Source organism: Muscardinus avellanarius (genome assembly GCF_963383645.1).
Source record: "Muscardinus avellanarius genome assembly, chromosome: 19".
In the NCBI taxonomy this organism is placed as follows: domain Eukaryota; kingdom Metazoa; phylum Chordata; class Mammalia; order Rodentia; family Gliridae; genus Muscardinus; species Muscardinus avellanarius.
Window position 1 is genome coordinate 32,681,883 of NC_137805.1, and position 119,997 is coordinate 32,801,879.

General features: G+C 50.6%; 1 protein-coding gene across 13 annotated transcripts; it reads left to right on the top strand.

Moving 5' to 3' along the window:
* Nucleotides 1-4,806: 4,806 nt before the first annotated feature.
* Nucleotides 4,807-109,665, top strand: ZMYND8 (zinc finger MYND-type containing 8; the record flags this gene model as incomplete). 13 transcript variants are annotated; one of them, XM_080716033.1, is made up of 22 exons in its annotated part: nucleotides 4,807-4,846; nucleotides 30,330-30,478; nucleotides 37,209-37,427; nucleotides 40,269-40,382; nucleotides 43,372-43,464; nucleotides 45,027-45,114; nucleotides 49,015-49,070; nucleotides 51,752-51,829; nucleotides 53,994-54,109; nucleotides 61,905-62,386; nucleotides 70,393-70,533; nucleotides 85,011-85,163; nucleotides 87,415-87,924; nucleotides 91,646-92,071; nucleotides 94,799-94,989; nucleotides 96,087-96,167; nucleotides 99,092-99,170; nucleotides 100,749-100,988; nucleotides 102,469-102,641; nucleotides 103,604-103,670; nucleotides 107,702-107,785; nucleotides 109,526-109,665. In XM_080716033.1, exons 1-22 carry the CDS (start codon nucleotides 4,822-4,824, stop codon nucleotides 109,663-109,665), a joined length of 3,705 nt encoding a protein of 1,234 aa, XP_080572159.1. In that variant the 5' UTR covers nucleotides 4,807-4,821. The 13 variants fall into 13 exon arrangements, with proteins under 13 accessions (XP_080572159.1, XP_080572161.1, XP_080572163.1 ...); XM_080716035.1 differs by having other exon boundaries at nucleotides 91,646-91,933; XM_080716037.1 differs by having other exon boundaries at nucleotides 37,284-37,427; nucleotides 91,646-91,933.
* Nucleotides 109,666-119,997: the final 10,332 nt, after the last annotated feature.

Sequence of the window (119,997 nt, forward strand, 5' to 3'; positions counted from 1 at the left end):
CTCAGGGCTCTGTTGTGAGTACCCTGCGCATTGGCGAGGGGGACCTGGGCCCTAGGCTTCTCCTCTGCAGACTCGAGGTTTCTTTCCTTGGTGTTCCACTGTCTGAGCAGTGGCTGCTTCACGGGGCTGGGTGTTCGGTGGCATATTTCGGGCTTATAAACAGCTTCTTTATTCTTGGGCCTGGGACCGAGGTGTAGCCCTGAAGCTTAGCTTTCCCGAAGCCTGCTGTTGAATCACTTTCCCCTAAGCTTTGTGGGTTGGAGGCGAAGCTGGCTTCCCTCGGACTGAGAAGGGAGAATGGGCTCCCTCCCACCCCGCCCCCAGCCTGCTCCCTGGGAACGTTGCTGTGTTTGCCTGGGCAGGCACCTGCCCCTCCGCAGTTTAGGTCAGTTTAGGTCAGGGGCTGCGTGATTCCTACCCCGACCCACCCGATTCGAGGGCAATGAGCCCCCCCAGTTCAGAGCCTCCTGTGGAAGGCTCTGGATCGAAAAGGGAAGGCTTTTTCCTTAGGAACCTGTGACTTCACAAACTCCCTGTCATTGCAGATTTTTTTTTTTTTTTTTTTAAAGCTTCTAACCGTTGGGTTGCTGGTGTTCTCTGGTTGAGCTTTTCCTAGTTCTGATATTTAGGAAGGTGGCTTTGAAACTCGCAGGGCTGCTGCAACACAAACTCAGCTATTGAACAAACTGCTACCATTTTAGCTCCAATACAGGAATGAGGCAGTGTTGCCAGACGCCATTTTAAGAATCCTGCATAAATAGCTTAGCTCCCGATGACTCTGCCTGTTTTAGGTGAGTGCTTATGTAAAGCTGTTCTGCTAACCATTCCCTCCCCCTGCCAGTTTTTTTTTTAAAATTAATTGCAGATTTAGGGAAGCATGTTTTTTTTTTTAATTTTAAATTTTGATGTTCACTATTTTGTGATCTAGAAGAGGAAGATGTTATGCCTTGGGGATTAAATATTTCTTTACAGCCTGGACCCTTTTGGTATTTTGAATGAAAGTAAAAAACAAAAAAAACCAGGAAAAGTCCTTGAGAATGATGCATGATTCTTGAATTGCTGTGGTGATCCTCATCTGAGAACCAGAGTCTGGGTGCATGTGTTCTGGTTATATATTCTAGATGGGTTAGAGATTCTTGGTTAAAAGTCAAATAGTAAGGGCACTTGGGGAAAAAGAAATATCTGGGCATTGTGTATCTAGGGTTTTTTTTTTATATATATTTGATCTGTCAAAACTATATGCTTTTCTTTTTTCTTTTTCTCTTTTCAAAGTGTTGAAGGGATGAGATTCCTGGGAATTACGGACCAGCCCTGAGTCCTGAGAATTAATAATCAGAAGGCTTAAAGCATTTTGGAGGTGCTAGCACTTCATCTGCAACTTTTAAATGCTCTGTTTTTATTTCTTCAGTGCATGCAGGTTAAGAAGTAAGCTCAGGCTTTCTTGCTTAGGCACTGGGGGGAAGAAATCTTTTATTCTTTTTTTGGGGAGGAGAGGGGATGGTGTGTTTGTAGGTGCTGTGGTTTCTTTGAATTGCCTGCAGTGTGTCAGTGTGTGAAATCCACAGGCAAGTGACTTGGGTGAATGTGAGTGTCATAGGTGGTGGTGGTGGTGGTGGTGGTGGTGGTGGTGGTGGTGGAGGAGGAGGATACAGTGTATACAACTAGTTGATGGTGAATTTTCCTTTTGGGGTAAGAAGCTGTTTGATTTTCAGTGAATTTCACCCTTTCCTTTAACCTGTTCCCAGTCTTCCCCAACAGACCTTTAAGAAAGAAAAGTAATGTCAGTTTGAAAGAAGGACTTGTCCTTCCTTTTTTTTTTTTTTTTTTTTAATTTAAATGACCAGGGTTCCTGGAAGCTAGCAGATAGCAAAGGCAAGATAGATGTTGTGTATTTTCTAAGACTTTATTGTGTTAATGGCAAAAGTTCAAAGTGTTTTTCTCCAGATGTGGCTGCCTTTTCTTTTGAAAAATTGCTATTTGACTGTTTGTTTTTTCCTCTCAAATGACTGGACAGCTCTTAAACCTAAATTGACCAAGATCTGTGGAGGATTCAGACAGGTACAGATGGTTTCTCGTCAGCACTTTTGATGTGATATTAATGGTCTTTATTTTACCCCTCCCTGATAACATACTAGTACTTAACACTAAACCAAGAAGAAGAAGAAAAAGAAGAAAAAAAAAAAAGAAACAACTGAGATCAGTGGTGTAGAAAAAAAGGAAGTCCCCTTAGATGTGGCTATTGGAAATGACTAATTTTGCATTCTGGTATTTGCTTTTGTAAATGGAAGTTTTTTTCCCCCCTCCTTTTATTTCATAGACACTGCAATTTCCTTTAGTCGAATACAAGTTGTGTGTGTGTGTGTGTGTGTGCATGTACTTGCATGAGTTCCTTTTGAAAGGATGGCTTGCTGATATGTGGAAAAAGATGGTTTTCTGAAATCATTGTGATTGCAGCCCTGGGTGAAAGCTGGAGGTCCTGTTGCTGAAGTTAGATGATTATGGTGCCCACTTGTAATACTTGGAAAGATAAAACGGCTTAACACCCCCCTCCCCCTTTTGCTCCAGAATTGATTATCTTAAACTCAGCAGCAAACAGCTACCCCATAACTAGTTTGCATTCTTTAGACTCTCAGCAGCATTCCTGGCTGGAGCATTCAGCTCCTCTAGGCTGTTACAAGCCAAATAATTGTTCTCTTGAATGCATTCCTCCTCCGTGATCAATACACCTTTGAATATTTGCATCAGCAGCAAGAAATCTTTCAAGTGGGGTGTTCGGGCTCCTGTTATGTGTAATTGTTTCTTTTACCACTTGGACATTTTAGTTGGAGCACAGATTAGCTTTTTTTTTTTTTTTCCTCCATCACTCAAAATATGGGATCGGTTTCAAGAAGTTTAGGATTTCACAGACTTCATGCCGGAGAGGGAAACCAGATTCTAGTTGCTAGAAAGGCCCAGGGTCGCTATTTGTTCTTTGGGAATTAACCATCTACCCATCTCCGAAGGCCGTATGGGACTTTATTTTTTGGTGGTTGTTGTTAAAATTTATTTCCCCATCACCCCAAGCCAGAAGCCACCCCACAGCAGCGTCCACTGTTTGACAGGCCGTGTGTGTGTTCCGGGCAGAGCGCGATTGTGTGGGGAGAATGCTTTCCCCTGAAGTTGAAGTTGAACGTATATTCGTGCCAAGATCACCTCCAGTAAATCACGGTGGGATTAGCGCACGTTAGTGATGGGCTTGCATTTAGCAGGCCGCTTTCTTCTGATGAATACGCCAATGGGTCGCTGACGTTGCCGATTTGGGTTGTGGGTGTGTCTCTACAAAAGCCGTGTAAATGAAATGACTAATGGGGTTCGATATCAGAATGCCCAATGTGTTAACATTCTGATGTGAACCCACGCTGCCCTCCTTTTCTTCTCTCTGCTGGGTTGAGAGTGAAGTCGGAGGCCTCTCAAGCTCCTGTAATTTAATTCTGAGTTACGATGTTTTCCTTTCTATCTAGCTCCCATCCTGAACTCTCTCCTCCCAACACACCCGGAACGCTCCTAAACAAGTCTCCATCTTATCCTGGGCTTCCAGGCCGGAGGCCTCTCTTTTGGACTTACCTTTTGCCTGGTCACTGTCCCAGACCGCCGAACACAGACAGGACATTCTCCTCCAGCCTCCTTCCTGTTCTGGCTTTCAGTCTTCCAAATGGAAAATTCCAGCCATAGCAATTGGTGATGCACCCATTTCTTCTTGTTGAACCAGTCTGATGGAATTGCGTCTAAAAGTGTTCCGATTTCCTACCGTCCGTGTCGGCCCGAATGCTTGGAAAGTTCTAGCACCTCGAGCCATTCACACCTGTAAAAAGCAGGACTTCGCCTCTTCCTGGGTTTGGCTTGTGAGGCGTCTGTGGGGGGGAAGGTCTGACATGGCTGCCTCCTCACCTCCCACCTGAGTTCCAGCAGAGAAGGGGAGAAGGTTCTGGATGGCAGACCTTTTCCAGCTTAGAGGGGGTCTGCTGGCCTTTTTCCCTCCGCCCTGGACTCGCCTGTGCTTTAAAAATAGATCTTCCTTACTCCACTTCTGTGGTGGGGGATAATTAGTTACAGCTCGGAAAGGCGCCATGCCTGTTATCCAGGGAGGAGGCGTGGGTGGGGGTGGGGGTGGGGGGAGAGTGTGGGGACCCCAATCCTGATTCCTGGGATACCTGCTGGTTGTTTCAATTGTTTTGAGACCAGCTTTTTTTTTTTTTTTTTTTTGCTTCTAGTCTGGGCATATTTTTCTACTTTGTAATTTAACCTGTATCTTTTTTTTTTTTTTAATGTTCTTGTCTCTTCAGGGAATTGTCAGATTTAGGAGAGGAAGGGGGGGGTGGGGGGGCTGGGAAATACACTTTGCCTTGCAGAATTCTGAGATCAGAACTCTGGGTACCCTGTGACCCACCTCTAACCTGCCCGCCTTTGAACCCGGTCTTCTTGGGAATGAGAAGCTTGTTTATTGGAAGACTGGGTTCTTAGGGGCCCATGGGGGTAGACGGTAATTGTGTATCTAAAAAGATACCACTAGTCACACAACTGGAGTAGCAATTGGACTTGGAGAATCACCCAGTGTGTTCAGAAGCCCTTTAAAACAGCCTAAACATTTGGTTGGAATCAGGTGTTCTCCCCCCCTCCCCTGGGTGAGGCCGGGGGGCTTGTCTTTAAGGTGGGTTGTGGCAGGGCGTCTCAGCAGCTGCCCGGGTGGGGCAGGGTCTCAGCCTCCTTAAACGTGAATCTCATCTGCTCTGTTTCAGCTTGGCAGAAGAGGAAATCAAAACGGAGCAGGAGGTGGTAGAGGGCATGGATATCTCTACTCGCTCCAAAGGTGAGTACAAATCGTGCTTGTGCCGAGGAGAAGGTAGTTGCTTTTGTGGCTGTCAGGTGTGCAGTGTGGCCGTCTCAGCCTGAGCTGTGGACCCTTGCGTGGATGGACCTTATTTCCGGGGAGCTGTCGCTCCAGTCTCTCTCTCTCGGGTATTCGCAGCGTAGTATTGACGTGTCAGGAATTGTCCTGACGGTCGATGTTAGGTGTGCGGCTGTCTGGGCCGAGGCCGGCTGGCTCGCTCTCCCAGGGCGATTCTCACTGGAGTCAGAATTTAAACGCAGCATGTTCTGGAAGCCGCTGGAGCCTGCAGCTGCCGGTGGCTTCCAGATTTTCACAACAGGCCTCTCTGGAATCTCAGCGGCGGCATGATGTTGGCCTGTTTCACTGGAAAATGGGGGTCTTGGGTCTTGGAGTTTTGAGATAAAAAGGAAGAGCCTGGAGACCAGGGCTTCCTGGAATACTGGGGACCGTGTTTGCATTTGGGGTCAAATGTAGCAGATGAGGGCAGACCCGGCTTCCGAGTTGTTCAGCACTTGCCGCTGACTCCTGTTTTCCCACTGTGGGATTGGCGCTCCTCCTCAAGCCTCGGGGATGTGTCTGGAGGTGTCAGGAAGGGAGCTGTTTAGCCTTCAGGGTGCTTTCTTTATTTATTTTACTGGGGATTGAACCCCCAGGGGGTATTCTACCTCTGAGCTTCAGTACTTTTTTTTTTTTTTATTTCTTTCTTTTGAAACAGGGTCCCTGCAACACTGCTGAGAGGCTCTCTAAATTGCCGAGGCTGGCCTCGAACCTGCGATCTTCCTGTTTCAGCCTCCCACATACTGGGATTATAGGGGTGCGCCACTGCACCCGGCTCAAAAAGGGAGCTACTGGAATTGAAAGTGGTGGAGTTGAGTGAGACAGGAGGATTGCAGTTTTGAGGCTAGACGCAGCAATTTAGCAAAACCCTCTGGAGGCTGAGACGGGAGGATCGCAGGTTCGCAGACAGCTTCAGCTACTTAATGAGGCCCTCTGCAACTTAAAGAAACCTCATTTCAAAATAAAAAATAAAAATTGGGGCTGGGGGTATAGCTCAGAGATAGAATGCCCCTGGGTTCCATTCCCAGTACAGCAAAAAAAAAAAAAAAAAAAGGTTCCATTCCCAGTACAGCAAAAAAAAAAAAAAAAAAAAAAAGGTGAGGGGGAGGTCTGGGGATGTAGCTTGGAGATAGAATGCTTCTGGGCTCAATCCCCAGTACCAGAAACTAACTAACGCTTGTATTTATGAAGTGTTTAGGATGTCTTCTGCTCGCACCACGACCTTTTTCTTGTAGAATTCTTCTAATCTTTTTTTTTGTGTGGCTCTGGGGATTGAACCCAGGGACATTCTATCTCTGAGCTGTAATCCCAGCTCCTTTTATTTTTTTGTTTTGAAATGCAGTCTCACTAGGTTGCTGAGGGCCTCCCTACTTGCCGAGGCTGCCTGTCCTTCAACCTGTGATCCTCCTGTCTCAGCCTCGCGAGTACTGGGATTACAGGTGTGTGCCTCGACACCCGGCCTCTCTTCTCACCTTCTTTACACACCTGGATGCTCCCGATTCTCACCACCCAGTGGCCACCGACCAATGACCCTTTCTCCCTTTTTCTTCGCGTCTTCCCCGGCCTCTTTTGAAGCAGCCAGAGCGATCCTCAAAAGCCCTCAAAATTGTTTTGCTAAGCCAGGCGTGGTGGTGCACGCTTGTATTCCCAGCATTTGGGAGGCTTAGACAGGATGATCACGGTTCGTGGACAGCCTCAGCTACTTAGTGAGGCCCTTTGCAACTCAATGAGAGCCTGTTTCAAAAATAAAGGAGAAAAAATAGGGCAGGGGCTGTAGCTCAGAGGAACCATGCTCCTGGGTTGCATCCCCAGTACTGCAAAAACAAAGACAAAACAAAAAAAAACCCAAAAGCTGTTTGCTAACTCCCGGGCAGGCCCTGCAGCGAGCGCCCTGCAGCTCAGGTCTGCAGTCACTGCCACTGCCTGCTGGGACAGCCCCAGGCCCCTCTGTTTCTCTGTGACGCCCTGTTCTCCTCCAGCCCTGTCTCCCCACCTGCTCAGCTCCTTGGCCTCCCGTGGCCTCCCGTGGCCTCCTGTGCCCTCCCGTGGAGCGAGCGCTGCCCTTGGCCCAGCTGTGCCGCTCGGATCCATCCCAGCTGTTTTTGCTTGACGGAGGCTGTTCATGGCCACCTGGTCTGAGGGAGTCATTCCGTCATTTTCTATTATTTCTAAAAATAAAGTTGTCATTTTAGATTTTCTGACAAGCTGTGAGCGTGGCGCTGAGAGGTCCCGTGTCATCCCTTCCCCACCCTGCCTGGATTATTAACACATCGGAACTTAGCCTTCTTTTTCTTGGTGCCTAGGGCCATTCTACCCCTATTTTATTCATTCATTTTTGCGATACTGGGGGTGGAACCCAGAGAGGCATTCTTCCTCTGCGTTTTATCCCCCAGCCCTAGTTTTTATTCTTTATTTGGAAACAGGGTCTCACTGAGTTTCAGAGAGCCTCATTCAGTAGCTGAGGCTGGCTGTGGACCTGCGATCCTCCTGTCTCAGCCTCCCCAGTACTGGGGTTACAAGCGCGCGCCATCATGCTATCTGTACTTGGTCAGGTGAGATCACCCGGGCCGTCGAGGCCTGGGAGTGGAGGGTGCGCGGCCACCGCGTGAGCTTGTGGAGGGCAGAGGCTCCTGCCCATCTCCCAGTCCTACTTATCTCAGAATCAGCCATGGTTCTTCTGGCCCGCTTTTGGGAAATTCAGAGCGCTTTGGTCTCCAAATAACACGTTCCCGTGGGGAGGGTCTTTGGTTCCAAGCGATGGAAGTCAGCTGTGGTTGTCTGGGCGGGAAGGGGTTGTTCAGGAAGGAAGGGTGGTCACTGGCCGTCCTGTGCTGTGGGGAGCGGGCGAGCCCCGGCCTGGGGGAGTTCAGGGCAGAGTCCAGTTGTCACGGCTCTGCCCTTTGGCCAGGGAAGGGCTGGTATTTAGACATGACACCAACCCTGTTACACCAAGAAAGAGAAAATTCCTCCAAAGGAAATGAGGTGGCCGGACCTGGTGGTGTCATCCCAGTACTTGGGAGGCTGAGACAGGAGGGCGGCAGGTTCGAGACCAACCTCGAACTTTGTAAGGTCCCTCAGCAAAACTGTTTTAAGATAAGATAATAATAATAGTAATAATAATAATAATAATAATAATAATAAATAAAGGACGGGGGGGGGGTATAGCTTGGAGGTAGAATGCCCATGGGTTCAACCCCCAAAACTTAAGTAAGTATGTAGATAAATAAAGGAGGTGAGAGCTGGGTGTGGTGGCGCATGCTTGTAATCCTAACATTCGGGAGGCTGAGACAGGATGATCGTGGTTCAAAGACAGCCTCAGCAACTTAGTAAGACCTTATTTCAAAATAAAGGATAAAATATAGGGCTGGGGCATCACTTGGAGGTAGAATGTCCCTGGGTTGCATCCCCATTACTGGAAAAAAAAAGGAGATGAGTTGAACCCGCCGGCACCCTGGGATACTAGCAGTGCATTCTCTACTTACAGGTAGAAAATAAGCCCTGAGCTCTACTCCACTTGGGAGACTTAGAAACTCTGATACTTGGTGTAGAATTCTATTTTCTTTTATACTGAGGAATTGAGTGCAGGGTATTTTGCCTCCAAGCTACTCCCAGGTTTTTTTTTTTTTTTTTTTTTTTTTTTGTACTAGGGATGGAACCCAGGGTCCTTCTACCTCTGAGCTACACCCCCAGTCCTATTTTTTATACTTTTTTTCTTTTCTTTTCTTTTTTCTTTTTTTGAGTCTGGGGATGGAACCCAGGGGCATTTGACCTCAGAGCTACACCCCCTGCCTATTTTTTATTCTTTATTTTGAAACCAGGTCTCATTGAGTTGTGGAGGGCCTCACTAAGTAGCTGAGGCTGTCTGCAAATTGCGATCCTCCTGTCTCAGCCTCCCAAATGCTAGGATGACAAGTGGATTACAAGCTGACCATGCTCAGCTTGGGGTCATCCTTGAACTGGTGACCCTCCTATACAGCTTCCTGAGTATTACGGGCGTGTGTCACCATGCCCAGTTTATCTTTGTTTTATTTTGTTTTATTTTATTTTATTTTATTTTATTGGTGGTACTGGAGGTGGAACCCAGAGGCTTTCTACCTCCGGGCTATACTCCCAGACCTTTTTTATATTTTATTTGGAAACAGGGTCTCACTAAGTTGCTGAGAACCTCATTAAGTAGCTGAGGTTGGCTTTGAACCTGCGCGATCCTCCTGTCTCAGCCTCCCAAGCGTGCGGATTACAAGCGTGCGCCATCGCGCCTGGCGCCCAGTTTATCTTTTATTTTAAACCTTTGTGTTAACTATGCGCTCCATCCTGCGGGTTGCAGGCTCGGGCAGGTAGGTCTGTAAAGGCTGCTGACAGCTGGGCTGCGGGGGCTTCTGTGGGTGGGAGATCGCCCGTCTCGTTCCTGACCAGCAGGAAGACAGCTCACCAGGCCTGGCCAGCTGGGATTTCTTCCCTTACTTGTTAACAGTGCCCGCTTTAGAAATGTGGTCAGTGCAGGTGCTTTCTCCAAGATCCTGCGTGCCCCCAGCGCCGCACATCTCCAAGAGAGAAATGGCTGAGGGCTGTCAGTTTGCATTCTCTGCCGGACCGGTCACAGCAGAGTTCCTTGCAGGATTTTGGCCTCACTGCCTGCGTCAGAATGAGCCCCTCGAAGACCGGGGGCTTGGGAAAAGTGGGGGGACACAGCGAGCTGATTTCACGCCCTCACACGACTGCTCCCCCGTCTGGGGCCTTGTATCTGACTTGCCACGTGTGCATTTTGTGGTCGTGCTGGTGATGCACGGAGGCGACACTGCCAGCGCTGAAGACATTAAAAAAAAACAAGGGTTGCCGGGCGTGGTGGCGCACGCTTGTCATCCCCGCGCTTGGGAGGCGGAGACAGGAGGATCGCGCAGGTTCGAAGCCAGCCACGTGCGCTGGCTTAGGAGACCCCGTTTCCAAATAAAAATGTAAAAATAGGTCTGGGAGTGGAGCCCGGAGGTAGAAGGGCTTCCAGGAACCCCAGTACCACCAAAAAAAAAACCAAAAAAAAAACAAGGGTCCGTAACGTCACTGGTGCCCGTGGTAGTAAAATCCCGCACGGTAAGGTTCTTGCATATACAATTATAGCAATTTGCTAACCAGCCCCAGACCTTCATTAGTCCGGGCTCCTCACTCTCACAGTTGTATGCAAATTAAGATTGTTCCAGAAGCAATCAGTTTGTTTAGGGGGACCAGCTCTGAGGTAGAGAACTCCTGTCATTTTTTTTTTTTTTTTAAAGGAAACTCTTAGAGAAGATATCACTGTAAACACTTGGAGATCGCAGGGCGTGCAGAAGCGCAGAGAGGCTTTCTTTGAAGTTGGGAGTTTTAACTCTTCTGCCTCCTCCGTGTCTCTGACAGTCCGAGAAGAGCCATCCCCTTAACTGGGTGGCGGAAAGAATTTATTTGCGAGTTAGAGAACTACCAGATTGTTCCTCTTCTAGCAAGCTCTAAAATAGTCTCAGAACTCCCAAGATGTCTGACTCTGGATTTCGAGACGAGAAATCGTCTCCCTGCGGGTGGCGTCGCCTCTGGGCGTGTGCACGGGGAGCCCTGCGTGATATAGCTGTGGGCTTCACACGTGGAAACTGCTCTGCCACTCTTGAAGCCTTGACTCAGGATGTGTGTTTATTGACCATTATTATCCTAGAAGACGGTGCTTTAAAATTGACCGGTTTTCAGCCTTATTTATTTGTGGTACTGAGGCTTGAACCCAAGGGCATTCTACCTCTGACCTAGACTCCCAACCCCATTTTATTATTTATTTGTTTGTTTGTTTATGTACTTATTTATTTTCCAAGCAGTGAGACTCTCATCAACCTAGTGAGACCCTGTTTCCAAATAAAAATTAAATTGGGCTGGGGTTGTAATTCAGAGGTAGAATGCCCCTAGGTTCAATCCCTAGTAACAAACAAACAAACAAACAAACAAAGGGCCTCAAGTTACTGAGGCTGGCCAGGAAGCTACTATTTTCTTGTCTTAGCCTCTCTAGTACTAGGATTATAAGCCTGCACCACCATGCCCAGTTTTATTTTTTATTTTTGAATCAAGGTCTCACTAAATCTCTGAGGATCAGGATCTTGCTATGTTGTTGGAGCTGACCTCAAATCCATGATCCTCCTGTCTCAGCCTCCCCAGCACAGGGATTATAGGCGTGCACCACTATCCCCAGCTCCTGGTTTTAATATTACACTTCTTCATCTCTGCTGACCTATAGGGTAGCCTCCAGCAGTATGTGAATATTTAAATTTACCTTACGAGCCCGGCGTGGTGGCGCACGCTTATGATCCCAGTATTTGGGAGGCCAAGATAGGAGGATTGCAGGTTCTCTGTCAACTTCAGCTACATAAGTGAGGCCTTCCGCAATTTAGTGACACCTTACTTCAAAAATAAAGAATAAAAAAATACCCGAGCGTGGTGGCATAACCTTGAAATTCCAGTACTTGGGAAGCTGAGATAGGAGGATCCAGGTAGAAGGCTGCTGGGTCCTATCCTCATGACCACAAAAAAAGGAAAAAGAAAAAAAGGGCGGGGGGGGGGTATAGCTCAGAGATAGAAGGGCCCTGGGTTCAATCCCTAGTACCCTCCAAAAAAATGACAAATTCGTCGGGCGTGGTGGCGCATGCTTGTCATCCCCGCGCATGGGAGGCAGAGACAGGAGGATCGTGCAGGTTCCAAGAGACCCTGTTTCCAAATGAAAATGTAAAAATAGGTCTGGGAGTGTAGCCCCGAGGTAGAAGGGCTTCCAGGAACCCCAGTACCACCAAAAAAAAAAAAAAAAAAAAAAAAAATTTACAAATTCACGTTACAAATTTCTCCTGTGGAGCGGCAGCGGCCACTTTGAAAGGCCCAATAGTTAGTAGTCTCGCAGGCCCAGGGCTGCAGGCTGCCACAGTGCAGCACAGATGTGGAACAGATCTCCAACCTTGACATTATTCCGTGGGAAGTGTCTGGCCTCAGGGGGTGATGGATCTACTGTACCTGCTAGCTGCGCTTGCAGGTAGACGTACCCTGCCGGTGACCCCGCAAGGTGCAGAACACAGTCCCGGAATGTTTATTGTGTTGCAGTTTCTGAATGTTTATTGTGTTGCAGTTTCTGCCTGGCGGGGGGAGGCCTCCAGGCCTGACCCTGCTTTGCAAGGATGCTCAGAGGTGTTCTCTCTTCCTGGACCCACATGGTGACCAGACCTCTTGCCTGTGTGTGTGTGTGTTACTGGGGATTGAACCCAGGGCATTCTGCCTCCAAAGTACACCCTTAGCCCCCTCATTTTTTTTTATTTTAAACAGTGTCTCGCTAGGTTGCTGAGAGTTCAGCCAGCTACTTGCTGAGGCTGTCCTTGAACCTGCGATGATGCTCCTGTCTCAGCCCCACAAGCCCTGGGATTGCTGGGCCCCGGCACCACACCCGTCTGTCTCACCTCTTTAGACTGGCAAGGTTGGCAAATCATAGTAGCTACTCAGTATGTGCGTAATACCTTTGCTGTGTGTGTGTGTGTGTGTGTGTGTGTGTGTGTGTGTGTGAGAGAGAGAGAGAGAGAGAGAGAGAGAGAGAGAGAGAAAAGGCGATAGATAGATATGGAGATAGATATTTAGATAGATAGGTAGATAGATACTGGGGATAGAACCCAGAGGCTATACTCCCAGTCCTATTTATTTATTTATTTTTAAATTTTGAAACATGGTCTCCCTGGGTCGCCGAGAGTCTCACGACTTGCTGAGGCTGGCCTGGAACCTGTGATCCTCCTGTCTCAGCCTCCCAAGTACTAGGATTACAGGCGTGTGCCACTACGCCCTGCTGGACATGTACCTTTTTAAAAATGTAGGCGCTCTTGCAAAAACCATAAACTAAATAACTTTAAGGGGAAACATACTTTGTTGGTCTTTCAAATGATAAGCTCAGTATATCTCTTTGCAGCAAGTCAAAGTATACACAGGAGAAGCTAAGAGCCCTCTTGTGCCGGTAAGGAGGCTCGCAGTCTGATGTTTGCGTCCGTGCTCTGGCTCTGTGCTTATGGAAATAGAAACAAACCTTCACAGTTCACAGGACGCTGAGCTTTCTAGGCGCTGGCGATCAGAGCCCAAATCCCCTTTTCTCTGGTCCTTCCAGTTACCCTGTGGCCCTTCTTTCCTTCCTCTGCTCTCTCATACCCTGGCACAGACTTTTTTGTGTGTGGTCCTGGGAATGGAACCCAGGGCCTTCTATGTCAGAGCTCCACCCACAGCCCTATTTTCCTTCCTTCCTTCCTTCTCTCTCTCTTTCTTTCTTTCTTTCCTTTTTTTGTGGTGGTACTGGGGGTGGAACCCAGAGGCTTTCTACCTCCGGGCTATACTCCCAGACCTTTTTTCTATTTTATTTGGAAACAGGGTCTCACTAAGTTGCCGAGAGCCTAAGTAGCTGACGCTGGCTTTGAACCTGCGCGATCCTCCTGTCTCAGCCTCCCAAGCGCGGGATTACAAGCGTGCGCCACCACGCCCGGCTCTGTATTTCTTGAAACAGGGTCTCCCTGAGTTGCAAAGGGCCTCACTAACTAAGCTTGTCCGCTCACTAACGGCGATCCTTCTGTCTCAGGCTCCCAAATGCTGGGATTCTAAGCGTGCGGCACCACACCGGGCTTTTTGTGGGGAATCTTGAACCTGGTTTTGTTGACTCAAAGCTAGCCTGAGAGGATTTACTGGAGAAGTGTGTGTCCCTGCACAGTGAGTCTCTCTCAGAATCAGGCTGGGAAGAGGAGGTCTGGTTCATGGTTTTGGAGAGAATGGTTCGAGGTTTCGGAGTCAGTGTCTTTTTCTCGGTCTTGGTTCTTCCTTCCCACATCAGGGGAATAAAAATAGTGATAACTTGTGGCATTTCAGCGGGCCAGGCAGCTTGCATGGCTGTCTCATTTAACCTTCAGCACCTTTGGAGGGACATTCTAACAGTCACAGCTAAATTGACTGAGGCTCAGAGAGGCTAAGTAACTTGCCCAAGGGCACACAGCTTGCAGAAGCAGCCCTCAGGGGACTGCAGAACACACACACTTGCACAGCCTTGTGGCTGCGAGGACGGTTTAGCCAAGCACGCTCTGCCAGAGGGAGAATTATCAGGCTGGCACAACCCTGGGAGAGGTGGCTGATCTGAGCATTCAAGGGCCTCGGAGTGGCACCCGTGGCATGGGGGCTGGGCCGTTGGCTTGCCTGTTAGCACATAGATAGGTGGGGCTCAGAGCTGCCGGGATATCTAATGGGTACACAGACATCCCTCAACCGCATGGAATTCTCATTCTCTCCCTCTCTCTCTTTTATTTTTTTCTTGAGGTACTGGAGATGGAACCCAGGGGCATTCTACCTCCAAGCTCTACCCTAGCCCTATTTTTTTATTCTTTATTTTGGAACAGGGTCTCACTGAATTGCAAAGGGCCTCACTAAGTAGCTGAGGCTGGCCATGAGCCATGGTCCTTCCTGTTTCATCCTCCCGAATGCTAGCATTATAAGCCTGCGCCACCACGCCCGGCTCCAGTTGTTTTTTAATATGTCTTTTTTTTGTGGTACTAGTGATGGAACCAAGGGCTTTCTACCTCTGGGTTACACTCCCAGACCTATTTTATTTTATTTTTATTTATTTTTATTTACTATTTTATATTTTATTTGGAAACAGGGTCTCACTGAGTTGCTGAGAGCCTCACTAAGTAGCTGAGGCTGGCTTCGAACCTGCGCGATCCTCCTGTCTCAGCCTCCCAAGTGCGGGGATCACAAGCGAGCGCCATCACGCCAGGCTAGCGTAGCTTTTTTTTTTTTTGGTGGCACTGGGGGTGGAACCCAGAGGCTTTCTACCTCCAGGCCATACTCCCTGACCTATTTTATATTTTATTAGAAACAGGGTCTCACTAAGTTGCTGAGAGCCTCACTAAGTAGCTGAGGCTGGCTTTGAACCTGTGCGATCCTCCTGTCTCAGCCTCCCAAGCGCGGGGATTACAAGTGTGCGCCACCACGCCCGGCTTAGTCTTTTAAATTTGGAAACAAGTTGTTGATTGGGCACCAAGAGGTCTGACTGAGGCCTGGCCATGAGGCCAGCCAGAGGCGAGCCAAGAACAAAGCAACAAAGAAAGAAAGCGCCCCTGCCCCTGCCCCCTGCCCCCTGCCTCCTGCCCTGCCCTGGTGACCTGGCCATTAGCACACCAACCAGCGGCTTCCACGACTGCTCCTGCACCCCCTTCCTTGCCGTAAAATGCCCCTCGCCTGTGCGGAGGCGGGCTCCTGAGTCTTGTGGGCTCTCCCCCATTCTTGTCTTTGCTATCATATATCCAACACTGACAGCCTCGCTACCTTGCTGAGGCTGGCTGCAAACCTGCCATCCTCCTGTCTCAGCCTCCCAAGTACTGGGATTATAGGTGTGCGCCACCACGCCCGGCTAGGAGGATTCTGTGTGTGTGTGTTGTTTGTTATTGGGGATGGAACCCACGTGCATTCTCTCTCTGAGCTACACCCCAGCCCTTTTTATTTCTTATTGGAAGTAGAGTCTTGCTGAGTTGCTGAGACCTTCACTAAGTACCCGAGGCTGGCCTTGAATCTGCAGTCTTCCTGTCTTAGCCTCCCAAGTATCAGGATTACAAGCGAGGACTGCCGAGGAGAGGATTCTTAAGTCACTTCTCAATCCACAATCGCTGGGAACTCCTTGAGCCCGGTTTGAAAAGGAAAGGGAGAAGCCCAGTTTGTAATCCCAGTACTTGGGACGCTGAGACAGGAGGACCATGTTTCACGGCCAGCCAAAGCTACTTAGTGAGGCCCTCCGCCACTTAGTGAAACCCTGTTTCAAAATAAAGAATAAGCCGGGCGTGGTGGCTCAAGTTTGTAACCCCAGCATTTGGGAGGCTGAGATGGGAGGATCGTGGAGAGGGTCTCTGCAACTCAGTGAGACCCTGCTTCAAAATAAAGAATAAACGCCGGGCGTGGTGGCGCACGTTTGTAATCCCCGTGCTTGGGAGGTGGAGACAGGAGGATCGTGCAGGTTTGAAGCCGGCTGTGCTGCCTTAAGAGACCCTGTTTCCAAATTTAAAAAAGTATAAAATAGGTCTGGGAGTGTAGCCCAGAGGTAGAAGGGTTTCCAGGAACCCCAGTACCATTAAAAAAAAAAAAAAAAAAAGAATAAAAAGTAGGCCTGGGAATGTAGCTTGGAGGTAGAATGCCCTTGGATTCAGCTCTAGTACTGCAAAAAAAATTAAAAATAGGCTGGGGGTGCAGCCCGGGGTAGGATGCCGTCAGTTTCCATCCCAGCGCCACAGAGAGGGGGAGGGGAGGACCCTCAGAATCTGCTTCCTTCTAGAACTGTGCTGAGTGGGAACTTTGTTCGTGCTTGGATGGAGAACAGTGCCTCTCAGAAGCGCTCCTCAGAACGCATCTGCGGTCCCCTGTGGTCCCTTGCTGTGTGCCTGGCGGTGCTCCCAGGAGCCAGGCCTCCCTGCAGCGGCCCTGGAAGCAGGAGCCCCCGTGGTCGCCCGTCGCTTGCGGTTGCTCGGGACCTATCAGTTGACTGACTGGCCCAATTGTTTTCTTTGCTTAGCAGCCAGCTGTCAGGTGAAACCTTAGGAGTCCGCTCCTGCAGGTGAGCGCACAAGCCCTGCAGGCTGCTGTGGGTGGTGTGTTTACTCAGGGCCAGCCTGCCAGAGCTCGCTGGAAGGTTCTCCATGCTGCGGCCCTGGGCTCTGCGCACACCCTGCCTGTGGCAGCCCCTCTCCCCGTCCAGTTGTGACAATTGCAGTGGTCTCTAGACATCGCCGAGCCCCTCTCCCCGTCCAGTTGTGACAATTGCAGTGGTCTCTAGACATCGCCGAGCGGCCCTGGGGAACCAGGTTGAGAACCACAGCTGCTTCTGTGTACTTCCAGCACCTGCACCCCTTTGTAAATGGCATGCAGTTGATGCTAGTGTGTGGATGGGGGTTGGGGGAGACGGCCCTTGCTGTGTTCTGGATGTTGGGGTACCTAGCCTCCGGCTAAGGCAGCACCCCAGTGTCAGTGTTCCCTCAACATTACCTGTCTCCCCATAACTAAGTAAAAACACCTCCAATAGGCCAGGAGTGGTGGGGTACACTTGTAGTCCCAGTACTTGGGAGGCTGAGCCAGGAGGATTGCAGCTTTGAGGTCAGTATCAGCTGCTTTTAGTGAGGCCCACCGCAACTTAGTAAGACCATTTTATTTTTTATTTTTATTTATTTTTTTCCGGGTCTGGGGATGGAACCCAGGGGCATTCTACCTCCGAGCTACACCCCAGCCCTATATTTTAGTCTTTATTTTGAAACCGGGTCTCACTGAGCTGCAGAGGGCCTCACTAAGTAGCTGAGGCTGGCCACGAACCGCGATCCTCCTGTCTCAGCCTCCCGAATGCTGGGATTACAAGCGTGCACCATCACGCCCGGCTGAGACACTATTTTAAAGTTAAAAAATAACAGCCGGGCGTGGTGGCACACACTTGTAATTTCAGCATTTGGGAGGCTGAGACAGGAGGATCGAGGTTCCTGTAGACTCAGCTCTTAGTGAGGCCCTTGGCAACTCAGTGAGACCTTGTTTCAAAATAAAGAATAAAAAATAGGGCTGGGAGTGCACCTTGGAGGTAGAATGCCCCTGGGTTCTATCCCCAGTACTGCCCAAAAGAAAACAAAATAAATAAGAAAGAATAAAAAAATATATATATATATATAGGGCTGGGGGTATAGCTCAGTGGTAGAAGGCCCTGGAATCAATCACCAGTACTGCCAAAAAAAAAAAAAAACAACCCCAAACCCTCCCTCTAAAAGTTGAATGTGTGAACCTGGCAGAAGGACCTGGGGAGGCCGGGCCACGGCTTTCCTGGGTCTCTGATCTTTGGAAACCACACTAGTCTTTATTTCTCAAAGGCCTTATTTCTTGCACCTGGGTTCTGTTTCTGGCCTTTCATTAAGATTACTAGGAGTTTCTTGTGTGTGTGTGTGTGTGTGTGGTGCTGGGGATTGAACCCAGGGATTGTCTACCTCCAGGCTACATCCCCAACCCTATTTAATTTTAATTTTTATTTATTTTTTAAATATTTATTTATTTATTTATTTGGTGGTACTGGGGTTCCTGGAAGCCCTTCTACCTCCGGGCTACACTCCCAGACCTATTTTTACATTTTTATTTGGAAACGGTCTCCTAAGCCAGCGCGCGCGGCTGGCTTCGAACCTATGCGATCCTCCTGTCTCTGCCTCCCAAGCGCGGGGATTACAAGCGTGCGCCACCACGCTTGGCTTTATTTTTATTTTGAAACAGGGTTTCGTTAGGCTGATGAGTCTCAGTACTTGTGGAGGCTGGCCTCCAGCCCGCTTTCCTTTTTCAGCCTCCCATGGACTGCTGTTTACAGGCTTGGGCCACCACACCTGGTTTAAATTTTTTTTTTTTAAATTTAATCCAGGGATATTGTACTTCCAAGCCACACTCCCAGCCCCATCTTTTGTTTTAAAAAATTGAAATAGGGTCTAAGTTGCCAGTCTGGTCTCGAATCTTTGATCTTCTTGAGCCTTCCAAGTATTGGGATTCCAGGCATTCCCCACCACACTCAGCTTTTTATTTTTATTTATATTTTGTTGGTAATGAAGGCTTGAACCCAGGGGCATTCTGCCTCTGAGCTACACCCCCAGATCTATTTAATTTTTTTTTTTTTAATTTTGAAAGGGTCCTAGCTAAGTTGCTGAAGGCCTCACTCAATTGCTGAGGCTAGCTTCGAACCTGTGATCTTCCTGTCTCAGCCTCCCAAATACTGGGATTACAGACGTGTGTCGCCACACTCAGCTTTCCCTAGGGTTTTATGCCTCGCTTGTACGCAGTTGTGATTCCTTCTTCTTCGTGATTCAGTTGCATGGTGAGATCTGCGGCTTGCTCTTTTAGGGCACGGCTGTCTCCTCCTGTCTTGGCTTCCGTGAGCCGCACTGCAGGGTCAGCCCAGGCTCCCCTCTGCGCCTGCTCCTGTGGGCAGCAGAAAGAACATCCTTTCTGCCCTGATGTCCAAGGAATGGTGTTAAGCATCCCTTGCCCGGGGAATTTGGGTCGACATTCTGCATCTGAAACCTTGGCTTCCCCAACTCCGGAGGTTTTGGTATCTCGCCCTCGGGGGCCCTCCTGGAGCTTGTGGGGGCCGCCGCTCACTTCCCAGAGGCTCCCCTCTCCTTCCTGTGCCTCTGTTCTGAAGCGGGTTTTATTCCTTTTCTTTCCTGTCCACTCTGGGGCTCAGCTGCGGCCGGCGGCACAGAATGGCCTTTTTGTCTGCAGCGCGGCCCTCCCAGGCTACACTTCCCCGCTGCGGTTTAAGAGCCAGCAGCACCTGAGCTTTCCAGAAGCCCAGAGAACGGCGTGGGGGTGGGGCCGGCCCTGGAGGCTCTGCTGCTCAGATAAATAATGAAGCAGGGTCTGGGCGCAGAAGCTGCTTCCCAGCCGGCAGGGCTGTACAGGCCGGGGCCAACCGGTTACTTAACATTCTTCCTTGAGATGAGCCCAGGCGACTTGTTTTGTGTTGGTTGTAGGCTTCAGGGCCACGTGACCAAGCTTGGCATTTTTTAAAAAACATTTGCTGGTGCTGGGATTGAACCCAGGGGCGGTCTACCTCTGAGCCACCCCCCCCCCAGCCCTTGTTTTTATTTATTTCTTTATTTATTGTGATATGGGAAAAATGGAACCCGGGGCATTATACCCCCAGTCCTGTTTTTTTATTTTTTATTTTGAAACAGGGTCACAGTAAGTCGCAGAGGGCCTCACTAAGTTGCCTAGGCTGGCTGCAAACCTGTGATCCTCCTGTCTCGGCCTCCCAAGTCCTGGGATTACAGGTGTGCGCCACCACAGGAGGCTAAGCTTGCATTTAATTGTCTCTGGTTGTCATGGAGGGCTAAACATGGACTTTGTTTTAAATTAGCCACTTTTCCCTGGATGGAAGCAGTTTCTGTCCTGCCTGTTTGGGACGTGAGCTGCTTCTTCCATGGTCTTTTTGTTACCACCGGTGTGATACTGAGAGAGAGGGCTGGAGGAGGCCCGCGTAGCGGGAGAGGATTATTCCTCGAGTCTCTGAGACAGTTTTCCCATTTCCAGGAGGTGCGTCAGAACGAAAGATAACTTGAAACCATTATTACAAAAATTAAAAACACATTAAAAAATCGTGAAGCCACAACCCCTCCCTCCCCCCTGTGCCTGGCAGCCCAGGCATACCATTGCCTGTCTTTAAGCACATCCGCCAAAATAAATGGCCCTTTGGTGCAGCGCACCGGAGACTTCCAGCTCAGCCGAGGGTGATAAATTAGACCCGAAAGCCCAGGGCAACTCTCTGCCTCTGCCTGCGTGCAGAGGTGACGGTGTCCTTCGTCCAAGACCGGGGCTGACTTGGTAAGTGGTGACTCCTAGCCTGTCCTCTCCTTCCTCCTCCCCCTGGGAGAGGCCGCAGAGGAGCCGGAAGCAGGAATGGCTGCTGAGAATGAGCCTCTTTGCTCTTGGGACAAGGAGAGGCCAGGCCCCCTGAGCAGCCAGCCTTCCTCCATGGCAGGTAAGGGCCCCTTCCCGGCAGGCCTCCCACCGCTGGTGGCCTGTCCAGAATCCCCGGTGCAGACCTCTACTTCCTCTCTCGGGCACAGGCCGGCATCGGGCGCCTGGCACCCACGTGGGCAGCGTGGCCTGGCCCTGCAGCGTCTGTGGGCCCCGGGCAGGCCCAGTGCCACCGGCCCGGGAGCTGCTGAAAGCCATGTGCCCTGGCAGCTCAGACCCTCGGTGCCATCAGGACCGTTCGGTCCCTGCCCCCATCCTTCGCCCCGCCTCTGCCTCCTGCCAGGAGGAAATTCCAGGCTTTGTGCTTTTATGATGTAATTGCTGGTTGGGGAGGGCCCAGGATTCCTGGGGAGGGAGGCCAGCTCAGTACCTGTTCCCTTTCTTTGCTGGGAATCGCTTTGAAAATGATTTAACTGCTCTCTCTGCTAGCAGCTTGCTTCTGGGAGGGCAGCCACGTGTGTGCGGTCCTGTTTAAAGGGGCCGAGGGTTTCTGAGGGGGGGGTTTGCCTGATACCCCTGCTTGGTCCCCCAGCCCCTTTCGACCCTGCTTTGCAGTTACCTGAGGCACCCTGGAATTTTTACAGTCTGCTTGAAATGCAGGACTTGTCCCGGGCTCGTTCCTCTGGCTTTTCTTGATAACTTTGAACTTGGAGGATTGACTTAGCAAGCCCTGCTTTGGGGGGCAGGAAAGGGGAGAAGGACAGAGGGGGATAGGTTGCTTACTTTGGGCCAAGCATTATACTAAAAGTTTTACCTGAATTAACTTATTAAATCCTTTGATCACTAACCCTGCAAGGTACCTTAGGTCCGGCTTACAGAAGAATGGAGGCTCAGACGGGTTAAGTAGCTTCCTAAAGGTCACGCAGCTTGGAAGTACAGAGCTGTGTCGTGCCATCTGTTTGATTCCTGATATCTGTCACCTGCGTGGGCCTCTAGAGCCGGGCCCTGACTTCTGCACCGTGTGACCAGCTTATTCCAGTTTGCCTGGGAACCAGTCAGCCACAGGCTGGTCACCCCACTCTGGGTCGGGCAGGCAGTCTGCTGGCCTACGCCCCCTCCCCAGACTCTCTGTCCCATCATTAAGGAAATTTAACACCCACAAAATACAGCCCACCCAGGCCCTTTCAGCTGAGGCCTTTCCCTGGAGGGAGGTGCCTATTCCTTGTGATGTGTATTTCCTAGACCCAGGAGAACCAGAAGTGTTGAGATTGAGGGCCGGATGTGGGTGGAGGTGCCCACCGCCTGCCATGGTGTTTGAAAGGCCTGGGTGCAGATGGAAAGGGGGAGGAAAAGGGCCCCCCCTCCGTCTCCCTGCATGGGGCAGGTTTTGATGGTGCTGTTTGAAGACAAAGAGGTGAATATGTTCCTGGGGAGTGTGTGTGTGTGTGTGTGTGTGTGTGTGTGTGTGTGTGTGTGACTGGAGATTGAACTCAGGGGCATTCTACCTCTGAGCAACACACCCAGTTTCTATTTTTTTTAAAATTTTGCAGTATTGGGGATGGAACCCAGGGGCATTCTACCTCAGAGCTACACCCCCAGCCCTATGTTTTCTTATTTATTAATTTTTTTTTTGGTGGTACTGGGGGTGGAACCCAGAGGCTTTCTACCTTCGGGCTATACTCCCAGACCTTTTTTTATATTTTATTTGGAAACAGGGTCTCACTAGGTTGCTGAGAGCCTCACTAAGTAGCTGAGGCTGGCTTCGAACCTGCGTGATCCTCCTGTCTCAGCCTCCCAAGTGCGGGGATGACAAGCGTGCGCCACCACGCCTGGCCTTTTCTTCTTTATTTTGAAACAGGCTCTCACTAAGTTGCAGAGGGCCTAACTAAGTAACCGAGGCTTGGCCGCAAACCTGTGGATCCTTCTGTCTCAGCTTCCAGGTACTGGGATGACAAGCATGCGCCACCATGCCCGGCTTTTTTTTTTTTTTTTTTTTTTTGTGTTTGAAACAGGGTCTGGCTAGATTGCTGAGACTCTTGGTATTTGCTGAGTGAGGCTGGCCTTGAATCTGCATTCCTCTCGTCTCAGCCTCCCAAGTACTGGGATTGCAGGTGTGCACCACCACACCCGGCTTGCAGACTGGCTTAGAGGCAATGACATCATCAGTGGTGACACCCAGGGATTTTGCCTTCTCCCAGTCTCTGGGACTCTCTTGGACCTTCCCTACCCACTCCATTTGCAGTTGGGAGGGGGGCCAAACCGAGTGAGATCCTACATGGCGGACCCTGGACTGGACTGGGAGTCCTCGGCTGCAGGGCTGAGGACAGGCGAGGTCCCGGGCAGGCCTCGTGGTGGAGTGGGGAGGACCAGGGGCCTGAGTCATTGCTCTTCCTCCTCCTGACCCTAGTTCCGGCCTGCCGGGGCCTCGGCCAGGTGACCCAGACAGAGGGAGCCTTGTTACATGAAGAGTAGTTTGAAGGGTTCTTTGCTCATTGTGTATAAAAAAAAGCCTGTTTCTTTTTGAACCCAGGGGCATTCTACCTCTGAGCTAGGCCCCCAGCCCTTTTTAGTTTTTATTTTGAAACAGGGTTTTGCTAAGTTGCTGGGGCTGGCCTCGAACCTCTGATCCTCCTGACTCAGTCTCCCAAGTGCTGGGATTGTAGGCATGTGCCACCATACCCAGCTGGCCTGGTTTCCTTACCCCCCTTTTTTTTGTGGTACTGGGGATTGAACCCAGGGGAATTCTACCTCTGAGCTAGATCCCTGGCCCTTTTTACGTTTTGTTTTGAAACAGACTCACTAGGTTGTAGAGAGTCTTGCTAAATTGCCAAGGCTGTCCTTGAACCTGTCATTCTTACCAAGTGCTGGATCACAGGCGTGTACCAGCATGCCTGGCTGGCCCCGTCCTCTTTTTTCTTTCTTTTTTTCTTTTTGGTGGTACTGGGGTTTCTGGAAGCCCTTCTACCTCCGGGCTACACTCCCAGACCTATTTTTAAACTTTGGAAACAGGGTCTCTTAAGCCAGCACGGCTGGCTGGCTGGCTGGCTGGCTGACTTTGAACCTGCGCGCTCCTCCTGTCTCTGCCTCCCAAGCGCGGGATTACAAACGCCTGGCCCGGTTCCCTTAAATCATGGGACATCCAGGAAGTAGGGAACAGAGTGGCTCATGGGATGCAGGTTTGGGAAGGAGCTCACCCTGGGCTCAGCAGGACACCTTCCCCTGATTACTCAGATTCCTGGGAGATGTCACAGGGAGGGGGCCTTCTGCTTGCTGCCTTCTGCTCCTGGCTGAGTCATTTCCCCGAGTCACTCTTCTGTCCCCAGGAGGTGGCCCTGGTCCCTCACCCGCGTTTATGAATTCTGAGCCACACTTATTTTGGGGGACAAGTAGGTTGGTCTCCCCAGTAGAATCCCGGAGGAGTGTGAGGGGGGAGGGTCTCGCTCCCCCAGAGAACCAGGCAGAAGGAAAAGCCTCTTGCATCAGAGGGACTGCTTCCCAGCATTTCAGTCTACAGTGGCTTACTGACACCGTTCCAAGTTTCTAGATACAAATGCGCTTAGCAATACAGCCTCGTCAGAATTAAATCATTAAGGAAGAGGGAAAAAAAAAAAAGGATTTGACTCAGCTTTCTGGAGAAGGTCCTGATGGTGGCTTTGTTACCATGACGACAGCCAGGTTGCTACCCGCAGATGCAGCGCAGCATCACCAGAGGCCGGTCCCTGCTGGAGGCCGCGGTGTTTAAGTCCTCCAACTGACCTGCTGTCTCACGTCTCCAAGGGACTCTACGACCAGCAGGCATTTCCCAATTTTTCTTCCTAAGAGCCTTCCTGGAAAGCCCCTGCTGTTGACAGATGTGTCCCCTTGTTTGGAAGCTATTAAATTTCTTCCCCTTGGATACAGCCACTGAACTCTCATTAACTCCGGGGGGAATCAGTGTGTTTGTAACAGCAAACAGAATTAGGGTTTTTATTGCTGAGACTGGAAGGTTCAGAATAACCTCAGGTGTGGAAGACCTTAAGCAGGATTTCAGTTTCCCCTTTTCTTTGCTGGTGGGCTTGCCGGCTTGGATTGAAAGATTTTAAAGTTTTAAGTGGAGCCCAGCATGGTGGTAAATGCATGTAATGCCAGTACTTGGGAGGCTGAGACAGGAGAATCACCGGTTCGAGATCAGCCTTAGCAACTTAGTGAGACCCTGTTTCCAAATAAAAAAGTAAAATAAGCCAGGCGTGGTGGCGCACGCTTATAATCCCTGCGCTTGGCAGGCGGAGACAGGATAATCGCGCAGGTTCAAAGCCAGCCTCGCTGGCTTAAGAGACCCTGTTTCCAAATTAAAAAAAAAAAAATAGGTCTGGGAGTATAGCCCGGAGGTAGAAGGGTTCCATCCCCAGTACCACCAAAAAAAAAAAAAAAAAAAAAAAGTAAAATAGAATTGGGCTGAAGGTGTAGCTTGGAGGTAGAACGCCCCTGAGTTTAATTCCCAGTACTGTGTGTGCATGCACACGGATAGATAAATAAATACAGCTGGGGATATAGGTTGGGTTCAATCTCTAGTAACAAAAAACAAACAAAAATGGTCCTCTGGCCGGGCGTGGTGGCGCATGCTTGCAATCCCAGCATTTGGGAGGCTGAAATCGCGGTTCGCGGACAGCCTCAGCTACTTAGTGAGGCCCTCTGCCTCTGCAACTCAGTGAGACCCGGTTTCAAAATAAAGAATGAAAAAGTAGGGCAGGGGGTGTAGTTTGGAGGTAGAATGCCCCTGGGTTCCATCCCCAAACCCACAAAAAAAAAAAAAAAAAAGTCCTCTGGCCTTATCCTGAGTCTTTGTAATACCTCTGAGAAGGATCGAGTCCAGGTGTGTTCTACCTCTGAGCCACACCCCTAGGCCTATTTTATTCAATTTTTCCTTTTGTGGTACTAAACAGGAAAGAACCAAGCAAGTGTGGTAGGTAGCACATGCCTGTGATCCCCAGTACTTGTGAGGCTAAGACAGGAGGATCGCAGGTTTGTGGCCAGCCTCAGCTACTAGTGAGGCCCTCTGCAACTTAATGAGACCCTGTTTCAAGATTAAAAAAAAAAGGCTATATGGCTGGGGGTGTAGCTCAGAGGTAAAATACCTCTGCATTCAAGCCCCAGTGCCACAAAAAACAAAACAAAACCCAGTAATAATAATAAAACTGGGCATGGTGGTACACACTTGTAATCCCAGTACTTGGGAGGCTGAGACAAGAGAATTGCAGATTAGCAGCCAGCCTCAGCAACTCAGTGAGGCTCTTAGCAATTTAGTGAAACCCTGTTTTTAAAGAAAATATAAGGCTGGGCGTGGTGGAGCACGCTTGTAATCCTGCGCTTGGGAGGCGGAGACAGGAGGATCACGCAGGTTTGAAGCCAGCCGTGCTGGCTTAAGAGACCCTGTGTCCAAATAAAAAAATATAAAATAGGCCTGGGAGTGTAGCCCGGAGGTAGAAGGGCTTCCAGGAACCCCAGTACCACCAAAAAAATAAAAATAAAGAAAATATAAAATAGGGCTGGGGGGGGTGTAGCTTTGAGGTAGAATGACCCTGCATTCAATCCCCAGTAAAACACACACACACACACACACACACACACACACACACACGTACCAGGTTCCTGGGCTCCATCCTGTTCCATCCATCAGGTTCTTGGGCCCCTGGGTTCCATCCCCAGTACTTCCCCCAAAAGAAAAGAAAAGAAAAAATAGGACTGGGGATGTAGCTCTGAGGTAGAATGCCCCTGCATTCAATCCCCAGTATAACACACACACACACACACACACACACACACACACACACACACACCAGGTTCCTGGGCTCTCCCCCAGGCCTTTCTGATTCTATAGATGGGGTGGGGCCTGAGAATTTCCATTTCCATTTCTAGCGTTTTTTTCAGGTGCTACTGGCCCCCATCACCCCGGGGATTCCTGCCCCAGAGGCATCAGTCTGTCTAAGCAGGAGCTGCTGTCCTTCCTGGGCCCAAGGGTCCTGGCTCCATAGCCCTGTGCTTCCAGCCAGCCCTCCGCAGCCCAGCCCAGTGCCGTTTCTCTGATGAGACGGTTTGGGAAGCGTGGGGGCTGCTTGTCGTCGCGGTGTTGGGGGTACTCATGGGATGGAGTTGCAGGGTGCCGAGCTTTTCCTTGCAGTGAGGAGCTGGGGGTGTCCCTCCCAATGTCCAGGTGTGAAACACTGAAAAAGGGAGCCGGGTGTGGTGGCGCACACCAGTCATCCCAGCCCTCGGGACTCCGAAACAGAAGGATTGCAGGTTTGAGGCCAGCCTCAGCAATTTGGGGAAACCCTGTTGCCAAATACAAATTACAGCTGCGGGTATAGCTTGGAGATGGAATGCCTCTGGGTTATATCCATCAGCACTACCAAAAACAAAAACAAAAAATAATGAAGACGCCCTGGACACTCCTTCCAGGTTCTCTTCCCGGGGCAGCGGCTGGTGCCTGTGTGGGGCCCTGCTGTCCCTGTGTGTTCGTGCAGGAGTCATCTCAGGTTGTGCAGACGGTGATGGATGTATTCTGTCTTTCTTGGGTGCTGGGTGTTGGTGCATTAACGGCGCCAGGCATGCGTTTCATTCCTAACGTGGCAGAGAAACGTGGATGTCGCCATGCGTCAGTTTGTGGGGCGGTGTGTCCTGTTTTTTCTGTTGCAGTGCTGGGGAACCTTGCTCTACTGCTGATCCAGGGTCTTGCTAAATAAGTTGCCCAGGCTGACCTGGAACCTTCGATCTTCCTGTCTCAGCCTCCCAAGTACCGGCATTACAGACATTAGTCTTTTTTTTTTTTTTTTTTGTGGAACTGAGATTGAACCCAGGGACATTCTACCACTGAGCTACACCCCCAGCCCTGTTTTTTTTTTTTTTTTTTGGTGGTACTGGGAGTGGAACCCAGGGGCTTTCTACCTCCGGGCTATATTCCCAGACCTATTTTATATTTTATTTGGGAACAGGGTCTCACTAAGTTGCTGAGAGCCTCGCTAAGTAGCTGAGGCTGGCTTTGAACCTGTGCCATCCTCCTGTCTCAGCCTCCCAAGCGCGAGGATTACAAGCGTGCGTCACCACGCCCGGCTTGTCATGTATTTTTAGACGGGTCCTTTGTGGACATTAAGTGCCAGGCATAGGACCCAGTGATGCTTGAACTCTTGTGTACTGTCGGCCACCAGGGTCTGTAGTTATTGCCTGAGGAGTCCAAGGCTTCAGAGAAAGTTGCCCTTTATGGGGTGCAGCAGACCCCTCTGGGAATTCAGTTTTCTCGGGGGCTCTGACTACCCCAGGTTGTGCCTTTTTAGTGAGCTTTCTCACTAACTAGCTCTCCAGTGTCTTTGGGGCATTCCCTTGGGCTCTCAAAACTTCCCGTTCTGGTGTCTGGGGGTGAGCCCCGGACCCCGAGGTGTGTGCACCCTCAGGGGGGCCGTGGTTCGTTATTTTCCTCTCGGGGCTGGGTGAGGCTGGAGCGGTCCAGCAGGTGAATGGAGCCGCACAGTCCCTGTGCCAGTCGGCTGGAAGCCGCCACACCTTCCCATCCGAGGGAGCCACTTGGGGCCTGCCTCTGGCCGTGCTGGACCCGGTCCGCCTCCATCCGCAGAAGGGGAGAGACGGGGATGCGCGCGGTGTGGGAGCGAGAGTCGTCTCAGTGGCAAAGCTGGGGAGGGCCGTCTTTGGGGACCATCTTCTTCCTGGATTTCACATCCCACCCGTCCCCTGAGCTCCGGGTGAGCTCTCCGCGCCTCCGGTGTCTGTATCTTTGGACCTTCCAGATGTCAGGTGTATCACACTGAGCCATTATCGACGCTAGGCTAAACAGACCAGCGCCGGGCATGGACCAGGCGCCGGGCCTTGCAGGTGAAGAGGGGATGGGTGGAGGAGGAAGGGTGTTTAAAGGAGATTCTGAAAGAACAAAAAACTAGGCTGGGCTGACATGAGTGGGGGTGGGGGGTTTTCAGCAGAGGAGATGTAATTTCTGTTTCTCTCTGGAGGAGGGTCTTTGACATGATGTCAGTGGGTGATGGGCCATGAGAACTTTTTAGAGGGCGAGGAATTTTTTTTTTCTTTTTCTTTTTGATGACTTCGGGGATGGAACCCAGGGCCATTCTGCCTCTATGCTCACCCCCAGCCCTATTTTTTATTTTGCGATACTAGGGATGGAACCCATGCATTTTACCTCCGAGCTACAGCCCCAGCCTTTTAATTTTTTTTATTCTTTATTTTTATTTATTTTTTAAATTTTTTTTATTGAACATAAATAGTATACATTTAAACTATATTTGGTGCCCTCTCCCCCCACCCCCGTTTTCCCTTCCCCCCTCCCACCAGTGGTTGTCCAGGTTAACCATGTCTTATTCATAATTTTACACATGTTCAGGTGTAGACCCTCATTAATCAAGATATTCTTTATTTTGAAACAGGGTCTCAATAAGTTGCAGAAGGCCGAAGTTTCTAAGGCTGGCCACGAACTCGCGATCCTCCTGTGTCAGCCTCCCAAGTACTGGGATTACAAATGAGTGTGCCAACACGCCTGGCTTTATTTTTTATTTTGAAGCCAAGTCTCATTAAGTTGCAGAGGGGTCTCGCTAAGTTGTTGAGGCTGGCGTTAAGCGTAATCCTCCTGTCTCCTGTGATCCTCCTGTCTCAGCCTCCCAAGTACTGGGATTACAAGTGCTCACCACCAGGCTCGACTGGGGTTTTCCTTTTTTCTTTCTTTCCTTCCTTCCTTCCTTTCCTTATTTCTTTTTTTCAGGTCTGGGGATGGAACCCAGGGGCATGCTACCTCCGAACTACACCCCCAGTCCTATTTTTTTATTCTTTATCTTGAAACAGGGTCTCACTGAGTTGCAGAGGGCCTCACTAAGTAGCTCAGGCTGTCCGCAAGCCGCGATCCTCTGGTCTCAGCCTCCCAAATGCTGGAATTATAGGTGTGCGCTACCACGCTCAGCTTGGACTGTCTTTCGAAGAGAACCCCAAACCTAGGTTATTCTGAATAGTTTCCCAATCTTCTTTTTTGGCAATTTATTGATATTTTATAAAAAGCATTTTGTAGGCTGAAGAAAGACTGTCTGACCTGAGACAGAAAAGAGGAGGCAAGAATGTTCCAGAAGGAGCAACACCAAGAGGACACCGGGAGTCTGGGGACAAAATGTACCATGTCACACTCCATTTCTGCTCTATTGATTTAAAATGTGTGGTCCTAAGCCGGGCGTGGTGGCGCACACTTGTAATCTCAGCACTTCGGAGGCTGAGACAGGAGGATCGCAGGTTCACAGCCAGCCTCAGCTACTTAGTGAGGCCTCTTCAACTTAGTGAGAATCCTGTTTCAAAATAAAGAGTTAAAAATAGGGCTGGGGTGTAGCGTGGAGATAGAATGCCCCTGGGTTCAATCTCCAGTACCGCCTGAAAAAAAAAAAATGCTGGGTGTGGTGGCGCACACTTGTAATCCCAGTACTTGGAAACAGGAGGATTGCAGATTGAAGGCCAGCCTCAGCAGGTAGTGGGACTCTCATCAACCTAGCGAGACCCTGATTCAAAATTTAAAACAAAAAAAAAAACAAACAAAAAAACCGGGCGTGGTAGCGCCCGCTTGTAATCCCAGCATTCGGGAGGGTGAGACTGGAGGATTGCGATTCGCCGACAGCCTCAGCTACCTCGTGAGGCCCTCTGCCACTCAGTGAGAGCCTGCTTCAAATTAAGGAATAAAAAATAGGGCAGGGGTTGTAGCTCGGAGGTAGACTGCTCCTGGGTTCCACCCTCATACCCGAAAAAAAAAAAAAAATTTCTTTTTTGAGCTGAGGGGTATAGCTCAGAGGTAGAATACCCCTGGGTTCGAGTCCAATACCACAAAAAAAAAAAAGAAAAAGAAAAAAAAAAAGAAAAAAGAAAAGAAAAAAGAAAAATGTGTGGTTCTGTGTGTGTCTTTCAGATCCTGGCTCAGCAGAGAGAACAGCTCAGAAAAGAAAGTTTCCCAGCCCTCCACATTCTTCCAATGGCCACTCTCCACAGGATACGCCAGCGAGCCCCATTAAAAAGAAAAAGAAACCCGGCTTACTGAACAGTAACAATAAGGAACAGGTAAGAGGCCAGCAGCAGCGGCCACGCCGGCAGGACCCAGGCCAGCCAGCAGCCGTGACCCCCTGCGGGCACCTGCTTGGCTTCACCCCAGGGCCTCCCGGCCACCGTCTGTCATTTGCCCATGGCAGAAAGGGCAGCAGAACAGGGACCCACGCAGCCTCTTCCAGTGGGTTTTCAGATCGCGTTGGAGGACACGCTGGTCTAAAGGCGATGGGAGTGCCCTTCTGGAAAGGGGCGGGCTTTCCCTTGGCTTAGCTTTTGTAGGCTGCCAGCTCACTTTACCCCAGGAGTTTTTCCTTCCAGGCCTTGCTGGGAGCTCTGATTTCCAGCCGCGCTGGAAACCGTGGCTCGGCAGAGGCCAGCTCCCCACCGGTCTCATTGTCTCATCTGTAAAATGAAGAGTTTAGGTCCCTGGTAAGAGGAATTGTTGAGAGTTCTAGACACTGGTCTTGGGTCACTATCCCTTCTGAGCATAGACCCCACTCTCCGCCCTGCTCACAGGACTGTCAGCCAGGTATGGAAAATCTCTGCCGTCTTGGCTCTCAGGATCCTTGGTTCTAAGGAACCTTCTGGCTTAAAATTTTCTGATACTCTAGCCAGGCGCAGTAATGCTTGTCTTTAATCTCAGTACTTTGGAGGCTGAAACAGGAGGGTCGCAGGTTTGAGGCCTTAGTCAGACCCTGTTTCAGATTAAAAGGGCTGGGGATGCAGCTCAGAATGTAGAGCAGGCCGGGTGTGGTGGCGCACGCTTGTAATCCCAGCATTCGAGAGGCTGAGACTGGAGGATGGTGGATCGCGGACAGCCTCAGCTACTTAATGAGGCCCTGTTTCAAAAAAAAAAAAGAATAGAAAATAGGGCAGGGAATGTAGCTCAGAGGTCGAATGCCCCTGGGTTTCATCCCCAGACCCGCAAAAAAAAAAAAAAAAAAAAAAAAAAGAATGTAGAATATCTCTGGGTTTAATTCCCAGGACTGCCCCTCCCCTTTCCAACTTTCTAAAATGTCTGATATTCTGATTATCTTAAGCAAATGGAGGCACTTAAGTGGGCTCTCTGTAACCCATGATCTCATAGACCAGTGATGTCTGTGACCTCGGTGGACTGTGAGGTCATGTCTCCATGCTGGGGAAGCGTTCATCTATTTTCTGCATAATTGAGTACAGGAGCGGGCTCAGGGAATGGAAAGTTGAATTAGACAAGACCGGTGCTTTTTCAGGAAGAGACCTAGCATTGTTTAAATGCCCAGGTCTGGCCGGGCGTGGTGGCGCACGCTTGTAATCCCCGCGCTTGGGAGGCAGAGACAGGAGGATCGCACTGGCTTAGGAGACCCTGTTTCCAAATAAAAATGTAAAAATAGGTCTGGGAGTGTAGCCTGGAGGTAGAAGGGCTTCCAGGAACCCCAGTACCACCAAAAAAAAAAAAAAAAAAAAAAAAAAAAAGGCCCAGGTCTAGCCAGGTGTGCTGGTGCACGCTGTCATCCCAGTACTTGGGAGGCTGAGACAGGAGGATCGCAGGTTTTGAGGACAGTCTTAACAACATAGTGAGACTCTCAGTAACCTAGCAAGACTGTGTTTCAAAACAAATAATAAAGTTGGGTTGGGGTTGGGGCTCACAGGTAAAATGCGCCTGGGTTCAATCCCCAGGACCACCACCAAAAAAAAAAAAAAAAAAAAAAAAAAAAGGCTGGGCGCGGTGGCGCACGCTTGTAATCCCAGCATTCGGGAGCCTGAGACAGGAGGATTGCGGTTCGGAGACAGCCTCAGCTACTTAGTGAGGCCCTTTGCAATTCAGTGAGACCCTGTTTCAAAATAAAGAATAAAAAATAGAAGCTGGGCGTGGTGGCGCACACTTGTAATCCCAGAGGTTGGGAGGCTGGGACAGGAGGATCGCTCAGGTTCGAAGCCAGCTTCAGCTACTTAGTGAGGCTCTCAGCAACTTAATGAGACCCTGTTTCCAAATAAAATATAAAATGGGTCTGGGAGTATAGCCCAGAGGTAGAAAGCCTCTGGGTTCCACCCCCCCCCCCAAAAAAAGCAAAGATTAAAAAATAGGGCTGGGGGTGTCACTCGGAGGTAGAATGCCCCTGGGTTCCATCCGCAATACTCCAGGGGGAAAAAAAAGAGCCCAAGACTGGAAGTGGTGTATATTTCTGAGCACGAATTTATTTTCATTCTCCAAATTATATAGTGAAATGCCCTCTGTGTGTTTTGTTCTGTGGCTGTGGGAACAGTTAACTTCTTTTTGTCCAGTGTTCCCTCTGAAATGGGAACCGTGAGGCCGTTGATCAGCCCACGGGGTTGTCTTGAAGATTCTCTGAGCCGAATAACAGAGTAATGTCAGAAATGGAAAATGGCGCCAGGCGCTCCATCAGGGGCAGAGCCTTACCGTCTAGACGTGAACGGAGCCCGTGCTGTGTGGCGTGGTTGTCACAAGCTCCTGAGCACGGGGAGAGGCCCGTGTGACAGAAGAACAAAGCGTCCGTTTGATTTAATTTAGACTTGAGTGGCTGCCTGTGGCTTGTGGCTGCCTGTTACCCCACAGGTCTAGTCAGCTGGGAATTTCATTAAAGGAATGGAAACTGGTATATCATAAATTAATTTTGAGGGGTACTACAAGTATTCTTCCTCCTCCTCCTTCCCCCCTTCTTCTTTGCTGGGTATTGAACACAGAAATGTTCTTCCTCCCAGCTACAACTACCAACCCCAGCCCTGTTTTATCTTTATATATTTTTATTTATTTATTTATTTATTTATTTATTTATTATTTATTATTTTTTCTGTGTTACTAGGGATGGAACCTATGTTTATTTTGCCTCAGAGCTATACCCTCACCTATTTTAATTTTTTCTTATTTTTGGTGGTACTGGGGTTCCTGGCAACCCTCCTACCTCTGGGCTACACTCCCAGACACCAATTTTGTATATTTTTATTTGGAAACAGGGTCTCTTAAGCCAGCACAGCTGGCTTCGAACCTGCGCGATCCTCCTGTCTCCACCTCCCAAGTGTGGGGATTACAAGCGTGCGCCACCACGCCCGGGTTATTTTATTATTATTATTATTATTATTATTATTATTATTATTTTTTGGTACTGGGGATTAAACCCAGAGGCATTCTACCTCTGAGCTTCCCTCCTAGCACAGTTTTATTTTTATTTTGCAATAATAGAGTCTCGCTAGGTTGATGAGTCTCACTACTTACTGAGGCTGTTCATGAACTTGGGATCCTCCTGTTTCAGCCTCCCAAGTACTGGGATTACAGGCATGTGCCACTATGCCCAACTCCTATTTTATTTATCTTTTTTTTTTTTTTCAGTACTAGGAATTGAAGCAGGGGCATTCTGTCTCTGAGCTACAGCCTCAGCTTTATTTTTTTATTCTTTATTTTGAAACAGGGTCTCACTGAGCCTCCTGTGTCAGCCTCCCAAGTACTGGGATTACAAGCATGAGTTACCATGCCCAGCTTCCTATTTTATTTTTTGACACAGGACCTCAGTAAATTGTAGAGGGCCTCAGTAAATTGCTGAGGCTGTCCTTGAACCTGCAACCCTCCTGCCTCAGCCTCCCAAGTACTGGGATTACAGGCATATGCTACCATGCCCCGCTACCTATCTGCTATCATTATAGAGCCCTCGACAGAAAATGTTTACCATTTCCTGGTATAGATGGAAGGTTTTCCAGAAGTAAATGAACAGGTCTTTTCCATTTTCTTGTTGAGCTGCCGGCGGAAGGGGAATAAGAACCTGTGCTCTTAGAACCTGCAATTATCCCACAACAGCGCGGGTTGTAACCTGTCTGCTTTGCTTTCAAAGTCGTTTACCCACCTGATGTATGTGGGAGAGAAAAATCATAATTCATTTTACCTGAAATGATTTGCTTACCCTTTTGAAAATGTTCCTGATTTGTTATCAGATTATTTTTTTATGGAGCAGAAACACAAGCAGCAGATAAGGAGAGTGCCTGATTGACAGGGAGATTAAATCACCAGCTTGTTCTCTGAAACCCCTTTTGCTGCAGAAGAAGAGGGGATCCGAGGGTGTGGGCAGCCTGGCTGTCCTTCTGCTCCTCCGGGGACACCTACCACTGTCCCATGGTGGTGGTGATACTGGATATTCAACCCAGGGATATTCTACTGAGCTGCACTCCTGGCTCTAATATCTCTCTCTCTCTCTCTCTCTCTCTCTCTCTCTCTCTCTCTCTCTCACACACACACACACACACACACACACACACGTTTATTTATTTATTTAGTGGTGCTGGGGATTGAACCCAGGGGCATTCTGCCTCCAAGCTACACCCTCCCCAGACCTATTTTTTATTCTTTATTTTGAAACAGGGTCTCATTAAGTTGCAGAGGGTTTTCCTCTTATTTTATTTTATTTATTTATTTATTTGTGGTACTGGGGTTGGGACTCAGGGGCTTTCTACCTCTGGGCTACATTCCCAGCCCTATTTTATATTTTATTTGGAAACAGGGTCTCACTAAGTTGCTGAGAGCCTCACTAAGTAGCTGAGGCTGGCTTCGAACCTGTGCGATCCTCCCGTCTCAGCCTCCCAAGCGCGGGGGTTACAAGCGTGCACCACCATGTCTGGCTCTCCCTCTTACTTTATTTGAAACAAGGTCTTGTTAGTTTGATGAGAGTCTCACTACTTGCTGAGGCTGTCCTTGAACCTGTGACTCTCTTGTCTCAGCCTCTCTAGTACTGGGATTATAGGCGTTCGCCACCACTCCTGGCTTCTGAGGCTCTTTGTTAAAAAGTAGAGAAATATCGGGCAGTTCAAGACCGTTAAAACTTATGGTAGCCGGGTATGGTGGCGCACACCTGTCATTCTAGTATTTGAGAGGCTGAGATAAGAAGATTGCAGGTTCGAGACCAGTCTTAGCACCTTAGTGAGGCCCTTTACAACTTAGACCCTGTTTCAAAACAAAACAACCCCCCTCAAAAAAAAAAAAATATATATATATATGTATATATAGGGCTGGGATGGAGTTCAGAGGTAGACTGCCCCTGGGTTCAATCTCCAGTACCTAAATAAATAAATAAATAAATAAATAAATAAATAAGGCTATATCAATACCACGGTGTGTGTGTGTGTGTGTGTGTGTGTGTGTGTGTGTGTATCACACAGCTAAGGTGGGTGTGATGATGCATACTTGTTCTTGGGAGGCTGAGAAGGGAGGATCACAGGTTTGTAGCCAGCCTCAGCAATTATGTGAGATTTTCAGTAACCTAGTGAGACCCTCTTTTAAAATAAAAAATAAAAAAGGCTGGGCGGGTGTAGCTCTGAGGTAGAATCCCCTGGGTGTTCAATCCCCTGTCTGTCTGTCTGTCTGTCTGTCTGTCTGTCTCTCTCTCTCTCTCTCTCTCTCACACACACACACACACACACGCGCGCGCGAATGTCTACACACACAAACTGATCACACAGCTAGTTACTTGGTTACTGTGACACTTGGCTTCTCACACTTACTAAACAGAATTCCATACTGGTGCCTGATGAATATTTTTTAATGACTTCTTCTGAATAGTTTCCTTTATTTTGTTTTATTCTATTCTATTTTTAAATTTTTTTAAATTTTTTATTGGTGTTTATTCTATTCTAGAATAGAGCAGTGTCGTACTGCAAACGCATAAAACCGCTCTATCCTAGAATACCTCAATTAGGGGGATTTCTCCTGACATGCTGGGGTCACAGATCTCTGGCTTCTGTGAATTGACTGCTCATCTCATTCTGTCAGTGTCTGTTCTGATAAAGAAAAATGTCCCCCAGATGAACACAGGGACCTAACATGCTCTAGAATCATGGCTGTAGGAAGCGTCTTGTTGGCGCGCGCTCTCTCTCTCTCTCTCTCTCTCTCTCTCTCTCTTTCTCTTTTGGGGGGTGTAGTACTGGGGATTGAAGGCAGGGGCATTCTACCTCAGAGCTACATCAGGGTCTTTTTTTGTTATTTTTAATTATTATTATTTTTTTTGAGACAGGTCTCTAGATTGCCGAGAGCCTTGCTCTTTGCTGAGGCCGTCCTTCAATCTGTGATCTTCCTGGCTTGGTCTTCCAAGTCCTGGGATTACAGGCTCATGCCACCACGCTCCGACTTTTAAATCCTTTATGCATTGGGCGGTAGACCTAAAAAACAGATGATCATTTTTTTTTTTTTGGTGACTCATATCCAATTGGTTTATTCTCCAAGGGCCTACTGTTTTAAAAATGAGGATAAATTGCCATACCTTCGTTGGCTGTAGAGATGGGGACTTCCGTACATTGGGGCTCTTAACCCCAGTAGGGTTGGTCGTATTGGAGTCACTCCGTACATTATATCACCCATGTAATCCCAACGCAGTACTATGAAATCAGGTTCTAGCCGCTCCATTTTACAGATGAGAAAATCAAGGCCGAGAGGTGGAGAGACCTGTCCCAAGGCATATGGCTAGTTAATTACTGGTCAATTAGTTAAAATTTGAACCCAGGTAGGCCAGGGCTGCCTAGTGACCCTCAGATACAAGCTTTTGAACGATGGTCTTTAAAAACGGGGGGGGGGATCCCAAAACAAAACATCGTAGTAGCTATTGGCCTGTCGATGTTGTGTGTAATAGAGGAGCCCGAGGTAGCTTGGTTCTTTCGTGTCATGTGGAGTGCTGTGATGTTCTTGTGTTGTTACTGATGTACTTGTTCAAAATTTCTCCTGAGACTGCACATTTGTTTTGAAACCGAACCTGTCTTTTTGCCTACATTTCAGTCAGAGCTAAGACATGGTCCGTTTTACTATAAGAAGCAGCCACTCACCACAGACCCTGTTGATGTTGTACCGCAGGACGGACGGAATGATTTCTACTGCTGGGTCTGTCACCGGGAAGGCCAAGTCCTTTGCTGTGAGCTCTGCCCCCGGGTTTATCACGCTAAATGTCTGAGACTGACATCGGAACCAGAGGGGGACTGGTTTTGTCCTGAATGTGAGGTTAGTTCCGGATGAATGAATCCATTCCCTCCTCCGCTTTCTTGTTCTTCCTTTTACTTCCTTCCGCCTTCTCAAATAATCCAGAGAAAGGGGAAAGAGAAATCTCTTGCTTTCTGCCTGCTTTCTGGGGCTCTACCTCGTCTGCCCCATTTTTGGGACCGACATTTGCCAGCGGCGGTGGCCCCGCGACTCTTGGAAGAGCATTTGCGTGAAATATTGATTTCTTTGGTTGTTTTTTTTTTGTTTTTGTCTTTTGCTTCTTCATGAATCTTGGGATCGCTTTGAGATCTGCAGCTCTCTCTTGCATCTTGTGTAACGAGTGTCTGCGTCTCGCAAGTTAAAACTTCTCAATCTGTAACACGTTGCGCGTTTTTGAAAAGATCACGCGCTCTTTCCCCACTCTCTTGGCTTCCTGTCCCGTCAGCTCCATCGTCTGCGGTTGCCAAGCCGGGAAGACCACTGTTGGCTGTACGCTCCACGCGCTGGCCCTCTGACGCGTTCTTTCTTGCCCCAAGGATTTCTTGAGTGCCCGCTCGTGCTGGGGATTTCGTAGTGTACCGAACCAGGCCTGGATTCCCTGCTTTCTGCTAGACAGGGCCCAAAATCCAAGTCAAGTTGTATGTAACGAGTTTGAAGGTAGGTTCTTTAGAGAAATGAGTTGGAGATGAGGAATAGGATGATCGGGGGGACTGAGGTTTGAGAAAGACCCGGAGGAGGCAGAGCGAAATGGGTCGCCACCTGGGACCCCTTCCAGGAAGGGCAGCTGTACCCGGTGGCAAGGCCCCAAGCGCGCTTCCCGGAGCCCTTGACGATGACTTCGGCGTTCCGAGATGGCCTGTGTTCTTGGCACTTCCCAGCTGGGATGCTTTTTCTCAGGCCAAAAAAATGAGAGCGCCATCCACAGAGTCATTTAGCGTAGACTGTCTCTTGGCTTCCGAGGGACACGGGAATTAGATCTCCCATGAGGCAGTTTTCTGCGCGTGAAACAGAAAGATTGCCCAGATGTCTCTTGGGGGAAGAAAGCAAGTTAGAGGATGGTGTCTGCGATACCAGTTCTGTGTAGGGAAGAAGGAGAAAAAGAAGAGATAGAGGGAGAGAACTGAGCCATCAAGTTGGTCTTACATGACACGGTCGTGTCTCCAGCCCGGTCTCCCGAGGTTCCTCTTCCGTGGAGACGTGGGTAGGAAACGCTCTGCTGTCCTCTCTGTTCGGAGCCCAGACTCATTCCTCTACATTTAGTGTAGGCTTGGGAGCCTTCCCTGGTTTTCTTCCTTGGTCTTAATCACTCTTCCGAGTTGTTCAGCGGCACTGAGTGGCACTGTATGGCACAGAGTGACTTCAGTCGGATGCCTTCTCTGCAAGGGAGAGTTCCTGGGGAAACCACAGGGATTTATTATCACATGTAGGACGAGCCCAGAGGCAGGGCCGGTCAGAGAATGTTTCGTAACATGTCCTTCTCATGGTCATAAGATGGCTGCTGGGGTTTCAGATACCAACCATGTGTGGAGAGAAATAAAAAAAAAAAATCCCCTAAGAGGAGGTTCTTCTCCGTACATCTCTTTATCAAGCAGAAGGATCTTATTCATCATTTTCTGGCTGATTGGCTCTAAGGCTCACTGCTCAGCAACGGATGGCCAGTTCCCATGCGAAAAATACTTTGAAAAATGCTTACCTAGTACTTCGTGTGTGTGGGAACCAGGCACTGCCAGCCAGGAGGGAGGAGCAGGCAGTGAGAGGCAGCGAAGGTGAATGAAAACAGGACAAGAAACCTGTGTTCTCACGTCTGGTCCCTGGAAACAAACCGGAATGCAGGCGAGCAGGTGTTCTGTGTCTTAAGATCCAGGGCCCCGCACAGACTGCTGGGAAGGGGGGCTCTTCCAGGCTCTGGTAGCCTGGCTGTTAGATGGGCCGTCATGCCCCATTTTTAGCTTCCCTCTGACTCTTGTGCGGTCCCTTTCCTCGACAACCCAACCAGACATGTCTGAGAGTGCCTGTCGGCGGCCCCAGAGATGTGAAGAAGGGAAACGGAATCCACATTAACTGAAGAGCTCTTCCCAGCTCTTTTCACAGATGGTTGGAGAGCATTCCCTGAGATCGTTTGCTATTTTCGGTGTGGCTGCTACATACGTCTTGTGAATCCCTGAGACGTAGCCCACATTTCCGTAGCAGAATTCAGTTTTCAGGCATTCCTTTGGAACTCTTCTTCTGTGGGAATTTCCCTTGGGAAATGACATTTATGGCCCATGGGGACAGATAGCTCGACTGTGCCCTCGGGTTCACATCTAGTGATGGAGAAGGCAGTGGTATCTATTACGATCCTACTCCCGCCCCTGTATCCTTTCTACGGGCAACCCTATCCCTTTCCGTCGGCGATGTCATGTCTTGCCACTTTCCTGCACAATAGCTCAGAGACTTAAGAGGGTCAAGATAAGTAGCCGATGGCCATCTGTCTTGCAAGGACATCATCACCTTGGAAACGCCAGCGGCCTTCCCTTTCACATCCCATTCTTGAGACCTAAAGGTTTTAACAATGACACTTTCTGGATTTCGGGTTCTCCACACTATTCTCAGATCATGTCTTCACAAGCTAGGAATACTTCCTAATAAGGTAATAAATAGACTTAGGTGCTTTTTAACTTCTACCCACGGATCAAGTACATTTTGGTCTAGTACACAGGAGTCCTCGCCAAGAGAAACAACTGTTCTCATTTAGATGGGAACTGTTTTTTATATATGAGCATATTGGGGGAAAAAAAAGGAGTAGAAGGAGAATAAATCCATGGCCGGTCGTTTTTTTTTTCTCTCTCTAACCGAATATGTGTGTACGATTTTGACTTGTAGAAGATAACAGTAGCAGAATGCATCGAGACCCAAAGCAAAGCCATGACAATGCTGACCATCGAACAGCTGTCCTACCTGCTCAAGTTTGCCATTCAGAAAATGAAGCAGCCGGGGGTAAGAAGCAAGTTCCTGCCCCTATCAGTGCGTGAAGAGAGCGGCTTTTGCTTTGCTCTGGAAGCCTCTGACATCTTCCTAGGCTTTGCTTTTCAGAAATGCTTGTCCATACTCTCTCTAAACCTTCTTCCGCACACCGACTCCAAAATCGGTAGATCGAATATAAGGTATGATGGCCGGCACTGAGTCCTCCTGAGTCGGCACTCTGCATTCCCCACGGAGGTTACTCAGGAAATTCCATACGGTACAAAGTTGGTGGGGCTGGGTGTGGTAGCGCACACCTATAATCCCAGTATGTGGGAAGCCGAGGCAGGAAGATCACAGACTTGAGGCCAGCTTCAGAAGTGTAATAAGACCCTGTTTCAAAATAAAATGAGAAGAAAAAAACAGGGCGGGGGGAGCAGGAATGGAGCTCAGAGGTAGAATGTTCTGGGTGCAATCACCAGTAAACACACACACACACACACACACACACACACACACACACACACACACACACTTTTTGATTTCAGCTAGTCTGAAATTTGATATTAGGAGAAAACAATTTAGAACGTGCCATTCGGATGGGGTTACGTAGGGAACCGAGCTGGGCGCGGTGGTGCACGCTTGTAATCCCCGCGCCTGGGAGGCGGAGGCAGGAGGGTTGCGCAGGTTCAAAGCCAGCCGCGCTGGTTTAAGAGACCCTGTTTCCAAATAAAAATATAAAAATAGGTATCTGGGAGTGTACCCTGAAGGTAGAAGGGCTTCCAGGAACCCCAGTACCACCCCCCAAAAAAATAGGGAACCTGTTTGTTGCTTTTTACAAAACCTCAGGCAATGGAAGTAAAAGTGTGTAGCCTTAGTTTGATAAAATTTTAAAAAATAATTTTTTTTTTTTTGCTCTGGAGTAATTTTTCTGTTGAATAGGATGAAGACAAGGAGTTACTTCCTGCTTTTATTAAATTATATCTGCTGTCGAATGTGGTGGCGCACGCTTGTAATCCCAACATTTGGGAGGCTGAGACTGGAGGATTGTGGTTCGCGGACAGCTTCAGCTACTTAGTGGGGCTGTCCTCAACTTAGCGAGACCCTGTTTCAAAATAAAGAATAAAAAATAGGGCAAGGGGTGTAGCTTGGAGGTCAAATGGCCCAGGGTTCCATCCCCAGAATGCAAAAAAAAAAATAAAATAAAATTATATCCGCTAAAGACTGTTTATAGTCCTGGTGTGGTGGCGCATGCTTGTAATCCCAGCATTCGGGAGGCTGAGACAGGAGGATCGTGGTTCGCGGACAGCCTCAGCTACTTAGTGAGGCCCTTTGCAACTCAGTGAGACCCTGTTTCAAAATAAAGAATAAAATATAGGGCTGGGGTGTAGCTCGGAGGTAGAATGCCCCTGGGTTTCATCCCCAGTACCCCCCCACACACACACACAGAAAAAGACTTAATAAAATGAATGGATTATGTAGACTTGTCAATTCTGTAGAATAAAAACCTAAAGAAAAATGAAAGAAGGCATTAATTTCTCATCCATACTATTCACGCAAAGTCACCAACTGCACACACAAAGTGACCAATATTGCTGAAACTTTATTTTTATTTATTTATTTATTTATTTTTTGTGGGTCTGGGGATGGAACCCAGGGGCATTCTACTTCTGAGCCACACCCCTGCCCTATTTTTTATTCTTTATTTTGAAACAGGGTCTCACTGAGTTGCAAAGAGCCTCACTAAGGAGCTGAGGCTGTCCGCAAACCGCGATCCTCTGGTCTCAGTCTCCCAAACGCTGGCATTACAAGCGTGCGCCACCACGCCCGGCTTAATTAAGTCTTTTAGATTAAAAAAATTCATAAGTAAATGTCACCCATCGACAGATGGTACCTAGTGTCTCTTTGCTTTAAGTATGGCTTGAAAACGGGTCCAGGTGAAAGCTATTCTTGTATTAAAAGCGGTTTGGCTTCTCAAAAGAGGAACAAAAATACCCTGTCTTCATTTCTTCCCCATGTCAAAAATACCTTTTGGCACTTAGGGGAGCTTATTGGATATGCCATCATTAAGTTTAAACAAATTTTGCCCTCCAGTCAGTCTTGCTTATGGGCACCTGTAGTGTGTAGATTAGCTTTCTTTCTTTCTTTTTTTCTTTCTTTTTTTCTTTTTTTCTTTCTTTCTTTCTTTCTTTCTTTCTTTCTTTCTTTCTTTCTTTCTTTCTTTCTTTCTTTCTTTTTTTTTGTGGTACTGGGGTTCCTGGAAGCCCTTCTACCTCCGGGATACATTCCCACGGGCTATACTCCCAGACCTATTTTTTTTTAAACTTTTTTATGTGGAAACAGGGTCTCTTAAGCCAGCAAGGCTGGCTCCGAACCAGCGCGATCCTCCTGTCTCCGCCTCCCAAGCTTGAGGATTACAAGCGTGCGCCACCACGCCCGGCGTAGATCAGCTTTCTTTAGAGTACAGGTCTAAAGTGAATGATAGAGCCAGGCGTGGTGGCGCACACCTGTAATACCAGTATTTAAGACGCTAAGACAGGAGGATTGCAGCTTCAACGACAGTCTCAGCAAATAGTGAGACTATCAGAAACCTAGTGAGACCTTGTTTCTAAACAAAAAGTAAAAAGGTGTTGGGGTGTACCTTGGAGATGGATGCCCCTGGGTTCAATTCCCAGCATCACAAAAGATACACACACACACACACACACACACACACACAGTGACTGATAGTGTGTTATAATTGTCAACCCTAATGGATAGGACCTGTTGCTTGGGTCTTTATTGAAAGCAAAACAGATCACAGAATTGAAACAAGTTCACGTGGGTGCAGGATTATCCATGTCCAGGCAGAATGAGCAGCTGGCCTGATTTGGAGCTTTCTCAGGTGTCCTTCCTAGGTCTTGTTAGAACAGTATTTTTTTGCGAGGCTCTCTTCATGTCTTAGCATCCTCTGTGGGTATCAAAGCTTGGCCTCCGGTGGCAGTGACAGGTTTGTGCCTGTGCCCGTGTATCTTTTCTTTTCCAGACAGATGCATTCCAGAAGCCCGTTCCCTTGGAACAGCACCCCGACTACGCAGAGTATATTTTCCATCCCATGGACCTGTGCACATTGGAAAAGGTTGGCCACCACCCTGGATCTGCCGGATCCCAGTGTTGTAGGGCTGGCTAAGGCCCCTGCCTCCCTCCCCATGTCCGATCTCAAGTTAGATAACTTCTCTATGATTTTCATGCTCTGATGATTTATTTGAATAGAAGAACGCTGGACTCCCTTCCTCCTTTCCTCTGTAACACTCTTCCCAGGCATTCAAACCCCGCTGACAGCGATCCCCGATACCCGGGAGTGATTCCAGCTTTTACCTGTAAGAGTCATGCTTCTCAGAATTAGCTTTTTGATTGATTTGCGCCTCTCCCTCTTGTCTTTCTTTCCGAGGTGCTAATGAGAACAGCAGGGAGGAAGAAGAGAAAATTAAGTGCCTGGGAAACCTTTAGATTAGCAGTAAAGATGTGGAGCTTTTTAGGATTGACTTGCTCTACTGAGTACGCGATTTCTGCGATTTCTTTAATGCCCGAAGGTGTTGGCAAAAGTTCACGCTGAAATTCCGTGCGGAAAATTAATACTTGTAACACTTGAGATGGTGTGCAGCATCCTGGTGCTGATTGGAAAACTGTTAGCAGCAAAATATGGGTAATGAAGAGCAGCCATGAGGCGAGCGTGGTGTTGCACGCCTGTAATCCCAGTGCCCAGGGGACTGAGACAGGAAGTGCGCGGCAACTTGATCCCAGCTACTTAGCAAGACCGTCAACAATTTAGTGAGACTCTGTTTCCAAATAAAATCGGGATGGGAGCCGGGTGTGGTGGCGCACGCTTGTAATCCCGCGCTTGGGAGGCAGAGACAGGAGGTCTAAAGTGAGTAATAGAGCCGGGCGTGGTGGCGCACACCTGTAATACCAGTATTTAAGATGCTAAGACAGGCGGATCGCAGCTTCAACGACAGTCTCAGCAAGTAGACTATCAGAAACCTAGTGAGACCTTATTTCTAAACAAAAAGTAAAAAGGTGTTGGGGTGTACCTTGGAGATGGATGCCCCTGGGTTCAATTCCCAGCATCACAAAAGACATACATACACACAGGAGAGACCCTGTTTCTAAATAAGAATATAAAAATAGGTCTGGGAGTGTAGCCCGGAGGCAAAAGGGTTTCTAGGAACCCCAGTACCACAAAAAAATAAAAAAATCGGGATGGGAGTATAGCTCAAAGGTAGAATGCTTCAGGGTTCAATCACTCTCTCTGCCACACACACACACACACACACACACACACACACACTCACACACACTAAAACAATAGAAAGGGCTGAGGTGTAGCTTAGAGGTAAAATGCCCCTAAGTTCAACCTGTAGTGGGCACATGCGCCCCCCACACACACACAAAGAAAGGGGAGTTCTCAGAAGGAACAGCATGGTAAATGACAGCAGCCTTAAGATGAATACATATTCAGATGTCCTTGGCAAATTCAGTGAGTGCCTTTTCCTAGGGTTACAGATTTCAAAAATAAGAGCATCTTGGGAAATGAGCAAAAGGGCGTTGGTGAATTTGGCAACAGCGGGGAGGAGGCAGGTGGCGGCGCCTGCGGTTTGTACAGGCTCATTGGTGACCATGCGCCATGGCTTTTCTTCCCAGAATGCTAAAAAGAAAATGTACGGCTGCACGGAAGCCTTTCTGGCGGATGCGAAGTGGATTCTGCACAACTGCATCATCTATAACGGGGGTGAGTGGCTTCCATGGTTCCCAAGGAGAGCAAGCTAAGCGTGTTGGTACACGCTCATGCCCTCCTTGAGCAGTTGTGCCAGTGCACGTGTCAGTCCTGACACCGAGAACTTAGAGTCAGCGGCGACTTGTGCTACAGGGGCTTGTGTACATCCGCGCATGCGCTGGAGGGTCCGGCGCGCGTTCACGCATGCGTTTGAGGGTCTGGCGTGGTTTTGCGCATGCGTTTGAGGGCCTGGTGTGTGTTCGAGCATGAACTCGTGGGCCTGTTGTGTGCCTGCGCATGCGCTCGAGGTCTCGCTGTGCGTTTGCACATGCGCTCGAGGGCCTGGTGGGCATCCGCGCATGTGCTCAAGGACCCGGTCTGTGTCTGCGCATGCGCTCAAGGGCCCGTTCTGATGGCCACAGTGGTCCGCGCTTTTGTGGGGGTCTTCTCTTTCTTGTGGCCTCTTGAGAATTCCTTGTTTTAATGCAGGTATAATTGTGTGCCATAACATGCCAGGATTTTCTGTGCATGTTCAGTGACTTTGACAGACGGGTGACCACAGTCCCCAGTGGGATCTAGCCCATGGGAGCCGCTCCCCGCCTTCGGTCACCCTGGCCGAGCGTCGCACAACCTTGGGCTTCCTGCTCGCACTCGGTGTCTGGCGCCTTCACACTTCCACCTTGTGGAAGGTGATGGGTGGCCAGGTGGTTTTCGCCTTTGGGTATTAGGGCCAAAGCTGTGGGAGCTGTTCCGTGTACTTCACAGGGCTGGCGTTTCCTTCTTTTCTTGGGTAAACACCCAGGGCCAGTGCTGGATCTTGTTATTGTCTTTTTGTTTGTTTATGGCACTGGGGATTGAACTCAGGCATTGTACCTCTGAGCTACATCCCTAGCCCAATTTTTTATTTTTTATTTGGAAACAGGGTCTCACTAAGTCTCAGAGGGCCTCGCTTACTTGCCGAGGTGGCCTTTGAACCTGTGATCCTCCTGGAACCTGTGATTCTCCTGTACTAGGATTGCAAGTGTGCGTCACCACACCTGACCTCTGTCTTTTTTATATTGACTTTTTTTTTTTAAATCAGGATTGAGTCCAGAGGCATTTTCCTCTGTGCTACACCCTCACCTCTATTTTTAAAAACAATTTTTTTTTTTTTTTTTGCAGTACTGGGGATGGAACCCAGGAGCATTCTACCTACACTCCCAGCCTTGTTTTTTATTCTTTATTTTGAAATAGGGTCTCACTGAGTTGCAAAGAGCCTCACTAAGTAGCTGAGGCTGGCTTCTTACCGGGGTCCTCCTGTCTCAGCCTCCCAAATGCTGGGATTACAAATATGCTCCATTAAGCCTGGCTTTTATTTTTATTTTTTGAATCAGGGTCTTGCTAAATTGTTGAGGGCCTCACTAAGTGCTGAGGCTGTCCTCAAACCTGTGATCCTCTTGTCTCAGCCTCCCAAGTACTGGGATTACAGGTGCATGCCACCATGCTTGGCTGATTTTGACCATTTTTTTTTTTTTTTTTTGGTGGTACTGGGGGTGGAATCCAGGGGCTTTTCTAATTCCAGGCTATACCCCCAGAGCTATTTTATACTTTATTTGGAAACAGGGTGTCACTAAGTTGCTGAGAGCCCCACTAAGTAGCTGAGTCTGGCTTTGAACCTGCCATCACATCTGACTTATCCTGGATAATATTTTACCGGTTGCATTTTTCTGGAGGCTTTGGTCGGGATAGAGGAACATTTCCCCATAACCTTTTGTCTTGGCACCCTCCCTAACATCCTGCCCTTGCCCGTTACCTTTGCCCTCTCCCCTCTGGCAGGCAGATCTGTCAGTGCCCCACCCTGTCTTGTGCCCCGACTCCCGCGTTAACACTGCCTCCTCTGTGCTTTGGAGACTTGACCTTGTCCCTCAGTCCTCGCCCCTCCATCCTCTTAGAAGCCTCCTCTGTACCCCAGGCCAGGCTAGGGGCTCCCATGCTCCCTTTACTTGCCTTGGAAGCATTTATTCTACTTTTTGAATTTTCCTTGGAGATCTGGGGATTGAGCCCAGGGATATTCTACCTCTGAGCTACGCTCCCAGCCCCATTTTATTTTTATTTTGAAACAGAGTCTTGCTAGGTTGATGAGCGTCTCACTGCTGGATGATGCTGTCCTTGAACCTGCATCCTGCTGTCTCAGCCTCCTAAGTACTGAGGTCACAGACGTGCATCTCCAGTGCCAGGCTCGATCACACTTTCCTAGTGGTGCTGTTCGTATTTGCTTGAGTTGCTCTGTAGGATGTAAGCGCTGGTAGGGGCAGATGCCATGCTTTGTTCTCTGCACGCCCTGGGTCTTGTGCAGACTGGTAGCTGGTGTTGAAGGGATGCTCTGGGAATGGGTGTGTTTCTGCTTTAAGCACACATATTGTTTTATTAACTCCTCAGCAGCAAGGAGCGGAGGGGGGAGAGGTGGGAGACCTTGAGAACTCCTGTAGTGATCGGGAACTCACCTCTCTGGAAAAGTCCATCGGAGCGGAGCTAGAAATAGTGAATGGGTCAGATGGAAGGAAAACATTGGCAGAAGCCAGGATGGCTGCTGGCCGTTGGGCCTGCCGGGGATTATAGAGAATGCGACTCCTTCCCACTTGCTGGGAGCGCCTGCTGTTGCCAGCTTGTTGCTTTGTTTGTTGTAGAATTAGCAGATCTAATGAGTATTTTATTTTGGTTTTTTTTTTGGTGGTACTGGAGATTAAGCCCAGGGGCATTGTATCTCTGAGCTACACCCCCTGCCCTATTTTTTTCTTTTTTTTTTTTTAATGAGTGTGGTACTGAGGATTAAACCAAGGAGCATTCTATCGCCGAGCTGTACTCTCAGCCCTGGTTTTTCATGTTTATTTTAATTTTGAAACAGGGTCTTACTAGGTTGATGAGAGTCACTCCTTGTGAGTGTCCTTGACTCTGCAGTCCTCCTTTCTCAGCCTCCAAAGGACTGGGATTACAGGCGTGCACCATCACCGTCCAGCTCGAATGAGTTTTCAAAATAAACTAGATATCTAGGTGGCGTGTGTGTGTATGTGTGTGTGTGCATGCATGAAATCTTCACGTGAACAAATCTACAATTTTTGAAAATACTGTAATGTTCAAAAATACTGTGCAATGTAAAGTTCAGTTGGACCAGCTCATCTTCCAGTTCAGTGCCAAGGGGAGGGAGGACTCGGGGTTCGACTGGTTCAGGTGGTCACCTCATTAGCTCAGTCTTCTCATGGAGGCAGTGACCCCGACCTTGGCCTAGTCATGAGTTAAACATGAGCACTCTTCACCTGCTTCCGATCGGTGTTCTGGAAGAATCTTTGGAAGCACGCGCAGCGCCAGCCACAGCTTCTCAGCCGCGTCCACATACCCTCTGCCTTACGGTCTGGGATAGAGGGCAGAACAAGGCTCCTTCCCACGCATCGGAGCCTTGGGAATGTCAGAGCGTTGCCAGTATTAATCCATGGTCTACAGGGCGGGCACTCCAGTTGCCTTTTTGGCAGGGAGCAGTCCTGGGGATGGAACCCAGGGGCATTTTACCTCCAAGCCACGCCCCACGCCCTATTTTTTTATTCTTTATTTTGGAACAGGGTTTCACTGAGTGGCACAGAGCCTCACTCAGTAGCTGAGTCTGGCCATGTCGATCCTCCTGTCTCAGCCTCCCAAGTACTGGGATGACAAGCACGCGCTCCGCCTGCTCCAGTTACCCTGAGCATCAAAGACTGGTTGATTTTCATGGGAGAAGAAAATAATTGGAACTGGTAGAAGAAGCCAGAAGCTTCTGTGTTTTCGTCTTTTGAAGCTTAACCCTCTAGGGCAGCAAGTGAAAAGACCCGTGGTGGACGTCTTACCCCAAAGTGGGGCGTGGACGGTGTTCGCATCAGAATTAACCCTGTTTTCTTATTCCCCCAGGAAATCACAAATTGACACAAATAGCGAAAGTAGTCATCAAGATCTGTGAGCACGAGGTACGTGTGGATGGGTCTGGGGTCAGGCGCCTGGGTTTTCTTTCTTTCTTTCTTTCTTTCTTTCTTTCTTTCTTTCTTTCTTTCTTTCTTTCTTTGCGGTACTGGGGATAGAACCCAGGGGCATTCTACTTCTGAGCTATATACCTCCAGCCCTATTTTTTTTTTTTTAATTCTTTATTTTGAAACAGGGTTTCATTGAGTTGCATAGGGCCTCACTAAGTAGCTGAGGCTGGCCTCTGACTGTCATCTGCCTGTCTTAGCCTCCCAAATGCTGGATTACAAGTGTGTACCGCCACCCCCAGCTAGGTGTCTGGATTTTCATGTGCAGCGGCCTGGCTGTGCTGTAGGGGTTGGGGATTCTCTGAGGCATGGCAGTGCCCCTCTCTTCCAGAAGGCAGAAGCAGCAGGAGGGGACCCCAGCGTGTATAAACCCCCTACCTCAGCTGGAACCTGGGGGAAGAGTGTCCTTATAGCTTTGCTGTGAGGTTGTGGACATCCCGGGTTTTCTTGGTTGCCTAGATACCAAGACCATCATTTCTGGTCTTGGCCCCACAGCGTCTGTCCAGGGTTGAATTTGTTCGTTGCTCTGAGGGTGGTCTGGGTGTCCTGGGGGGTTTGTTCTCTTGCATACAGCTATAGTTTTGATTGTGCAAATCCAGTGGACATATTGGGCTTTTTTTTTTTTTTTTTTTTTTGCAGTACTAGGGTTGGAACCCAGGGGCATTCTACCTTCGAGCTACACCCCTAGTTCATTTTATTCTTTATTTTGAAACAGAGTCTCACTGAGTTGTAGAAGGCTCACTAAGTAGCTGAGGCTGGCCATGAACCTGCAATCCTCCAGTCTCAGCAATTCTACGCCACCACGCCTGGCTCATTTTGCTTTTATAATAACCTTGGGTATCAGGCACTGTGGCCATTCTCATATGACCAAGAAGAGGCTCAGAAAAGACGAGCAGTGTTTTTTGTTGTTGTTTTTTTGTTTGTTGTGATATGGGGGTTCACCTCAGTGGCATTCTACCTCCAAGCTACATCTCAGTCCTATTTTTTTGTATTTTTCATTTGGAAGCAAGGTCTATGTTGTGGAGGGCCTTATTAAGTTGCCATGGCTGTCCTTGAACCTGTGATCCACCTGCTTCAGCCTCCTGTGTACCGGGATTACCGGTGTGCACCACCACGCGTGGCTTTGAGCAGCTTTCCCGAAGTTGCTGAGCTACTAAACCATGGATCCTGAATCAAGGCGCGTCCCAGCCCTCTGTTCTTCTCCATGGTGCTATTGCTGGAGGGATGTGCTCTCCTATGGTGGAAAACGACAGTAGCTACGTTGTTGAACTTTCAGATGGTCGTTTGTGGGAATAACATAGGCCCATGTGGCATTAAGTCCTCTTGACAGTGTCAGTTGGGTGGTGGAAATGGGGCGTGTCCTGTTGGGGAGTCCAGAATGGCTGGGGGGGAGGGAGCAGAGCTGGTCCAAGATGAGCTCAGACATGTGGGAGGAGGCCAGACTGCATGTGGCCTTGAATGAACTCACCAGGCTGTTAGATTTGATGGGTTTTGCAATTTGCCATTACTGCCAGTTGGAGCCAGGTGATCCTCTGTTGAGGGGACTGTCCTGTACATCATAAATTTTGGAGCAATTCTCTCTCCAGTTGTGAGAGCCAAAAAATATCTGCAGACGTTGCCAAAAGCCCCCAGGGTGGGGAGGGGCACCGTACCTGTCCTACAGAGTCACCGGTATAATGGAAGTCTCTGGAAGCCTCTACGTAAGAGGAGGAGGAATTCAGATTGATGCACACAGAAGATGGCTCTGGCTTCTGTATGGGGAGAGGTGTGGGAGAGAGAGAAGGCGGCGAGGGCCAGGGGACCCTGGCATTAGCTGTCACATTGGGCCTGGCCATGGTGGTGGCTTGGCTAAGACAGACTCTGACGTTGTTCCCGGCATTCTCACCCTGGGAATTCGTTTTGTTGACCTGATTCTTCACTTGGGCCCAGTAAGCTGGATGTGTTGACACACACCTACAATCTTGGCATTTGGGAGGCTGAGACAGGAGGATTGCAGGTTCAGAGGACAGCCTCAAGCAAATAGTGAGACTCTGAGCAACCTACTAAGACCCTATTTCAAAACAAAATTAAACAAAACCAAAAATTTAAAAAGGCTGGGGTGAGGCTGGGCGTGGTGGCGCACACTTGTAATCCCAGCATTTGGGAGGCTGAGACAGGAGGATGGCGGTTCACAGAGAGCCTCAGCTACTTAGGCCCTTTGCAACGCAGTGAGAGTCTGTTTCAAAATAAAGAGTAAAAAAAATAGGGCTGGGGGTGTAGCTCGGAGGTAGAATGCCCCTGGGTTCCATCCCCTGTCCTGTAAAAAAAAGGAGGGGCTGGGGTGTAGCTTAAAGATAGAATGCCCCTGGGTTCAACCCCTACTACTGCTCCTCACATAATCCAAGACATAAACTGCTGGTACGAGCTTCTCAGGAGACTGAGGCAAGAGGATCAGTTGAAGTAGAAGTTTGAGGTCAGCCCGGCAAGGTAGTGAGACCATGTCTCAGAACAAACAGAAACCCCAAATCTCCACATGAAAGTACGCACGCTTAAATACAAACAAACCAGCAGGCATACGTTGAGGGCCCCCCCAGACCCAAGGCCCCCGGGGTGACGCGTTCTCACGTGCTTTTGCTTTGCAGATGAATGAAATCGAAGTCTGTCCAGAGTGTTACCTAGCTGCTTGCCAAAAACGAGATAACTGGTTTTGCGAGCCTTGTGTGAGTTGCGTTTTCTTCCTTACCCCGTTGTTTGAACTCTGTGCCTTTCTTGGCTCCCCCGAGACGGGGTTCTCCAGGCGCCCAATGGGACGAAACATTGGAATTTTAAAATAAGATATTTTCTGATAAAATTACGGCAGTAGCAAAGTCATCAAGGTAGGCGGAACGTTCGGGTGCTGGAGCTGGGCCCTGGTCACTGGGCTGGGGAAGCGAGGCGCACAGCAAGAGGCAGCAGAGGCTCGTGGGGGATGAGGTGGGACGGGCGAGCCAGGGCCCAGGGCCCGATGGGTAAGGGGAAATGTGTTCCGTACAGAATATCTTGGGTCTGTTTTTTTTTTATTTTGTGGTACTGGGGATTGAAGCCAGGTGCATTTTGCTTCTGAGCTACACCCTCAGCCCTATTTTATTTTTACTTATTTATTCATTAATTTTTTCGATCCTGGGGATGGAACCCAGGGACATTCTGCCTCTGAGCTCCACCTCCAGCCCTGTTTTTTATTTTTTATTTTTTTGGTGGTACTGGGTTTTCTGGAAGCCCTTCTACCTCTGGGCTACACTCCCAGACCTATTTTATACTTTTTTATTTTTGGAAACAGGGTCTCTTGGGTCTCTTAAGCCAGCGGGGCTGCTCCTGTCTCCACCTCCCAAGGACGGGGATTACAAGCCTGCGCCACCACGTCCGGCTTATTCTTTATTTTGAAATAGGGTCTCACTAAGTTGCAGAGGGCCTCGCTTAGTAGCTGAGACTGGCCATGAACTGCAATCCTCCCATCTCAGCCTCCCAAGTATTGGGATTACAAGTGTGTACCACCATGCCTGGCTTTTATTTTCATTTTGAAACAGGGTCTCGCTAGGTGGTTAAGAGTCTCACTACTTGCTGCTGAGGCTGTCCTCGAACCTGCAGTTCTCCTGTCTCAGCCTCCCAAGTACCAGGATTACAGGCGTGTTCTACCTTGCCCGACTGTACTAGGTCTGTTTTAGGAGGTTTAGAAATGCTTCCGTGCAGTAACATTAAGAGGCAAGAAACTGTGGTTCATGGGGATAAAAACTCACTCTCATTCCCCCCACAGATCTTCATTTCCAAACCAATATTTTATTTATTTATTCTTTTTTTCTTAAATTTGTGGTGATAGGGATCAGGGCCATGGATCAAGTGCCCACTGGAATTTTGTAGGGAGAAGTGCATTGTGGCAGAGGCCTGGAGTGTGTGTGGGTGAACAGGGTGGGGCTAGAGGGGGCGCCATTGAGCCAGCTAAATGGAAAATGAAAACATACCTTAGCTGGGCTAGAGGGCATATACCTGTCATCCTCGTACTTGGGAAGCCGAGACAGGAGAATCACGGGTTTGAGGCCAGTCTCAGCTACTTAGCAAGGCCCATTTCAACTTAGCAAGACTCTTTTTCAAAATAAAAAATAGCCGGGAGTGATGGTGCCTGCTAATCCCAGTACTTGGGAGGCTGAGACAGGAGGATCGCAGGTTCGTGGCCAGCCTCAGCCACTTAGGCCCTTTGCAAAAATTTGTGAGACCCTGTTTCAAAATAAAGAAGAATAATTAAAAAATAGGGCTGGAGGTGTAGCTCGGAGGTAGAAAGCCCCGGGTTCAATCCCCAGTACTGCAAAATAAAAAAATAAAAACAAATAATAAAGTAGCTCAGAAGTAAAATGCCCCTGGGTTCCATCCCCAGTGCCACCCCCTCAAAAAAAAAAAAAAAAGAAAAAGAAAAAGAAAAAAGAAATAAAACCAAAAAATTCCCCAAACAAAACATACTTTTAGTCGATTCCTGCCTTTGGAGTTAAATACCTGCTTGGTGAAGACTGTGGAGAGCACTAATGAATAAAAGTAGCTGCTCTGTCTGAGCCAGGTCGGGTGCTCATGGAGTCCAAGCCCTGAAGAGCGTGGGGTGTTCTGTCCCGCGGTGCCCAGGAGGTCAGTGGATTCTCCCCCTCAGGACGTCTCGTCTCGGGGAAAGCAGAGCCAGGACTGCAGCCGGGTCTTCGGACCCCCTCCCCTTGTCCTGGCCACCCCGCCTCCCATAATCCCTGGTGGGCTGGCCCTGCCGGGCACTTCTCTGTCTCCCTGCGTTCCTGTGGTATGCCAAGGTTTAATGTGTATCTCGCTGCCAACTATGTGCAAATTCTGGATTTTTGTTTCTTCTTCTCCTAGAGCAATCCACATCCTTTGGTGTGGGCCAAACTGAAGGGGTTTCCATTCTGGCCGGCAAAAGCCCTGAGGGATAAAGACGGGCAAGTGGATGCCCGTTTCTTTGGACAACACGACAGGTGGGCGTTAAAAACAGGCTTTGAACATGTAGCGTCAGCTGAACCTTTATACTGTCATTGGATAAGGACAGAGGTGCAGGGTATGGCTATTATTTTTATTTTTATGATCACCCTTTTTTTTTTTTTTTAAAGCAAATTCATCCTTTCATTGGTAGCTGGTATGGCAGTTGTCTTGTGAAATGTTATGATAACCAGCCATTGATCTTATGCTTGAAAAGATTTTCCTGTGTTGTGCTTCCCCTGATGATGTGTGGGTTGTCGTTTTTTTTTTTAGGTTATTAGAAAATAATCTTATGTGAGCCGGGCGTGGTGGCGCACGCTTGTAATCCCCGCGCTTGGGAGGTGGACACGAGGATTGCGCAGGTTCGAAGCCAGCCACGCTGGCTTAAGAGACCCTGTTTCCAAATAAAGTATGAAATGGGCTTGGGAGTGTAGCCCAGAGGTAGAAGGGCTTCCAGGAACCCTAATACCACCCCCCAAAAAAAAACACCTTATGTTAGTGGTTCTGTTGATGAATCCAACCTTGGGATGAGTCTTCTGTTAATGGTTTTGTTGATGAATCCAACCTTGGGATGAGTTCCGTTTCTGTTTTTGTGTGTGTGTGTATGGTACTAGAGGTTGAGCCCAGGGTCATTCTACTTCCAAGCTACGCCCCAGCCCTGTTTTTTATTTTTATTTTGAAACAGGGTCTTGCTCGGTTGATGAGAGTCTCACTAAGTAGCTGAGGCTGACCACAAACCTGCCATCCTCCTGTCTCAGCCTCCCAAGTACTGGGATTACAAGCATGTACCACCACGCCTGGCGTCCTTGGCTATTTTTAAGTGCTATTTCACGCAGGGCGCTTGTAATCCTTGCGCTTGAGAGGCGGAGACAAGAGGATCATGCAGGTTCGAAGCCAGCCTCGCTGGCTTAAGAGATCCTGTTTCCAAATAAAAATATAAAGAAAAAAAAAAATAGGTCTGGGAGTGTAGCACGGAGGTAGAAGGGTTCCATCTCCAGTACCATAAAAAAAAAAAAAAAAATGCTGCTGTTGCCTTTTTATTCCTTTTTTCCCCCCTTCTCTTTTCTGCGTAAGTTAGACCTCCAGGGGCAAACTACTTTTCAAAATAATGCTTTCTGGGACCAAATGTCTTTCCCTAGCCCCTGTAATGACTCTCTTATCATTCCGCTGAGCAGTTCCTTTTTCTCTGTAGCTGAAATGGGGACTTGGAAGGGGACACTGGATAGGTGTCACCCCTTTTCTCCCAGCCTCGGGGCCCTCCCCTTTCCCTCCACATTGGAGGGAGTGCGTTATTCCAGCCAATGGCCCTTGCAGAGCCCCCGCGAGCTTTAGAACAGCAGGGACACAGATGAGCCCCGGCTGGGATTTCAGGAGTCACTTTGCAATTTGTTATGATTGAAGGAGGAGGCACAGACTGGAACCCTCCGCCCTCCCGCGGCAAGCGGTCTGAAAAAACCATGTAACTGTGTACGGGGAGTATTGAAATACTCGTAGTAGAAATGATTTATGGACCCAGAATAAGCAGAAAACACACGTCGTATCTTTAATACCAAGGCTGAAATACTGCGCTTTTGGTTAAAATTTGGCTTGAGCTCTTGTAGATTAAAGAAAAGTATAAATTCCCGCAGTAATCTGATTCCTTAGTAGAACTCCCAACAGTGCCTCTCATCAGGAGACTATAAATGGAAATTAGTCGAGATGGTACTGAGTTTGGTAGGAGGTGTATCCCACGTTGATCTTCACTGCTCTGGTTGGAAATCCTCCTGAAATCCATTTATTCCTTCATTCAAAACAGTCTGCATTTGATGCCCGCTCGGGCGGAGTGCCAGACACAGGGGACACACTCTGAGCAGCAGACGCTGTCTCTGCGCGCCTGGAGGCTGGTTGACATCCTAGCTGGGAAGATGGGCGACACCTCAGCGGCCACACAGGCTGATATCGCAGATCAGCAGGCAGTGGCGGGCCTGGTGTGAGCAACTGGGGACAGTGACCAGCAAACGCAGAGGCTTGGGCAGGAAAGGGACCAAGTGTGTGGTTGGAGGAGGGTGTGGGGAGGAGCGGAGGGCGGCAGCCGGGGGGCCCATGAGTGCCAGGAGATTTCTTTTTATTTTGACACCAGGAGGAATTGGTGACAGGCGATCTATCACCCGCCTCTATCAGAGCATGGCAAGTGTGGCTGTCTTGGTGATTTAGGACCCTTATTTCTAGAGGAGCGCAGTGTGGAGATGGATGCTGGGATGTGGGCCAGTGGGGACCCAGCAGGGCTTGTCAGTGCTCCAGATACTCCCAGATCCTCAGCGTTGACGGCTCTCCTCTGTGCGCTGCGACCACCCTGCAGGCACCGTGTAAGTCCTCACAGCCAGACAGCCATCGGAGGGGCTTAGCATTGTGAAGGACCGGCGCATCACTCTGCTGGCACTGTGTGCAGACGCCACGTCCCTGGAGATTGCGGGTTCAGCCCTGGGTTGTGGATCGGAGGGGTCATGGAATCTGGGCCCTTTCTGTTTGTTTGTGAGAGTTTCCTAACCGCTCCACCTGCCAATCTTGTCTTCTGCCTTGCTAAAGGGCCTGTGCCGCCCTGTTGGGTTCGTTTGGCTGAGGGAAGCCCGTGGAGGGAGTTGGTAGGGGTATTCCACAGTAGGGCGGTAGCAGAATTCTCTGGGCCAAGGGGTTCCAGGCTCCCGCAGCTGTGAGCAAAGGTGTTCCTTGGGAGTTTATCATTCTGGCAGAGCATTCCTGCCTCCTTGCTGCATCTAAAAGGGACTGGGCATGTCTGGCGTGGTGGCGCACACCTGTAATCCAGTACTTGGGAGGCTGGACCAGAGGATTGCAGGTTCAAGGATAGCCTCAGCAAGTAGTGAGATTCTCATCAACCTAGAGAGACCCTGTTTCAAAATAAATAGAGAGCAAGAGAAGAGAGAGAGGGAGAGGGAGGGAGGGAGGGAAGGACGGACAGACGGACAGGGGTAAAGAAAAGCAGCTGGGCAGCCCCAGCAGCATGTGCAGAGGGATTGCACCTTGCCTGGCTCAGGGAGCACCTTTGACGTGCCAGAGCCAGATAGAAACCTGGACATGTCGAGGCGAATTGGGTCAGGAAGGCACAACAGGGTTCCCGGAAGGTCACATGCCGCCTGTGAAGCTTGTAAATTCTAGCAGGGTCTGGCGAGGCCCTCGCGCAAGTTGAGGCGTGTCCCCAGAGTCCCTTTTGTGCTTTTGTCCTTTAAAAGAAGAACCTGCTGTTTTGTTCTTGTTTGTTTGATTTTATTACACACACACACACACACACACACACACACACACGTTTAAAAAAAGCAGGAACTGAGCCATGCTCGGTGGCTTACACCCATAACCAGCTATTGGGGAGGCCGAGGCATTCCAGACCAGCCTGGTAACATTGCAGAACCATCTAAAAAGCAAAACCAAACAAGCCTAGATAACAACAAAAAATAGAAACTATTTCATTGAATGCTTACCGAGCTTAAATAAAGGCCAACATTAAGAACCTTCTGTGCACCAGGCATTGTTTTTAGTACTTTTTAGCAGAAGCTGCTTCTGTCTGCCCTACTGATAAGGCAGCTGAGGCCCAGCGAGGTCAGGGCCTTGCCCAGGGTCTCACCTAGTTGGTGCCCAGGCTCCTTAGAACTCAGTGTAAACTGGTGCGGTGCGCACTCCTGCAGTCCCAGCACTTGGGAGGCAGAGACAGGGTTGTATGGTGGAGGATAGCTTCAGCAGTGTCGACAGGCTTTGGGCAAACCAGGAAGACTGTTATCAAACAAAAAATAATAAATAAAGAGGGCTGGGCATGTAGCTTGCAGTAGAATGCCCTGGGCTCAACCCCTAGTACCACACACACACAAAACGTTTGGAAAGGTGTGCCTCTAGCTCTCCCACTTTGTGGTGGCTGCCGTCAGCCCTCTCATGGCAGAAGTGTTTCCCTTCAAATATTTTCTCGCCTGCTTTAAGGAAAAGGAACACTTGTCTTGCCAAGGTCCCATGACAGGTTTGGGAGAACCTGGGTGGAACCTGACCCGAAACTAGACAGAAGTCTGGGGGGGGGGGGTTGGAGGTCACAGACAGTGGCCTCAGGAGGATGCCCTGGGTGGGGTGGCCCGCCCGGCTCAGGCTCTAGTGCTCCCTCCCCTCCCCCACTCTCCCCGCATGGGGACCATCCAACATCTTTCAGTGTTAGCGCTGAGACAGGCCCTGGGAAGTAGAGTCGCAGCCAAGGACAGCCCTGGGGACCCTGACTGCCTCTCAGATCCATCCTGTCTAGCCTGGATCCTGGCCACCAGGCCTAAGAGGGCATGTGGCTCCTCCAGGGCTCGCCTTCCTTCTGCCAGGCATCTGGGCCTTCAAGTCCCAGAAGAAAGATGGCTGCCAGGACTTAGGAGAAGTAGCAGGGTGTGGTAGCACACTCTTGTTTTGGGTGAACCCAGCGGCATTCTACATTGTAGGCTCCAACTCCAGTCCTGGTGCCTTTTTTTTTTTTTTTTTTTAATTATTTTAAAACAAGGTCTCATTAAGTTGTGGAGGGCCTCATAAGTTGCTCAAGCTGGCCGGGAACTTGGCAGTCCTCCTGGTACAAGTGTGTGCCACCACACCTGGCAGTGGCACACAATTGTAATCCTCGTACTTGGGGAGGCCTAATCAGGAGGATCGCACATTTGAGGCCACCCTCAGCAATTTAGTAAGACCCTGTTTCAAAATAATAAAGAAAAAGGGCTGAGGGTGTAGCTCAGAGGTAGAAAACCCTTGGGTTTAAAGAAAGGGAAAGAACAGGCATGGTGGCTCACGCTTGTAATCTCAGTACTTGGGAGGCTGAGACAGGAGGATTGCAGGTGTGAGGACAGCCTCACCAAGTAGTGAGATTCTCATCAACCTAATGAGACCAAGAAAAGAGAAGCTGGGCATCTCCAGCCCTCTGAGAAAGTTGCTTGGTATTTTGGGGGTGTTCAGTTTTGGTTTGGATCATAGTCCCGTGTTGCCAAGAGTTAGATCCCAGGCAGCTGTGAGTGATGGATTCTGGCCCCTGGAAGAACCTTATTTTCCCTGGGTGGTTTCCTCTTAACATACAGGAATTCGATGCCCACTGTGCGGTGTAAGAAGCAGGTGTCCCTGCTTCTCTGTGGAGCATGGGAACCCGAGGCCAGGCCGGTCGCTCTTCCTGCCTGGTCGCTCTGGATGGCCGCTGAGCAGATGCCTGTATCTGTGGACCAGACACGAGCGGCCTGCTTCCCCAGAGCCCAGCTGGCTTCCCATTAGCTTATCCCTGGTTGGAGTTCATGACCCAGGGGACTCAAGGAGTCTCCTGTGAAAAGCTCACACCCATCAGTTAACAGCTCTAAACTCAGTGGGGTCTGGGGAATCAAAAGTTGTGGCCAAAGCCGGCGTGGTGGCGCACACTTGTAATCCCAGCAGTCGGGAGGCTGAGATAAGAGGATCACGGTTTGCAGATGGCCTTAGCTACTTAGCGAGGCCCTTTTCAACTCAGTGAGACCTTGTTTCAAAATAAAGAATAAAACTAGGGCTGGAGGTATAGCTTGGAGGTAGAATGCTCCTGGATTCCATCCCTAGTACCGCAAAAAAAAAAAAAAAAAAAAAAAAGGCAGCCCAGCCGGGGTGCGGGTCCACACCTATGTAATCCTAGTACTTGGGGGTCTGAGACTGGAGGATTGCAGGTTTGAGACCAACCCCAGCAACTTAGCGAGACCCTGTTTCAAAAGTAAGTAACAAAAGGGTGGGGGTGTAGGTGTAGGGTGGAGGTAGAATGCCCTTGGGGGTGTCAACTCCCAGTACCCCCCATAAAACAAACAGTGGCGGCGCAGCTGTGTCCTGATGTCCCGTGACGGCTGCCATCCCTGTCAGCAGTGGTGTGATGTTTTCTGTCCTCCCACAGTCATGGGGGCCGTTGGTTCTGGAAAAGTTACCACCGAAGCTTTGGCTCTGGGGGCTGCGCGGAGCCTGCCGGGATGCGGGCGCGGATGGTAGGAAGATGGCCCTGGCCTGGAATGGGAAGTGACGGTGCGCACCCGAGGGCTTGTCGCGTGGCCCACGGTGGTGGCCAGCGCCTCCGTCCATCTAGTATCGTCCACTCCCCAGCTCCTGTGTAGTGTCTCTAGCGGTGGGTGGGGAGAGCCCTCTGCGGCAGGTGCAGCCATCTGAGTGAGATCTGCGGGGTCACGCCTTTGCAAACGTGTAGTCAAGGGTGCGGTGACTGCTTCTCTACCAAGTGAAAATCCTAGGGGATTCATTGGTTTTTTTCTTTCTTCCCTTTCATGGATTAAAATGACTAAGTCTGCAGGGCGCGGTGGCCCACGCTTGTCATCCCCGCGCTTGGGAGGTGGAGACAGGAGGATAGCGCAGGTTCGAAGCCAGCCGCGCTGGCTTAAGAGACCCTGTTTCCAAATAAAAAAGTATAAAAATAGGTCTGGGAGTGTAGCCTGGAGGTAGAAGGGCTTCCAGGAACCCCAGTACCACCAATAAATAAATAAATAAAAATATAAAATAAAATGACTAAGTCTTTTGAGCAGTTTAACATCTTTGCTACGTTTTGTCATTCATATTCTGTCCTAATGGAAGGACATGCCTATTTTGTCTTATTCATTTATTTATTTATTTATCTATTTATTTACTTGCGGGTCTGAGGGTGGAACCCAGGGGCATTCGGCCTCCGAGCTACACCCCCTGCCCTATTTTTTATTTTTTAATTTGAAACTAAGTTGCGGAGGGCCTCACTGTCCTCCAGTCTCAGCCTCCCAAATGCTGAGATTACAAGCGTGGGCCACTATGCCCAGCTTTCATTTTTATTTTGAAGATGATAAGTTGGGTCCCTCCCCCGCGTGATCTCGCAGTCGAGCTGCTGGCGGGTCGGAGAGTCGCGATGCTACAGACGTCAGGAGAGAATCGCCGGTGCCTCCGATCCGCCACGTGACTCAGCGGCCCATCAGGACTGTGTGCAACTCTCCAGACGCGTGGCCCACGGGTCCCTTTCCTCTGGCCGGCTGACTCTCCGGAGGGTACTAGGGTTGGGGCCGAATAAAACAGCGGTCTCTGATAACCCGGTTGGTGTTTTTACCTCCCTCCTAAACCCCCTAACTCTATTTTCAACTATTCATTGGTGCCGAGACCTGGGAAGAGTTTTGGGTTTTGGGGGAGAAGTTTTGTTTTCTGTTCTCTTTTTTTTTTTACTCTCTTTTTGAGCCCTGGACTCTCAGACCTGCCAGCAGCTCAACTGCGAGATCACGTGGGGGGAGGGACCCAACTTATCAGAAATAGGGTCTCAGGTTGATGAGTCTCCTCACTTGCTGAGACTGCCCTTGAACCTGGGATCCTCCTGTGTCAGCCTCCCAAGTACTGGGCTTACAGGTGTGTGCCACCACACCCTGTTTTGTTTTGTTTCATGAGATACAGGGGACGTGAGGTACAGGGGACGAATCTGAAGTATTCTACCTCTGAGCTACGCCCCCAGCCCTTTTATTTTTTGTTTTGAAACAGGGTCTTGCCAGGTTGCCGAGAGTCTCACTTTGGTGCTGAGGCTGGTTTTGAGCCCGTGATCCTCCTGTCTCAGCCTCCCAAGTAGCAGGTTTTTTTAGCTGTGCACCACCACACCTGTCTCAAGACATAACTATTAAGTGGATCATTAATTAACTACTGAAAGCAAGTCCTGCATTTAAGAAGAGAATCCGTATTTAAGAATCTTGGCAGACATGCTAGGAGAATTTGTTTTCCATTAAGGGAAAAACAAACCATCTTGGGAATGACTGAGTTTGACTTGATGCTGCTTCTTTTTTCTAGGGCCTGGGTTCCAATAAATAATTGCTACCTCATGTCTAAAGAGATCCCCTTTTCCGTGAAAAAGACTAAAAGCATCTTCAACAGCGCCATGCAGGAGATGGAGGTGTACGTGGAGAATATCCGCAGGAAGTTTGGGGTTTTCAACTACTCTCCGTTCAGGACGCCCTACACCCCCAACAGCCAATACCAAATGCTGCTCGATCCCAGCAACCCCAGCGCCGGCACTGCCAAGACCGACAAGCAGGAAAAGGTCAAGCTCAATTTTGACATGACTGCGTCGCCCAAGATCCTGATCAGCAAGCCCATGCTGAGCGGGGGCCCGGGACGCAGGATCTCCTTGTCGGACATGCCCCGGTCTCCCATGAGCACCAACTCCTCCGTGCACACGGGCTCCGACGTGGAGCCAGACCCCGAGAAGAAAGCCACGTCCAGCCACTTCAGCGCGAGCGAGGAGTCCATGGACTTCCTTGACAAGAGCACAGGTCAGCCCGGGGTGGGACGGGCAGGCAGCCATGAGGGCGCGGAGGAATTTTTCTTTTTTTTTTGGTGGTGCTGGGGGTGGAACCCAGGGGCTTTCCTACCACCGGGCTATACTCCCAGACCCATTTTATATTTTATTAGGAAACAGGGTCTCACTAAGTTGCTGAGAGCCTCACTCAGTAGCTGAGGCTGGCTTTGAACCTGTGCAATCCTCCTGTCTCAGCCTCCCAAACCCTGGGATTATAAACGCGAGCCACCATGCCCGGCTAAATTTTACTTTTTTATTTTTTATTTTTTTTGCAGTACTGAGGATTGGACCCCCCGGGGTGTTCATTCTAGGAGCTACACCCCTAGTCCTGTTTTTTTTTTTTTTAATTCTTTATTTTGAAATGGCCTCTCTAAGTAGCTGAGGGCAGCCGTGAACCTGAGATCCTCCTGTCTGAGCCTCCCAAGTACTGAGATTATAAACTGAGCCCCCACACCCTGTGGAGAAAGGTTTAAATGAGGAACTAAATGGGATTCTTGCTGTTAGGAACAGAGAAGTGGGAAAAGTGTTCCAGAGGCCCTCTAGAAAAAGACATTCCTTGAAGTGGGTAGAGATGGACACAATTCCTTTGGTGTTCAGCTACACCCCATCCCTATTGTTATTATTAATTATTATTATTATTTTTTTCTGGTACTGGTGATATATCCCAGGGGTATTCTTCCTCTGAGCTACACCCCCTGCCCTTTTTTTTTTTTGCAGGTCTGGGGATGGAACCTAGGGGCATTTGACTTCCAAACTACACCCCCTGCCCTATTTTTTATTCTTTTATTTTGAAACAGGGTCTCACTGAGTTGCAAAGGGGCCTCACTAAGTATCTGAGGCTGTCTGGGGACTGTGATCCTCTTTTCTCAGCATCTGGAATGCTGGGATTACAAGGCTGCGCCTCCACGCCTGGCTTTGTTATTTAGATTTTGGAGAATCTGTCCTTGAACCTTCAATCCTTCCTTCCCAGTCTAGGAGTACTGGGATCCCAGGAGTGGCCGCCACACCCTGCGAGGGTTGGTTCCTCCGCCTCTTGGGTGGTTCACTAGTGGCTTGGATCCCTTTTCCTACATTAGGGCCAAATAGTAAATAAATGTTTTATGTTTTAGGTCTTTTTATTTTGGTACTGGGGGTTGAACTCCAGCAGTCCTACCTCCACATTACACCCCTCCAGACCACCAGTTTATTTTTTATTTGGAAACAGGGTCTCGCTAAGTCGCCGAGAGCCTTGCCAAGGCGACTGAGGCTGGCGTCATACATGCGCTCCTCCTGCCTCAGCCTTCCAGGTACTGGGATTATAGATGTATGCCACCAGGACTTGCTGTATTTTAGGTTTTAAAGATGTTTGCTTTAGCTCGAGGCAATGGGTGGGCAGAGTTCCAATAAAACTTTGGTGCTCGACAGTGGAATTTGAATTTCATATAAGATACATGTTTTATAAATGATTAATTCTTTTGACACCCCCCCAATTAAAAATATTAAAGAGCCTTAGCTAGCTTGCCATATAGGAATTGGTGGTAGGCCACTTTTGGCCTGGGGCCTGAAGCTTGTGAGCCACCATGATAGACAAGAGAGAGGAATCTCTGAGTCTTCCGGTTTTCAGAGGCCCATCCAGGGCTTGATCCTGCCTGCCGGTCTGTTTCTTTGCACTGTGGCGTACTGCCCTCTGCTGTTCACAACGAAAATAGCATCTCGTGGAGGAGAAGTTAAATACATTAGACTGTCTCTACGTCAGGGATAAGATGGTGGCACAAGGCTGTGGTGTATCCAGACTCCTGTCGTAGGATGGAAAAAACACATACGTGGTTCTCAGTGAAACGTTGGCGAGCAGCAGCATAAAAGTACAAATGGAATAAAAGTTTCTAAGCCAGGTGTGGCGGCGCGGGCCTGGCATCCCAGTACTGGGGATCTAGTCAGCCTCCCAAGTGAGTCTCAGTAATCTAGGGAGATCTTAGATATAAAAAATAAAAAGGGCTGGGAGTGTAGCTCGGAGGTAGAATATCCTGTATCGCACACACACACACACACACACACACACACACACACACACACACACACGACAGAAGCTGGTGTGAGCGTAGAAGCCCCTCTGTCGGGGACCTTGGGGCCTGAGTGAGGTGTCTGTCGTCCTCAGAACCCGACCTGCTCTCCGCGAGCCCCGCGTCTTGACGGCCAAGGCGTTTCCCGTTCTCGGGGATCCTTCTGGTTTCACCTTTACATCTCCCTCCAGGCCAGAACTGCTGCTTCACCAGTACTGGTACTGGCTTTCAGGATTCTAAGGGAAGGCATTCAAGCGCCGGGCCTGTTTCACAACCCTCTGAGCTAATGGACCTTGGGATTTTTTGTTTTATTTTTTAATTAAATCTCCACCGCAGATACCAGTCAGGGGGAAAGGAAAACATTTTCAAGTACTCTCTTTTTGAAATCGAAAATTTTTTGGTCTTACAATATTTGCTCATTACCAAAACTAAAGTCAGTAAGGCTCACCTCTCATAGTCGGCTCTTAGCTATAGGTTCAGGGCCTTTCCTATGTGGGTTTTTTTTGTTGTGGTGGTGGTGCTGGTGGTGGTTGTTTTGGGGTATTGAACTCAGAGGAATTCTACCTCTGAGTTACACCTTCAGCCCTATTTTTATTCTTTATTTCGAAACAGGGTCTCACTAAGTAGCTGAGGCTGGCTGCAAACCTGAGGTCCTCCTATCTTAACCTCCCAAGTACTGGGATTACACGTGTGTGCCAGCACTCCTGATATATATATATATATATATATATATATATATATATATATATATATATATATATATATAATGTTGAAACCGATCTCGTTAGGTAGCTGGGAGTCTCACTAGTTGCCGAAGATGTCCTTGAACCTACAATCCTTATATCTAAGCCTCCCAAGTACTGGGATTACAGGTGTGCACCACCGCCTTTTTCTTTTTAAAATGGAATTCTTGCTCTGTTGCCTAGGCTGGCCCTGGACTCCTGGGCTCAAGTTCTCCTGCCTCAGCCTCCTACGTAGCTGTGACTATGGGCACAAGTCACTTTGGTTGGCACACGTGTGTGTGTGCGCACACGGGTTAGTGTGCATATATGTGTGTGTTACTAGGGATTGAACGCAGGGCCATTCTACTTTCACATCACACCCCGAGCCCTAGTTTTAAAATATTTATTTATTTATTTATTTATTTATTTATTTATTTATTTATTTTTGCAGTACTGGGGATGGAACCCAGGGGGGTTGTACACCTCCAGCCCTAGTTTTTTTGTCTTTTTATTTTTGAAACAGGTCTTACTGAATTGCGAAGGGCCTCAGTAAGTAGCTGAGGCTGGCCGGGAACTGCGATCTCCCGGTCTCAGCCTCCCAAATGTTGGGATTACAAGTGTGCGCCACCACACTCGACTAAAATTTTTATTTTGAGACAGGGTCTTGCTAGGTTGACAAGAGACTCACTGCTTGTAGAGGCTGACGTCAAACCTGCGATCCTCCTGTCTCAGCCTTCCAAGTGCTGGAATTGCAGGTGTGAGCCATGCTCCTGGCTGGCCTGGTCCTTTAACCTTGTCTTCTGAATACACGTCCGTGTTTGTAAATAACCCTTCTAGACAGCACTTCCCCCATCGTCTCTTAGCCCCCTTGGACCATCTGGTGACGCCATGCTGGCAGTTCACCTGGACACAGCACTACCAGGGCCTGTGCACAGCGCAGCCCTTTGAGCGTGTAGGTTGTTTTCAAGGTTTTCTAAGTTAAGCAAATTCAGCATGAATCACTACGTGCCCCCGCCCCGCCCCGCGTGCTGGGTGCGTGGGAGAGCAGGGCCCTCTTTTCTAATTCTCTTCCAGGACTCATGTTTCATGTTGTCAGAATAGCGCTCAGCATTGGCCAGGATTTTGTAAATGTAGATTATAAATGATGCGTTTTAGCCCACACTCGTGAATCGTACACCAAAGTGTAAAAATCTGATTAAATTATTTGTGACTTCAAAGGCAATTAGTTCTTCCTTGGGGTAAGATTTATGGCTTTATAAAAGGATTGGCATCCGTTTCAAAGTTTAATTGAAAGGAACCTTTCCAAATGTCTTTGTGCTTTCGCAAATGTCTAGAGTGATTTAGAGCCGTGTTTCTCAACCCAGCACTGCTGGCGTTGGGGCTGAGTGAGGTCGAGCAGGGTCCCAGGCCTCTGCCCTTTAAATGGAGGGAGAGTCTTGGACCCACACATCAGTGGGACAGACAGACATGTCCTGGACATTGCTAGATGCTCTCTGAGGGACAGTTGCCTCCTCTCCTCCCTATTAAGAACATAGGTTTAATAGGTCATGCGTTACTTAGGTGTGGCGGTGCACACCTGTAATCCTAGTACTTGGGAAGCCGAGACAGGAGGATCACAGATTAGAGCCAGCCTAAGCACATTTTTTTGGGGGTACAGGGCATTCTTCCTTTAAGCTATGCTCAGCCTGATTTTATTTCTTCATTTGGAAACAGGTTCTCACTAGGTTTCTGAGAGCCTCCCTACACTGCTGAGGCTGCCTTTGAACCTGCGATCCTCTTGTCTCAGCTTCCCAAGTACTGAGATTACAAGCGCGCACCACCATGCCTGGCCAGCCTCCGCACTTCTGCAAGACACTCGGCAACTTGGCGGGACCATGGCAGAAGAGAAAGTAAAATGGCCTGGGGTATAGCCCAAAGATAGAACACCCCCTGGGCTCAGTCCCAAGCACACTTGCACGCGTGCATGCACACACACAGACACCACCACCAACATTAAAGTGTGTGTGTGTGTGTGTGTGTGTGTGTGTGTGTGTGTGTAATGCTTTTGAACTTCAGAGCTGGGAGATGATTCTGATTGCTTAAAATTCACCTTTGAGCCGGGCGTGGTGGTATAAGCTTGTAATCCCAGTGCTTGGGAGGCCCAGACAGGAGGATTGCACAGGTTCAAGTCAGCCTCAGCTACTTAGGCTCTCAACAACTTAGTGAGACCTTGTTTTCCAAATAAAGTATAAAATAGGTCTGGGAGTATAGCCTGGAGGTAGAAAAGTCCCTGGGTTCCACCCTCAGTAACACACACACACACACACACACACACACACACACACACACAATACATAATTCACCTTTGAAGTTCCTTACTTTGCATTTAATTTTGTTTCTCTTTCCTGAGTATAAAATATTCCTTTCAAAATCTAATATCACGTAATAAATAATAAGCCAGGATGGAGGCATGCACCTGTAATCCCAGAACTTGGGAGGCTGAGTCAGGAGGGTCGCAGGTTCAAGAACAGCCTCAGAACTTGCTGAGACGCTGGGCAAACTACCAAGTCCCTATTTCAAAACAAAAAGATGAGCTGGGTGTAGTGGCAGATGTCTATAACCCCAATACTTGGGAGGCTGAGAAAGGAGGATCGCAGGTTTGGAGCCAGCCTCCGGAATTTAGCAAGCCTCTCAGCAGCCTAGTGAGACTCTTGTTTCCAAAAAAGAAATAAAATAGGGCTGGGGGTGTAGCTCTTAGGTAGAAGACCCCTGGGTTCAATTCCCAGTTCCCTCCCCGACTAAGTCAATGGATAAATAAATAAGTAAATAGTATATACCCAGAATTCCCCTCTGAGAGGCAGCCCCGAGCCTTGGGTGTGGGCTGAGGCTGTCGCCCCTTGTTAGAAGGCCTGCCTGGCGGCGCAAGGCCTCGGGCTTGATCTTCACCCACAGCAAACAAACCGAAAAGCCGACTCCATTCCTTCCCTCTGCATCAGCTGCCCTCTGCCTGCACCCTTGCTCATCCGAGGCGGGCCGGCCATGCCTGGCGCATCCTTTAGTTCCAGTTGGGTTTCTTTCCTTCTTCATGACTTCGTTTCCCAAGTAGAAATTAAACTTCTTGTATTTCGGTGCTAGGAATGGAACCCAGGGGCATTCCGCCTCCGAGCTACACCCCGGCCCTCTTTGTTGTTTTGTTTTGAGCAGGGTCTCGCTAGGTGGCTGATGCTTTTGCTACACTGCTGTGCTGTCCTTCTGCCTCAGCCTCCGGTGTACCGGGGATGCAGGCGTGTCCCGCCACGCCGGGCTTAAACTTACTCTGTTAATCTTTTATTGCTGCACTGGGACTGTGTGTCCCTGGTCATTGGCATATGCACCTGAGTGAGCGGTCTTGTCTTTGCCATCCCCGCCCCCCTCCTCCTCTTCCCCTCCCCCTCGGTCTCCTGCATTTTTCTGCTGCGTTACAGCCATTTTTTTCACAGATGATGTAATTTCATTCTTCTTTATGGCTGAGTAGAACTCTGCTGTGTGTATAGATCATATCTTTTTTTTTTTTTTGGTGGTGCCAGAGATTGAACCCCAGGGGCATTCTGCCTCCGAGCTATACCCCAGTCCTATTTTTCATTTTTATTTTATTTTTGCTGCACTGGGGATTGAATCCAGGGGTATTCTGCCTCTGAGCTACATCCCCCCCAGTCCTATTTTTTATTCTCTATTTTGAAGCAGGGTGTCACTAAGTTGCGGAGGCCCTCTCTAAGTAGCTGGGGCTGGTTGTGAACCTGCGATTCTCCCGTCTCAGCCTCCCAAGTTCTGGGATTATAAGCGTGTCACCATGCCTGCCTTAGTTGGCCCTTCTGAATTCTGTGTGTGTGTGTGTGTGTGTGTATGTGTGTGTGTGTGTGTGTGTTACTAGGGAGTGAACCCAGGGGTGTTGTACCTCTGAGCTATATTCCTAGCCCTGTTTTTTGTTTATTTTAAAGTAGGCTGAGGCTGGCCTCCACCGTGATCTTCCTGTCTTAGCCTCTCAAATACTGGGATTACAGGTGCGTGCCGCAGTGCCCCGCTGAATGCTTCTTTTATTAATATCAAAACTTTGGTTTCTGTCCTCTCTCAGTGAAATGATACCAAGAGAGGAGAAGGTTGCAGGAAGGCTTAGGGAATATCTAAAAGTGTCAGCATCAGGACCATTTTCTGTCATCTTACAGAAATTCCAAACATAGAAAGAGGCTAATTTACTTTTTTTTTTTTTAAACGGTACTAGAGATTGAACCCAGGGGCATTCTTCCTCTGAGCTTTACACCCTGCCCTATTTTTTTATTCTTTATTTTGAAACAGGATCTCACTAAGTTGCGGAGGGCCTCACTAAGTAGCTGAGGCCGGCCACAAACCTGCGATCCTTTGGTCTCAGCCTCCCGAGTACTGCGATTCCAAGCGTGTGCAGTACCAGGCCCAGCGTGGGGTCATTCACTGATGTTTTCCTCTCTCCATCTGTTGCTGAGTTTGGCCTCGCACAGCCTAAGCACCTTTGTCCCCAGAGCTGAGATCTCCGCAGGGGGCCGAGCTGTCATCAGCAGGTGCAGTCCTGTGCGAGGGCCCTGTCTTCCCAGAAACAGACGACCTACCGGGCATCCGGCACCCGCAAGTCTAGCTTCCTCGCCGAACCTGGCCGGCCTGGGGGTGGTTCAGTCGCTGTTTGTTTTGAGATTTACGTCCCTGAAAGGACCAGACTGATCGCAGTGGCAGCCTAGCCGATTTGTCTGAGAGCTTCGTGTTTAATAAAGTACCCGGGGAGAACGTCTTCCGTGTGGTTCCGATGGCTTAACTTAGGTGAACGCCCTCTGTGGAAAATAGTGACCAACCTGCCCTGTGCATCTTCTCTGCTGCGGTACCGTGGCTGAAAAGAAGTGCGTTTTGAGCCAGGCGTGGTGGTGCACGCTCGTCATCCCAGCAATTGGGAGTCCGAGACAGGAGGAGGATCGAGGTTCGAGGACAGCCTCAGCTACTTAGTGAGGCCCTCTGCAACTCAGTGAGACCCTGTTTCAAAATAAGGAATAAAAATATAGGGCTGGCGGCGTAGCTCTGAGGTAGAATGCCCCTGAGTTCCATCCCCAGTACCAAAAGAAAAAAAGAAAAAAACAAAAACAAAAGAAATACATTTGATGTTTTTTCTGTGCTCCCCGTCCCACACTTATGAGTTTGACGTGTTTGTGAATCTGTCTTCTAACAGTGACGTTCTTTTTCAGCCTCACCAACTTCCACCAAGACGGGACAAGCAGGAAGCCTGTCTGGCAGCCCGAAACCTTTCTCTCCCCAAGCGTCTGCCCCGATCATGACGAAAACCGACAAGACGCCCACCACCGGAAGCATCTTGAACCTCAACCTGGGTCAGTTGGCATTGGGGAGTGTCTTTCTGTGGCAGCGCTGGTGGTTTGGGCAAGTTGTGGCGTCCTTTTTTCTGCGCGGTTCTTAGACCTTGGACTTCTTCCTCTGCAGAAATTTTAAGAGGAGATCAGCCGGGTGTGGTGGTACACATTTGTAATCCCAGTTCTCAGGAGGCTGAGATGGAGGATCCCAGGTTTGAGGACAGCCTCAGCAATGTGTAGTGAGACTCTCAGCTCCCTAGCGAGACTGTGTTTCAAAGCAAAAATAAAAAGAGTATAGCTCCAAGGTAGAAGGCCTTTGGGTTCAATCCCCAGTACCATCAGTCAGTCAGTCAGTAGAAGACAAAGGAGGGGACACAGGTTGGGGATTTCCTGGGGCGTGTTGGCATACAAAGGTTTTTTGTTTGTTTGTTTGTTTTTGTTTTTGCAACGCTGAGGCTCGAACTCAGGGCCTTGCGCCTGCTGGGTGCCCTTGCTGCTGAGCCATGTCTGAGAGGTTTCTGCGAGGCGCTCATGCCTGAGCCTCCTCAGTGGCTGGGGTTACAAGTGTGCAAAGTTCTTGTTTCTTTTTCTTTCTTTCTTATTTCTTTTTGCTGTACTGGGGATGGAACCCAGGGGCCTTCTACCTCCGGGCTACACTCCCAGACCTATTTTATATTTTTTATTTGGAAACAGGGTCTCTTAAGCTAGCCGCTGGCTTCGAACCTGCGCGGTCCTCCCGTCTCAGCCTCCCAAGCGCGGGGATGACAAGCGTGCGCACCACGCCCGGCTTTTTTTTGTTTTAAGATTGAAATGAGTTTATTAAAAAGATAGAAATACAGAAAGCAGTTACAGCCCCGTGCCACTCAGGAGTGCCATGGGGGGTGATCCGAATGAATCCACCCCATTTTTTAACTTTTAAACAGCGTCCTAAGTGGCCTAGGCTTTCCTAAAACCTGCGCTCCTCCTGTCTCAGCCTCCCAAGTAATGAGATTACTGGCAGGCGCCAGCACGCCCGGCTCAGTTGGCTATTTTAAAAATAGTTTGTTAAGCCAAAGTGTTAAAGACTGGCTCTAGAAATGCTAAGCGGTGAGGTTTGAAGTTCTTTTCTTTAATTTGGGGGGATTCTGTCCTGACTTGTGGTTTTTAGTGAGCATGTGTTGTGTGTCCTAGCATGGCAGGATGGCTGGTAGACCGGTGAGCAGGCCTCTCCTAGAGAGCTGGCGTGCCAGGGAGGGGCGGCAGTCATCAAGGTAAAGAGCCAAGGCCGCCCCCCGCGCGGCGCACGCTGGTAAACCTAGTGCTTGGGAAGCTGACGGGAGGATCACAGGTTCGTGGCCAGCCTCAGTCCACAACTTCACGAGATCCCGTCTCAATGAATAAAATGGGGCTGGGGTATAGCTTGGAGGTAGAATGCCCTTGTTTTCAATCCCCAGTACTTACCTACCTACCTACCTACCTACCAACCAACCAACCAACCTACCTACCAACCAACCAACCAACCAACCAAGAAAAATGGAAAAAAAAGAAGCAAGCTATTCTGTAGTATGGTGTATGCCTGAGACTGTGGATAGCATGAGAGGTGGACACCATAGGGATGTAGATGTCAGCGCACTTAGGTGGAGGAGAGAAGGAGGATTTGTTGACCTGAGGGTTGCAGGACAACAAAAACCATCCATGCCAATCACGGGGGGAAAGAACATTCTAGAAGGAACATTCTAGAAGATATTTTAAAGGTCAGCTTCATGTGTCCCAGAGGTAGCAAGGAGGCTGACGTGGCTTCATGCCAGTGAGCTCGGCCAGAGCTGGGCAGAGGAAGTTGGAGAACCCTGAGGGCGTGCAGCCGTGGGGGGAGGGACTGTAGGAGGCATCACCTGTCAGAAGGACCCCTCCACATCTGCGCGTGCCGAGCTGAGGCTAATCTGTCAGCCATTGTCATCTGGGGCAGTTCTGTCCCTACCCCACACCTGGCAGTGCTTAGGGAAATTTGGGGTTGCTGTGTCTGGAGGTGTGGGGTGCCATTGGCAGGGCTGCTGGGTCTCCTGAACTATATTGGACGGCCCTACAACGTGGAGTTTCTAGTGTGCCAGGGATTGTGCGAGATTTGTGTGTGGCAGAATCCAGGCGTGGTGGTGCACGCCTAGATCCCTAGGACTCGGGAAACTGAAACAGGAGGATCACAGGTTCGAGGACAGCCTCAGTAACTTAGTGAGGCCACGTTTCAAAATAAAAAAATAACATAAAATACTGTTGGGAGTGTAGCTCAGTGGTAGAATGCCTGGGTTCAATACACACACACACACACACACACACACACACACACACACACACACACACACACACACACACACAGAGTCAGGAGTTCAAGATAGATGTCAGCCTGCTAAGATTCCTAGGTGAGAGGGTATCCAGAAGCAGGAATCAGAGTTCAAGCCAGGCATGGTGGCTCATCTTGTGATCCCAGTACTTGGGAGGCTGAGACAGGAAGATTGCAGGTTCAAAGCCATGCTCAGCAATTTAGTGAGGCTCTTAGCAACCTAGTGAGACCCTATTTCCACATAAGAAACAAAATCAGGCTGGGGGTATGGCTTGGAGGTACAGTGCCTCTGGGTTCAATCCCCAGTACCCTCTACTCCCCCCCAAAAATCAGGGTACCCGTGGCCAGGTTGCTGGAGCTGTAGTTAGGATGTTGGTCTGCAAGTGGGTTGGGCAGCGCAGCCGCCAGGGCTTTGGGTAGACGTAGGTGCTGCTGCCACCTAGTGGTGGAGGCCGGAGTTGCTGCCAAAGGTCCTTGGAGCACAGGTCCCTGGGCAGAGTGGTCCACCCCCATGGCTGCCGAGGTTGTGGCTGGGCTGAGAATAGCCGGACTGAGCACCCAGAAGGATCAGGAAGAGGCAGCCAGGAAGGAGTGCAGGGTGAGGAGGCAGCGACACCAGGAAAGCATGTCGCCCTGAAGACCTCAAGGACAGGTCTCGAGGAGGCAGGCAGGGTGGCAGGCAGTGCAGAATGACTTCAGCGCGTGAGTCCAGGGGCCTCCCCGACCATCGTGTCTGCAGGGCTCCCCCAGACGGAGCCATAGAGGCCCGGGGAGGAGTTCGGGGCGCCTGGGTCACGGAGCCTGCGGCAGCCATGGTGGCGCCCAGCCAGAGGCCCCCTGGCACCCGTGCCTGCCCCACCCCGTCACCTGTTCTTCAGCAGGACATCAGGCCCCGGTTCCAGTGACTGCTCGGTGCCTCACTTGAACCAGAGGGGGCTGCGCTTGGAGCCTGGGGAACGTTTGTCGTTCCCCAAATCGTGATTCCCTTTCTAACGCCCCTCCCACTCCATCCCCTGAGCAGACACGCTGTGCAGAGGCGTCCTGTGACATTTCCTCGCTGCCAGCCACGGATGGCAAGAATAGTTCTCTCCCAAACCGGCGGCCGCCGGGCTTCCTCGTGACACCGTGCGTCTTTTTGGTGTGGCTTGATGCAGGGGGGCTGGAGGGTTCTGCTGTCGTGTGTCCTGTGGCTCGGGGACGCATGTGGTAGTGCGGGGACCTCAGGGACACTGAGGCCGTTTGTCTGCCCTGGACGCTCTTCTGTCCTTGGGCTCACGTCTCATCCTTGTCAGCTGGGACACGGGGATTTCAAGGGCAGGGCTTCCTGCTCCCCAAGGGGAAGAGGGTCTGCTGGGACCGATGGGGGAACTCTCCAGGGTGGTACCAAAGTCAGAAAGTGAGCCGGGCGCGGGGGCGCTCACCTGGGAGGCTTAGACAGGAGGCTGGCAGGTTCAAGGCCAGCCTCATCAATTTAGGGAGGTCTTCTACAACTTAGTGAGATCCTGTGTCCAAAAATAAAAGAGGACTAGGGATGCAGCACAGAGGTGGAACATCCCTGGGCTCCATCCCCAGTACCCTGTACACACACAGAGAAGTGCAGAGGAGTGCCGACTGGGTCTCTAGGTAGCGCCTAGGGCCCGAGCCAAGGCTCCGGGTGCGCTTGTGTTTGTCATGGGACAGTTGTGAACAGACAGCACTGATGCCAAGTGCCAGGGTTGATGGTGAGCTTCTTATCTAATGAGGCGGGGTTTCATTTAAAAGTACATGGAGTTGGGCATGGTGGCACATGTCTGCAACCCCAGTACCCAGAGGCTGAGACAGAGGGCCGCAGGTTGGAAGGCAGCCTCAGCCTAGTGACTCTCATAAACCTGGCGAGACCCTGTTTCCAAATAAGAAATAAAATCAGGCTGGGAGTGTAGAATGCCTGAGGTTCAGTCCCCAGTTGATAAAAAAAGAAATACACACACACAAAACCACATGGCTCTGACGGCGCACACCTCTAATCCCAGTACTTGGAAGGCTGAGACAGGAGGATTGCAAGCTTGAGGATAACTTTGGTAAGTCGGGAGACTCTCATCAACCTAGCAAGACCCTGTTTTAATAAAAATAAAATAGGGCTGCAGATGTAGCTAAGAGGTAGAATGCCCCTAAGCTCAACCTTCAGCTCCCCCCTCCCACCCCCAAAATAAAACAAAACATAAGAAATCAGGCATTGTTGCGCAGGCTTGTAATCCGCACACTTGGGAGCTGAGTATAGAAGAAGAAGGCCGCAGGCCGTTCTTAGCAACATCGCGAGCCTCGCAGCAGCCTAGCAACGTTCTCTCGTCCCCTCCCAGAACTGGAGGTGGAGTCCAGGGGCATTCTACCTCCAAGCTACGTCCTCAGCCCTATTTTATTTTTATTTTTATTTTTTTGTGGTACTGGGGGTCAAACCCAGGGACTTTTCTACCTCCAGGCTACACTCCCAGACCTATTTTATATTTTATTTTGAAACAGGGTCTCACTAGGTTGCTGAGAGCCTCACTCAGTAGCTGAGGCTGGCTTTGAACCTGCGCGATCCTCCTGCCTCAGCCTCCCAAGTGCGGGGATTACAAGCCTGCGCCACCGCGCCCGGCAACGCTCTGTTTCAAAACAAAAAGCCGGGACGTGGTGGCTGGCACACGTTTGTAATCCCGTGCTTGGGAGGCTGAGACAGGAGGATCCTGCAGGTTCAAAGCCTGCCTCAGCAACTAGTGAGGTCCTCTGTAAGTAGTGAGACCTTGTTTCAAAATAATAATAATAAAAAAAGGACTTGGGGTATAGCTCAGAGGTAGAATGCTTCTGGGTTCAATCCAGAATTCTGCAAAAAAAAAAAGGAACAACAACAAAAACAAAAATAAAATAGGGCCAGGGTGTAGCTTAAGGTAGAATGCCTGTGGGTTCAATCCCTGCTACCAAAAACCAAACAACCCCCCCAAAAAACTCCAAATCAAAGCAAAACAAACCTCCTACGAAAAACAAATGTGAAAAGGCAAAATTATAGAGCTCGGAAACCATTTAGTGATTGCCAGGGGTTGAGGTGCAGGAGACTAATCACTGGGTGAGGGATTCTCCTGGAACGAGCTGCCCTGCACTCTGTGCAGGGCTTAAAGCCACAGAACAGGATTCGCCTCAAAGCAAATTTTACTCTCTGCAAATTAAAATTGACGATACCTTTAAGGTAGGTAATAGCCCCATTTTGTGGAATTGGGAACTAAGGCACAGAGAAGCAAAGTCCCATTATAGTTTGGATTTAAAATGTCCCCCAGCCGGACATGGTGGCACACTTGTAATCCCACTAATTTGGAAGGCTGAGACAGGAGGATCAAAGATTTTAGGCCAGCCTCATTAATGTAGCAAAGCCCTCAGCAACCTAGTGAGACCCTGTTTCAAAACCAAAAATAAAAAAGGCTAGGGGTAGCTGGGCGTGGGGGCGCACGCTTGTCATCCCAGCATTCGGGAGGCTGAGACCGGAGGATCGTGGTTCGTGGACAGCCTCAGCTACTCAGTGAGGCCCTCTGCAACTCACTGAGACCCTGCTTCAAAATAAAGAATAAAAACTTGGGCAGGGAGTGTAGCTCGGAGGTCAAATGGCCCTGGCTGGGTTCTGTCCCCAGGCCCACAAAAAAAAAAAGAGGTTAGGAATGTAGCTTAGAGGTAGTGTGCTCCGGAGTTAAATCCCAGTACCACACAAAAAAGAAAAAAGAGCATGCCCCCCGTTGGGTGGCACACGCCCGTAATCCCCGTGCTTGTGAAACGGACTTGTTCTTACCAGAGCTCTAGTCTACAAAGTGTGAAAAATGACCCTTGCAGACCACCGGAAGGCGACAGGGAGCTTGTTGTATAGAGAACGGGGAAGGGAAAGAGGCGGAACCCCGTTGTTGGCCATGGGGACCCGGAGTCAGAGCTGCCTTCAAACACCGCTTGGGAGTGGCCCAAGCCACGTGCCGTCAACTGCAAACTGCTTTCTCCCAAAGTCCACGCCATCTGCAAGAAGAGGTGCCGGTCACCCCAAGGCCTTGGTTGGCCTCAAGGTCCAGCGCGTGCCTTCGGGTCACTGCCTGAAGTTTCCCGGGCCGAGTGCTATCAATTACACACTGCTTTCAAAGGCAACACAACCTGCAGGAGAGAGGAAGCTAGCCCTAGGATCTCAGCAAAGCACTATTTCAAAAATTAAAAAATAGCCCGGCGTGGTGGCGCACGCTTGTAATCCCAGCATTTGTGAGGCTGAGACAGGAGGATCGCGGGTTTGCTGCCAGCCTCAGCTACTTAGGCCCTTTGCAACTCAGTGAGACCCTGTTACAAAATAAAGAATAAAAAATAGGGCTGGGAGTGTAGCTTGAAGGTAAAATGCCCCTGGGTTCTACTCCCAGCACTGCAAAAATAAAATAAAATAAAAATAGCCGGGTGTGGTGGCGCAGGCTTGTAATCCCCGCGCTTGGGAGGCTGAGACAGGAGGATCGCACGGGTTCGAAGCCAGCCTCAGCTACTTAGTGAGGCTCTCGGCAACTTAGTGAGACCCTGTTTCCAAATAAAATATGAAATAGGTCTGGGAGTATAGCCCGGTGGTAGAAAGCCTCTGGGTTCCACCCCCAGTACCACCAAAAAAAAAAAAAAAAAAAAAAATAAATAAATAAAAAGAACTGAGGATGTAGCTCTGGGTTTAATCTCCAGTAGAAAAAAAACCAGCACACCTTAAATGCCCCCCAATCCTCAGGGGTAAAGCATGCCCCAGTGCACAAGGTGCAGAGTAGGACCTGTCTGGAGGAGGCGTGTCACTCACCACGGGGGTCTTGGGGACGGTTTGTCCGCAGGCCCTTCCTCTCTCTGCTTCTGGCCTCCATGATGTGAGGGCCGAGTCCCAGCCACACTTCTTTTTGCCGCGCTGTGCTCTTTTCTGCCCAGCCTGTGGACTGAAGCCTCCAAAGCCGAGAGCCCAGGAAACCCTTCCTCCTCCAAGTTCCTCTTGGCAGGTCGAGTCACAGTGCCGGGAGAGCGCACTGTAACAGTAGCCTGCCCCGGGTCACCAGGGGCACGCTCACCGGGCTCCGGCCTACCTGATAGAAAGCTCCAGCCGTGGGCTGAGATGCCACCCGTGTTCCTCATGCCTCTTGGACACGTCGGCCCAGCTGTGGGGGTCAGGGCAGAGGTGAACCTTCACTCTGGATAGTACAACACGGGCGTGAAGTGCCCTTCTAGAGGGAGTAGCTCTGTTCAGGTCCACCTGTGGTCGTCAGGCTGCTTGAAACTTAAAAACAAATCCAGGTTTTTACATGAGCTCTCCTAGTTTTATTTTACTTTATTTATTTATTTATTTATTTATTTATTTATTTATTTATTTAGTGGTCCTTAGAATGGAACCCAGGGGCCTTTGACTTCCGGGTTACACTCCCAGACTTATTTTATGTTTTTATTTGGAAACGGCCTCACTAAAGGTGCTGAGAGCCTCACTAAGTAGCTGAGGCTGGCCACAAACCTGGCAGTCCTCCTTCCTCAGCCTCCCAAGTGCTGGGATTTCAAGCATGGAGTACCATGCCTGGCTTAAACTCTTCTAGTTTTAAAAAGTTGCCTATTGCTAGGCATGGTGGTGCAGGCCTGTTATCCCAGTACTTATGAGGTCAAAACCAGGAGGATTGTCGGTTCAAGGCCAGCCTCAGCAATTTTATTTATTTATTTGTTTATTTATTTCTTTTGTGCTGCTAGGGATTGAACCCAGGGGCATTCTACCTCTGAGCTACCCCTTAGCCCTGTTTTATTTTTATTTTTGAGACAGGGTCTCACTAAATTGTTGAGAGTCTCACTGTTTGTTGAGGCTGTCCTCCAACTTGCCGTTCCCCCGTCTCAGCCTCCCAAGTATTGGGATCACAGGCGTGCACCGCTACCCTTGGCTAAGCCTCAGCCATTCGTAGCTAGACCCTCAGCAACTTAGTATGATCCTGTTTCAAAGTAAAAAATATAAAAGAGAGCTGTGGATATAGCTCAGATGTAGAATGCCCCTTGGCTCAATCTCTAGCACTACACACACACACACACACACACACACACACACACACAGCTATCAAACATACAGCTACCTGGGCAAAACAGGTACAACACAAAGTATAAACAGCAGTCCGTGGTTACCTGCTGGGTTCTTTTAGTTTTTTCTATTTTATTTTTTCTTAACTAGGGATTGAACTCATGGGCATTCTACCTGTAGGCCACATTCCCAGCCCTATTTATTTATTTATTTACTATTTTTAATTTTAATTTTTTTTTGTGGTACTGGGGATGGAACCCCAGGGGCATTCTCCCTACAAGCCCAATTTTTTTATTCTTTATTCTTTCTTTCTTTCTTTTTTTTGGTGGTACTGGGGTTCCTGGAAGCCCTCCTACCCCCGGGCTACACTCCCAGACCTATTTTTACATTTTTACTTGGAAACAGGGTCTCCTAAGCCAGCGCGCGCGGCTGGCTTTGAACCTGCGCGATCCTCCTGTCTCTGCCTCCCAAGCGCAGGGATTACAAGCGCGCGCCACCACGCCCGGCTTTATTTTTTATTTTGAAACCGGGTCTCACTGAGTTGTAAAGGGCCTCACTGAGTAGCTGAGGCTGGCTGCAAACCACGACCGTCCGGTCTCAGCCTCCCATATGCTGGGATTACAAGCCTGCACCACCACACCCGGTTCTTATTTTTATTCCTTTGTGGTATTGGAAATGGAAGCCAAGAGCTTTCTCCTTCCAGACTACACTCCAGACCTATTTTTATATTTTATTTGGAAGCCGGGTCTCACCATGTTGCCGAGAGCCTCACCAAGTAGCTGTGGCTGTTTTCGAACCTGCCTGATGGTCCTGTCTCAGCCTCCCAAGTACTGGGATTACAAGCGTGCGCTACCACGCCCGGCTTTATTATTTTTATTTTGAAGCAGTCTTGCTAGGTTGCCGAGGGTCCCTGAATTGGTAATGGTGGCTCTGAACCTGCTGTCTCAGCCTTCCAGATACTGGGACGACAGGCGCCCCCCCGCCCCCCCTTCCCCCCCTGCCCAGCTTTCTTTTGGTTTGTCCACTGCGCTTGATTAACGATGGGCGAGGAGGAGCAGGTGGCCCACGAGGCTTGTGCGCAGCCTGGTTCTCGCCCTGTTGCTGACTCCCTGGGCCCCTCATTGCCGTCCTGGGGCCTCGTCTCTCCTCTTTCATACCGGGAGCAGAGCGCTGCTGGCTTGTGCGGGACCCCCCTCTGTGTCTTAATGGCCACTATAAATCATTAATGTGAATGTGCTTCTAAAATTGGCCGACAAGAGCAGGGCCCGAACCTGCTCCCCGCTTCCTCTTCTGCCGAGTGTTTCCTGCGGGCTGCACAAGCCCAGCAGCCCGGCACTTCCTCGGTGACGCTGGTGTACCCCGGTGCTCTGTGGGAGATGCGGGCCACAGCCGGGCCACTTAGCGACCCCCGCAGCCTTTCTGCCTGGTCTTACTTTTCGTGTGTGTGCGTGGTCCTCGGCAGGCGACCACCTTTGTTTCCCTGTCGAGTGTGATGCGGAGCTGAGCCCGCCCTGCTCAGGTTTGCCCCCATTTTCTTCATGAAGAGTGAGATGAGAAGACCTGATTGTCAGGAGGCATCTTGCCAGAGACCTGGCCGAGTGCCATTGTCCTCGAAGGAGCCGCCATCTTGCGTCTCCCCGAAGCCCGTCCACCATCGTTCGTCTGCGGTTTTAGAACAAAGGAAATCCGTCTCTCTCTTTTTGTTGTTGTTCTGTTTTTGTTTTGTAACTAAACAAGAAACACTTGAAGGCTGAGAGTGTGGCTCCATGGCAGGGTGCTTGTCTAGCGTGTGCGTGTGCAGCCCCAGGCGTGATCCCCAGCACTGCACACTAAAAAAGAAGCGCTTGTAGTTTTCCTTTAAAGAGTTTGTTTTGACGGGTGTGATGGCTCACCCTTGCAAGCCCAGTACTAGAGAGGCTGAAAGGAGCGTCCCGGGTTCGCAGTCGGCCTCAGCCACTTTGCCCCTCCACAATTTGGGGAGACCCTCCCTGTTTCAAAATAAAGAATAAAAAAATAGCCGGGCGTGGTGGTGCACACTTGTGATCCCAGCATTCAGGAGGCTGAGACAGGAGGATCGCGGTTCACGGCCAGCCTCAGCTACTCAGTGAGGCCCTTGTAACTCAGTGAGACCCTGTTTCAAAATAAAGAATAAAAAATAGGGTTGGGGGTGGAGCTCGGAGGTAAAATGCCCCTGGGTTCCATCCCCAGTACAGGACAAAAAAAGGGCTGTGGGTGTAGCTGGGAGTAGAATGCCCCTGGGTTCCATCCCCAGCACTGTAAAAAAAAAAAAAAGTTTGTTTTTTGAATCATAAATTTACAGGGGAAGAGAAATTTCTTAGAGCCCATCTCATGCAAAGCTAGTCGGCCTGTAATCTGATCTGGGCGGTCCTGCTCACGTGTACTCCACTGGTGCGCAGGTCTTGCTAAGTTGCCGAGGCTAGCCTTGAACCTGCAGCTCTCCTGCCTCAGTCCCAAGTGATGAGATGATAAGCATATGCCACCACGGCTGGCTGCTTTTTCTTCTTTTTTAAAATTTTAATTTATTTATTTTTCTGGTGGTACCGGGGTTTCTGGAAGCCCTTCTACCTCCGGGCTACACTCCCAGATCTATTTTATATTTTTATTTGGAAACAGGGTCTCTTAAGCCAGCGCGGCTGGCTTTGAACCTGCGCGATCCTCCTGTCTCCGCCTCCCAAGCCCGGGGATGACAAGCGCGGGCCACCACGCCCGGCTCTTTTTTTTTTAAACAGGGCTCCTAAGTTCCAGTGGCTGGCCTTGAACCTGTGATCCCCCTGGCTCGTCTCCCAAGTACTGGGATTATCCAATCTGGGTCTCATGCAGGCTCCGTAAACTGCCTACTGCTGAACTCTAACCCCCAACCCATTTATTGCTTATTCGTTTCCCAGGGCAGCTTTTTATATTAACATCTAGAAATCTGCCTCACCTGTATGTCAGCAGCTCTTTTTGTCCTAAAGGTAAACTAATATTTACCCAGGTACCTTGTTTAACTGCCTCTAGGTTATCCTCCTTTTTTTTTTGCAATTGATAAACTACAGCTGGACATGGTGGCACACGCTTGGGAGACGGAGCCAGGAGGATCTGAAGACGACAGGTGTAAGGCCAGCCTTCGCAACCTAGCAAGACCTTGTTTCAAAATAAAAATTTAAAATGGCTCGGGGTGTAACCTAGAGGTAGAATGCCCCTGGATCCAGCCTTCAGTACAAACATAGAAGAGCTGAGAGCCACAGAGCGCGCCCTCTGCCCATCGGGTGTGGCCCGGGGATGAACTCCTAGCCGAGGAGTTGGAGGGTCAGAGGCCGCACGCCGCTGGCACGTTGAGGGACCTCACCAAATCGCCATCCGAAGTGGTTCTTGTGATATGTACTCGCTGCAGACATGTGAGATCAGGCCTCTCTTTCCGGCATGGTTTTATTCTTTTTCTTTTATTATCCCTGGTTTCCATTTATAGCCGGAGCTGTCTTCCTATCAGCTGAAAAGTTCAAAATGTTGGCAGCCAGGGCGGCTTCTGCAGATCCTCCCAATATATAAGGGCAGGTGGAGGAGTCGTGACGAGCGCCCGGGAGCCGCGGGAGCGAGCCGGGAGGACGGGGATCCTCCGCTGCCCAGGCTTTGGAGAGGGGTGATTACATCTGCACAGAGTCCTGCAGGCCCGCCCAGGGCCAGACAGCCTGGCCTGCACATTTCCTGGTTTATTCTTTTTTTTTTTTTTCCCGACGGTACTGGGGATGGAACCCAGGGGCATTGTACCTCTGAGGTACACCCCCAGCCTTATTTTTCAGTCTTTTTTATTGTCGAAGCAGCGTCTCACTGAGTTGCGAATGGCCTCGCTAAGTAGCTGAGGCTGTCAGTGAATGGCAGTCCTCCAGTCTCAGCCTCCCGAGTGCTGGGATTACAAGTGTGCGACCCCACGACCGGCTTGTTTATTATTACAATGGCAAACACAGCCGCAGCTACTGACTGGAGGAGTCTTATTTTGTAAAATGGGCGTTTTATCTTCGCTGCATCCTTCTAGACTGAGCGGTGCAGAAGCCAGTCTTTCAAGGGTAAAATTAAGGGACTGTATTTATCATAGGCATACCTACAGATGCAAACACACACACACACACACACACACACACACACGTGCAGGTGCAGGTGCAAAGGGAAGGCTGTTCAGGCCAGGCCTGTCTCTCTGTCTGTCTCTCTTTTTTTGTGTGTTACTGGGTATGGAACCCAGGGATATCTACTTCTGAGCTCCATCCCCAGCCCTATTTTTTATTCTTTATTTGGAAACAGGGTCTCACTGAGTTGCAGAGGGCCTCACTCAGTAGCTGAGGCTGACCTTGAACCTCGATGATCCTCCTGTCTCAGCCTCCCAAATGCTAAGATTACAAGTGTGCGCCACCATGCCTGGCTCTGTCTCTCTCTCTCTCTCTCTCTCTTTTTTTTTTTTTTTGTAGAACTGAGGATTGAACCCAGAGGGATTCTACCTCTGAACTACTCCCCCATTTCTTTCTTTCTTTCTTTCTTTCTTTCTTTCTTTCTTTCTTTCTTTCTTTCTTTTTTTTTTTGTGGTACTGGGGTTCCTGGAAGTCCTTCTACTTCCGGGCTACACTCCCAGATCTATTTTATATTTTTATTTGGAAACAGGGTCTCTTAAGCCAGCACGGCTGGCTTTGAACCTGCGTGATCCTCCTGTCTCCGCCTTCCGAGCGCGGGGATTACAAACGTGCGCCACCACGCCCAGCCTACACTCCCATTTCTATGTTATTTTTTTATTTGGAAACAGGATCTCATTAAGTTGCTGAAGGCCTTGCTAAGTTGCTGAGGCTGGCCCTGAACCTGCTATTCTCCTGTCTCAGCCTCCCAAGCACTGGGATTACAGGTGTGCACCACCATGCCTGGCTCTGGGCCTCTTTAACAGCCTAAGGGATTGGTGGCCTGGGGTGGGGGTGGGTGGCGGGGGGGATATGGGGACTCCAGGATGGAGCTCACGGCAGGTGGGTCGTTGGAGGCTTCCTGCTTTCCGGCTGTTTCCTTGATCCTCTAGGGTGGTTGGAAGGGGGTCCAGGGGGGAGAGGGCTGAGAGAAAGCCAGGGCAGCCCACCCGTAATGCGTCTCACTCTTTCCTGGACCTTTGTAGCCCCCTCTTGGGCTATTTGGGGGCAGTAGGGGCAGAAGAGGAGGCTGGAGAGGAATTTCAGCAGTGCCAGCCCCATGTGGTTAACACGCTCTGAGTGAACGTGTTACTGTGACGCTTAGCTTTTGAAGATCTGAAAGATGCCATATTCCTCCAGCTGAACCATCTGGCTGGGACTGCCCACGATTGGTTGTTCTGTTGTGGTACTGGGGATGAAACCCAAGTGCATTCTACATGTCAGTCCTTTTTAACTGTATTATTATTATTATTACTATTATTTGGTAATGGAGTTTGAATCCAAAACATTCTACCTCCAAGCTATACCCCAGCCCTATTTTTATTTCTATTTTGAAACAGGGTCTCTCTAGGTTGATGAGTCTAGTCTCACTACTTGCTGAGGCTGTCTTTGAACCTGTGGATCCTCCTGTTCAGCCTCTCAACTACTGGGATACAGGCATGAGCCTCCGGGCCCGGCCTCCCTTGAGTTTTAAGATGTGTGCTTCAGTGGGCCGTGGTGACCATGCTTGTAATCCCAGTACTTGGGAGGCTGAGACGGGAGGATTGCAGATTTGAGGGCAGCCTCAGTAAGATGTAAGACTCTCATCAACCTAGCAAGACCTTCTTTCCAAATGAGAAATAAAATTGGCCTGGGAGTATAGCTCGAGTTGGAATGCCTCTGGGTTGACCCTCTAGTAACACACATACAAAATGTGTGCTTAAGAGGGATTTTTTCATTGGAACTGGATATTGAAATCGAGTGCATTCTACCTCTGAGCTACGCTCCCAGCCTTTTTTTTTAATATGTTTTTTTCTTTTAAATAGGGGCTCGTTAAGTTGCTGAGGCTGTCCTCGAGCCTGCAGTCCTCCTGGCTCAGCCCCCGCAGGTGCTGGGGTTACAGGCGTGCGTGGCTGCCCGGCTTCACGCAGACTTCACCAGGAGGAAGCGGATGGGAGCATGTTGGCGCAGCCCCAGCCCTGGCTCACGAGCGTGTGACTCTGTCTTGCAGATCGAAGCAAGGCGGAGATGGATCTGAAGGAGCTGAGCGAGTCGGTGCAGCAGCAGGCCGCCCCCGTGCCCCTCATATCCCCCAAGCGGCAGATTCGCAGCCGGTTCCAGCTGAACCTGGACAAGACCATCGAGAGCTGCAAAGCGCAGCTGGGTACGCCTCACCATCTCACCCACGATGCCCAGGGGCAGGGGGCGGGGCCTGGCTCCTCGGGCCGCGGGCCATTGGTTGAACTGTTTCCACTCAAGGGCACACATTTTAGGCTAGCCTATTCTGTCCTCCGGAAGAAACTCACCAGCGTTGATTGGCAAAAGCTGCCAGAAAGCTCAAGGTGCAGGTTTGAAGGCAGTGGACGCTGCAGGAGTCCCGCTGTCCCACGCAGAACCGCCTCTGCGGGCCAAGCCCTCCTGCCCACACGCGTGTCCCACTGCCCCCATCCCCGCCTCCCGGAGGCCGAGCGCAGGCCTCACCTCCTCCAGGAAGTCTGCCCCAACTGCCTCGATCTGCCATTTTTATTTTTTATTTTGAAACAGAGCCTCCACTGAGTTGCTTAGGGCCTGACTGAGCTGCTCAAACTGGCCTCAAACCTTGGGTCCTCCTGTCTCCGCCTCCCACGTACTGGGATTGCGGACGTGCTCATGAACCGGCTGCCTTTGATTTTCTCCACTCGAGCATCTTTAGCTCCTTTTGACTCTTGTGGTTTGCGGTTTCTCTTGGGTTTGTCCAAGTCAAGGCAGAGGCCACTCCGGAGCCCGCTGCTGGAGTAAAGACACTCCGAGGAGTCGACTGGTTCCTTAATCTGCTTTTCTAAAACAGCATCTTTTTTTGTTTTTGTGACATTGGGGATGGAGCCTGGGGGTATTCTACCTCTGAGATACACCCCCAGCCCTAGTTTTTTATTCTTTATTTTGAAACAAGGTCTTGCTAAGTTGCAAAAGGCCTCACTAAGGCTGTCTGCAAACCATGATCCTCCTGTCTCAGCCTCCCAAGTCCTGGGATTCAAGCGTACTCCATGACGCCTGGCCTCTTTTCAGAATCTTACGGTGCAGTATTACGTCCCGCAGCCTAACGCCATCAGCTCGTTAACAGGAGCAGAGACCGTGAGGGTCTCAGCGGTACTGAGGTCAGCACTCAGCTCTGGTCCACGCCTGTGCTGAAAGACAAGCGTGACTTTCACCTCATGTCCCTGTGCCTGGACCCCCAGGGACCCTTCCTCCAAGGGCACGGAGGGCTTCTCGGCCCGCACACCCACCGCTTTGCAGACCGGCGTCCCAGAGGGGCCCAGTGTTTTCTGAGCAGAAGCATCCACCTTGACTCCTCCACCAAATCTCCTGATTTGTCAACTGGGCAAAAAGTTGTAAATTAAAAAAAGGCAAAAAGCAGCTGGACGTGGTGGCGCAGGTCTGCAATCCCAGTAATTGGGAGGCAGACAGAGGGTTGCAGGTTCAAAGGCAGCCTCAGCAGCTTAGACCCAGTTTCCAAAGAAAAAATCAAATAGGGCTGGAGGTGTAGCTCAGAGGCAGAACGCCCCCGGCTTCAGTCCTCAGCACCAACAATCAAACAAAAAGCACAAAGGAGACAGAATTGCTGCCCGGGCAACGCTGCGCCCCGGTGGACGGCCCGCTGGCCGGGTGAGCTCGGGGCCGAGTTCGCACCCTTTTCTCGAAGGCCTCGGCTTTCTTTTTGAGTCCTGGGCGCGGGGAGAGGGAAGCTCTGGACACGCAGGGGAGGTAGCGCTGGTGGTATTGAGAGCCCAGGCTTCTCCTTTTGCCTGTTCAGTTCTTTGTGTCCCGGGGCAAGTAATTTTGGGGGCCTTTATTTATTTATTATTTATTAAAAAAATTTTTTTTGTAGTACTGGGGATGGAACCCAGGGGCATTCTACCTCTGAGTTACACCCCCAGCCCTATCTTTTTATTCTTTATTTTTTGTAACAGGGTCTCACTGAGTTGCAGAGGGCCTCACTAAGTTTAGCTGAGGCTGTCTGCAAACCGCGATCCTCTTGTCTCAGCCTCCCAAATGCTGGGGTTAGAAGCGTGCGCCACTACGCCTGGCTTGGCCTTTATTTTTTAATCTGTAAGTTGGACCAGTTTGAAGAGCTCGTGTCTGGGTCCCCCTCATATCCCTCCTGATCTTGGTACCAGTTATCAGCCTTGCGGAGATTTAGCTCTGAATGAGTCTAACACTGACCTTGGTAGATCCTGTGTATTCTTTGAAAATTGCTAATGGAAGCTCTCTCTAGACCCAGGGCCCACATGTCAGCTAAGGTTTATTGAACCAGTGTGTTAGGATTTGAAATGTGATTTTTTTTATTCCAGTGTTCGGCATGGGAACTTTTTTTATTTATTGCTTCTGTTCTTTATTTCGTGACTACACCATGTGCTGGGTTTTCTTTTTGGATGCAGGCATCAACGAGATCTCGGAAGATGTCTACACCGCTGTTGAGCACAGCGACTCGGAGGATTCCGAGAAGTCGGAGAGTAGCGACAGCGAGTATATCAGTGACGACGAACAGAGGCCCAAGCACGAGCCGGAGGACCCCGAGGACAAGGAGGAGAGTCGGGTGGACAAAGAACCGTCCGCTGTCAAAAAAAAGCCCAAGCCCGCCAACCCCGTGGAGGTCAAAGAGGAAAAGGACAGCGCGTCCCCGCCCAGCGAGGAAGCGGACCCCGGGCCCACCAAGGACAAGCCCAGCCCGGAGCCTGACAAGGACTTTGCTGAGAAAGCCAAGCCGTCGCCGCATCCCACCAAGGATAAGCTCAAGGGAAAGGACGAGCCCGACTCCCCCACGGTGCATCTGGGCCTGGACTCCGATTCGGAGAGTGAACTTGTCATAGACTTAGGGGAAGACCATTCTGGGCGGGAGGGTCGAAAGAATAAGAAGGAGGTCAAGGAGTCTTCGCCCAAGCAGGAGGGTAAGTCGGGCAGGGGTTTCCAGCATCTTCCTTTGGTTTAGAATTGCACCTCGCGTGCCGGGCGTGGTGGCGCACGCTTGTAATCCCCGCGCTTGGGAGGCGGAGACAGGAGGATCGCGCAGGTTCGAAGCCAGCCGCGCTGGCGTAAGAGACCCTGTTTCAAAAATGTAAAATAGGTCTGGGAGTGTAGCCCGGAGGTAGAAGGGCTTCCAGGAACCCCAGTACCACCAAAAAAAAAAAAAAAAAAAAGAAAAAGAAAAAGGAATTGCACCTCGTGTGTGTGCTACTAAGCGGTGAGGCCCCGCGTGAGGGACACACGGTAAGGTTTTGATCCCTTTAAGGCCGCCCAGCCTTAAATGATGACGCAGCAGAGCCAGGGCTTAGAAGTGGGCCTGCCTTGCCCGGGATGGGTGGCACACACCTAATCCCAGCACTTGAGAGACCGAGACAGGAGATCACAAGTTCGTGGCCAGTGTCAGCTACTTAGGCCCTCCACGACTTAGTGAGACCCTACTGCAAAATAAAGAAAAAAATAGAGCTGGGGTGTAGCTCAGAGATAGAGTGCCCCTGGGTTCCATCCCCAGTAACCCCCCCAACCATAGATACACCAAGAAGTAGGTCTTCCTGCCTGTTTGACCCTTGCTGAGCGAGCCCAGGTTCCTCAGGGCCCGGAGGATGTCTAGGTACAACCTGGCCTCTGGCCAGCAGGGGGCAGCAGCACATGCTCAGTTGTGGCTTCAGGTAATTCTTAGGGCCAGATGTCCCTTGTGGGAGCACAGGAGCACACTGGCTGGGCTGAGTCCTGCCTGCCAGCCTCTCAGCCCCCCGCCCCCATTCTTGTTTTATTATTATTATTATTATTATTATTATTATTATTATTACTACTACTACTACTACTACTACTACTAATTTGTGGTCCTGGGGATTAAACCCAAAGGCTTTTTACCTCTTGAGCTACAACCCTAGTCCTTTATACTTTTTACTTTTTAATTTTCTGTTACTGGGTATTGAACCCGGGGCTATTCTACTGCTGAGTGATGTCTCCAGCCCTGTTTTATTTTTTATTTTGAAAGAGGTCATGCTGGGTTGCTGAGCGTCCTCTGACCTACGATCATCGGTCTTCCCCTCCTGAGCACTGGGGTGGGAGGTGTGCACCACCATACTCAGCTTACTTTTTGTTTTGTTTTGTTTTTGGGGATTAAAAACCCAGAGGGCATTCTAGCTCCAAGCTATGCACCCAGCCCAATTTTATTTCTTATTTGGAAACAGGGTCTCACTAGGTTGTTGAGAACCTCATGATGATGCCGAGGCTGGATTTGAACTTGTGACCCTCCTGTCTCAGCCTCCCGAGTACTGGGATTACAAGCATGTGCCACCACGCCTGGCTTTTGTTTTTGTTTTGAAATAGGATTACACTAGGTTATGGCAAGTCTCATTAGGTCGCTGAGACTGGCCTCGAATCTGTTTATCCTCCGGTCTCGGCTCCTAAGTACTAGAATTAGAGGCATGTGCCACCACGCGCGGCTCTCTCCACTCTGTTCTGGACTAGTGGTGACGCCAAAGCCTGCCGCAGGTCAGGCCTGTGGGCAGCCCCTCGAGAGGAGACTGAGCGATTTGAAGGGTGTTTTACCTTTAAGAAGCTGTCAGCACGGTTTCTAGTTCACTTGGCATGTGGCAGAGATTCCAGCTGCCCAGGGTACATGCTGAAGAATTAGACTGGAGAAGTGCTGCCCTGGGCAGATGAGAGGCCGCGGCCGTCAGACCCGATGTGCTCGGTGGGCTGCCCAAGGCGTGGCAAGGCGTACTTGGGAGCCGTCTCTGAGATGCGGGGACGGCTCCCAAGAAGTCCAGCGGCACCATAGAGAGGGGACGAGAGATGGCAGGACGACGTTTGTTGCAGAGGATTGTGGGCATATTTGGTGTAGGCGGTAGGGGTCCTGTGGCATATTTACACCTGTTCCTTTATTCTGGAACAGATAATTTTTTTTTCTTCTTTTTTGCGGGTCTGGGGGTGGAACCCAGGGGCATTCTACCTCCAAGCTACACCCCCTGCCCTATTTTTTATTCTTTATTTTGAAACCGGGTCTCACTGAGTTGCAGAGGGTCTCACTAAGTAGCTGAGGCTGTCCGTGAACTGCGATCCTCCAGTCTTAGGCTCCCAAATGCTGGGATTACAAGCGTGCGCCACCACGCCCGGCTCAGATCTTTTGATCGATTGATTTTACGCCCCTTCCCCCAGTCAAGAAGCATCTTCCCATTGTGCTTTTCTGTGAACAGGCGTCTGAACCAAAACACTGCTAATGTTACAACTTCAGGAAGCCGCCGTGTGTTGTGGTACTAGAGATGGAACCCAGGGGCCTTCTCCTTCGGGGTACACCCCTAGACCTATTTTATATATTTTTTATTTTGGAAATAGGGTCTCACTAAGTCTCACTTTCAGCATTCCAAGTATTGGGATTAGAACCGTGGGCCACCATGCCTGACTAGGAAGCCATCTTTTTTTTTTTTTTTTTTTTTTTGGTCAGTACTAGGGATGGAACCCAGGGGCATTCTACCTCTGAGCTACACTCCCAGCCCTATTTTTTATTCTTTATTTGGAAACAGGGTCTCACTGAGTTGCAGAGGGCCTCACTAAGTAGCTGAGGCTGTCCGCGAACCGCGATCCTCCGGTCTCGGCCTCCTGAATGCTGGGGTTACAAGTGTGCGCCACATGCCTGGCTCAAAGCCACCTTGTTTATGGTCGTCCTTGTAGCAAGAGGGTTGTAGCTGGTTAACTAGTCAATAGTAATGGTGTATATTTGTTACTGGTGGAAAAGGGGGGGCATCGACTGTGCTTCTTGGGGGGAAACCCTCCAGGTGGGCCCCGCTGCCCTGCTCTCAGGAGAGCCCAGTCCAGTGTCTCCTCTGTCTCTGCAGGGGAGGGGCCGTGCCCAGTGTTTGTAGGTCACTCCAGGACGACAGGACCTCTCTCTGCAGGATGGCTGTCCCCGGCCCAGCTTCCCGGGACACATCCTGTGGGCAGCAGCTCTCAAGCTTGAGGCCTTCACGGTCACTCTGTCCTTTCACAGCCTGTATAATGAATTGACTTTTATCTAAATCAACCCATTAGAGGAAAAAACTTAATGCACTATAGGCTTTACCTGAGCCCCACGCAAGAGCAAAACCTGTGCTACGTACTATCCCAAAGCACGGTGGGGGAGTGGTACTGGGGATGGAACCCGGGGCATTGGACCTCCGAGCTACACCCCCTGCTCAATTTTTTATTCTTTATTTTGAAACAGGGTCTTATTGAGTTGTAGAGGGCCTCACTAAGTAGCCGAGGCTGGCCTTGAACCTGTGACCCTCCTGTCTCAGCCTCCCAAGTACTGAGATTACAAGTGTGTGCCACCACGCCTAGGTCACTTACTGGGATCTCCTGATGGCGGCTCCCTGCGCTGTTTGGTGGTGGCTGAGGGCAGGGCTGGGCCTCGCTCTTCCTCCTCCTTCCTGGAGGCCCCCCCCTCCCCCATTGGGCCTTAGCTGTGAGCTCGCGCTTTGGGAGGTAGATGAGGTCGGGCTGAGCAGGCAGGTGGGGATGCGGCTTTCTGCGGGCCGGTGCTGGCCTTCTCCTGCATTCCTGGCTTGGATTGGTTTTACCGAGAACTTGTAGGCACGAAGCCCCTGCAGGTGAACCCGAGTCCAACCCACTTGTTGTCCACTTGTTTTCCCGCGTCATCTCCAGCTGTAGGTAAAGCTCCAGCCGCCGCCGCCAGTGCCGCCGCTGCCACCACGGCAGCAGGCAGCCAGTCTCCCCCCGAAACCCCGGTGCTCACCCGCTCGTCCTCCCAGACGCCCGCGGCGGCGGCGCCTGGCGTCCCTGCCACCACCAGCGCCACCTCCACCGTCAGCGCCACCGCCCCGGCCACCACCACCGTCACCGCCGTCGCCGGAAGCCCGGTGAAAAAGCAGAGGCCGCTTTTGCCGAAGGAGACCGCACCGGCCGTGCAGCGGGTCGTGTGGAACTCCTCAAGTAAGTTTCAAACGTCCTCCCAAAAGTGGCACATGCAGAAGATTCAGCGGCAGCAGCAGCAGCAGCAGCAGCACGGCCCGCAGCCGCAGCCTCAGGCTTCCCAGGGGACGCGATACCAGACCAGACAGGCTGTCAAAGGTACCGCCCCTGCTCTCTGTGGCGCCCGCCCCCTTTTTGCCACATCGACAGGAGAAAGACCATTGCCGTTTTATTTTTATTTATTTTTATTTTTTCCGTTCCCGTTTGTGTCTTGGCCATTGTGTCCTGAAGACCTTCCATGTTCCATTTGGCATTATTTTCTATATTTTATTATTTTTTATTTTTTATTATTTTTTTGTTTTGTTTCGAAACAGTCTCGCTAGATAGCTGAGGGTCTCTTCAAGTTGCTGAGGCTGTCCTTGAGCCTTCTTTCCTCAGTCCCCCAAGGACTGGAAGTGCAGCGGTGCATCACCATGCCTGCGGCTGTATTTGGCATTATTTAAAAAAAAATTGGTTTGTGACTTGCTTTTTTTTTTCTTTTTTTTACTTAAGACAAATTTCTCCCTTGTTTTGTATTTTTTTTCCCTCATTTTATAAATGATACATGCATGTGTTCTCCTTAGGAAGGGGGCACAATATATATCAAAATTGAAGTAAAATTTCCATTTCATTCATTTTCCATGTCATTTTGCTTTCTGGCTCAGCAGCCTTGGTCCACCATTGTAAAACCCCTTCCTGTGCACGTGTGCATCTATGTTACCTATATATTTAATGTGATGCTCCAAAAATATCACTTTTTTTTCCTTCCATAAAAGTGGGGAAAAAAAAAAAGTGGTACCGTCTTTGCCTTTCCCCCTCATCAGCATGTCTTGAGGTGTGTCTGTGTCAGTGTGCGCCTTAGTCTTTTGGACTGCTGCGTAGTGCTCCGTAGTTGATTTACGGCATCTATCCCAGGTGGGCACCTAAGGGTTTCCAGTTACTTCCCTGCCTCAGCAGCGCTGAAGTGCAGTGATGTCTTTGTATAAGTCCCTCCTGCCCATGAGCGCACTTCATGGTATCATTTTGGGAAGAGCACAGTCGTTAGAGCAATAGCAAGGGCTACCCTGAAAACCAGGACCATCCTCCTGCACAGGAGGGGCCGGTGGCATTCAGTCATGTGAGTGTGCAGAATCAAAACTCCGAAGTTGACTGGGCCAGACCCCGCCCTGAGAGTCAGCGCGCCCCTGGGCGTTGACAGAGAGCCCAGGATGGAGCGTCTGGCTGGAGCACCCCTGGTGACCAGGACCCCCGATGGGTCCTGGCGGGATCTGAGGTGGACAGGTAGCTAGATCTGAGTCGGCCTCAGTGAAACTCTGCCAGAACGGGGCGAGGGGGAGACCGAAACACGGGGTGCGTCAGGTTGGAGGGCGGCTGGCCCGTTGCACTGGGTTGGAAGTCGGCAGGCTGAGCTGCACAGGGCGTTTGAGATGAGCGTGGCTGCCGGTGTGCTAATCCTATCCCAGAAGCAGGGGAGCCTCCTCCGGGGGGAGTTCAGGTGTCGCCCAAAGACTCATGGACGGTGTAGCTCTCAGTTTTCAGATTGCGTCGTGTCACAGTAAAGCCTAAGTTGGCAGGGCAGAGCTTCATCCGCAGTAGACTATCACAGCGCTGGTTAGAGCAGCAAGGAGTCATCTGAATCGGCGGCATTCTGTCGCTCACTAGAAAACGTCGTACGAACTGAACTCAATCAGTGATATGCTGCTGTCCTAGGAAAAGAGCCCAGTATGAATCACACTGTGATTTATTTATTTTTATTTTTATTTTTTTGGCGGTACTGGGGGTGGAACCCAGGGGGCTTTCTACCTCCAGGCTATACTCCCAGACCTAATTTTTAGACTTTATTTGGAAACAGGGTCTTACTATGTTCCGAGAGCCTAAGTAGCTGAGGCTGGCTTCGAACCTGCGCTATCCTCCTGTCTCAGCCTCCCAAGTGCGGGGATGACAAGCGTACGCCACCACGCCCGGCTCACACTGTGATTTACGCAGAGGAGCCTGGGCATCTTACAGGTGGAATGTGGAATGGGGGTCCAGGAGGAACTGAGGGCGGAGGGGCTGAGACAGGAGGATCACAAGTCCCAGACCAGCCTTAGCAACTTAGCAAGAGACCTTGTTTCCAAATTAAAAAAAATAGGAGCCGGGCATGGTGGCGCACACTTGTAATCCCCGTGCTTGGGAGGCTGAGACAGGAGGATCACACAGGTTCAAAGCCAGCCTCAGCTACTTACTGAGGCTCTCAGCAACTCAGTGAGACCCTGTTTCCAAATAAAATATATATAAAAAAAATAGTTCTGGGAGTGTAGCCCGGAGGTAGAAAGCCCCTGGGTTCCACCCCCATACCACCAAAAAAAAAAAAAAAAAAAGAAAAAAAGAAAAAAAGAAAACAGGGCTGGGGTATAGCCTGGAAATAGAATGTCCCTGGGTTCTATCCCCAGCAGTACTAAAACAATAACAAACAAACAAACAAAAATTACAGAAAGCAGAAGAGGGTTGGTCTATGCTAAGCCATCTGGGCTTGCTAAGCGTGCCACACCCCTCAGGGTGGGGCTCCAGCCTCTGGTGGCACGTGAACGGCCGAGGGTTCTTGCGGCCGGGTTTGTCTCGGGCAGGCCAGCGGCCTGCCTTGTGCCAGCCCGCGCTCCTGAAGACGGTTCGCTCTGCGTTTGTTCTTTACCGACTGCAGTTGGGGCCTCATTGAGAAGAGGCCTGGCTAGTTTGGTCAAGGTGAGCAGCGCCGTCACGTGGAAGTAGCGAGGCTTGCTGTGTGCGATGGGGTCCCTTCTCACCACGGCGTGTGGCCGGCCCAGCCCTCGGCGTGCCTCGCCTAACCAGCATCCTTTGCTCTCCTAGCTGTCCAGCAGAAGGAGGTCACGCAGAGCCCATCCACATCCACCATCACCCTGGTGACCAGCGCTCAGCCGTCGCCGCTGGTCAGCAGCGCGGGCTCCACGAGCACCCTCGCCTCTGTGGTCAACGCCGACCTGCCCATCGCCACGGCTTCGGCCGACGTGGCCGCGGACATCGCCAAGTACACCAGCAAAGTGAGTGGGTGAAGGCCACGGCCTGGCGGGTGGAAGGCAGCGCAGGCCAGAGCAGACCCTGTTTTTCCGGAGGCTCTCCAAGGCCGGGTTCTTTCCCTTGAGTCTAAAGTCTGTTCTTAAAAGCAAGGTGTAGGTCAAGCATGGAGTGCACACTTGTAATTCTCGTACTTGGTGTGCTGAGACCGGGGGGGGGGGGGGGGGGGGTGTCGCAGGTGTGAAGGCAGTCTCAGCAAGTCAGCGAAGCTCACATCAACTCAGTGGGACTGTTTCCAAATAAAAAAATAAGGGCTGGGGGTATGGCCCGGAGGTAGACTGCCCGGGTTCTATCCCCAATACGGCTTGATGTTACAATTTTGAAACAAGGATCTTGCTAAGTTGCTGAGGCTGGACCCGAACCTGGATCCTCCCATTACAGCCTCCTAAATACTGGGATTACAGATGGGCGCCACTGTGCCAGCTAAATTATATGCCTTTTTTTTTTTTTTTTTTTTTTTGGTGGTACTAGGGGTGGAACCCAGAGGCTTTCTACCTCCGGGCTATCCTCCTAGACCTATTTTATATTTTTCTGGAAACAGGGTTTCACTAAGTTGCTGAGGCTGGCTTTGAACCTGTGCAATCCTCTTGTCTCAACCTCCAAAGTGCGGGGATTACAAGCATGTGCCACCACGCCCAGCTAAGTTCTATGCTTTTAATCAACTCTATTTCATTAAAATATATATGTATCTTTATTCTTTATTTTGAAATAAAGAGGGGCCTCATTAAGTAGCTGAGGCTGTCTGCAAACCTGGATCCTCCCGTCTCAGCCTCCCAAATGCTGGGATTACAGGTGTGCGCCTCCATGCCTGGCTTCCCTATTTTATTTTTATTTTCAAGGAGGGTATGGCTAGACTGATGAGAATCTCACCTCTTGCTGAAGCTGCCCACAAACCCGTCCCCCTCCTGTCTGGCCTCCAAGGCCCGGGGTGACAGGCACGCACTGCCGTCCCCAGTCTGAACCCCGCTCTCTGCCCATTGCGGTTAGAGGGTTAGAGCCGTGTCGCCGAGAAGAGCCACGGGGAGCCATGGCCTGAATTTGTTTCTGTGTTTTTGGTCTGCAGATGATGGATGCGATAAAAGGGACGATGACAGAAATCTATAACGATCTTTCCAAAAACACTACTGGAAGCACAATTGCCGAGGTGAGAGGCGGCGCGTGGATGCCTTGTGCGGTGAGAGTGTTCCTGGGCTGCTACAAGTGTCGCGGTACCAAGAGGCTCCCAGAGCCCCGGGCCGGCTCCGTCCTCAAGCTTGCCCTGGTGCTGTGGGTGTGGGTGGGCTGCTTCTCTAACCCAGCTGGGGTTCTGGAGAGTTCTGCTCCTGTGATTAATTCGTGTGTGTGTGTGTGTGTTACGGTGGATTGAACCCAGGAGTGTTCTACCTTGGAGTTACACCCCCAGCCCTATTCTGTTTGGTTTTTGTTTCTGTTTTTCAAATAGGGTCTCAGCCGGGCGCGGTGGCACGCGCTTGTAATACCAGCATTCGGGAGGCTGAGACAGGAGGATCGCAGTTCACAGACAGCCTCAGCTACTTAGTGAGGCCCTCTGCAACTCAGAGAGACCTTGTTTCAACATAAGAATAAAAAATAGGGCTGGGGGTGTAGCTCGGAGGTGAATGCCCCTGCGGTCTATCCCCAGTACTGCAGGAAAAAAAAAAAGAAAATAAGAAAAAAAAAATACTAAGGGTCTCACTAAGTTGCTGGGGCTAGCCATGGACCTATGATTTTCCTGTCTCAACCTCCCAAGTACTGGGATTGCATGCCTACGCCCCCACGAAGGAAATGTCAAAAGCAGAGTCTGGATTAACAAATACAGTGGGAAATCTGGAGACCAGTTCTTTTGCTTTAAGTAAAATTGATGCCTTAGTCTTCTTCATGGATTTAGACTTTTCTGTATAAGCAATCCTCGTCCAAGAAATTTTGCACTAGGGTCTCCACAGTTATGTGACTGGCCAGAGACGGAGGTCAGTGTGCGTCAGACACAAGTGGGACCAGGAGACGCTCAGGTCCGGGTGTCTCGAGGTCGCCGAAGGGAAGCCGGAGACGGGGAACCGCGCAGGCTTTGACCTCTGACGTGGGAGGCGTCTTCCCTCAAAAACCTGGGCTGGGTGTGGTGGCGCGCTCTTGCCATCCAGACCTCATGAGGTATTCTGCTAGGTGACAGGTGACAGCTGCCTTATCTGTGGTCAACTTTTTTTGTGGTCCTGGAGATTGAACCAAGGGACACTTTAGCACTGAGCTACACACCCAAGCCCTCTTTTTTGTACCAGGGATTGAATCCAGGGGCGTTCTACTTTAGACCTACACCCCCAGCCCTATTTTTATTTTTATTTTTATTTTGAAACAGGGTCTCTCTGGGTTGGTGAGAGTGTCACAATTTGCCGAGGCTGTCCTTGAACCTGTGATCCTCCTGTCTCAGTGTCCCAAGGACTGGGATTACTAGCATGTCCCACCACGCCTAGCTTAATCTAACTTTGGATGTATTGGTCATATCTGGGTTTTGCTGGGCATGGTGCCACACACCTGCAATCTCAGTACTTGGGAGACCGAGACAGGAGGATCTCAGGCTTGTGGCCAGTCTCAGCAACAGAACAACACCCTTAGCAGCTTAGCAAGACTTTACTTCAAAATAAGAATCTCGCTCAGAGACTGAACACCCCTGGGTTCAATCTCCATACCAAAAAAAAAAAAAAAAAAGAAAAAGAAAATCTGCTTCTTATCTTTCATTTCTATGGCTTTTTGTGGTGCCGTATTTCTTATAAAAGACAGCCCCTGTATTTGTTTTCTGAAGCAGTATTCCTCATGAGCGTGGGGTAGCCCCGCTGCCACCCTCTGTACGAGAGCTGTCTGTCCCACGTCAGCCCCACACCACCAGTGCCTGTGTTCCAATTGTAAGGGCGCTGTGGGCTCTTTTTCCTCTATTTAAATAGGATTTGTTGAATAGGGAAACTAAAACTAATAGCTTGGCAGCTTTTTTTTTTTTTTTTTTTTGGTGGCACTGGGGTTCCTGGAAGCCCTTCTACCTCCGGTATACACTCCCACGGGCTACACTCCCAGACCTATTTTTTAACATTTTTATGTGGAAACAGAGTCTCTTAAGCCAGCAAAGCTGGCTCCAAACCAGCGCGATCCTCCTGTCTCCGCCTCCCAACAAGCGCGGGGATTACAAGTGTGCGCCACCACGCCCGGCTAGCTTGGCAGCTTTAACAACTCTTTATTATTACAAAATCGGTTGGAAGTAGAGAAGAGAAGCAGCGTGCAGGCTGGAGAACCCAAAAACGGAACGCTGCTCCCTCTCCATCCCCAGTCTTGAAATAGATTTATTTTTTTTCTGTTCCAGGGGCATTCTACCTCCGAGCTACACCCCCAGCCCTATTTTTATTTTTTATTTTGAAGCAGGGTCGCGCTGAGTTGCAAAGAGCCTCAGTAATTAGCTGAGGCTGTCCGTGAACTGCGAACCTCCTGTCTCAGCCTCCCAAATGCTGGGATCACAAGCGTGCGCCTGGCTTTAAATAGCGTTTGCGTGGTCTGTCCTACTCAGCGTCACGGAGGCCCTGGGCTGGCAACTTACTTCTTGGCCGGGTGGTGCCACTTTGCTTCCGGACAGCGCGCTTGCCGAGTGCAGGCTCAGCATCCGCCTTGATCTCTGCCTCTGTTGTATCGGGCTGTGTGGTTGCTCCTCAGCTACTTGTGCTTTGAAGCAGCCCGTGGGGTCACCTCTACTACCCAGGCCGAGTCACGGGGCAGGAGGCGAACGGAGGCCTGACGCCCTACACATTTTAGGGCTAAGGGGTTCACTTGTCTCTAGGCTTTTAAGGCTGAAGGCTTTCATTTCCTTTACGTTCTTCCTATGGGTTAGTCATTAGAATAAAAGGCGGGGGGGGGGGCTCTGAGTGTAACAGCTGCCCCCCCCCCCCCCGAGTGCCCGCGCAGCACCCTGGTCGGACTGCCTTTTACAATGTGGAGATTAATACCCGAGCAGTTTTCTGGTCCTGGCGCCCCGGGGCCAGAGAGAGGCCGAGCCTCAGACCCCTCGGGTGGCCTCTGACCCCTGCTGTCCACGTGCAGATCCGCCGGCTGAGGATCGAGATCGAGAAGCTGCAGTGGCTGCACCAGCAGGAGCTCTCGGAGATGAAACACAACCTGGGTGAGGCCGCGGGGCTTGGGTTGAGCGTGTCGTGCGAGCGCGTCACGTGAGTGCGCGTCTCTGCCGTTGGCCCCGATGGGAATGGAGGCAGAACAAGGCCAGGGGTTCAGGCGGACCCCGCGGAGAACACGGAACCCCGAGAGCCTTACCTGGAGAAGCCAGGTGGGAAGGAGGTGTGGTGGGAGCCCCACTTTCGCCATTCAAGCCACAGACGGTCCCCAGCTTTTTTTTTTGAGGTACTTGGGGTGGAACTCAGGGGCATTCTACCTCTGAGCCACACCCCCAGCCCTATTTTTTTTTTTATTTTGAAACAGGGTCTCACTGAGTTGCAAAGGGCCTCACTAAGTAGCTGAGGTAGGCCTTGAACCTCGATCCTCCTGTCTCAGCCTCCCAAATGCAGGGGTGACAAGCGTGCGATTAACAATGGGTTTCCTGAGACATAATCTCACTGGAAGATGAGGGGCATCTGCACTAGATAAACTAACAGTAACGGCAGCTCCTGCCACTGGGCTCTAACTTTGTGCCTTTGGCTGTTCTCAATTCTGTCCCATGAATTTACTAGTTTAATTCTTAATCAAACCCTTAGGAGAAGGGCTCTGCTCTACCCCAGGTTTCAAGTGAAGAAACACAATCACAGGCATGTTAAGACGGCTGTTCCAAATCCACAGCCACAATTCAAGTGTGAGAGTCCCAGTCATCAGCTGCTCTGTGGTGTGTGTGCGCGTGTGTTTCCTCAGCTGCAGAAGGGACAGAATGGTAGGACTCACCCCAGAGTTATCATAGGGGCCACCCGCGTTAGTATTTCTCTATGTCCAGCCAGAAATGCACACCCGTAATCCCAGCACTTGAGAGGCTGAGGCGGGAACGGCAGGTGTGAGGCCAGTCTTGCTTAGCAAGACCCCATTTCAAAATAAAAAAAGAAGGTTGGCGTGTATCTCAGTGATAGAGCCGCCCTGGGTTTAATCCCCAGTTCCACCAAAATAAGAAAGAAAAAAAATATAAAGTGCCTAATCCAGGCCTGGTGGCACACGCCTGTAATCCCAGTACTCAGGAGACTGAGACAGGAGGAGCGCAGGTTCAAGGTCGGCCTCGGCAATTTAGCAAGGCACTCCACAACTTAGACCCTGTCTCCACATAAAAATAACATAGGGTTGGGAGTGGGGGAGGTGGCCCCAAGGCAGAAGGCCCGTGGGATCGGTCCCTTGTACCATAAGTAAGTCAGTAAAGTGCTTAGAACCCCACCCACGCTTTGCTTGTGCTAAGCGGTATTTGAGAGGGAAAAAGGCCTTCACTAATACTAAAGTTGGAAGTGAGTTTTAGCGGAGGAATTTGGCGGAAGGATTACCATAGCGCAGTGTGGGCTTGCGCCTCGCCGTGGGCCTCCAGTCACGGGCGCACTGGGGACCGTGTCATCGTCACGTGGGCCCTCGGCCCCCGCGGGCCGTGGACACCTGGGCGGGGAGGCCGGGTCAGGGCCCGAGGTCACCCCGCTGCTGTGTCTGCACCGCTGCCGGTGTGTGAATCCGGCGCGCGCTGGCTGGGGTCAGGTGGACAGTCAGCCTCCCTCCTCTCCACCAGAGCTGACCATGGCCGAGATGCGGCAGAGCTTGGAGCAGGAGCGGGACCGGCTCATCGCCGAGGTGAAGAAGCAGCTGGAACTGGAGAAGCAGCAGGCGGTGGAGGAGACCAAGAAGAAGCAGTGGTGTGCCAACTGCAAGAAAGAAGCCATCTTCTACTGCTGCTGGAACACCAGCTACTGCGACTACCCATGCCAGCAGGCCCACTGGCCCGAGCACATGAAGTCCTGCACCCAGTCAGGTAGTGTGTGGCGCCAGGCAGAGGCTCTGGGCATGGGAGTGTGTGACCTCTGACCCCTGGGCAGGACTGCTGGCCTCATGGGGTGGGCGCTGCGCTTCTGCAGCCCACAATGCACAGGACACCCCCCCGCCGCCCATGGATGGCCCCTAACGTCGGTAGTGCTGACGTGCAGAATCTTTGCTCTTTGGGGCTGGAATGGACCCACAGCTGTAAACACTGTGGGTTCTTATGTTAAGGAGGAAGTGTTGGTTTTGACTCTAACCTGTCATTGGGATGGCCACAATGTTTGTAAATAATTCCTGTCTAGTACAGCAATCAGGCTTCCAAGAGAAAACGTTATCTAACTAGGACTTATCAATAATATTTTTTATGATGTATATATATTTATATATTTATTTACTTTTGTGGCACTAGGAATTGAACCCAGAGGCATTCTCTCTCTCTCTTTTTTTTGGTGACACTGGGTTCCTGGAAACCCTTCTACCTCTGGGCCACACTCCCAGACCTATTTTATAGTTTTTTAAATTTGGAAACAGGGTCTCTGAAGCCATTGAGGCTGTTTTCGAACCTGCGTGATCCTCCTGTCTCCGCCTCCCAAGCGCGGGGATTATAAGCGTGTGCCACCACGCCTGCCTGGGATTCTCCTTTTTAAATTGTACTCCTAGCTTTTATTTTTTATTTTGACACAGAGTCTCACCAGGTTGTTGAGAGTCTCACTAAGTTGCTGAGGCTGGCTATGACTCAGTGGTTCTCCTGTCTCAGGCTCCCAAGTACTGGGATTACAGGCAAGTGCCACCACACCTAGCTATTAGTAGTATTTTTCTTTCTCTCTCTTTTTTTTTGGGGGGGGGGTACTGGGAGTCGAACTCAGGGACATTCTACCTCTGAGCTGCACTCCCAGCCCTATTTTATTTTTCATTTTGAAACAAGGTCTCACTAAGTCGCTGAGGCTGGCCATGAACCTGTGATCCTTCTGTCTCTTTCTCAGCCTCCCAGGTACAGGGGTACTGGTGTACCACCACACCTGGCTTCAGTGATATTTTAAAAGTTAATTGTGTATGTGTGTGTGGAGGGGTTGAACCCAGGGGCGTTCTATCCCTGAGCTACACCTTGAGCCCTCTTTTTTTTTTTTTTTGTGGTACTGGGGATGGAACTCAGGGGCATTCTACCTGTGAGTTACACCCCCAGCCCTATTTTTTATTCTTTATTTTGAAACAGAGTCTCACTGAGTTGCAGAGGGCCTCACTACATGCCGAGGCTGTCTGAGAACCGTGATCCTCCTGTCTCAGCCTCCCAAATGCTGGGAATAGTACTTGCCTGGCATGCTCAGGACCCCAGGTTCTACCCCTGGCAATAAAAAAATAAATAAAGTCTCCATTTTTTAAACATTTTATTGGTGCATTGTAGTCATACATCTTACTAGCGTACAAGATGTTTATTAAAGGTATTTAAGTCTTCTCTTTTCCCTCTCTATCCCTAGCTACTGCCCCTCAGCAGGAAGCCGATACCGAAACAAATACAGAAACACTAAACAAGTCGTCGTCGTCGTCGACGTCGGTAAATTCTTCCAGCACGCAGCCAGCCTCTTCTGAGACAGCCAGCGCCTCCAAGGAGAAAGAGACGGCCGCTGAGAAGAGCAAGGACGGTGGCTCGGTGCGTGTCCCCGCGCCCCGCACCCCGCGGTGGCGCCCGCTCTCTGCCCGTGCCTTCCTGTGTCTTCCATCCCTGGAATTCCCAGCCGGCCCCGGGTTTTCTGGGGCCGTCAGCTGGTAGGGCTTGCGGGGGATCTTCCTCAGGTCTCTTTCTCGTCAGTGTACCGGGGTTTCCAGTGGACGTGCAGGAACACGGGGCCTGGGTCAGTGTGCGGGGGTCTTGGCGGCCACTCCTCAGGGACCTCCGGTGCCTAGAGCAGTGTATCCAGTAGATCTTGGCTGCGGTCGTGGATATCGTCCGTCCCAAGATGGTAGCCACTAGCTGCCTGTGGCCGCTGAGCACTGGAGGTGCGGCTGATGTGACCAGGCACCCGCCTTGACATTTCTTCTTGGTTCGCTTAGATTTCGGTAGCTACCTGTGGCTAGCGCTGCCCGTTTTGGACCATGCCCGTGGCTCCTGTTCACGTCCCAGCGTGAGGTGTACGTGACATTCGATCGTATGCGAAGGATACCTGCCGCAGTGGCACATTGATCATCCACGTTTCTATTCTTTACGTGTTTCAGTGTACGTTAGGCTAAAGCAAAGCAAAACACTTTGGTTTCACGGATGGTATTGCCCAGTAAGAGGCTAACATGAAATAAAACCGAACCGATAGAATTTTTAAGGAATACACTTCCTCCTTCGATACAGGGTGGCGGGTAGGTCTGTGAATAACGTTTGGGACACAGTGAGCGTTCTTGAAGCTTTAGAGTTGAGTTAGGCGCCACCCCAGTACTGTGCTCCAGCCCACAGAGTCTAGGAGATAGCACGGGGTGCCGAGCACCTGTCTGACCCGGCCCCCGCCTGACCACACCAAGGAGAGGGCACTGAGGCATCTTGGGAGAGCGGTGAGCACTTCCCGGCTCTCTGGGTGTCCCCGGGGGGCCCCAGTGCCCTGAGTCCATCTCTTTTTGTGTTTCTAGACCCTCGACCTTTCTGGCTCCAGAGAGACGCCCTCCTCCATTCTCTTAAGCTCCAACCAAGGCTCTGGTATGTCGCCCCCTGGTGGGAGAATGGCACTTTCCTTTTCACCCGGGCAATTCGGGAGCCATTCTGCCAGGGAGACTTTGAGGTCTTAGGGCTGTGCTGTCCAGGCTGTCATGGGTCTTCGGGTGCCTCGGGTGGGCCCTTGGGGGATGATGGTGTGGCCGGATGGCAGGATCTCAACATCTCTCTTCAGGAACAGGATTGACTTGTGTTTACTCGGGACCCACATCAAACCTAATTTGGACATAGAGCCCTGCCCTCAGCAGGAGAAGTTGTAGGAAATGGTCCCTGAGCGCCTAGCCCTGTGTCAGGCGCACAAGGCACTTGAACCTTCAGAGGTGAAGATAGCTGAGGTGGTTGGTCTTTCTGGACAGACTTTTCCTCCAGGGGATACCCTGATAGTTTTAGGGCAGTTTTTTAAGATGTAACTGGATTTCTTTGGTGGTATTTTAGCCCTTCTTTCCTAGCCCAGGGGTTCTTTGTCCTGTACTCTCCTAAGCCAGTTCTGGTCACTGCCGGAGAGCTCAGAGACATACCCGCCTTGTTTGGGACAGGTTAGCTGCCCTAGGAATCATTGCTGCCCCAGGATCTTTTTACCTGCCATTTCTCTGTAGCTGAAAACCAGAGATTTAATTCTACTTCTGTACATTGAGTGCTTGGGTGAATAAGCCACATTTGTTAGGGTCGGGAAGGTTCCCAAGGAGGCCAGGCCTGGAAGGACATTGGGACGTGGACAGGGAAGAGGACACAGAGTGGCAGGAGCTGGCTTTAGGGTGACCACAAACTTGCCTGAAACACCACCGAACCACCTACCAAGAAAGTAGCTCCCTTCTGACGTCCCGGACCTTTGGTCCCCTGCGGACAGCTTGGAGCACAAGCATTGGAGGTGATGTTAAGGTGCTAGCATCTCAGATTGTCTCAAATTATCTTTTCTACAAAGACAGTGTAGACTTTAGATCCAGTGGCATTGCGACCCCAGACTATAATTCTGCGGTTTGGTGTTCATGATTTGAATAGTCGCCTATTTATGGCAGGTGTAGTCACTTTTCCACTTTTTGGTGGTGATGATAAAGATTTCTTTTTTATTTGAGCTAGAAAATTAGCTTAAAACAAAAATATGAACTAAGCGTTATGTAAGGAGGTTGTGGCTGTGTCGGCAGAGTGAAGGTGACCTGGGAAGTGCCCAGCTGGGAAGTACCGTTGCTCGTTAGCCCAGATGGACGAGGCTGTGTCCTAGCAAGGAGGCTTGCATCCAGACCGGGAGACGCATCATGTTCTGTGTCTGATGTGAACAAGGTATCGCTTAGACCAGGGGCCGACACGTTTCTTTTGTAAAGGGCCAGGTAGCCAGGTGCATGCCTGTAATCCCAGTACTTGGGAGGCCGAGGCAGGAGGATCGTAGGTTTGTGGCCAGCCTCAGCAGCTTAGGGAGACTTGTAGGAAGTCAGCAAGATTCTGTTTCAAAATTAAAAATAAAAAAAAAATAGGGCTGGGGGTGTAGCTTTAGAGGTGGAATGCCTCTGGGTTCAACTTTCAGTAACAACAACAACAACAACAACAACAACAACAACAACAAACCCCAAGAGGTGCTTTAGCGGTGTGGAGTATCAGCAGGCTCACTGTCGAAACAGAGGCACAAGAGACGTTGGAGCCAGCGCTGCAGGGACTTAGACACTTGGCGCAGGGCTGCCAAGACGAGCCTCTGTGCCGAGGCTCACCTCAGCAGAAAGCCTTCCTTGCTCGCAGCCTCCTCCCCTGCTCGTGTGATGGCCTCCGCCAGCACTGGCTCTGAGGGTCTATGCTTGTGAAATGTGGGAGGCAGGTGTGGCAGGGAGGCTCCGGTCTTCTTACCTGAATCGGCCAAGGACAGTGAAGGTACTGAGGATGGAACCCAGGGCATTCTATGTTTGAGCTACACCCCCAGCCCTATTTGTTTTTAGTTTTTTTTTTTTTTTTTTTTTTTTTAAACAGGGTCTCACTGAGTTGCCAAGGGCCTTACTAAGTGGCTGAGGCTGTCTGCGAACCACAGTCCTGTCTCAGCCTCCCAAATGCTGGGATGACAAGCGTGCGCCACCGCGCCCGGCCAGGAGTGTGTTTACAAGGAGAAGTTCAGCGGTGTTGTTGGCTCCTTTGGTCTGTGGGCAGGGCCCCTTCTATTTGTTTTTTTAAAGATTTTACCCAACACAGTACATGTATATAGGTAGAGAAGACCAGGGACAGAGAGAAACCGATCCTGGGCCCAGGTCCTTACTTTCTTATTTGCCAAGAGTATACTTTCCTGGGCCTGTATTTCTTTCTTTTTTTCTTTTTTCTTTTTGGTGGCACTGGGGTTCCTGAAAACCCTTTTACCTGCGGGCTACACTCCCAGACCTATTTTATATTTTTATTTGAAACAGGGTCTTTGAAGCCAGCAAGGCTGGCTTCGAACCTGCGCGATCCTCCTGCCTCTGCCTCCCAAGCACGGGCATTACAAGCGTGCCCTACCATGCCCAGCTGGGCCTGTATTTCTTAACTTTGTCCTCAGAGATTGAGGAAGCCAGATGAGGCGGTGCACACCTGTAATCCCAGTATTTGTGAGGCTGAGACAGGAGGATCTCAGGTTTGAGGACAGCCTCAACAATTAAGTGATAATCAGTAACTTAGTGAGATCCTGTTTCAAAATAAAAAATAAAAAGGGCTGGGGGTATAACTTCGGGGTGAGTTCCTGGGCTCAGTCCCCAGTACTACACTCCCCCACTCCCCAAAAAGCACTTGTTAAGCTGGGCGTGGTGACGCACACTTGTAATTCCAGCATTCGGGAGGCTGAGACAGGAAGAGACAGGAGGATCCGGGTTCTCAGCCATTCTCAGCTACTTAGTAGAGGTTCTTTGCAACTCAGTGAGACACTGTTTTAAAATAAAGAATAAAAAAATGGGGCTGGGTAGTTCAGAGGTAGAATGGGGGTGTAGTTCAGAGGTAGAATGCCCTGGGTTCCATCCCCAGTATCACACACACACACACACACACACACACACACCATCATTTGTTGAGCTTGGGAAGGTGAGAGTTGAGGGCGCTCGTGTGCCCTCTGCCCTCCTCTTCCCATGTTGCTGGGGTCACGGTGCTGTATTTTCGGGGTGGCCCTGGTTGACTAAACCCTTGCTTGCCTGGCTCATGCTGTGCCATCACCCGGGGGGCGGCGCAGTCTCTGGCCCTCTCCTCCTCCCCTGCCCGCCCTGCGCAGGCGCCATCTGCTCTGCCACGCCCCCGCATCACCCCGGGGCACAGTTTTCCTGCCTGCAGCTGCCTCCTCACTCCTTCCGTCTCTGCGTCTTGGCCGCTGACGCTCGATGTTGCCCCTGGCGCCTCATCACGTTCCGTCCTCTGCGGAGTTGCGCCATGTCCTGGCCCGCAGCCCCGTTCTGACGGCCCTCCTTTCCCCTGGAGTTTCTTTTCTTCCCTCCTTCATCTTCCTGTCCTTCTCTCCCTTCCACAGCGCTCCCCACACATTATCTAACCCCAGAGATTGCGTTCACCGCACTAGTCTTGGGGCGTTCGGTTTCAGATCGCCCCGGCGGTGCTCCGTCCTAGCGATTCTCTTCTGCAGCCCCGCCCTTCTCCACGGCCCCTCTCGTCGTGGCCCTTGGCCGGGGCGCGCTCCCGCCTCCGTTCTCTGCGTGACGAGGTGGTGGCCTCCAGCCCGAGTTGGGCTCTCACGTCTGCCCCTGTCTTCCCTGGTGGGATGAGGCTCCTGGTGGTTCTGAGAATTTTGCTTTCAAAACCCTGAGTTTCTTTGGCTTACCGAGTGCCGAGCTACTCTCAGGGTCTGTCCTGGGTCCCCACCGCCGGCCGTGGCCAGTGATGCTCTTGTGGTTTGGAAGCACGGTTTTAAAAGCCGAGGCCTCCTGTGTGTGCCACGCGCGGTGCAGGGACGCGCGGCAGTGGGGGGCGGGCTCTGGTTGGCAGCACCAGCCTGTGGAGCGAGCCTGTGAGGCTGCGGGTGGCGCGGACCCCGGCGCTTGGCCGGACTCTGAGGCTGCCTGTGCTCTCTTCAGTTAGCAAAAAGCACGACAAGCAACCCGCCTGCGCCCCAGCCGCCACAGACCACCAGCCGCGCCCCAGCTACCCCGCCCAGAAGTGTAAGTATGGCCGGCCTGGGAGCCGTTGGCTCTGCTCCCGGCGTGCCACAGCCTCTTCTCCTGCGTGGACGTGGGCGTGTGTGCGTGTGCACGCGTGCCCTCGCCTGCGCCTCTCCGTGGCGGGTCATACTTCGTCTTCCTTCCTCGCTGTGCCTCTCGACTCCCTGCTCGCTGCTTTAGCATGTGAGAGCCAGGGTTGGCTTCTCAAGGCGCTCAGCCTCGGTCTGACTCCATCCTGAATCACACCAGCTCTCCCTGCCCGGCCCAGCAGTGTCCCCCAGCGAGAACCCCTGGGTCCCACCCGTGGGACGAGTCAGGCCTTGAGGTCCCCCGGGCTGTGGAGGGGGTGCTAGGCCCCACTCTTGTCCCCAGCTGGCCTGGCTGCACCAGAGCTGGGAGGACTTTGGTGCGGATGGGTTCGCTGTTTCACTGCCGAGTTCTCTCACATCTGGGGGTGCCCGACGGCATCACCCATAGAGGTGGAGCAGGTGAACCAGAGGCGTGGGCGCCGCCCGTAGGGGGAGCACGCCGTGCCAGGCTGATCGGGATCAGGAATCTGCCTGCGACACTCCCCCGGGCCACTGGGCCAGGTGACAGACCCGAGCGCAGCCCTCCCTGGGCGATGTGCGTCCTTCTCTGCCCTCCAGGAACAGCCTGACTAGTTCACGCATCTGTCTCTCACCAGGCCACAAGAACTGCATCCCATGGGTAGCAGCCGGTGCCTGCCCTACCCAACCCCATCCTGTCTCTAAGCTGGACACTTGGCCTCTTCCACCCAAATGTTTACCTCCCCATCTCAAGAAATAATGATAATAATAATAAAAATAGACGCGTGGCCAGACACGGCGGCACACACTTGTAATCCTAGTACTCGGGAGGCTGAGACAGAAGGATCGTAGTTCACGGCCACGCTCAGCTACTTAGTGAGGCTCTCTGCAACGCAGTGAGCCCCTGTTTGAAAATAAAGAATAAAAAATGGGGCTCTTGGTATAGCTTGGAGGTAGAATGCCCCTGGGTTCAATCTCTAGTATCAAAAAAATAATAATAAGTGCATGAGCTTGGTCAGTGATGGAAGGTCCAGGGTATCTGCTGGAGCCCTGTGCGCAGCCGCCCAGTGGAGTGGGCAGGCGCGGCTGTCTGGGAGTCTGGGTCCTTCCTTCCACTTACTTCTTACTCAGCAGTGCTCAGCTGAAGCCATCTTGGGTCATGCTGTGCTTCTGCGCCCTTTGCTGACCCCAAGCCTATGCATCTGGGTGGACTTAGCCACCTGGCCCACAGCAGTCCTCCCCCTTGGAGATACTGTGTGATGTCGATGTCACTGGGAGTCTGTTTTTCAAGTTGCCAATGGGTTGATAAGAGGAACTCCATCAGTGTGCTCAGACCCGTGTGGTGTGCGAGGGGCCCGGGGGCCCTGGTGCTACAGCCTGTACCACAGCACAGGCTTCCAGCCGAGCCTTCCTTGGCCGACGCCCCCTCCCTCACTGATCCTATTCTCTGTGAGCTGACCCCCTACCGATTCCCCACCAGCAGCCCTTAAATCCTAGAAGTGCCAAGGATATTCCCGCCCTAGAGAACCTCTGGACTCTAGAGACCCCCAGGAAGTCGGTGGCGGCAGTGTTATTCTGACCGCCGGTGCTCTCGCAGTGGGCAGGGGAGGTGCTTCCTGGCTAGGAGGAGGGCGCGGGGGTCGTGGCGCTAGGCGGTGGCAGACACGCTCAACACGCCCATTCTCTTCCCCAGACCACTCCCGGGGCAGCAAGTCCAGTGGCTGGAGCGGCAGCAAGGAAAAGCGAGGGTCGGCCCGCTCCGAGCACAGCAGCGCTTCCGGCACCAAGAGTCTCCTCCCGAAAGAGCCTCGGCTCGACAGCCTCTGGGACTAGGGGCAAGTTGTGACCCACCCACCCGCCGCCAGGAAAGTAGAAGACAAAAAGGAACCGTTACCTTCAGACTTGAGAATTCCGAGCCCCGCGGGCAGCCAGCGCCTGGGACCACCCACACTACAACTGCAGGACTCCCGCCCCAGTGCTCGCAGGGTACGGACCCACCACCCGAGCCCTACGCTTTAGATGTAAATAATGTACAATTTGTGGATGTCCTCGAACCTAGAGCACCTTCCCTTTTTATATTTGTATTGACTTTAACTTATAAAAAAATAAAGAAAAAGAAAAAGAAGTTAAAAAAAAAAAAAGGAAAACACCCCCAACAACAAAAAGAATGTTTTGGTGTTGGAGGAGGGACAGCCAGTCGGCCTAACCTGGCATGCGGCGGTCTGGGCTGGGCCCGGGCCGCCGCCACACACGCCCGCGCGAGACCGGGGACTGGACAGCGAGCCTGCGGCACTCGCCTGTCCGCTGCACGCCGGCCGGGCTCGGGGCTGCGGCGCGGGCCGTGCGGTTTTGGGCACACCATATCAAGCCATCAGCCTCCTGGCAAACGCCACGTTACTATGTTAGAAAACACGAGAAGCGTGTTTTATTTTGTGTGACTTAAAAGGGAAAACCAACGTCCTTGTTTACAGAAGACCCACGGAAACAAGCCCCGCTCGGCGACATCACGAGGCGAAGAATGTCGAAAAATGTTAGGGTCGGAAACCACGGCAAAGAGGAAAGAGGACCTCGGCGCCTCGTGGTTCCCAAACGCGCGCTCGGGGCTGGACGCGCAGGAGCGCAGAGGCGCGGCGCGCGGCCCGGGCGCCGGCAGGAGCATGTCTGTATTATTATAGGACGGAGTTCTGTGTTATGTAAGCATGAAGCCCAGGCGGTATGAGAGGAGCCAGGTCCCGTCACTGTCACGCTGCGTATGCAGTAAGGCCATTTGTATGTCGTGTGAAACAAAACCATTGATCAACAGGCAGAAAAGGGGACGTGTGGATATGAGGACATTAACTACGACGTCATTCCAGTGCTTTCTGTTGGACATTTCAGTCTCGTTTCCTTTCTCTCTCATTGTCGATAAGAGGATGCGACCTGTACAGTTTCCAGCTAGTCAGCCCCTATTAGAAAAGAAGCCAGAGCTATTAGAAGAAAACGGGGAAGAACATTTGTGAAATGCAGTTGTCAAAAAAAAAAAAATAGCCTAGCTGGCCTTATTTGTGAAGCATAATTGCTTTTAGCATATGGAAGTATTTTTTCACATTTTCTTTGTATAAAATTTGTATTAAACTTAAATATCTTTTTGGATGAGGGTGTTTCTTTGTGACTGAGCCGGTAGACTCGCACGGCATGGTCTTGGGCTCTCCGCCCGCCCTCCCTCCCTCCCTCTTTCCCAGTTTTTTTCAGATTCTTCACCTTTTTTTAATTAAACTGTTTTGGCAAAATGGCTCGGTCGTCCTGGAATTTGCAGTTCTCCACGGGGTGGGGATAACTGCCACACACAGGAGGAGGGACCCTAGAAGTCAGGGCTGGGCGCCATAGCCGTGTGGCCCTGCGCCTGCTTCCCGGGGCATTTGCCGAGAAGCAGGGTAACCGTGGGAAGCTGCCACCCTCTGTGGCTAACGGGGTCAGCCCGGGATGTATGAAGGTTGAGGCCCAGGCCGCACCGGGTGTGCCTTCCCTGGCTCTGGGCTTGAGAGAGAAACGTTCCTCAAAGACAGTCTTCTCTTGGGTTTCCTGCACAGCAGCGTCCATTTACTCTGGCCACTGGTTTCCCCGGAAAGGTGTGCTCCCCTCAACCTCTCCTGCCCAGGACGAGGCTCAGCGCACCCTGGGAGGGGGCCCGGAAGCCTGGGTAGCATTCCTTAGCACAATCGTGTAGTGTTGGGCACCACCCAGGAGATAGGGCACCCAGACAACGGCCTCCATCCCACCCTTAAGGACCTTGTGTTGGGAATGACTGTCTTCTAGCCGCTGGACAAATACTACCAGGAGACCTGCCCCAGGCCAGGCACTATTTCACTCCCTCTGGGTAGAACCTGGAGCTGAGGGCAAGTGAGCTCTTCCCAGGGGGCTGCAGCTCTCACAGAAAGGCCACAGATATAAACACACAGACAAGACTATCTAATCGAGTATCTTCCATGAAGATAGTCCACCAGCCGCAGGGGACCGGCATGAGTATCGGGCTCAATGGCCCCTGCAGCCCGAGGGGACCAGGTGTGGCTGAGTTCCAATGAGGCTGTATAGACAACTGAAATTTGAATTTCAGTGAATCTTCTGATATTGCAAAATAGTCCCATCGTCTAAGAAGGAAAATATAATTCTCAGCTGGTGGCCTTAAGCAGCAGGGTAACGATTTGAGTAGCTGGCTGTTTGCTGACCTGTGCTGTCAAGGGGCAGGGGGTTTGGTTTAGAGCCAGGGCCAGCGGGTTCAGGCGACTCCGGGGGGACCACCCTGGAGATTGCGAGGGGACGTGTGAGCCGAGACCTGAGTGAGGAGCTGACTAGCTGTGGGAAAATAAAGTAGGCAAGTCTATCTCCCAGCTCCACTCGCCAAGTGCCAAGGTGCCAAGGTACCCGGGAGCTTGACACGCGTAAGGCACAGCAGGAAGGCCCGTGCTGTGTGGGGCTGTGGTCTGTGCAGTGCGAGGCTGGCCTGTGGCTTTTTTTTTTTTTGCCTGATGGGCAGCAATTTCCCCCTGATGGTGAGGTGTGAGCCAAGCCAGAAAGGACTGTTCATACCGAGGGGTTCAGTCCGGCTTCCACTAGCTGGTGTAGAAAGAAGCCCAAAGAATTGGTGAGCTTGAGGCTGCAGGGCTAGTGAAATTCTGACTGGACTCCTGCTTAAGTGCTCTGCTGGTATTGAGGCCTCCCCTCCCTTCCCCTCCCTCCTTTCCTCCTTTCCTTCTGGAGAATGAACCAGGGGCATTTTACCTCTGAGCTTCACCACCAACCCTTTTTTCTTTTTCTTTTTTTTAATTTTTTTTTTTTTTTTTTTGGTGGTACTGGGGTTCCTGGAAGCCCTTCTACCTCCGGGCTGCACTCCCACGGGCTACACTCCCAGACCTATTTTTTAACTTTATGTGGAAACAGGGTCTCTTAAGCCAGAGCGGCTGGCTCCGAACCCGCGCGATCCTCCTGTCTCTGCCTCCCAAGCGCGGGGATTACAAGCGTGCGCCACCACGCCCGGCTTTTTTTTTTTTTTTTTTTTTTTTTTAAATTTTGAAACAGAATCTTGCTAAGTTGCTGAGGCTGGTCTCGAGCCTGTGATCCTCCTGGCTCAGCCTCCCCAGTCCTGGGATTACAGGTGTGTGCCACCACGCCCAGCCGACGTGGCCCCTTTTAACAGCAGAAGGCTACGGGAGTGGAAGTGCAGCACCCCATTGTTTATGGCTCCAGAAAGCCAACCCGTGAGGCTTCTGTGTTCTGCTCCCTAGACCTGGCGCACCCGTGGGTGGCTGGCACCGGTGTGTGTGTGTGTGTGTGTGTGTGTGTGTGTGTGTGTGGTACTGGGGACGGAACCCAGGGGCATTCTATCTCCGAGCTACACCCGCAGCCCTATTTTTATTCTTTATCTTGAAACGGTCTCACTGAGTTGCAAAGGGCCTAAGTAGCTGAGGCTGGCCGTGAACCGCGATCCTCCTGTTTTTTCTGTGATCATTCAGAGGTCTCTGCAGTCCCCTCACCCCATGTCCTCTGTATTATTTCCACATGAAATCACTTTTCCAGCGTCAGAGGGGAACGGGCTGGACTGCCACCTGGTGGTCGCATGAAGACCTGCAGCCCAAGGAGACGCAGTGCCCTGGGACGGGAGAAAGACTGTACAGTCTGTGATACATAGCGGTGGCTGGAAAGCCGAGCCAGAGCATCTTCGAGGTGTGCAGTTGAGGGATATGGCTCCTGAGCTTTGTTTTAGAGGATGAATCAAGGGACGTGGGGACTACAGATGCAGGAACCGAGAACTGGGATGAGAAGGAATTTTGTAAACACCCAATTAAGATGGGAAATAACACCAGGCGCGGTGGGCACACTTGTCATCCCCGCGCTTGGGGGCGGAGACAGGAGGCCCGCGCAGGTTCGAAGCCAGTCTTGCTGGCTTAAGAGACCCTGACTCCAAATAAAAATAATTAAAATAGGTCTGGGAGTGTAGCCCGGAGGTAGAAGGGTTTCCAGGAACCCCAATAGCACCAATAAATAAATAAATAAATAAATAAATGGTAATAACACATGAGTAGCATTTTTTTTGGTGTGTGTGTGTGTGTGTGTGTGTGTGTGTGTGTGTGTGTCTGAGGATGGAACCCAGGGGCTTTCTACCTCCGAGCTACACCCCCTGCCCTATTTTTTTTTTTTATTCTTTATTTTGAAACCGGGTCTCACTGAGTTGCAGAGGGCCTCACTAAGTAGCTGAGGTTAGCCGCGAACCATGATCCTCCTATCTCAGTCTCCCAAATGGGTGTGCCACCACGCCTGGCTATGAGTATCAATTTTGAGATGTTGCAACCAGAACCAAGCAAAGGTAAACAGATTTTACTGTTACTTTCTTTCCTTTTTTTGGTGGTTCTGGCGGGCAGGATGCTACTTCCAAGCTCTACATCACTCCTCTTTTAATTAATTAATTACATTTTTTTGGTGGTATTGAGGATGGAACCAGGAATCTTCTACCTCCGGGCTACACTCCCAGACCGATTTTATATATATATTTTAAACTTGGAAACAGGGTCTCTTAAGCCAGCAGAGGCTGGCTTCAAACCTCTTCCATCCTCCTGTCTCTGCCTCCCAAGCACGGGGATTACAAGCGTGTGCCACCATGCCTGGCTTTAAATTATTATTATTTAAAAAAAATTGAAACAGGATCATGCTAGATTGCTGGGAATCTTGCTAAATTGCTCAGGCCAGTCTCGAACCTACAGTCCTCCTGCCTCAAGCCTCCCAAGTACGGAGATTACAAGCATGCACCACCCCACCCCACTGCGGTCATTTTTTTCCTTTGGGAAAAGCCATCTTGTTATTGATAATGTTTCCTGGGCTAGTGCCCTAGGATGGCCGCCTGGTGGCGCCAGATGTCCAGGCTCCCTCCACAATGGCACGGGTCTCCTTCCCATCACTGCAGAGACCCTCCCCTGCATCTCCCTGCTCAGTCAGTACCCGAGTCTCCCCTGAAGGCAGCAGCCCCTGGCTGGAGGGCGCCGGAGCCCTGGGCTTCCTCCTCACCTCGGGAGTGTTGGGCAGAAGTGGGGGCCTCCCTGCAGAACAAGCCCCTTCTGCTGTGTGGCCCGGGGGACGCCCTTGGCCTCGCCATCTGGCTGGGAGCCCTTCCCTCCCCAGGGCCCTCCAAACTCTTGTTTTCCTGGTCCGGCAGACAGTCCAGGCTGGACCAGCTGGGTATCACCAGGTTTAAGACCTGGCTTCACCATGATGGGTGGGCATGGTGCATGCCTGTAATCCCAGCACATGGGAGGCAGAGACAGGAGGATCGCAGATTCGAGGCTAGCCTCCAGAATGTAGTGAGACTGTTTCAAAAAAAAAAAAAAATAGAAAAAGGGCTGGAGGTGTCACTCGGAGGTAGAATGCCCCTGGGTTCCATCCTCCCCAAACACAAAGGAACCACCAGGCACAGCACCGCCTGTGTATAAAAGATACAGATTAATTAATGACCAGCTGTGCTCTCATTCTTCACTGGGCAGTTTCAGGCCCAGGGACAGCTGTGGATGACACAGGAAGACACAGCCCGGTGGTTAGGGTGATCGATTAGGGTGACTAGGGTGCTGTCGCAGTGCGTTCATAGCTGTACTCGAAGAGGAAGGAAGGTTATTTACTGTTTTCCTTGAAGATGTTGGGTTCAGCCCATGTGAGGTTGGGGAGCTTGGGTATTGAGGCATGGTGGTCAGAAGAAAGAGAGAGGAGAGAGGGGAGAGAGGGGAGGAGAGGAGAAAGGAAAGAAGAGAGGAGAGGAGAGAGGGGAGGAGAGAGAAGAGAGAGAATGAGAATGGTGGTAGGAAGGAAGAGTGGAGGGGAGAGGACCCTTACACAATCCCTAAAGCCAGGGCCCCAGGGCCCCGACCTCCTCCTCCCGCCCTCTACCAGTTCATGCCACCACCCAGATAAATCTCTCACTGAGATCACAGCTCTGGTGACTTAACTCCTCAGCCCTGAATATCAGTAAGTGATCTTTGGGGACCTTCGATATCTAACCACAGGGCCCCATCACGCCTAGGGCCTGGCAGGGAATGTACACGAGTGAGGTTGACCCAGACACACTTTTTAAACTGAAGATGTCAGGCTGGGCGTGGTGGTGCCTGTAATCCCGGTAGTCGGGAGGCTGCGACAGAAGGATTGCAGGTTCAGAACCAGCCTCGGCAATTTATGCAGCTCTTAGCAACTTTATAAGACCCAGTCTCACAACAAAAAATAGAATTGAGTTGAGGGTGTAGCTCAGAGGTAGAATACTCTGGGTTCAATCCTCACTACTACCAAAAAAAAAAAAAAAAAAAAAAATAGGAGCCATGCGTGGTGGTGCACGCTTGTATTCCCAGTACTTGGGAAGCGGAGACAGGAGGATCGAAGGTTCAAAACCAGCCTTGGCAACTTAGTGAGGCTCTCAGCAACCCAATGAGACCCTGTTTACAAATAAATAAAATCAGGCTGGGGCTATAGCCAGGACGTGAAATGCCTCTAGGTTCAATCCCCCCCAAAAGGAAAATAAAATTGGGCTGGGGATGTAGCTCAGTGGCAGAATCCTCATCTAACATGTTCAAAGTCTGGGCTCAGAAACTGCCGGACATCACGTTTGGGGCCGGCAGCCGACAGGAGCCGCTTTCTCTGCCCCATGGGTTCCACCTGTCCATTACCCTCTCCCAGACCTCACGTCTGCCCCGACTGGGCCACACACGAGGGACCTCGCCGTTAACCCTGGGGCCTGGACCACCGTCAGTGGTCTCCAGTTCACCGGAGCCATCCCTGCAGCGGGCCCGGCGGCGAGCAGGTGCTCCCGCCATCCCGATCCCGCTCCTGGATCCTGCTCCTGGGATCCTGCTCCTGGGATCCCGCTCCTGGGACCCCGCTCCTGGGACCCCGCTCCTGGGACCCCGCTCCTGGGATCCCGCTCCTGGGATCCCGCTCCTGGGATCCCGCTCCTGGGACCCCGCTCCTGGGACCCCGCTCCTGGGATCCCGCTCCTGGGATCCTGCTCCTGGGATCCTGCTCCTGGGCACCTGCGGCCGGCGCGGGCGCAGCGCCCTCTGGTGGTCACCGGCGCGCACAGCAGCAGCTCGCTGCCGCGGGGATGTCCGCCACCCGGGGCTCAAAGCGCCGGGAATGGTCCAGCGCTTTTCACTCCAGTTCTCCTTTACCCAGAAGGAACTACGGGTTCACGGCACAACATAGATGCGCCTCAAAAAACAGAAGTGAAGCTGCGCGTGGTGGCGCGCCTGCGCTTGGGAGGCTGAGGCGGGGGGGGGGGGGGTTGTCGCAGGTTCGTGGCCAGCCTCGGCTACTTAGTGAAACCGGGTTTCCAAATACAGAATACAAAATAGGGCTGGGGGTGTAGCTCGGAGGTAGAATGCCCCTGGGTTCCAGTCCCAGTGCCACAAAATGTAAGGAAGGAAAGATGGAAGGCAGGCTGGAGGTGTAGCTCAGAAGGCCCCTGGTGTTTTGTGTTTTTTTTGTTTGTTTTTTCAGGGACATTTTGCCTCTGAGCTACACCTCAGCCCTATTTTATTTTATTTTTATGGTACTAGGGATTGAACCCAGAGACATTCTACCTTAGAGCTTACACCCCCAGCCTTATTTTATTTCTCACTTGGAAACAGGGTCTCGCTAGGTTGATGAGAGGCTCACTACTTGTTGAGGCTGCCCTCGAGCCCGTGATCCTCCTGCCTCAGCCTGCCAAGTCCAGGGATTGAAGGTGTGTGCCACCATGCCCCGTCTTGGCTGGATGATGGGTGTGCTCACCACGTATGGCCCTCTTGATTTGTGTATGTGTGTGTGTGTGGTACTGGAGATGGAACCCAGGGGGCATTCTACCTCGGAGCTACACACCCAGGCCGACTTTTTATTCTTTATTTTGAAACAGGGTCTCACTGAGTTGCAGAGGACCTCACTAAGTATCTGAGGCTGTCCGCGAACCGCGATCCTCCTGTCTCAGCCTCCCGAATGCTGGGATGACAAGCGTGCCCACCGCGCCCGGCCTCCCTCTCTTTTCTTTGCTCCCCCAGGACCCTTGCACATCATGTGCCTCTCCCTGGCTCTTCCCCCTGGCTGATCTCATCACCCCAGGCTGAGCCCCAATGTCACCTCGTCAGTGGAGACCCCAGCCCACAGCGCCCACTGCCCTGGGTACTCCGTCCTGCATCCCTCCAACCCACACTCTGGGCACTCTCTGAAGTTACCTCTGAGCTGCTCCCCCAGCCTTATTTATTTATTTATTTATTTATTTTGGAAACAGGGTCTTACTAAGTTGCAGAGGGCCTCACTAAGTAGCTGAGGCTGTCCGTGAACCGTGATCCTCCTGTCTCAGCCTCCCAAATACTGAGATGACAAGCGCGGGCCACCGCGCCCAGCTCCCGCCAACGATTTACGGGCCATTCATCCACCTGTCCAAGTAGCCAACACCTGTCCGGTTTTCTGTCCTCCGACCCTGACTCCAGCTCTCCAGTCGCACATACTTAGGAGTGCGTAGGAGGTGATTTCATTATCTGTGGCTGAAACGAGGTGACGTCATCTCAAGGGGCCGGCTCACGTGCGCCGCCCTTGTTGACCGAAACGTCATGTTGTGTGTGGCCGTTTCTCTCCTTCTACTCAACTGTCATGAGATTTTTTTTTTTTTTCTCTCGGTACTGGGGATTGAACCCAGGTACCTCTGACTTACATCCTAATGCTTTTAAATTTTGAAACAGGGTCTGGCTAAATGGCCGAGGCCCTCACTATACTGCTCAGACTATGAACCGGTCTCAGCCTCCCAAGTCCTGGCATTTACAGGTATGTGCCTAGAATATTCTATTTTGTGTTAAGTTCTGTGTGTGTGATTAAAAATTTTTTTTGTATTGGCAGTTGGTGTTCAGGTGTGTGCTGTACCACTGAGCCAGACTCCATACTTTCAGCCTTTTTTTCTTTTTTTTTTTAACAGTACTGGGATGGAACCCAGAGCATTCTACCTTTGAGCTACACCCCCAGCCCTATTTTATATTCTTTATTTTGAAACCGGGTCTCACTAAGTAGCTGAGGCTGTCCTCGAACCACCATCCTCCTGTCTCAGTCTCCTGAATGCTGGGATGACAGGTGTGCGCCACCACGCCCGGCTCAGCCCTTCTCATTTTTGATTTTGAGGCAGGGTCTGTGTTGCTGAGGCAGGCGTTGAACCTGCGATCTTTCTCCCTCAGTTTCTGGCGTAAATGGGATTACAGGAGTGTGACGCTGTGCCTGGCTCTTTGCTTGATTTTGTGGGTACAGAGATGAAAGAGGAGAACCTGGGACCCAGGGAGCTCAGAGGCGCGTGGGGAGACTCCCACTGGCCCCGCGCTTTCGAATGATCACAGCTCAGCATGGCTGTATAATCCCAGTACTTGGGAGTCTGGGACAGGAGGAACTTAGGTTTGAGGACAGCCTCAGCTACTTAGTGAGGCCCTCCGCAACTCAGTGAGACCCCGTATCAAAAATAAAGACTAGCCGGGCGTGGCGGCGCACGCTTGTCATCCCAGCGTTTGGGAGTCTGAGACAGGAGGATCGTGGTTCGCGGACAGCCTCAGATACTTAGTGAGGCCCTCTGCAACTCAGTGAGACCTGTTTCAAAATAAAGAATAAAAAATAGGAATGAAGGTGTAGCTTAGAGGTAGAATGTGGTACCTGGGATGGAACCACAAAAAATAAATTAATAAAATAAGTAAGGAATAAAAAATAGGGCTTGGGGTATAGCTTGGAGATAGAATGTCCCTGAATTCAATCCTCAGTATCGCAAAGAAATAAAAGGAGGGACTGGGGGTGTAGCCTGGGAGTAGAATGCCCTTGGGGGCTCAATCCCTAGAAACAAGCACGCACGCACACACAATAAATAAATATATTAATCAGAGACTGAAGCTCTGAGACTCCAACTGCAAACCCATCCTCCATCCTCTCTCTCTCTCTGTTTCTCTCTCTTTCTCTGTCTGTCTGTCTGTCTGTCTCCCCTTAAGCCAGTTTAAGTTGGATTTCATTTTTTTGAATCTGGAAAAAATAAAACAAATAAAAGACCGCCCCCCCCCAAATCCCAGCCTATCTGAAAGTCCGAAGAGTGGGAATAAAGTAACTTCAATCCACCCCACTCCAAAATGTAAACGTGGTTTTATTTAATGCCTTTGATCCATTCCA